This window comes from Mastigoproctus giganteus, chromosome 8 (genome assembly GCF_048544385.1).
Source record: "Mastigoproctus giganteus isolate SK-2022 chromosome 8, ASM4854438v1, whole genome shotgun sequence".
Lineage (NCBI taxonomy): Eukaryota > Metazoa > Arthropoda > Arachnida > Uropygi > Thelyphonidae > Mastigoproctus > Mastigoproctus giganteus.
In genome coordinates, this window is record NC_143582.1 from 324,294 (window position 1) to 468,472 (window position 144,179).

General features: G+C 38.8%; 1 long non-coding RNA gene and 1 pseudogene across 1 annotated transcript; both read right to left on the reverse strand.

Moving 5' to 3' along the window:
• Positions 1-22,398: 22,398 nt before the first annotated feature.
• LOC150081183 (uncharacterized) lies at positions 22,399-82,827 on the reverse strand. Its single transcript, XR_016547262.1, has 3 exons — positions 82,661-82,827; positions 41,086-41,356; positions 22,399-22,531 (listed from the first exon to the last, which is right to left on the reverse strand). It is a non-coding gene; the product is annotated as an uncharacterized LOC150081183 (long non-coding RNA).
• Positions 82,828-114,828: 32,001 nt separating this feature from the next.
• LOC150081184 (thymidylate synthase pseudogene) lies at positions 114,829-136,203 on the reverse strand (annotated as a pseudogene).
• Positions 136,204-144,179: the final 7,976 nt, after the last annotated feature.

Here is a 144,179-nt window from a genome sequence, read left to right on the forward strand (position 1 = left end):
AAAGTGGACTGCAACAGTTTTCTGCTGAGACAGACGATAGCCATTGAGTCCTGCCCACCTTTGCACCTTATTCAAGGATAACTGCAGTTGCCGTTCAATGGATCTCATATTCTGAGAATGGCAAGAAATGCTGAGATCATCCGCATAAAGATAGGTCTCAACTGTATTTGGAAGTTCTTTTGTTATAGAATCAATTTTAAGGGCGAAGAGGGTTGCACTCAATACAGAACCTTGTGGCACTCCTTCTTCCTGTAAAAATGTCATAGAAAGCGAGTTGTGGTATCGAACTTGGAACGAACGATTCTGAAGAAAGTTTCTGATGAATATAGGAAGGTTGCCTAGTAGACCAAGGGCAAGGAGGTCGCTGAGAATGCCATGACGCCAGGTAGTGTCAAATGCCTTCTCTATGTCTATGGAAACCAAAACGAGATGTTCGTTTTTTACGAAGGCATTGCGAATTGCAGACTCTGCCTTAATCATGAGATCTAAGGAGGGCCTGTTCTTACGAAAGCCATGCTGATTATTACTCATTAGGTGTTGTGTTTCGATGGTCCAAACAAGTCGATTATGAATAATTTTTTCCAGTAATTTACCGAGCCAACTGGAGAGAGAAATTGGTCGGTAATTGTATGGCCTTGTAGGGTCTTTTCCAGGTTTCAAAAAGGCAAGAACTGTGGCATGATGCCAAGAGCTGGGATAAATGTTTTCCATAAATATTCTCTTATAGTAGACTAGTAGTATTTGTAAATTTTTGTCACCAAGGTTTCGTAACATGATATAAGATATTCCATCTGGCCCAGCGGCACCGTTGTGTGTAGTTTTCATGGCATGTAGAAGTTCGTGATATTGAAGAGGTTGGTTATACGGCAGGAAAACTGAGGTTCGAAAGTTTATGGCTCGTTCTTCGCTCTTCGTCTTTATTTTCTGAAAATCAGCAGAATAAATTGAGGCCGCTGAAACTTTAGCAAACGTTTTGCCCAAAGCATTTGCTGTGTCCTCAGGAGCAGAGTTCCTGCCCATTCCATGAAAGAATTGGTGAAGGGGTTGTAGGGAATTTTCCAGAAATCTGTCTGATTTTCTTCCATATTAACCTGGAGTTAGTGTGTCTGTTTATGGTAGATGCAAAACTAATCCAAGAATTCTTCTTGGCTTGCCTTTGAATGAGACGTGCTTTCGCCCTTAGCTTCTTGTAATTGATAAGATTAGCCGTGGTTGGTGATCTTCGAAATAAATTCCATGCTTTATTTTTTAACTTCTTTGCTTTTGTGCAGTCTTCATTCCACCAATAGTTAAGGTGCCGTCGGGAATGAGGATCCGACAATGGAATTGAACACTTAGCTGCCGATAGTAGGTGTGAAGTAATATAATCTGTGGCTTCATCTATCGACTGTGAACGTATATATTGCTCATCCAGGGTGACAAAGGTTTGAAATTTGATCCAGTTGGCTTGAGAGAACTTCCATTTCCTGCAGGGTTTGACCAATGGTGGTTGTGCAGTGAGCAGATCACAAATAATAGGGAAATGATCACTGCCCAAGGGGGTCATCTAAAACAGACCATTCTATGATTGGAAACAGAATCGGGGAACATACTGATAGATCAATTGCAGAAGTTTGTCTAGTTGGTAATTGTATGTGAGTGGGTGCACCAGTATTAAGAACAGTAAGGTTTTGCTTGTCTAGAAAAGTTTCAATTAGGCGGCCATGTTTATCTACTTTTGTTGATCCCCATAAGGGATGGTGACTATTGAAATCACCCAACAGACAGACAGGGGGTGGTAATTGCATTAGCAGGTTTTCAAGATCTTCGTAAGAGAAGGTATGATTTGGTGGGAGAGAGACTGATGCTAGTGTTAACGCAATCTGGGTTATCAAACGTACGGCAACAACTTCAATATCAGTTTGCAAAACAATTTGTTTGGTCGGGATCTTTGAGCTGATGACGATGGCCACACTTCCACGGGCAGCATTTGAAGTATTACGATCTTGTCGATATATGGCATAGTTCTTTATGTTGGTGGAAATTTGTGGAGTTAGATAGGTTTCCTGTAGACAGAAACCAACTGGAGAATAGCGGTGAATTAAAACTTGAATATCATTAAAGTTGCTATGAAGTCCTTTACAATTCCATTGTAGAATATAAGGCATTACTGGTGTTTAGTAGATGAAGCTGTATCTGACTGTTTTTTTAATGTGGCTGGCTTGTGACATTCAGGCTTTGGTTTGTCTTTTTTGGAGAAGAATGGTCGACCGGTGTCCATTTCTTCTTCCGCATGAATTTCTAAGATAGGTTCTTCTTGTCTAGATGAGTCAAGTGTATCCATAGATGTTTCTTGGATATTCTTTTTTAAATGTGAGCTCCGATTATACGATGTAGAAGCAATCACTGGGGGAGGAGAAGGAGATGTTGCTGGTACTGTAATTGCAGTATTATTTGCCTGGTTCAACTGTTTGGGGGTATTGGACTGTTGCTGGGAGAGAACAGCCCGAGCCCAGTCAGAGATTGAAGTGTTTGAAGGTACTGTAACATCGGTTTGGGTGCCCACTGATTGATACTTTTGCCCAATACTGGCGTATGTACGCTTAGTCATACTGGGAGCAATTACTTTCCTTGCTTCTTGAAAACTTACTTTATTTTCAATCTTGTATGTCACAATTTTCTTTTCAGTTTTCCATTTTTCGCATGACCTGGAATAAGCAGGATGGTTGCCTTTACAGTTGGGGCAGGCCATTTCTTTTGCTGAGCAATCACTTTGAGTGTGTTCAGAGGACCCACAATTTGGGCAGACTTGATTTCCTCTGCATGTCGTTTGAGAGTGGCCATACTTTTGGCACTTAAAACATCTCAATGTATTAGGAATGTAGGGCCTAATGCGACAAAGTAGATAGCCTGCTTTTATCGATGTTGGTAGATTTGGCGTATTGAATGTGAGAATAATGTTCCTTGTAGGTGTAAGTGTATTGTCTTTTTTTAGTCACAATCCTTTTGACTGCAATGACATTTTGATCTTGAAGTTCTTGCATTACCTCTTCCTCCGTGACATTCAAAAGATCCCAGCTGGATATAACCCCTTTGGATGTATTTAGGGTTGAATGGGGAGAAACCTTTACTGGAATTCCAGCAAAGATGGCAAGGTTTAATAGTTTCTGCGAATGTCCATGGTTTATTGTCTCCACTAGTAGGTCGCCTGATTGCAGTCACTTGACTGTCTTAGGCGATCCTGCCAGACTTTCCAGGTGTTTTTGGATAACAAATAGAGAGAGCTTACTGAGAGGCTGATCTCCAAAAGAGTGCATTATTAGAAATGCAGGACAATTTGTCGCTGAGGAAGTGGTTTTCAACCTTTTGGGTTGCGACATATTATGGTGAATGTCTATCTCTGGCCGAGCGCTTGTCAGCTCTAGAGGTGGAAACGTATTTTGGTCCATGCTTGCTCCTTTTGGCCCTTGGCAGATTAGCTTTCTGCCAAGATTTCCGGCCCCGCCACGGGGAGGCAGGAGCAGTGCCCGGTGTGACCAAGCGTAGAATAGTAAGGGTTAGTAAAGGAAATATGAAAAATAAAGAAAGGTAGCTTTTCTTTCTTGCTCTGTACAAGTACTTTTTTGTGATAGTAGCTGGTATTAAAAAATAAATTTCTTAAGGAGAAGAACTTAATATAACTTTAAATCACTTTTATATAATCACTTTTTAAGCACAGAGAAAACGCTCGATCACATTCGCTTGGCACCTGGGGCCCCAACAGTTGAATGAGTTTTGTAACCATCAGTATATATGTTTAAGAATTCAAAATAGTTTTGAATATGGCTAGCATGGAGTTGCTGCACATTCAAAGTCGGTAAACAATTCTTTCCCCATTAGAGAAAATAATTATCGCAGGCTGGTTGAGGAAATGGGATCCATGGTGGATAAGAATAATTCTTGCTGTGCTGCCTACTCTGGAGAGGAACATTCCAATTTTGTGCTATTTCAAGGAGCCGTAGGCCTGCTGGGCGTATTTTATTTGGTTTATTTCTATAGAGATTGTAAAATGGTGGATTAAAGAGATATGGTTGGATTGGGTGCGGAGAACTTGTTCGTATTCTGACTGCATATTTAAGTAGTAACATTTTTCTGCGGAGGTAGAGAGGGGGCTCATGGGCTTCAATATATAGACTATAGGTTGGTTTTTGATTTGATTTTTTATGGCACATTGGGAGCTAAGGCCATAATGCGCCAAGTCAAATTTTAAAACATTACTAAACATTTTGGTAGCCAAAGCTACCATGTCAAGCAATTAATTATTGTCAAAAGATACAAAGTAAAAGTATAAAAAGTATAAACCTTAGATTCTTGTATAAAAATTAATAGATTGTAAAAAGTTAAAAACATCAGCCATATTGTCTCTGTCACTTATTATTATTATTATTATTATTATTATTATTATTATTAGCCATATGATGCAAGGAAGCCTGAGGCTTTAGCTACACCAGCCAAAAAAAATTTCTGAGTTACCCTGTGTGTGTGTGTGTGTGTGTGTGTGTGTGTGTGTGTGAGAGAGAGAGAGAGAGAGAGAGAGAGAGAGAGAGAGAGAGAGAGAGAGAGAGAAAAGTAGAAGGAAATCACCAAGAAAGAGAAGAATGATGATATCCAGCTGAGGTTTTCTGTGGTCGGACATATTGTCTCTGTCACCTATTATCTGACTGAGTGTAAATGGCTCAGTCAGATTATTAAAAGCATTAAAACACAAGCGACGTGCTTCTATAAAAACAGGACATTTTATAAAAAGATGGCTAACGGTTAAAATAACATTACACATCTCGCACATAGGTGGGTCATCCGCCCTCAGCAAATAGGAATGTGTTAGATGACTATGACCTATGCGGAGCCGAGCAAGAACAACTTCCTCTCTTCGGACCCTGCGTAGACTGGACTGCCATTGCGAAATTACAGGCTTTATGTGATGTAGTTTATTTGTGGCCTGTCCGTGCCAAGAATCTTGCCATTGGGAATATAATTTAGAGCGTATTATTTGCCTGTAGTCTGTATAGGGGACTGGCAGGCAATGATTATCCAGGGAAAGGGCTGATCTGGCAGCGGTATCAGCTAATTCATTTTCCTGGATCTCAATGTGGCTTGGGATCCAGCAAAAGCGAATATTAAATTCTAATTCTATGAGAGAAAAAAGAATCTGCCGGATCCTGGACAGGATCGGATGAGGGTTACACCTCACCGATACTAGAGCCTTTAACACGCTTAATGAATCGCAATAAATCATATACTTCTGGTAGTCGGAAATTTTAATGTGATCTAGGGCATTGTATTGCATTGCATGTATTGTTTGTATTGCATGCAACTCTGCAGTATAAATGCTAGTTTCTTGGGGGATCTTATAGGATAATGTTTTGTGAGGGAACACAACAGCAGATCCCACATAGCATTCTAACTTTGAGCCATCTGTATAGACTGGCAGAAAGTAAGAATACTGCTGTCTATGTGATGCAAAGAGTTGCTGGTAGACAGATGGCAGTGTAGTAGCCTTCTCCCAGATCTTAAGGGAGAAGTCACAAGTTGGAAAATAAGCATGCCAGGGTGGAAAGAACTGCCTTGGTGACAGGGCAACGTTGTCTACCGTCAAGTTTAGCTCTTTCAGCAGCCCTTGAATCCGAATACCAAAAGGTTTGTTGGCAGTCCGACGGGTGTTGTAGAGGTTTTCCCAACGCGGCTCAAAAACGGATGGCCACGTGGGATGATCGGGCAGGTATTTTAATTTGAAGGCGTACTGTAAGGACAACTGCTTACGTCGAAGAGACATAGATGGTTCATTTGCTTCAACGTAAAGGCTTTGGACAGGAGATGTGCGAAATGCTCCAGTGGCTGTCCGAATGGCTTGATGGTGGATTGGATCTAACCACCGAAGTGCACTATCTCTAGCAGAACCATAAACCTGAGACACATAGTCGAGTTTGGAACGAACAAGTGCTCGGTAAAGACGAAGAAGGGTATAACGATCTGCGCCCCATGAAGTTGATGAAAGGGCACGAAGGATGTTAAACCCTTTGACACATCTTGTTCTCAGCTGACGAATATGTTGTAAAAATGTCAGCTTCTTGTCGAAAATAAGTCCAAGGAATTTGAATTCTGCTACAACTGGGATGTTATTTTGCCCAAGCCTTAATTCTGGGTCAGGATGAAGATTACGTTTGCGACAGAAATGTACACAAACAGTCTTCTGTGATGAAAATCTGAACCCAGTAGCCAAAGACCGAGCTGTAAGATGGTCAATGGTTTATTGCAGTTGCCTTTCAATGACCCTCATATTGCATGAATTACAAAATATGGCAAAGTCGTCTACATAGAGGGCATTGTTCACGGTTGGTGGAAGTTGTTCTGTGATAGTGTATATTTTGATTGCGAAAAGCGTGACACAGAACGGATCCTTCTGCGACTCCCTCTTCCTGGGAGAAAACTCGAGAGAGGGTGGACCCTAAACGTACTTGGAATTGGCGATTCGGAAGAAAGTTTTTAATAAAAACAGGAAGGTTACCTCTAAGACCAAAGTTATAGAGGTCTTTTAAAATTCCAAACCGCCAGGCTGTGTCGTACGCTTTTTCAATATCAAAGAAAACTGCTACCAAATGCTCGGATTTAATAAAAGCATCACGAATGGACGTTTCCAATCGGATTAAATGATCCAGAGTGGATCTATTTCTTCGGAAGCCGCACTGAGTCCTGGAAAGCAGACCATTTGTTTCTAAATACCATACAAGGCGTGCATTAACCATTCTTTCCAGAACTTTGCACAAACAGCTTGTCCGAGCAATAGGACGATAGTTACTTGGATTGCTAGGATCTTTTCCTGGTTTTGGGAAAGCTAGGACGATAGCCCTTCGCCAGGAATCCGGAAAAAGTTTGTGAATAAAAATTCTGTTAAACAGAATTAAAAGGTGATCCTTAGATTGTGGTTAGAGGTGTTTCAACATTTCGTAGTGGATGTTATCGGGCCCCACAGCACTTGCATGTGTGAGAAAGAGTGCTGCATTTAATTGAGTGCTTGTTATACGATTCAAGCCCTTTTGAGTAGAAGTTCGGTGGGTTTTTCTCACTTTTCTTTTTCAGGGCCAAAAACTTTGCGGGAAAAGATGTTATTGCCGAGATTTTTGCAAATGTTTCCCCTAAAGTATTTGCAACTGCAGTTCGATCTGCAATTGGACATCCGTTGTGCTTGAGGATCACTGAAGGGAATGGTGGATATTTTCCCTTCATTTTCCGAATCTTATCCCAGACTACTTTTGAGCTAGCAGTCTGAGTTATAGAAGATGTAAAACGAATCCAAGATTTCCTTTGGCTCTGACGTCGTACATAACGCGCTTTCGCACGTGCACGTTTGAATGATATTAAATTTTCGGTCGTGGGATATCGGCGGAATATCCCCCAAGCTTTGTTTTGTGCTTTTTTTGCTGCCGTGCACTCTGAATTCCACCGAGGTTTGGGAAATAGTGGGAACCGGCTGGATGATTTTGGGACTGCAAATGCAGCTGCTTGCACAATCGTTTGTGATATATATGACTGCTTCATTGATTGGTTCCTGACTGACTGTAGCGACGTCAAGGTTTGCCAGATGTTGGTAGGCATTCCAGTCAGCCTGATCAACCTTCCACCGCGGTACACTAAATGGCAAACATGGTCTACCACTAGTTAGGGTGGTTATCACGGGGAAGTTATTGCTTCCATATGGATTTTCTTCTACCTCCCAAGGAAGCGAAGGAAGGAGAGAAGGGGAGCAGATAGAAAGATCAATGGCAGAGAATGTACAGGTAGGCATGTGGAAGAAGGTGTTTGTTCCAATATTTAAGATGGAGAGGTCATTGTCAGGGAGCATATGCTCTATGACTCGTCCCCTTCCATTGATGTTAGCACTACCCCACAGAGTGTTATGTCCATTGAAATCCTCAAGAATTAAACATGGGGAAGGCAATTGCTTGATAACATCATCAAGGTCTTTCTGGGGGATGTCTATCCCAGGTGGCAAATGAACCGAGCAGACAGTTAATAAGAACCCCACTGTAAGGCGAATTGCTACAGCCTCAATGCTAGATGTAAGCTGTAAAGGCTGAAATGGGATCTGGTTGCCGATGAGGATTGCGACTCCTCCGTGAGCAGGACCATCCACAATTCTATCCTTACGAATGATGGTAATGTTTTGCATGGTGGGGTCATCATTTGCCTTTAAATAAGTCTCCTGTATGCAAAAACAAGCTGGTTTGTGCTTTTGCAGGAGTGCCTTGATGTCATCAATATTTTGCCGGAATCCACGACAGTTCCACTTTAGGAATTTAGCCATTATTTTAGCTTGGTGGGTCCATCAGGCGGCTTCCGAGGTGCTGAGGGCTTACCTTTTTCAGTCTTGGCTTTATCCTTCCTGGGGAAGTATGGACGATGTCCAGTGTCCATTTCCGCCTCAGCAAAGAGCTCCAAAACTGAGTCTTCTTGTACCTCCTTCTGCTCGACATCCATGTTTTCTTGGGTACTAGGTGGTATTTCACCTTGCTTATTGTTTTCTTTTGCAATTGCTTTTGTTACTTGTGGAGCATTAGGCGGTACCGATATAGGAGTGGCAGCTGATTGGTCCTTCTGGGCAGGTTTTTGGGAGCTTAAAAGATAACGTGCGATGGGAGTAAATGATTCCTTTGGAGGGACGGACATGTCCGTCTGAGTTCCAATGGAACACTTCCCTGCTACCTTCTGGGCGTAGGTAGGTTTTTTGATGTTGAGAGGTTTCACTGCATTCCTTGCCTCCTGGTACGATATGTTTAGCTCTGCCTTCAGCCGCTGAATTTCTTTTTCTTCTTTCCACCTCTGACATGCTCTTTAATAGGCTGGATGTTCTCCCTCACAGTTAATGCAGGTGGGTTTCGTGGCTGAACATGCTGTTGTTTCGTGGTCCTTTGCACCACTTCGAGCCCATGCAAGGACTCCCCGGCAGGCCATTTGAGAATGTCCATATTTCTGGCATTTAAAGGCCGCTAGGGGGACGATTGTGTCCGGCTGTCTGTATGATGTGCTCCGTAAACTTTTCTTGTTTTGTGTGTTTTTTAATTAAATTATTAAGTTCCTATTAGTGCCACCACATAAGGATAGGCCCTTGGATTGCCAGGTGTAAGTACTTTAATATTTCAACGGACAACAGATAAGTATTAAATGAATTTCTGCATGTTCATTCTGCTACTCCATACAAGCGCTTTCAGCCATTATCTTGTAGTTCAACTTATACAAGTGTCCAACAGACACTTGACCTTGACCAGGCATTAGACTCTTGCCTAGCCTCTCTGTTCTTCCCTCCCTACTTAAACCCCTGCTACCTGTGGAGTTCACTGCGGGACAACTAAGGCGACCTGCTGGTCACAGTGCCAATTGCTTGCTATACCACAACTGTGGTGATATTAAATTATCTAGTAACACTACAGTAACTGAATTCAATATGACAAATACTACCTTCTGTCAAAATACTAGCGTCTGCACCATCTGTGGGACCAGCTCTGACCCCATTGTCCAATGTATTGAATGCAAACAATTAATATGCAATGACTGTACCCATTCTGACCTGAAAAAATTAAATAAAAGTCGGCGGAAATCATTCTGTTGTGATAGATGTCGACTCAGAAATTCTCAGAAAAGCCCTATAACTGTTGCAACGCCCAACAGCACGGAACCTGAGTCACTTTCCTCCTCTTCCGCTAACAAAGTTGAAATGCTGTACTCAAGTACAAATGAAATGTACTCTAGTACATTTGAGACAAATATCATGCCAATAATTAGAAATACCGAATCTGAATCGTACGTGGATGAAGCCTCTAATCCTTCTTTGTTGTCTTTGGGGTCGCATCAACTCTCAGATGCATCTACTCAAACACATACATCTGTGCTGTCAGAAGATCTCAGCGCCAATTCCTTCCCTACGGTAACTCTGAATCCAACCTTTTGTATTCTGCAATCAACTGAATTCCAGGAACTACTCTTTAACACTATTCAGAAAATCCTCATTCAAACTCAGCTAATCAGCGTACCTCATACTGCAAAATCGGATATTCTCCTGGATTTTAATACACGCAATGAAGGAAACTGCGAGCTATCCACGGAGATTAGTGGTATAAAATCAATATTAACTAATCAACAGGCTGAAATTTCTGACATTAACGCCCAAATTAAAAATCTCACATCAGTTATGTCTTGCCACTTAAGGGAAGCTAGGAAGAATTCGGAACCTACTCTTGAAACTAATGGGCTTAAAGAGAATAGGAATTCTTCATTACGTGACGATGCCCTCAGTATTGAGACCGGATCTTCACCTTCCACTGGCCTCAACACTTCTACTGCTGCAAATATTAATTTACCCAAGCCTGCTAACATTCATGATTCAAGTCATTCAACAGAGCAATTTATGGCTAAACAGACTCTGTTGGATGATTGTTCGGATATAAATAGAACCACTCCTTCCACCTGCTCTCCTCTGCTGAACAGTTCTGTCTGTTCCTCTTCTTTACAAGCTCAGAGTCACCAAGCGGAATCCTCATCAACATCAGTTAAGGCAACATATGCAAAAATAACTGCTGCCACATCTAATGAGGTATGCAAACCTGTCTGTAGATCTGAAGCCACAGTGAGTAAACCTTTTCTGATCGCCAGTCTCAAATATCACACCAAAGATCTAAACAGAACAAACCGTCAGTAAATGTTTTGTTGTTGTTTTTTGGTTTTTAGGAGCATTAGCAACTAAGGCCATATTGCTCCGGGAAATGCGGTGGTCATTCCCTGACCTTTCCACATCATCCATATTTGGTGGTGACGGGTTCGAACCCCGGTCTAATCAAGAAGCGTGTGCTACGCACTGCTGCTCCTTCCCACCTGGCTACAGAGGCGGCACATCCGTAAATGTTATAGCCTCTATATCTCAAGATACTTCCTCCAAGCTTCCAGCCAAAACTCATCAAACACAGAATGTAACTACCGCAGAAAAATCTCAGTTACTCAAACATAAGTATAATATCATAATTATTCCCACAAAAGACCGAATCTTTCTCTCTAGACTTGGACCCTCCACTAAATCTGAAGATATTATCAACTTAATTAAAGAAGAATATGGTTTCGGAGTAGATGTCCGTTCTCTGAAGACACGGTGTCCTGCCTACTCATCTTTTATAATAACATGCCTTCCATCACAAACAGATAAAGTGCTGAATCTAAGATCCCTTTTATCAGGGGCTCTAGTAAAACGCTTCACGGACAGACCATCAAGGGAGTACAAAATCTCTTCTCCACAGGCATAGCAATCAGATACCCTGCTATCTACACATACTACGTTCTTCTCTCGTCATAGAATCCCCAGATCCCAACTGTTCAGTGCTTACCTTCAGAATTGCAGAAGTATAATTAGCAGCCTAAACAACTTCAGAGCAATCCAAGGTTCACATATTTACGACATTTACCTGCTCACTGAAACCTGGCTCTCCATTGATATTGATGATCAGCAGATTATAGATGGACAATATACAATCCATAGAAAGGACAGAGAATCTCGTGGAGGCGGAGTAGCTATTATACATTCTAACCATATACTATGTGAAATTGCATCGAATTTCACAAATATTGAATCAGTATACTGCCTTCTTCATCTTGGCAAGCTAAAAGTTTTAATCGTATTGATTTATTTCCCACCTCCCTTAACAAATATCGACCTCCAGTACCTAGAAAGCTCGCTGGAATCTATCTTCCCACTAATTCAATCTGCCGACATAGCTATGGTTTTGGGTGACTTTAACTGTCAACTGGCCAATTTAGGATCTTCTTCTCCATCACTGCAGACTAGGGCTCTCTTTAATATGCTTTACAGCTATGGCCTTGAACAAATTTGCAACTTTCCAACCAGAGAAAATGCCTACCTCGACCTAATATTTTCCTCTACTCATATAGATGTTCACACTGACAACCCTATATTTCACTCGGATCATTCGCCAATTACTTTTGACATCACAGTGACTTCTCATAACTTCAAATGCAGCTCCCGTTCTCCACGTTTCAATTTCAGAATGGCTGATTGGCCTCTGCTTAACCTAGCTCTCAGAAACGTAGACAAGCAGCTCGCTGACGCTACGGATGACATCGATGTGCTCACCAGCAACCTGATTAACTGTGTCCATTCAGTTATTTCTGACATTGTTCCTCAATCCCATCTTACCGCACGCTCTACCTACCCACACTGGTATAATAGCGAACTAATACATAAAATTAAATCCAAAGAATTCTACAGAAACAAGTACAAGCAATCAGGTGACAGTCAATACTACGAAATATTCAGCCAACTCCGCAAAGAAGCGAAAACGCTCATATTAAAATCCTACAACATGTATACAGAGTCAGTTCAGGATAGTCTGCTTACTCACAGAGATATCAAACCATTCTGGAATTTCATGAAGCATAAGAATATAACCAGCAGAAAGTTACAACTCGCAGATGGAATTCTCTTATCTGACGAATTCAGTATTGCTCAAGAGTTTGCCAAACACTTTTCTGGTATTCAAACAAATGATACATTGAGACCTCCCTCATCTCCTGACTTCACACCTGTTAAAGATGATATCCTCATTAACCTCATTATCAGTGATGAAGATTTAAATTCGGCATTAAAAAGCATGAGAAATGACTATACTAGAGGCCCAGATGACATTCCAGGCTTATTTTGGAAAATGACTGTCGCTACATTAAAACCCCTCATACTGCGGATCTTCAACTTGTCTCTCAGGCTGGGGAAGTATCCTAAGCACTTTAAGCAGGTCAATATAGTTCCTATTTTCAAAAAAGGTGATAAAAATGACGTATCTGATTACAGACCCATAACCTTGCAAAACAGCCTGGCTAAACTCTTCGACACGGCAATACACAAACATCTCTTCGAATTCTTCAGGCCTTTCATCGATCAGAATCAACATGGTTTCTGCAGTGGCAAGTCAGTAGTCACAAATTTACTTCCTTTCTGGCAATACACCTCTGAAGCTCTTGATAACCACCTACAAGTTGATACAGTCTACACAGACATCTCTAAGGCATTTGATAAAGTCCCCCACGAACAACTTCTGGAAAAACTCAAGCTATATGGTATCCGTGACCCTTTGCTCTCATGGCTACGCAGCTATATTACGCATCGTTCCTTGAGCGTTATCATAGATCAAGTGAACTCAGACTGTTTTATACCACTAAGCGGAGTACCGCAAGGCTCTCCCTTAGGTCCTCTTCTCTTCATTGTTTTCATAAATGATCTTCCTTCTTTCATCTACACCTCCAATGTTCAAGTTGCTCTCTATGCAGATGATCTTAAGATCTACTCAGCAGTGAAGGAGACTAGCGACTCTCAACAGCTACAATGTGCTCTCAATAAATTCTCTCTGTGGCTATCTCTGAATGGCTTGTCTGCTAACCCCTCGAAGTGTAAATTAATATCTTTCTCATCTTGCAGATCTCCACAACTAATAAATACGGAGTACACTGTTAACTCTGAGATCATCGAAAGGTGTGACCAAGTTAACAACTTGGGGATTCTCTTTTCCAGCAGTGCTAAATTCGATGTCCATGTCCTTAAAATGACCAGCAAAGCATTCAAAACACTGGGATTCATCAAACGGAACACATACAAGTTCAAAAACTACAGATATGCGGTTATACTCTATAAAACTATTGTTCTGCCAATCCTTGAATTCAGTTCACCCATCTGGAATCCTCACACAAAGACATTAACTAACAAAATTGAAGCAGTCCAAAAAAATTTTGTCCGTTACCTCACGTACCGCAATCCTCTATTCTATCACTTTCTATCACTCAGTGTACTTTCTATCACTCAGTGTATTATGAATCGCTGTGTGATTACTTTCATCTGAGGCCTCTGTGCACTAGAAGAGTTACTGCTGACATCACCCTACTAACCAAAGTATTCACTGGAATTTATGAAGCATCTGATATCCTGAATAAAATAAACTTCAATGCTCCTTGTAGACAAGTCAGGAACCTTACACCGTTCCGCCTTGACTCTGCCAACACGGACTTTATGAAGTTCAGTCCACTGAACAGAATCATCAGCAAATGACTCTCTCATTGACTTCTTTGACAACTCCCAATCACTGATGAACTCCATTCACAAGTTTGCCTCTTCTCTCAAACTGCAAAGTGACTAGCTCACATCTAATTATTGTAGCTTATTATTTGTTATATTATTTTTCTATTCTCTAACGGATTAATTATTACTTGTTTTACCGGTAACTCAACTTAATACAATCCTCTTTTGTACATATGCTTTTATTGTTTGAATCTATATCAATGTTATCTTCCTGTTGGATATCATATTATTGTTATTATGTTTGTTGATCTGATCTCAGATACACTGTTAATGGTCACCTGTTGTGTATCTTGTTATTAATAAAATAAAATAAAAATAAAAAAAAATAATAAAACACCGTAAAGGGTTTGGAACATATGGACGCACTGGACAGTTGATGTAGCCAGCTTTAATCTCATCAGGAGGTTTGGGAGAGTTAAAACTCAGGATAACACTCCTGGTTTTAACAAGTTTCCCATCCCTACGCGCACTACTTCTCTTGACGGCAGTAACTCCTTGTGACTTCAATTCCGAGCAGATTTCCTCCTCGGTAACGTCGAGAATTTCCCACTCTGAAATGACACCTCTCGATGAATTTAGTGTTCTGTGTGGTGACACTGTTATGGGTATTCCTCCGATTGATGTTACTCGAAGTAGATGTTCAGACTGCCTGTCGTTTTTTGTTTCAATCAAGAGGTCCCCAGAACGGAGCCTCTTAACTGACTTGGGTGTACCTGCTAACCCATCCAACCCTTTTTGTATAAAAAAGGGTGACATTTTACCAATCGGTGTTTCCTTGGTGGAATGCATAATTAAGAACCTTGGGACAGGCCCTGATGGTAGTTCGGTTCACTGCCTCTTTGTAGCAATAATGCTATCTGCCTCTCCGTCTGTATTTTCAGATAGGGACCGGGTTGGGGCCTCTGAAGAAATATGTTTATCACGATTCATGAAGTTTTGAAGTGGTTCAGTGCCCGGGCTGCCCACCCACCACGGAGCCCAAAGGGACGCCCACTACCCGACAGCAATAAATGAGCTCGGGAGTGGGACGCCAGGGCTACCCTCACCGCCGCCAGCCTTAATCCTGTCCCTCGGACCGTGAGGATAGGGGCATGGCATTGACACGGTCGACCCTCGCAGGCGAGCCTACTAGCCGATTGAGCCTAGCCGGGCGTTCAAGGACCTCACGTCTTGTCGAAGCAGGGGCCAAAGTGGTGTATTGAAGCTGGGCACCTCAGCCACCAGGATCCCCCTTTCCGAATTTCCACGGGTCGCAGCGCACGGCAAACACGCGGGATTCCATTGATGTAAGCCTCGAACCAGGGCTGTGGGCGTTGGATCCCAGTGATGCTAGTCTGGAAGTTCAGCAGCGTCACTGGGAGATTCCCTCACCACGTAGAGGTGCCCACGTCGAGGGGCCGTTGCTAGTTTGGGAAAGGCTAGAATAACGGAGTGATACCAATTAGGGGGATATGTACCTTCAAGAAAGATCCGATTAAAGAATGTTATTAGCAAATTCAAAGCTATATTGTTTAGATGTTTCAGCATTACATAATAGATTCCATCAGCGCAATTTGGTGATCTATTTAATGCTGTTTGGAGTTCAAAAAGACGAAAAGGTTGATTGTAGGCTAGAAACTGGGTAGTTTTGAAATGTATCATATTTTTCTGCTATGGCTTTAATTTGTAGAAAGGAAGTATCATAAGCTGTAGTGGCGGAAGTTTCATAGAAAGTCTCTGCAAGCGCGTTAGCTATTTCTTGTGGTGAAGACATTTCTTGTCCGTTTTTGGTTAAAATTGCAGCAAAAACTGCTAAAAATTTGCCATTTAGTTGTCGAATTTTTTTCCAAATAATTTTACTGCTAGTGTCTTTTGTGATGGAAGAGGCAAACTGTATCCATGGATCTTTTTTTGGCTTGTCTTCTAATTTGTCGAGATTTTGCCTTAAGTCTTTTAAACAGAATTAGGTTTTCGGTAGTTGGAAACTTACAGAACAGATTCCGGGCTATATTTTTTTTTTTTTTCGCAATGGCACAAGCGTCATTCCAACAGTGTTTAAGGTTTCTGTGTTTGAAAGCAGAAGATATTGCATTAGCATTAGCATTTGCATTAGTAGAGGCATATGATGCAAGAAAGGAAGCTTATTTAGCATCAGCCAAAAAAAAAAAAAAAAAAAAAAACAACCACTACTCCCATTTCACCCCTCCGTTCGTTCGAAATACCTGTCCAGTTGAGCTTTAAATTTGTTTAGGCTATCAACTTCAACAACAAGCGATGGAAGTCTATTCCACAAACCAACTGCCCACTGGCTAAAGGCAAATTTCCGCACATCTATCCCACATCTGTCCTTCCTCAATTTGAATTTATGCCCTCTCAGGTGATTATTCTGAGCAAGAGGAAGAATCCCATCGGCATTGAGCATGCTCAAGCCATTCAAAGCGTTATACACTTCTATCAGATCACCTCGCCGATGCCTAGTCTCCAGGCTCTGTAATTTGCAAAACGTAAGCCTTTCTTCGTAAGAGCAACCCTTTGTTCCATTCACTAATCTTGTTGCCCTTCTCTGTACTCGTTCCAGCATCTCTACATCCTTCTTGAAATGAGGCCTCCAGACCTGTATACAGTACTCAAGGTGTGGCCTGACCAATGCCTTATACAAGGGAATAATCACATCCCTGTCCCTGCTAGAAAAATTCCTGTATATCATTGACAAGACACCACGACCTACTCTTGCAGCTCGTCCGCAATGCTCAGAGAACTTCATATCTGCCTGCACAATTACCCCCAGGTCCTTTTCATTCTCTACCACTGTCAGCGTAGTACCACTGAGTTGATACGTTGATCTGGGGTTACTGTTTCCCATATCTAGTACTTTACATTTGTCAATGTTAAACTTCATTTGCCACCTCTCACCTCATCTGCTCAACCTTTCCAGAACCTGTTGCAGAAGCATAGCATCAGTAGTGTCCTTATCAACCCTGCCAACCTATGTATCGTCTGCAAACTTGGACATTAAGCCCAATACACCATCATCAATATCATTTATAAATACAGAAAACAACAATAGACCCAACACTGAACCCTGAGGAACTCCACTAATAACATTAGTCCACATTGAACAGTGACCATTGATTACCACTCTGTCTTCTGCCACTCAACCATCCCTTTATCCATAGCAGCAATTTGCCTCCAATGCCACACTTCTCCAATTTTTGCAGCAGTCTTCCATGCGCAACAGTATCAAAAGCCTTTCTAAGATCCAAATAATATCAAAGTTATTCCCTGCATCCAGGTCTTTTGTGACTACATCATAGTATCCAATCAAATTGGTCAGACAAGACCTGCCCTTAACAAAACCATGCTGTGTCCGAGCTATAACTGAATTCTTGTCCAGATGATCCTGCAGTGCTTCTTTAACCAGTGCCTCCATTAATTTTCCTGGAACCGAAGTTAAACTAACAGGTGTATAATTACTTGTGTCAGCCTTTGATCGTCCTTTGTGAATTGGGGTTACATTTGCACATCTCCAGTCTATGGGTAACTCCCCTGAGTCCAAAGAAACTCACATAATTATGGCTAGGGGTTTCCTTACTTCCTTTGCTGCCTCCTTTAATATAACTGGATAGATCCCATCCACCCCGGGTGCCTTTTTTATGTTTATCCTCAACAATTTCTCCTCCACTTTCCTCTCAGTTATTAGAAAATCATCCAGCTCACTGCCAATTTTTACTTCACCTACGACATTCCTCTTCCTGAATAACTCCTCATGTGTGAATGTAGATGCAAAATACTGTTTAGATTGTTAACCATCTGAGCAGGATCCTCAACTGTTGAACCATCAACATCCAGTGGACAAATCTGATTCATCCCTTTCCTGCTTGAGTTTAAATAGGTAAAGAACTCTTTTCTGTTTTTCTTTGCATTCTTTGCCAAGGATTTCTCATAATCTGTCTTTGCCTGCCTAATCTCCTTTGTGACTTGGTTACAGACCGACTTATATCTATCATAAGCTTCCATGTCACCCATTAATTTGTATGTATCCCATGCATTTTTCTTCTCTGCCATATGTCTCATTAATTCATCTGACACCCATTTAGGCCTGAACCTTGAACAATATTTCTTGGTTGGTATGTAAAGCCTGGTAGCTTCCAAGATTAGTTCCTTGAATGCTTCCCATTTTGAATTTGCTGTTGGTAACATCATCAGTTGGTCCCACTGTATAGAATTTAAATACTGTCTCAGACTATCATAGTCGCCTTTACAAAAGCAAAAACCCTTCCCTTTACCTCTGATGGTAGTTACCTCCTTGAGTAAATCCCACTTCCGCACACTGTGATCACTGCCACCCAGTGGTTCCTTTATCTGCAGATTCCTAATGCATGAAGAATCACTACTGATAATCAGATCAAGGGTATTACTCCCTCTAGTTGCTTCCCGAACATGTTGGTGTAGAAAACAATCATCCAATAAATCCACAAAAGCCTTGCCAGTGTGTGAGTGACCAACCCACAAATTCCAGTCAATATCTGGGAAATTAAAATCCCCCATTATAAGACTCTCTGATTTACTGGCCCATTCTATTTCCCTGTATATTATCTTATTATACTCATCAGAGTCATTAGGCCTATAGCACACACCTACTCTCAATTTTGATTTACCTATGCCTATGTCACACCAAACTGACTCGACACTGCCCTGTCCATCGATGTCGACTGGCTTCACTTCTTGGATTTTATGTGTTTTTTTAACTAATAGCATAACCCTCCTCCCTTCCTATCCTGTCTATCCTTTCTGTAGACGTTGTACTCCCCAAATTCCAGTTCTGCATTCCTTATATCTGTGTGACACCACGTCTCTGATATCCCAACAATATCTGCCTTTGATGTTTTGAGCGATACCTCAAATTCATGAAATTTATTTACTAAACTCCTAGCATTGGTGTACACGCAAGTATACATGCACCTGTTTCTATTCTTAGCTACCCTAACACAACCCATGTGTTTACTTGTACTGCAATGACTTCCAGCAGTCTCTGAAATATCCTGCATCTTGTTTTTCAGGCTTCCGCTCATTCCAATAGAAGCAGTGCAAGAATCTCATTCACCTCTGCCAGTGGCTACTGTTAAGCTATTAGTCTTTGTCTCCCCCCAAGCTAGCAGTTTTCCGACCCACCTAACACTGCCTCGATAGCATCAGCAAACATTCTTGCACCCTTTCTATTTAAGTGTATCCCATCCCTGTAGAAGCAATCTCTCCTGTTAACAAGTACATTCCAGGCTGAAAAAAATTCTACCCTAATTATGTCCATTAAAATCCCCTAGAAGAAAGAAAGGGGGAGGGAACTGCATTACAAGATCATCAAGGTCTTCCTGGGAGATGTCAGTCACAGGTGGCAAATAAATTGAACAGACCGTTAATAGAAATTCCACTGTAAGACGAATTGCAACAGCCTCTATGCTGGTTGTAAGTAGCAAGGCCTGAACTGGGGTCTGGTTGCCTGCAAGGTTAGCCACTCCTCCATGAACACAACAATCCTAAATTCAGTCCTTGCGAAAAATTGTGATGTTATGCATGGTGGGGTCATCATTTGCCTTTAGATAAGTCTCCTGCACGCAAAAGCAAACTGGCTCGTGCTTTTCGAGGAGGGCCTTGATGTCAACAGTATTTTGCCGGTATCCACGACAATTCCATTGTAGGAATTTAGCCATTATTTTGGCTTGGTGAGTCCATCAGGCGATTTCCGAGGTGCTGAGGGTTTAATTTTGTCAGTCTTGGATTTAACTTTTTTGGGGAAGTGTGGATGCTGTCCCGTGTCCATTTCTTCCTCCGCAAAGAGTTCCAAGACTGATTCGTCCGGTACTTCATTCTCTACATCCATTGTTTCTAGTATTACGGGTGGCTCTGCCAAACTTTTTAGTTTTTCTTTACCACTTGGTTTTGGTAGTGGTGGTGGAGCATTAGGAGGAACGGACATAGAAGTGGCAGCTGATTGTGTTTTTTTTTGGTGGGCTTTTGTTAACTCAATAAATAGCGTGCAATCAGATTGAATGACTCTCTTGGTGGTATAGTCCTTTCAGTTTGTGTACCGATAGTGCACTTCGCACACGTTCTAAGCATATGAAGGTTTCCCACTATTTATTGGTTGGATACATTTTCTGGCCTCTGGGTAGGGGATATTCAGCTCTGTTTTCAGTTTTTGGATTTCTTTTTCATCCTTCCACAGTTCGCATGCTCTAGAGTAGGCGGGGTGCTCTCCTTGGCTATTGACACAGATTGGTTTTGAAGCTGAACATTCCTTGATCACATATTTTGGAGAAAGCCAGGTGATTACCCTTACAATTTCGGCAGTAAGAAGTGGCAGCAGTGCATTCAGATTTATTGTGTCCTTTGAGCCATAATTAGGACATATTGCCTCACCTCGACATGCAGTTTGGGAGTGTCCGTATTTTTTGGCACTTATAGCACCTCATGGGATGTGGGTTATAAGGGCGGACATGGCAATGGAGATATTCTGCTTTGACAGATGTTGGTAGGATGGGTAAGGTAAATGTGAAGATTATGCTCCTAGTTGGAACTAAAATACCATATTTCTTAGTCATGATCCTCCTTGCTTGGATGACTCTTTGTTCACATAGCTCTTTCACAATTTCCTTCTCTGATACTGTTAATAAATCCCATTCGGAATTTACTTCCTTTGAGGAGTTTAGGGTGGCATAGGGAGTAACTTTTATTGGTTGTCCGCCAAAAGTGGTCAGCTTTAATAACTTTGCAGAATGCTGGAATCTCATGGTCTCTACCAGAAGATCCCCAGATTGGAGTCGCCTTACTACTTTCGGTGAACCTGCAGCAGACTCAATGCATTTATGCACAAGAAATGTGGATAGTTGACTCAGAGGCTTGTGTGAGAGAGAGTGAAGTATGAGGAATGTTGCTATCTCCTCAATCTCGGTGGTTGAGAGAAGTCATTTTCAGTGTCTTTGTTAGATAGTATTGAGCTCGATGGTTCTAAAGTTGGAAATGTACTGTTTTCCATCTTTGCTCCTTTCAGCCCTCGGAGAGTGGATTTCTTCTGCCAGTTTAGCGGCCCCGTCACAGGGAGGCAGGAGCAGTGCCGCTAGAGTTACCAAGCGGTATGAAAGTTAGTTTAAAGAAAAAAAAGAAAGGTTGTTTTCTCTTTCTGAAACTTACAATTTGTAAGACTAAGTTTATTATTACGTAATGATAACGAAAAAAAACTCTAACAAATGAACAAAACCGTAGCCTTGAGAAAACGCTTCAGAAATAACTCAGGGAATCGCTTGATCACATCACTATAATGCTTGGCACTCGGGACCGTTGGAGTTGGCGTTCAATGGTATTGATACTTTTGACTCTGACAGGAAATGGTAAGATCGTCTGCATACATATAAGTTTCGACAGATTTTTGGGATATCATGTGTCATGGTGCTGACTCTAACTGCAAAAAGTGTTGAATTAAGTATTGATCCCTGCGGAACTCCTTCTTGAATGTGAGAATCAGAGAGTATGCTCTCATACCGGACCTGAAAAGTGCGCAATTGCAGGAAATTATTTCCGGCAAATGGTCCCTCAATCCCAGATGGTAAAGATCCATAAGAATACCATGATGCCAGGTAGTGTCAAATGTCTTTTCAAGATCTAAGTTGATCATAATAGATGTTTCCTAACAAAGGCATTGCGGATATTAGATTGCTTTGATCTAGGGTTGATCTATTTTTTCGAAAGCGATTTTGATGATCTGGGAGAAGATTCTGTGACTCCAAATGTAGGTGAGCCTACTATGAACCATCCTTTCGAAAAATTTTACCCAAGCAGCTCGAGAGATATATGGGCCTATAATTTTGAACCTGGGTAGGATCTTTTCCTGGTTTTGGTATGGCAATAATAAAAGAATGGCGTCAGGAAGAAGGATAAGCATTTTCATAGAAAATTCAATAGTAGAAGATCAACAAAGTTAGCAATTCCTTTTCAGGTAAATGCTTTAGCATTTACCTGAAACTTCTGGGACGCACCCCTCATATTGTTTATTTATGATAAATGTAATATTTATAAATATGTATTTTATCAACTACAATTTTTTATTTATAACATGTATTATTTGTTTATAATATAAGGAATGAATATTAATAATAAAAAGGGGGAATTAACTACAATCTTTATTTATAATAGAATTTTCACTCATATACAGTACTGTAATATTTTCTTTATTCACAATATACAATTATGTTCCTAACAAAAATTATTACAATATTATTGCCACTTAGTTTAGTAAGGTCCTTGCAGATTTCACTAATTTCTTTTTTATATTAGTCATTATTTTATTTTAGAAGTGAACTTTTTTTCCCACTTAACAGTTTCGATGGCCCTAATTGAGAACCACTGAACTAGAACATCCTAGATTTAAGCAAAAAAACGTATTATACAATAGCATCGTACTATACACTACCAAATTAAAATAATACTTAACAGTAACATATCATCTACATGCATGCCAAAATCAATTAATTACATGTTATGTTCAGAACCTAATTGAAAGAAACCAATAAATAGGGAGAGGCAGGAACAAGTACTATGCAACACAAATTAATACATATTACATGCATTGTCATATGATCTCGTAATTCTAATAACAGCAAGATCCAAACCCATCAGCTCAAAATACAGCAGCAAATACGAGTGACTATTGAGAGGCCAAAGTAACATTTCAACTTGCTTCTGAGAGACTGCCCAGGAGCAGCCACCTGAAGTTGGCCTTTCCTGCTCAGATTCGCAAGTTGGGGAGGAGAGAAAGAGCAGACCATCGCTAAACTGGAAGAAACGTCTAGAAATTTGGAAACTTGGAGAAATGGTTTATAAGGTATGTTCGTGTCAGGCGCTACCTGGGATAACGGTTTGTGAGAGAGTAAACACCGCTGTACTCAGAAGTCAGTGGAAATGAGTAAGTTACTCAAAAATAGTGTGTCCCACTTAACAGTTTCTAAGGCTCCCATTGAGAACCACTGAACTAGATCATCCTACATTTAAGCAAAAAAAGTATTATACAATAGCATCGTACTATACAATACCAAACTAAAATAATACTTAACAGTAACATATCATAGGTATACATGCCAAAATCAATTCATTACATGTAAAGTTCAGAACATAACTGAAGGAAATTAATACATATTACACGCATTTTCATATGATCGCGTAATTCTAATAACACCAAGATCCAAACCCATCAGCTCAAAATACCACAGCGAAGACGAGTGACTATCAAAAGACCAAAGTAACATTTCAACTTGCTTCTGAGAGACTGCCCAGGGGCAGCCACCTGAAGTTGGCCTTTCCTGCTCAGATTCGCAAGTTGGGGAGGAGAGAAAGAGCAGACCATCGCTAAACTGGAAGAAACGTCTAGAAATTTGGAAACTTGGAGAAATGGTTTATAAAGTATGTTCGTGTCAGATGGCACCTGGGATAACGGTTTGTGAGAGAGTGAGCACCGCTGAAACATTTAGAACAAATGTACTGAGAAGTCAGTGGAAATCAATAAAAACAGTTACTTAAAGTAAGCTGAGGCTAAGAAGAGCAATGATGTCTGCTCTGCTTATTCCACTATCCACATCAGCTTGGATTGAGCCATGATTGCCAGTTGGCCACATGCTTCCATATCTTCAGACCTGTTAATATTAAGAAACAGAGATTGATGTGCATAGGGAACCCATGTGGAAATGCACAGCTTGCAAACATGGGTCGATATTGTGGAGTGAACTTGAAGAATACGTCACACCCTTTGCCTGAATGCAGATCCAAATTCATTTTGCTCTTTTTGTGTGTGAGAGAAAGACCTTGCAGAGATAACAGCATTGCTATCCACACTTCGAGCCCAATTAATGAGATTGCAAACAGAATAAGACATCTTACATAACACAATTTGTTAAGAAACCTTGTTACGTAATAAGTGTATTTCGATAATATCAGTGTAAATACGCCATAATAACTCTTAAAGAAAACTACGATAGCAGTGGGAAAAGCATCATTTTGTCTGTATCTCATATTGTGCTCATCCTTCACGAGTTTTCAGGCATTGTGTTAACTCGAAGAAGCAATGCTTCACTTATAGGGAGGACTTTTGCTACTTATTCTCAGAAAGTACCGCCACAAAGACGGCACCATTTGAAAAATGTTATGGAATAAGATATTCTGTTATCCACATACTGTCCCTATTAGACTTTAGCATTAGCATTAGTAGAGGCATATGATGCAAGAAAGCAAGCTTATTCAGCATCAGCAAACGAAAAAAAAAAAAAAAAAAACATGCCACCACCATTTCACAACTCCGTTTGTTCGAAATACCTGTCCAGCTGAGCCTTAAATTTGTTTAGGCTATCAACTTCAACAACAAGTGATGGAAGTCTGTTCAACCAACTACCCGCTGGCTAAAGGCAAATTTCCGCACATCTATCCGACATCTGTCTTTCCTCAATTTGAATTTATGCCCTCTCAGGTGATTATTCCGAGCAAGAGGAAGAATCCCATCAGCATTGAGCATGCTCAAACCATTCAAGGCTTTATACACCTCTATCAGATCACCTTGCCGGTGCCTAGTCTCCAGAATCTGTAATTTGCAAAATTTAAGCCTTTCTTCTTAAGAGCAACCCTTTGTTCCATTCACTAATCTTGTTGCCCTTCTCTGTACTCATTCCAGCAGCTCTACATCCTTCTTGAAATGAGGCCTCCAGACCTGTATACAGACAGTACTCAAGGTGTGGCGATCATTGCCTTATACAAGGGAATAATCACCTCCTTATCCCTGCTAGAAAAATTCCTGTATATCATTGACAAGGCACCATGAGCTACTCTTGCAGCTCATCTGCACTGCTCAGAGAACTTCATATCTGCCTGCACAAATACCCCAGGTCCTTTTCATTCTCTACCACTGTCAGTGTAGTACCGCAGATTTGATACTTTGCTCTGGGGTTATTGTTTCCCATATGTAGTACTTTACATTTGTCAATGTTAAACTTCATTTGCCACCTCTCAGCCCATCTGCTCAACCTTTCCAGATCCTTTCGCAGCAGCATAGCATCAGTAGTGTCCTTAACTACCCTGCCAACCTTTGTATCGTCTGCAAACTTGGACATTGAGCTTGATATACCATCATCAATATCATTTATAAATAGAGAAAACAACAACGGACCCAACACTGAACCCTGAGGAACTCCACTAATAACATTAGTTCACGTTGAGCAGTGTCCATTGATTACCACTCTCTCTCTCCTGCCACTCAACCATCCCTTTATCCATAGCAACAATTTGCCTCCAATGCCACACGGCTCCAATTTGTGCAGCAGTCTTTCATGTGCAACAGTTTCAAAAAACTTTCTAAGATCAAAATATATAATATCAAAGTTATTCCCTGCATCCAGTTCTTTTGTGACTACATCATAGTATCAAATCAAATTGGTCAGGCAAGACCTGCCCTTAACAAAACCATGCTGTGTCTGAGCTATAACTGAATTCTTGTCTAGATGATCGTGGAGTGCTCCTTTAACAAGGCCTCCATTAATTTTCCTGGAACAGAAGTAAAACTAACAGGTCTATAATTACTTGTGTCAGCCTTTGATCCTCATCGTGAATTGGGGTTTCATTTGCACATCTCCAGTCTATGGGTATTAGCATTAGCATTAGCATTAGTAGAGGCATTTGATGCAAGTAAGCAAGCTTATGGAGCATCAGCCAAAAAAAAAAAAAAACAAAAACCCACTACCACTTCACCCCTCTGTTCGTTCAAAATACCTGTCCAGCTGAGCCTTAAACTTATTTAGGCTATCAACCTCCACCACAAGGGATGGCAGTCTGTTCCACCAACCAACAACCCTCTGGCTAAAGGCAAATTTCCGCACGTCTATCCGACATCTGTCTTTCCTCAATTTGAATTTATGCCCTCTCAGGTGATTTTTCTGAGCTAGAGGAAGAATCCCATCAGCATTGAGCATGCTTAAACCATTCAAGGCTTTATACACCTCTATCAGATCACCTCGCTGGTGCCTAGTCTCCAGACACTGTAATTTGCAAAACTTAAGCCTTTCTTCGTAAGAGCACCCCTTTGTTCCATTCACTAATCTTGTTGCCCTTCTCTGTACTCGTTCCAGCAGCTCTACATCCTTCTTGAAATGAGGCCTCCAGACCTGTATACAGTACTCTAGGTGTGGCCTGACCATTGCCTTATACAATGGAATAATCACCTCCTTATCCCTGCTGGAAAAATTCCTGTATATCATTGACAATACTCCATGAGCTACTCTTGCAGCCCGTCTGCACTGCTCAGAGAACTTCATATCTGCCTGCACAATAACCCCCAAGTCCCTTTCATTCTCTACCACTGTCAGTGTAGTACCACAGAGTTGATACGTTGCTCTGGGGTTGCTGTTTCCCATGTGTAGTACTTTACATTTGTCAATGTTAAACTTCATTTGCCACCTCTCAGCCCATCTGCTCAACCTTTCCAGATCCTGTTGCAGCAGCATAGTGTCAGTAGTGTCCTTGACAACCCTGCCAACCTTTGTATCATCTGCAAACGTGGACATTAAGCTTGATATACCATCATCAATATCATTTATAAATACAGAAAACAATAATGGACCCAACACTGAGCCCTGAGGGACTCCACTAATAACATTAGTCCACGATGAGCAGTGTCCATTGATTACCACTCTCTGTCTTCTCCCCCTCAACCACCCCTTTATCCATAGCAGCAATTTGCCTCCAATGTCACACTGCTCCAATTTGTGTAGCAGTCTTCCATGTGCAACAGTATCAAAAGCCTTTCTAAGATCCAAGTATATAATATCAAAGTTATTCCCTGCATCCAGTTCTTTTGTGACTGCATCATAGTATCCAATCAAGTTGGTCAGGCAAGACTTCCCCTTAACAAAACCATGCTGTGTCTGAGCTATAACTGAAGTCTTGTCTAAATGATCCTGCAGTGCTTCTTTAACCAGTGCCTCCATTAATTTTCCTGGAACAGAAGTTAAGCTCACAGGTCTATAATTACTTGTGTCAGCCTTTGATCCTCCTTTGTGAATTGGGGTCACATTTGCACATTTCCAGTGTATGGGTACCTCCCCTGAGTCCAAGGAAGCTCTCATAATTATGGCTAAGGGTTTGCTTACTTCCTTTGCTGCCTCCTTCAATATAACTGGATAGATCCCATCCACCCCGGGTGCCTTTCTTGTGTTTATCTTCAACAGTTTCTCCTCCACTTTACTCCCAGTTATTTCAAGATTCTGTAGCTTACTGCTAGAGTTGAATACACCTCTCGCATTCCCCTTGCTGTATAACTCCTCATGTGTGAATGTCGATGCAAAATATTCATTTAGTTTGTGAGCTACCTGAGCAGGATCATCAACAGTTGACCCATCAATATCAAGTGGACCAATCTGATTCATGCCCTTCCTTCTAGAGTTTACATAAGTAAAGAACTCTTTGCTGTTTTTCTTTGCATCCCTTGCCAAGGATTTCTCGTAATCTGCCTTCGCCTGCCTAACCTCCTTTGTAACTTGGTTGCATATCAACTTGTATCTATCATAGGCTTCTGTGTCATGTGTTAATTTGTAAGTATCCCATGCATTTTTCTTCTCTGCCAGGGTACCTCCCCTGAGTCCAAAGAAGCTCTCATAATTATGGCAAGGGGTTTGCTTACTTCATTTGCTGCCTCCTTTAATATAACTGGATAGATCCCATCCACCCCGGGTGCCCTTTTTATGTTTATCCTCAACAATTTCTCCTCCACTTTCCTCTCAGTTATTACAAAATCATCTAGCTCACTACCAATGTTTACTTCACCTACGACATTCCCCTTCCTGAATAACTCCTCGTGTGAATGTAGATGCAAAATATTCATTTAGATTGTTAGCCATCTGAGCAGGATCCTCAATTGTTGAACCATCAATATCCAGTGGACCAATCTGATTCATCCATTTCCTTCTTGAGTTTAAATAGGTACAGAACTCTTTTCTGTTTTTCTTTGCATCCTTTGCCAGGATTTCTCATAATCTGCCTTTGCCTGCCTAATCTCGTTTTTGTGACTTGATTACAGACCAACTTATATCTATCATAGGCTTCCATGTCACCCATTAATTTGTATGTATCCCATGCATTTTTCTTCTCTGCCATATGTCTTATTAGTTCATCTGACAACCATTTATGCCTGAACCTTGAACAATATTTCTTGGTTGGTATGTAAAGCCTGGTAGCTTCCAAGATAAGTTCCTTGAATGCTTCCCATTTTGAATTTGCTGTTGGTAACATCATCAGTTGGTCCCACTGTACAGAATTTAAGTACTGTCTCAGACCACCATAGTTGCCTTTACGAAAGCAAAATCCCTTCCCTTTACCTCTGATGGCAGTTACCTCCTTGAGTAAATCCCACTTCAGCACACTGTGATCACTGCCACCTAGTGGTTCCTTTATCTGCAGATTCTTAATGCATGAAGAATCACTACTGATAATCAGATCAAGAGTATTGTTCCCTCTAGTTGCCTCCCGAACATGCTGGTGTAGAAAACAATCATCCAATAAATCCACAAAAGCCTTGCTAGTGTACGAGTGACCAACCCACAAATTGCAGTCAATATCTGGGAAATTAAAATCCCCCATTATAAGACACTCTGATTTACTGGCCCACTCTATTTCCCTGTACTGTTTCTTATTATACTCATCAGAGTCATTAGGCCTATAGCACACTCCTACTCTCAATTTTGATTTCCCTATGCATATGTCACACCAAACTGACTGGACACTGCCCTGTCCATCGATGTCGACTGGCTTCATTTCCTTGGATTTTATGTGTTTCTTAACTAATAGCATAACCCCTCCTCCCCTCCTGTCCTGTCTATCCTTTCTATACACATTGTATTCCCCAAATTCCAGTTCTGCATTCCTTATATCTGTGTGACACCACATCTCTGATATCCCAACAATATCTGCCTTTGATGTTTTGAGCAATACTTAAAATTCATCAAATTTATTTACCAAACTCCTAGCATTGGTGTACATGCAAGTATACATGCACCTGTTCTTATTCTTAGTTGCCCTAACACAACCCATGTGTTTACTTGTTCCGCGATGACTCCCAGCAGTCTCTGAAATATCCCGCATCTTGTTTTTCAGGCTGCTGCTCATTTCAATAGAAGCAGTGCAAGAATCACTTCCACCTCTGCCAGTGGCTACTGTTAATCTATTAGTCCTTGGATCCCCCCCAACTAGCAGTTTTCCGACACACCTAACATTGACTCGACAGCATCAGCAAATATTCTTGCACCCTTTCTTTTTAAGTATCCCATCCCTGTAGAAGCAGTCTCTCCTGTTAACAAGTACAGACCAGGCTGAAAACAATTCTACCCCTTGAGCCTTGCACAATCTTTCCAGGGCCGAATTGATCGACAAGGCTCTCATCATATACTCCCTCCTATCGTGTCTGGGCAGAATAGCAGACACAATTGCAGACTTAGGAAGCAAAAAAAAAAGGTTTAGGAAAGTGACAGTAGGAGAGAAAGAATAAATGCCGTCGAAAGATTCAGATGCACTTTAGACTCAATCACTGAACTAACTAACCATTCCTAAATCTCCCAAATAAGCAATACTTTCCCATCAGAGACGACTGTTTTTACCCTTTCGTGGTAACGAGGACCCCATAAGGACCCAAGATGGCACTTCAGGACTATTTGGCCCTTCTTCAATAGATATTCTGGTGCAGCAAACATGTCAACCCACTTGTGAAGTTAATCACATGATACGAGAGATGCCAAAAGGTACGTGATAATATTTAACTAAAGAGTTTAAGATTCTATATCTATATAACATCAGTGTACAAACACCACAGATAACTCTTAAACAAAACTACAATACAATAGTAGTGTGAAAGGCTTCATTTTTTCCTTATCTCATATTGTGCTCAACCTTTACGAGTTTTCAGGTATTGCACTATCTCGAATAAACTGGGTCCTTATGTGTGATTAACTTCACAACCGGGTTGTCATGTTTGCAATACCAGGGTACCTGCCCAACCTCCACTGAAAAGTCAACTAGTTTTGAAACGGTGCCACCTGGGTGGTGGAACTCCCAGAGAATAAGTAGCAGTAGTGTTGTATTAGTGAATACCACGTGCTTAATCAATGTAGTGCAATACCTGAAAATTCATTGAGAACAATAAGCACAATATCAGATACAGACAAAATGATGCCTTTCGCACTAATATCATAGTTTATCGCACTACTATCATCCTCAACTGACTCTAAGGACGCTCTCATAATTATGGCTAAGGGTTTCCTTACTTCCCTTGCTTCATTATAATTGGATAGATTCCATTTGCCCCAGGTCCTTTTTTTATGTTTAATTTCAACAATTTCCCCTCCACTTTGTTCTCTATTATTACAAAATCCCTTAGCTCCAGAAATTTCATAAATTTCTGGCATCGCCTCCTTGAATAAATCCTCATGTGTGAATGAAGAGGCAAAATACCCATTCAGTTTATCAGCTACTTGAGCAGGATCATCAATAATCGAGCCATCTATATTAATTGGACCAATCTGATTTATCCTTGTCCTTCTAGAGTTTACATAAATAAAGAACTCTTTGGTGTTTTTCTTTGCATCCTTTGTCAAAGATTCCTTGTGAACTGCATTCACCTGCCTTACCTCCTTTGTTGCGGTTATTTGGTTTTTAGGAGCATTGGCAACTAATGCCATATTGCTCCGGGAATATGCGGCAATTATTCCCTGACCTTTCCGCATCCTCCTTATTTGGTAACCTCTTTGTGACTTGATTACAGAATTCGTCCTTGAAGTTGTCACAGACATTCTCTCAGATGTGCCAGACAAGCTGTACTTGCTACCTAGGAGCCTAAAACCCTGATGGAACTGATATCTGTGTGACCCTCAAGTCAAGTGGACACAATTTCGGTGCAGTCCGGATGGTCTGTGCCAGCCAAATCCTCTGCTTGCACCTTAGCGACAGTGGGACTGTAGTAATCTTCGGTATAACCTCTATGCACAAATACACAGTGGGTGACCACCCAGGTGTGAACCAACATAAGCAGAGGTCAAGGTGTGGCACCCACACCACATAGATATATGCCGCCACTATGTGTTACCAGGCAGTACTATGTGGTAGATGACTCTCGTCGACCGGTGCAATACCACCACTTTCCTTATTGGAGGCTTGAAGTGGTGGAACCCATGTTTAGTCTCCAAAGCTAAGTTCCAGTCAACACTTCCCCATCTCTTCCATCATGCAGTATGACTGATGACTTTTCAGGTTTTGATGGACATCATGGTGAGATCCAATCTTCCTTACAATTCGATGGTACAGCTCTAAAACGGTGTTTGCAGACCAGCCACTACTTAATACACTGGACCGAACCTAATGGTAACTCTTAGGAGGCTTCTGGATCAGCTAGCGTTGCAGTGTATAATCTTGCTATTCTACTATGCCAAATAGTGATTGGAGGGAGTCCGAGTAGTGTGTATGTGAGGGGGCATTGTCAAGGATCTGGGCATATTCTTACCATGTGTACGTCATATCCAAAAATTTCATTACTTCAAACAACATGTCCCATCCACTTTTTCTTACCATTGAATTCACCACAAATTGTCCAACTAATAGTGTAAGCTTATCTGTGAAAAGATCTAAACCTCCCAAACACTTCCAAGTTAATTTCACAAATATACGTGGTCAAAATTCTAACCTCAACGATGTTTGTTTCCATTTGCAGTCTGCCAAACCCCACGTACGTTTTCTGACAGAAGCTTAGTTATCAGCTGATTCAACTACTGCTCATTTCAGTTGCCCAAATTATATGCTGTATGACTACTTTCACCTCAAAGGTGATGCTTATGCATATGACCATTCTAATATTCCCTGTCAGAGATTTGGTAATTTGGAATCTCCTCTTTTCGATCTTCTCTGGCTTAAAATCTCTCTACCTCGTGTCAAATTCATCTGGAGTTCTTTGACTTCCTCTCTTTGCAACTTGACTTTCTCCAGTCCAACTTTCCTAACAGTGAGGTAATTTTCCTTGGTGATTTTAGTGTTCACAACTCCAGCTGGCTTCCGTTTTCTAATCACACTGACCCAGCTGGTCGAGATGCTGACAGTTTTGCAATTACCAATGACCTTGCACAGATGGTTCATTTACGTACAAGAATAACGGACAATCCTAATCATACAGCCAACATGCTTTATCTTTTTCTCACAAACAACCCTTCTAAGTACACAGCCAAAGTGAGAGGTCCTTTAGGCATTTCAGATCACAACTTGGTGACTGTCATCTCCAATGCAGCCTTTATCTCATGGCTATTCCCACCCTCGTGTTGTTTGGCATTACAAGAATGCAAAATGGGATTACTTGCAAGACTTCTTTTCATTGGTCGGATTACTGTTTCAAAACTTCTGATATCGACGTTCGCTCAGATCGTGTCAGTGAAATTATTCTTTCAGGAATGGAATCCTTTATCCCACACTCCACATTAAAATCTCTTCCTCTATCTAAACCTTGGTTTTCCAATAAATGTGCTAAGGCTATTCAAGAGAAAAACACTGCATATTGTAATTGGCTAGTTTCTAATTCTTCAGTATCATTTTCTGCCTACACCAAAGCTCGCAACGATTGTAAAGCAGTTTTTAATTGGTCCAAACTAGAGTTTGAACAGGCTAAGAGTAGAAAATTTGCTTCTTGCCCTAATGGTAGCTGAGCTATTTTGGTTTTTTTTTTTTAGGAGCATAAGCAACTAAGGCCATATTGCTACTGGATATGCGGTGGTCATTCCCTGACCTTTCCGCATCATCCGTATCTGGTGGTAGCTGAGCATTCTGGTCTCTTGCCAAAGCTATTGGCTGCAACTTTTGCCCATCCCTGCTCCCACCTCTGTCCAAACCACGTGGTTCTGTTGTCGCTCCAGCCAAGGATACAGCTGACCTGCCAGCATCCCATTTTTCTACCAACTCACATATTAATGATCTTTGTAAAACACCTCCCTCCATTGCCAACACACTCCATTCAATGCTTCCTGTGATCTTCCATCAAAGGGATGTCAAAAGGATTTTGAAGAATCTTGATGCTCCAGGTCCCGATGGTATTTCTCCACTTGTTCTCAAAAGCCGTGCTCCTGAACTTACTCCTGTTCTTTGCCACCTTTTTTTTTCACTTTCTTATTCCAAAGGTGTTTTTCCTTCACCTTGGAAATTTGCTCATATCCAGCCAGTTCCTAAAAAGAGTGACAAATCCTTCCCATCCAATTATTGTCCCATTGGGATTACTTCTACTCTTTCTAAAGTAATGGAGAAATCAATCAAATGCTAACTCTTAAACTACATGGAAACCTTCCGTCTGATCAACAATCGCCAGTATGGATTCTGTCAGTATCGATCCACTGGTGATATTCTGGCTTATGTTACCCATTTATGGACTAACTCAACAGAAAGGTTCGGTGAAACCCAAGTAGTTGCGCTTGACATCTCAAAGGCTTTCGATCGTATTTGGCATAAAGGTCTTTTAACAAGCATCCATCTTATGGTTTGCCAACTGTTTTTTTGAACTTGGTTATCCAGTTTTATCTCTGACCGCTCACTGAGGGTGATGGTAGATGGCTCTCTGTCTTCTAACTTCTCCACTAATGCCAGTAACCCAAAGTTTCAGTTCTTTCCCCCACTCTCTTCCTCTTGTATATTAATGACCTTCTTCAATAGACTGGAAATCCTATCCAGTTTTGGAGATGATAGCACATTGCATTCCACTTTCCATTTTGAGAAACCTTGTCCTGCTCAATCAGCTTCAACTTCTCGAAAATCTGCTAACAATTCCTTAATTGCGGATCTCCAGGTAAATCTCCAGTGGGGCATAGACAACTTAACTGATTTCAATCCTTCTAAAACTCTGTATTATATCTCGCAAAAAAGGATTCTTCTGCTCCTATGCTTATCTTTGTTGACACTCCGATTTTTAGGCAAAATGATATATCTCTTTTGATATATTACCCTGACTGCTAATCTCTCTTGGCACAAGCACATTACAAATATTGCTTCCTTTGCATCTAAAAACTTTGTTTTCTCTTTCGCTCTCTGCATTACTTTTCTTCCAATCAGCTGTTCACTCTGTATAAATCGCAATTCTACCCTGCCATGAAATATTGTTCCCACAACTGGGGTGGTGCCCCCAAAACCTCTCTCAGGCTTCTTGATTCCATTCAGAAGAGGGCAGTTAGGTTAATTAATGATTCACCTCTAAGAGAGTCTCTCCACTCTCTGTCTCATAGACATTGTTTCTGCTGCACGCGTTTTCTACAGATACTTCCATGGGCACTGTTCTTCTGAATTGGCTTCTATAATTCCCACTCTCTCTTTCAAAACAGTCCGAACACGTGCCGCCACCAGCCAACGTCCATTTACTGTCCAACTTGCAGAACCGATTTTTCATCTTCCTCATTTATTCATTCACCTGCCGTTTTCTGGAACAACCTTCCTCCATACGTATTTCCTGAAAATTAGTCTACAGAAGTTCATGTCTAATGTCAACAAATATCTTCCTTCGTCTTCTCAACCTCCAACCAAAGCACGGTACTGAGTACTATGTGTTGTAATACCTCTCGTGTTTGTGGTTTACGTTAAAAAAAAAAAAAAAAACCTCCTTTGTGACTTGATTACAGACTAGCTATTAGAAGTTAGGAATTAAACTAACTTCTAATCTCTCTTAGCATTAGCACGCCGCAAATATTGGTTTCTCTGTATCCAAAAAAACTTTCTTTTTGCCCTCAGCAGTAATTTTCTTCAGAAATAACTGCTCACTTGCTACAAATCCATCACACAAAGGAATATTATTATCCCCACATCTGGAGTTCTGGACTCCGTTAAAAAGGGTGTCACATTAATTAATGAACCTAACAGTGTCCTGAATTTGCATCTGTAATTTCCTCACTCTCTTTAAAAGCAGTCCAAATGCATGCCTCAACTATTCAGCATCCATTCACAGTCCAAGTGCAAACTCATAGAACCAACTTTTCCTCGCTTATCCCTTCTACTTCTGTCTTTTGGAGCAACCTTCCACCACATGTATTTCCTGAAAATTACAACCTACAGAAATTGAAGTGTAATGGTGATAAATATCTTACCTGCTCAACCTACAACCCATCCATGTTATTAAGTGGTAGATGTTATTATACCTTTTGTGTTTGGGGTTTTCTTTAAAAAAAAACATTCAAACATCTCTCCTCATCCACCCTTCTCAAAACTTCCTATTTCTTACTTTATTACCCCATGTTATCTGTTCTGCCATTATCTATCTCCATATCTCAAAAGCTACTATCTTCCATCCTCAGTGCTCATGTCTTCTCTATAAAGTATCACATTCCATACCATAGTACTAATTTTTTGCTCAAACCAATTCCTAAACAATGAGATAAAATGCTTCTCAAGAGTTTTTTTCCCATTAATATTCTTATATTTGCTGCTCTTTGCTTTTTCTCTTTTCCCCCTGGTTTTTCAGTATTTCACTTGCACTTCTCTTTTTCCATGTCATTTTTCCTCGTCTTCTTAGTGTGCATTTTCACCACAAACTTATCAAGTAACTAATTTCTTAAATTCTTCCTCAGAATCCACCAATGGGTGTTTGATGGCAAAGGCTATTGAGTGTGAAGATGAAGGTAAAGGCTATTGAGTGTTTGATCTGCAGATCAAACACTCAATAGCCTTTGCCTTCATCTTCATCCCATACAAGTCTCCTTCATCAGGATTTCATTTATCAAATGCCTCAACCATTTTTTCTACATATATATAAAATTAATATAAAGCAACACCACCCTCTCACACTTTTCCTTTGTCTCTTTCAGTATTGCTTCATCCTACCTTAAATATTACTCCCCCCTCCAGTGTAATCTATTAATCATTCATCTGGCCTTCCAATCAACTGCTGTCCTTTCTAGTACAGGCACTCCCATATAATACAGGACTTCTACAACACGGTGTCGCTCTAACACAATTGATAAATTGCGGCAATCCTCACACAACACGGTACTTTTACAACAAGGTTTCACTCTAACACAGTTTGAGAATTGCTGGAAATCTCACATAACCCGATATTTTTGAGCTTTTGTGCTGGGAAACCTTGCTATTATGTTAGATGTAATTTTCAACATTTCACTAGTCGTTATCACCTTCATATTTTTCTAAAGCACATTTCTGGCGATCATTACCATAAAACAATAAAAACAACAATTTGCAGTTTCCAATTTATTAGTCTTTTCTGTTACTGTAATCAGTTATAAACGAGTAGTAAACTATCTTCTTGCATTTGCTATCATACCGATAGCTGGAATTCTGTGGTTTTCACGTTATTATGGCAAAATGTTTTTCCCCTTCCGTGAAATATTCAATCAAAAAATAAATATATTTTCAGAAACTTATTACTCTATATCTCACTTGTGCATCATGTTCATTGTTATTAATTGCTTATCATTTTTACTGTTTTAAATTTTACAACAACAAAAAAAAGTCAGTGAATAGAAATATCAATTAGTATGTACATATTATAGACGTATTAATTAAGCTATGTATGTAAGCGTAAATTTATTTTTATTTTGCTAACTGGAAAATATTCTTCCGATTTTCACATATCATTTAAAGCGGGAGGTCCACTGTATTTTGTTGGGTGATCCCTGGGTTAGGTTCTGCCCTATTGAATTTGTGCTTGTTTGAGACCATAAAAAATAATTGTGACTGCAAAGAGTGCAGTTCATGACTTTTAAAGAGAACAGAAGGTACCCAAAATCTAAAATCTACAGATGCTGCAGAAGAGATTGTTCTTAGCAGCGATAAAGAGGACGAAAATTAAATGAACGTACATTATCTCACTTATCTCACATATAAGTATCACAGTTTGTTCAGTTATTATAATGGGGGATTTTAATTTCCCAGATATTGACTGGAATTTGTGGGTTGGTCACTCGCACACTAGCAAGGCTTTTGTGGATTTATTGGATGATTGTTTTCTACATCAGCATGTTCGTGAGGCAACAAGAGGGAGCAATACTCTTGATCTGATTATCAGTAGTGATTCTTCATGCATTAAGAATCTGCAGATAAATGAACCACTAGGTGGCAGTGATCACAGTGTGTTGAAGTGGGATTTACTCAAGGAGGTAACTACCATCAGAGGTAAAGGGAAGGGTTTTTGTTTTCGTAAAGGCGATTATGATGGTCTGAGACAGTATTTAAATTCTATACAGTGGGACCAACTGATGATGTTACCAACAGCAAACTCAAAATGGGAAGCATTCAAGGAACTAATCTTGGAGGCTACCAGGCTTTACATACCAACTAAGAAATATTGTTCAAGGTTTAGGCCTAAATGGTTGTCAGATGAACTAATGAGACATGTGGCAGAGAAGAAAAATGCATGGGATACATACAAATTAATGGGTGACATGGAAGCCTATGATAGATATAAGTTGGTCTGTAACCAAGTCACAAAGGAGATTAGGCAGGCAAAGGCAGACTACGAAAAATCCTTGGCAAAAGATGCAAAGAAAAACAGAAAAGAGTTCTTTACATATTTGAACTCGAGAAGGAAAGGAATGAATCAGATTGGTCCACTGGATATTGATGGTTCAACAGTTGAGGATCCTGCCCAGATGGCTAACAATCTAAACGAGTATTTTGCATCTACATTCACGCATGAGGAGTTATTCAGGAAGGAGAATGATGTAGGTAAAGTAAACATGGGCAGTGAGCTGGATGATTTTGTAATAACTGAGAGGAAAGTGGAGGAGAGATTGTTGAGGATAAACATAAAAAAGGCACCTGGGGTGGATGGGATCTATCCAGTTATATTAAAGGAGGCAGCAAAGGAAGTATGCAAACCCCTAGCCATAATTATGAGAGCTTCTTTGGACTCAGGGGAGGTACCCATAGACTGGAGATGTGCAAATGTAACCCCAATTCACAAAGGAGGATCAAAGGCTGACACAAGTAATTATAGACCTGTTAGTTTAACTTCTGTTCCAGGTAAATTAATGGAGGCAATGGTTAAAGAAGCACTGCAGGATCATCTAGACAAGAATTCAGTTATAGCTCAGACGCAGCATGGTTTTGTTAAGGGCAGGTCTTGCCTGACCAATTTGATTGGATACTATGATGTAGTCACAAAAGAACTGGATGCAAGGAATAACTTTGATATTATATATTTGGATCTTAGAAAGGCTTTTGATACTGTTGCACATGGAAGACTGCTGCACAAATTGGAGCAGAGTGGTATTGGAGGCAAATTGCTGCTATGGATAAGGGGATGGTTGAGTGGCAGAAGACAGAGAGTGGTAATCAATGGACACTGCTCAACGTGGACTAATGTTATTAGTGGAGTTCCTCAAGGTTCAGTGTTGGGTCCGTTGTTGTTTTCGGTGTTTATGAATGATATTGATGATGGTATATCAAGTTTAATGTCCAAGTTTGCAGATGATACAAAGGTTGGCAGGGTCGTTAAGGACACTACTGATGCTATGCTGCTGCAACAGGATCTGGAAAGGTTGAACAGATGGGCTGAGAGGTGGCAAATGAAGTTTAACATTGACAAATGTAAAGTACTACATATGGGAAACAGTAACCCCCGAGCAACGTATCAACTCTGTGGTACTACACTGACAGTGGTGGAGAATGAAAAGGACCTGGGGGTAATTGTGCAGGCAGATATGAAGTTCTCTGAGCAGTGCAGACGGGCTGCAAGAGTAGCTCATGGTGTCTTGTCAATGATATACAGGAATTTTTCTAGCAGGGATAAGGATGTGATTATTCCCTTGTATAAGGCAATGGTCAGGCCACACCTTGAGTACTGTATACAGGTCTGGAGGCCTCATTTCAGGAAGGATGTAGAGCTGCTGGAACGGGTACAGAGAAGGGCAACAAGATTAGTGAATGGAACAAAGGGTTGCTCTTACGAAGAAAGGCTTAAGTTTTGCAAATTACAGAGTCTGGAGACTAGGCACCGGCGAGGTGATCTGATAGAGGTGTATAAGGCTTTGAATGGTTTGAGCATGCTCAATGCCAATGGGATTCTTCATCTTGCTCAGAATAATCACCTCAGAGGGCATAAATTCAAATTGCGGAAGGACGGATGTCGGATAGATGTGCGGAAATTTGCCTTTGGCCAGCGGGTGGTTGGTTGGTGGAACCGACTTCCATCACTTGTTGTTGAAGTTGATAGCCTAAACAAATTTAAAGCTCAACTGGACAGGTATTTCGAACGAACGGAGGGGTGAAATGGGAGTGGGTTTTTTTTTTTTTTTTTTTTTTTTTTGGCTGATGCTGAATAAGCTTGCTTTCTTGCATCATATGCCTCTACTAATGCTAATGCTAATGCTATTAGTTATTACTATTTAAGTTATTACTACTATAAAAATTAAGTTTCCGATAGTTATAAAAAAATGGAATATTTTTGTTAGCTTTTGGAACGTAGCCTACCTTTTTGTACTGGTTCTTATTCCTGTATAACATGGTTTCGCATTACACAAGATTTTGTAGTAACACAACTACCATGTTATACTAGGGTTACCTGTATATTCAATAATTTACTCTCATCTACCCAATCAAAAGCCATCTCCATATCTAAAAAACACATACATACATCTCTGTGTACATACATCACTTCCAGACATCTTGTTCTCCTCCCAAAACCAAACTGACCTCACATGTTTTCCTTCACCCTTCCATTTAATACTCTTAGCATGATCTTGACCACATGTGGAAGCAAACTAATAGTTCTGAAATATTTGCATTTCACTGCATAGCTTTTCTTTTCTATTAACCTTGTGTTAGTCACACGGGGTCAATTTGACCCCAGACATTTCTTTGGATCATTGGGTACGTGCACATGGAGATCGCCCAAAAAAACAAGGCCAAACTGGTGGCTACGTTAAAGTTCAAATGGAGGAACATATCACCTGACATTTATGAAAAACTGGTTGAGAGTGTGCTGGTTGAAGGCTATTGATTTAATATGCTATTAAATCAATGCATGCTTCAATTAGAAGATTTTTGGTGTTAGAGCTACTACAACTGCGGGAACATGGATTTTTACAACAGTGGTTTTATCCCACACCACTGTGTCAGTTATTAGATAAGATATATATGCAGCTTAGATTTTAAAATGCAGTGTAAGTTAGGGATAGAGGCAATGATCTAACTAGCTTAGCCTAAAAGAGATAGGGACCAAGCCGGCTGCAGGCAAATGATCTCTCCTAAAAATGTGGCAGATTGCTTTTAAATAAAGCCCTGTGTAAAGATGGAAGAGTGAAAGAGGTGGAGGATCTGAGAACTCTTGTAGAGCAAGCCAACTTCAGGGGGCTGCTGAGCAAGCAGTCACATGAACTGGACCCTCCATGGAGTGTTTCTGAGTGAGATTGTAAGATTATCGCAATAAGTACAAGTGTGACTAGCTGGTGAAAACCAGCCCCTTTCTCTTTATGATAGCAGGTTTTCTTTCTTCCCTCTGCTATCTCCTTTTTTCTTGTCTTTCTCGTTTCTTAAATCTATTAGGGGGAATAAGTATGAAAGAGGATTGTTTATCCCTTATCCATATACAAACGGTGCCGTCTGGGTGGTGGTACTCACCAAGAATAAGTAGCAATAGTCTTCTCTATTAGTGAAGCATTGTTTATTCAAGGTAGTGCAATACCTGAAACCTCATTATGAAGGATGAGCACAATATGAGATACAGACAAAATGATACCTTTCACTCTACTACCATAGTTTTCTTGAAGAGTTATCTACAGTGTATTTACACTGATATCATATAGATATAGAATCTTAAACTCTTAAAGTATTATGCCATGTTGCATTTAGTTTAAGTAATAAGTGTATTAGAAACATAATTAAAAATAAATATCTATTATTCCAAAATTACCCAAAATATGCATACTTACTTGGACAGATATCACAACAGAGCAGCATCTTCGTCAAAGCGTATATATATTTGTACAAGTCTGTTTTCATTCTTGACAGATCTGCATGCTCTTTGGATTAAAAACTTGGAACAGCTCGCTGAGGATAAAAGGCCTCCCATTTCGTGTATGATTGGCTAAGTTCGTCAAAGAAACCAATAAGAATTATGATGGTATTCAAACTGGAACTAGCACAATCAGCGGTGATTCAATGCAGTACTTCCCAAAGTTTTTCCATGGCCAAGTGCCATTGCTGAAAAGACAAAAAAGGGGAATACTTAGGAAATATACACATAATTTCAATACTCTATTCTTATTTTGAGAAAACCAGGTTCTCACCCCAGCCATATCAAGTTTGAGAACCCTGGGTTTAGTAAAAAATAATCATATCTATTACATAATTCTACCATATGATCCCTTGTTTATTCCATTGTCCTAATCCCCATCGGACTACTATAGTTCCATTTCTATCCTGTCCTACTATTCCTTTCCATCTGCCCATGATCTCTTTTTCTTTTTCGGAAATTTTTGAGAGAAAAATTTCTTTTTCCCTCATGACTCCTCTAATTGATCTGTTGAATTCATTCGTTTCTTCTTTTATTCAGTGCTGTCCAAAGTTTGTTCATATTATTATTATCTGTTTCTTTCACAAAAGGAAATGACCCCAGGATTGCAAAGTGCCAGGAGGATGCTAATTACACAGCAGGTACCCATTGCCGGTACCCTGCTATGTATATAGCAGGGCATGGGCAATGGGTTACATATACTGAACACCAAGTCTCGTCCCTAAATATTCTATATACATTTTATATTTAATATACACTATATTTAAACATAAATAATTCAGCATATACATTACGCAATTTATATTTACAAGTCTGTAATTCCATATATAAATTATATATTTCCACAATTGCTAAAGAGGGCATGTTTCCAGCATGTTTCCAATAGCTTACCATTATCATTTTTCTTAAAGAATAAAGTTTCACTTATGATGCATGAAACAATTTATTTTACTCACAACTCTTTGGTACATTTTCACATTTCAGCTCATTTATATTTTGAAGTCTAAAAGAAATCTGGAAAATCTCTTTCCGGTACGTTGCATCCCACAGTTTTTCTGCATCTATCTGCACACAGTTAAATATTTTACTGTATTTCATGGGAAGAATCTCCGTAGGCTACTAAGATTGTTGATGATTGGATGAAGTGGTAATTTACCCTTCCACAATGTCTAGCTGTGGCATGTTGTTTAGTTAGAACAGTAGTTCCAAACTTTATGTTACTATGCCCCCTTTTAAAAAAAATCTAATCTTGGCGCCCCCCCCTTTTATTTCATAAAAAATACACACATTTTTAAATGGTAAAAAATGTATTAACACAAAAAATGAAAAAAGCGTAATGGACAGAATAATAACAAGGTTTTACTATATATATATACATTTTTAAATTAATTTGTTTTTAGTGCGATGGATGTGCTTGTTTATTAGCACAAAATTTATCAAATCTAGGTGTCATTGAGGAGAGTGCTACTCGTAGCTCTTTTTCTACTATTAAACGGGCTCGATATTTGGATTTCATTGCAGCTAATGCAGAAAATCCCGTTTCGCATAAATATGTTACGAATGGCAGCAGTACTTGCATAGCTTTGCTTGACAAAGTATTATATTCTTCACTTCGATTCAACCAAAATTGAACTAGGGTTTCACTCCGAAATTTTTGTTTCAATGAAGGATCGCTTGTATGTATGTATGTATGTGTCTTGGGCAGCACCTGGAACGTTAGTTCATCTCCGCCTCGTTTCACTTTTAAATTAGAGGATTCTGCAGAAATGGCCAGAAGTGAACTGGCTGTTTGGCTACCCGGAGTCAGAAGGTCGGAAACGCACCACCACCACAAGAAGGTAGACCAGGAGTAACCAACCGCGGGCAGCAGAAGAGAGAGACGCCAAGAGCCCAACAAAGTACAAGCCAAAAATAGTAGGAAAAAAAAAAAAGGAACTTATACAACTATACAAAAATTAAATACTGTACACAAGATAACCTCAACAGATTGAGGTGAACACAGATGATAGTTGGAGATTTCAAAGTAAACAATGAAAGTAATCTTTTGCATATTAACATAAAAAGATAAATAAATTAAAAAAAAAAAAAAAAAACAAGTTCAAAGAAAATAATTAAAGATAACAGTACCATTCAACCGATAAAACTTTACACAAGCCCAGAAGCAGGCGCAAACCTTATAAACAGTTGAGGTTAAATCCAGTAAGTCCTGCAGTCATTAGTAGCAAAGTCAGTCAATCACCAATAACAAAATTCACAGTCAGTTAACAGCCATCCGAGCAAAGAAGCACAGGAATTTTCAACGCCTAATGGAGTTGTAGCGTTTCAAAAAAAAAAAAAAAAAAAAAAAACACAACACAGAGCACAAGTCCAGAATTGTAGATCTTGTAGAGAAAATGGACGTCATTGCAGTGAAGGCGAAGAGTCTTGAGCTGAATTTGAAACATTTGCATGTGTAGTCATTGCAGAAAGGATTGCAAGCCTTTTATTGAAGGTTGCCTTAGCAAAATCCTGAAGGGCGCGGTAATGAATGGCATTTGATACAAAATTAGGTTCCAATCCTGATGTAAAGTGTGTTTGGTGTCAAGCGGCACCAGGGGTTTCCCCCATCTCCGCATTGCTTGCATTGTGATGGGTGTGCCAGTTTACTGGAAATGCCAGAGATTCAAAAGTGTATGGATATTGTACATGTGTAGTGTCGTGTACCGTTGTTCATCTGGTCATTTAGCCGCTGGACCTCTACTGAGGTCCAACGTTGCCCCACTTTAGCCCCGTGGAGGCAGACCAGGAAACACCAGTCGACTAAGATTTACTCTGGCAGGTCCTGCCACCTAATTTTCTGAGATTTCAGTGGCTAGGACCTTAAAAAAAAAAAAAAAAAATATATATATATATATATATATATATATATATATATATAGTAGGTATAGCAAATGGTTAACTGTTATAGTAGTAAGATGGTCAATAGTAAAGGTGATGCAAACGATGAAAACCTAAACAAGAACCCAAAGGCAAAAAACCATATCTGACATGGGAGGGAAGAACTGATTAATGCCATCAATGTCTAGATAATACATTACATCAGTCTTAATATATAAGAATAAAGTATGAAGGAAAGGTGGTAACTAAGGGCTATAAGAGCCGTTCTAGTAATCAAAGCTGACTCTGGTCCAAGGTAAAATCTGGTAGGGAAAACATAATTATTATAAGCACAATGAAACATATATATAAGAATAAATACTAAATTATCATGTCAAGCCAATTGTAGTATAAATAGGTACATTACAGAGGACTTTATCGAGGGCTAACCCCTGTAATGTGACCAACTACGATTAGCAGGCTATCAGTTTCTGTTATCATCTGCCTGTTATACCTGCAAAGAATATCATATGGATATCTGTAAGGGTGACAACGAGGTTAAATTATGAGAGTCGAATACATAGATTAAAGAATATATTGGAATGATTAAATAATGTATTAGAATAATTAATTAGAATAATTAAATAATTGGGGGGGGGGGGGGGTTGACGAATTAAGGTGGTTAACAGGCTGGATGACTTTAGCCCGACCGATAGCCCAGACAACAAAAAACAATTACGAAGCAAATAATGGTGATAGTAGAGAACCAATAGTACTTTATATAAAGAGTTATAGGATGTCAAGAGAACAGGCTGAGCTAAGCTAAAAAAGGAGAACGGAAATAAGGTAATAGAACAGTAATAGTACCTCAATCCCCCTCGAATACTCTAATAGTTCTTGAGGTATGAAACGTAGAAACAGATAGCAAATAGTTAAAGTGAAGGAAGAGTGTTAAGGCCAAATTACGTCGGAAAATACCGGGAGCGTAACTTCCCGTCCCTTGTAGTAAGAGAACCTGGTATTGTTTTAGAGTAGTACAACCAGTTTTTGGAAGGTATAAAATAAGATGAGTAAAGTAAACTTACCACTATGAAGCGCGCGGGAAAAAACCACGATGTGGCGTACGAGTTAAAATATATATGTGTGTGTAGTATGCGTGGCCAGCGCCCTCATGCTGGCGTGTGATTGGAAGTGAAAAAAATAATTAAAATGGCCCTAGAGCAAACGGTCAGTAGTAAAGGTTCTCCTGAAAAGACGAAAGAAGAGTAAGGCATGAAAGAAACCAAGAATTGATTACTGCCTTAGTAGCAAATACAGGTACAACTTTTTCAATGAGCGTAAGCTGTATTAAACATGCTACTAAGGCAGTGCCTAGTTATATACATATATACAGGCTCTGTAAGATACCGTCAAAACAATATAATCCGGTGGGGGACGAGTTAATTCCTCAAAACAGTAGTTATGATATGATGGTGGTCAAGGTTATTGTGATATTTTATTAAGGCTATTAACATAGCCGTATGTAGGTTTATATTTATAAAGCGGTTGGGGAATCCATTCCCGTGTAACTTATGTTTAAAATCTGTTAGGGAGCTGATTATATAGTCAGCGTTATTGCAAATCTTAATTAACCTGATACTTTGGGACAATATTAAATTTTTATGAATACTTATAGAGATGTTTGAATGCCAGTTAGTGAGGCTTATGGTGTTAAAACCAAACGTATTTCGTTTGTCGTAGACAAAGGTGTTTAACTTATTATTGTGCAGCTGTATGTTGATATCCAGGTAATTGGCTGTTTTAGTGTTATCTTTGTTGGTAGCAACAATTTCTAATTCCGAAGGGTAAGCTAGGCCGGAATCAGTAAGAAAGTTGGGACGATTAAAAACGATTAAATCGTCAATATATCTGTAAAAGGGTATATCTTTATTAATATTGACTTCGAAGTGATGGAGGTACAGATTAGCCACCAGGCTAGAACTACAAGCCCCCATGGCAATCCCAGTTTTTTGTTTATATATATTGGTGCCGTTATAGATGTAACTTTTGAAGATGCAAATATTTATCAGGTCATTCCAATATAGAAGCTTGCATGGTAAAATGTTATTATATTCTTTGTAATAATGGTCGAGTACATGTTTTAAACTATCATGCGGAATGCTAGTAAAGAGATTTTTAAAGTCATATGTGCTGATATGCTCAATATTGTGATTATTGTGTTTTAGAAATTCCAATATAGGGTTATTATTGCGGATAATTCTAGAGTTATCAATGCTGTTGAATATGATACTTAGTAGATATGCCAGTTGTTTATGTGGAGTTTTTGCATAACTGTTCCTGCAAGAAGTAATAAATCTGAAGCTGACTGGTGTTTTATGGAATTTTGGTATACAGTAGACAAAAGGGAAGTTGGTGTTAGGGTTATTAAATTTTAATTTTTTATGTATTGCTAATAGTTTTTTCCTGATGGTGTTGCTATTTGTGGTCTCAAGTATGTAAGTAGAACTGTGGTTCAATTCGTTTAGCACTGTGGTGGTATAGAATTTTTTGCATATAAAACTGTAATTGTTGGCAGCTTTGTCTATGGTGGTGATGATAAATGAGGCCTGCAACTTTTTTAATTGTTGCTTAGCTATGCCGAGATCAAAGGACTTGGTAGGCATTGAGTTTCTATGCAGGGCTGCAAGCTGTTTATGAACCTCTTGATAAGGTAATATAATGGTTTATTATAATGTTTATTATAATGTTTATTATAATGGTTTAATATAATGGTCTCGATAATGGTTTTTTCCCGCGCGCTTCATAGTGGTAAGTTTACTTTACTCATCTTATTTTATACCTTCCAAAAACTGGTTGTACTACTCTAAAACAATACCAGGTTCTCTTACTACAAGGGACGGGAAGTTACGCTCCCGGTATTTTCCGACGTAATTTGGCCTTAACACTCTTCCTTCACTTTAACTATTTGCTATCTGTTTCTACGTTTCATACCTCAAGAACTATTAGAGTATTCGAGGGGGATTGAGGTACTATTACTGTTCTATTACCTTATTTCCGTTCTCCTTTTTTAGCTTAGCTCAGCCTGTTCTCTTGACATCCTATAACTCTTTATATAAAGTACTATTGGTTCTCTACTATCACCATTATTTGCTTCGTAATTGTTTTTTGTTGTCTGGGCTATCGGTCGGGCTAAAGTCATCCAGCCTGTTAACCACCTTAATTCGTCAACCCCCCCCCCCCAATTATTTAATTATTCTAATTAATTATTCTAATACATTATTTAATCATTCCAATATATTCTTTAATCTATGTATTCGACTCTCATAATTTAACCTCGTTGTCACCCTTACAGATATCCATATGATATTCTTTGCAGGTATAACAGGCAGATGATAACAGAAACTGATAGCCTGCTAATCGTAGTTGGTCACATTACAGGGGTTAGCCCTCGATAAAGTCCTCTGTAATGTACCTATTTATACTACAATTGGCTTGACATGATAATTTAGTATTTATTCTTATATATATGTTTCATTGTGCTTATAATAATTATGTTTTCCCTACCAGATTTTACCTTGGACCAGAGTCAGCTTTGATTACTAGAACGGCTCTTATAGCCCTTAGTTACCACCTTTCCTTCATACTTTATTCTTATATATATATATATACATACACACATATACATATACATACATACATACACAAACATATATACATACATAATACACACACACACATATATATATATATATATATATATATATATATACATGCCACACACAAATATATATACATATATACACACCCTCTATGCACTTGCATGGCAGGGAGGCGCTAGGAATGAGAGGCCGAAAGTAGTAGGCGAAGGTGATTTTAGATTGTGTGGGGCATTGCGTGCAGGTAGAGTGGGGGAGTAGATTGAAGACTGGGGGGGGGGGGGAGGAAAGGCAGAGACATGGAGCCGATAGAGAAGACAGCTCCAGTTTACAGTGGGGCAAGCCCATGTCCCACCAGAGAGTAAGAATGGGGGTGGCACGTAGGGGATACGGTGGAACCGTCACCTCCCCCACCCGCCGGGGAGGGGTGGAATAGTTGAGCCTGGCAAGGGAGCTGGCTCAGGTCGCCAATACGGCGTGCATGCAGAGACGGCGATTTGTTCATGTGGCATTTGGTGTAGACTAGTAGGATTGAGCCGCTTGTAGGATTTAACTCCTCTTCTCTGATGTCCGTGTGAGCCAAGTTTGGCCGCCTATTTGGAGGTCGCTCATTGGATATGGGACCCGTCCAGTTAAATCAGATTTTAGCATCCATAGGATAATGCGTAGAGGGCTGCTCGCCGCTTTTGGTGTATACTCCATCTGTAGGTCAAGATTGAGTATTCAAGAAGCAAATCCTGGTCCATTTGATGCTGGAGATGTAGGATCAATAAGTCTAAGTCAATTCAGTGAAGTTAATGCAGCATTTGTTGCGTAGTCGCTCGTGGGACACATGTCCCATCCATGGATATTTGCAAGAGTAGGATTTATTGTCCATTAGGGCTGATTCCGTTGTGTTTGGGAGAATGGAGATGTCAACCAGAATGCAAGTCCGGGTCGTATATTGTGCACGGAGGCTGTGCTTGCTCTTTTGTTTGGAGGTTGCCCTTGGGAGCCATGTCCCGTCGGTGAGTCAATTTGCAGAGAAAACAAAGTGAGTATGGTTGAGGTGAGTTTCAGTTCTGCCATGATGTCCAGCGTTATCCACTGGGGTAGAATTGGGAGGTTCTCCTCCTGTGACACGTGTTCCGTTTGGTTATAGTTGGTGATGAGTTGGGATATTTAATGGTCCTACCCCAGTAATCTGGTATGGATGGAATTATAAAAGTTTCCACTTGATCATGGAGCTTTCAGATTTGGGGTGCGTGGAGTACTACATTTGTCCTTGTTGTTCGTGATTTGGAGGCAGTGGAAGGGTTAGTCGTCTAGTGTATAGGCTCTGAGCAAATTCAGTTAAGGCTTTGTAGGTTGTCCCATCCTCCAGCAGGTGGTGCTCCTGGTCTTTAGGGTTGCAGCGCACTTGTGTGATCAGCTGGGCACGTAGATCATCATACAGTTCACACTCATGCATCTGGTGATCCCAGGTCTCGGGGGAGCCACAGGCACATGCAGGATTGTTTGCGATTCCAAGGAGATGAAGCTTGTGACGGATTGCTCCGTGTCCTGTAAGGAGGTAGGTGACATGCAGTCCGGGGCAAAACCATGTCGGAAATATAGGGTACACTTGCTTCAGATTTGGAAGGAACTTTCGCGTGACTTCTCCCTTATCAGAGTCTGTCCAGCGCTGTCGCCAGATTGATCGGAGGTAGATTTGAAGCTTGTTCTTCTCGGCTTTCCAATTGCTTGTCGGATCTGTTGTATGGTCCAGATATGTTGTAACCTTTCCCCGTCCAAGCTGCTGCAGCATGCCTGTTCGGGTAGCCTCGAGGTCGAGGGGCAGAGCCCCTGTAATCACTTGCATTGCGTGGGTGGACACTGTTTTGCATGCACGGGTGAGGGTCAGTAAGATCGGTCTATGTATAATTTCAAGCCGTCGGCGATTTACCACGGTTGAGGCCTTGTGGTACCATGTGCCAGAGGCATATGTGATTGCCGAGATGATTGCTGCTTTATAGAGGGTCGCCAGAGTACGCCTTTTCAGCCCCCAGTCTCGGCGTGTAACTCTGGCGAGCATGGTGCATATTTTTTTATCTTATTCTGCACATACTTTAGGTGTGAAATAAACGACCGGTTCCTATCCAGGATAACTCCCAAGTATTTCAGTTCAGTAACTAATTTGAAAGAGGATTAGAACCTGACCCCTACTGTTCGTGCGGTGAGGTTGAATCTTGGAGACATGTCATCCTTGAATGCGGACTGTATACTTCAGACAGGCAGGAATTACTAAATAAGTTACCAAACCTCACGGAGAATAATTTACCTCTCTTGGTTCAGAGGTGGGACATCTTTGCTTTGCTTCAGGAATTCTCGGCCAAAGTTTTTAAAAGAAGACAAGAGTTAAGAAATCTTTTGCAGGATACCAATTAAGGAAAGTGCTGCACATTTGACGACAGAACAGTTCGTGTAATGTCATCTTTATAGGATGTTTCTTGTTTACAGTGCGAGATGATCTTCTGCTCCTGGATACCCAAATGCAGGCTTGCATTTGTGGATAGACTCTAAGTGGAGATAATGTTAATCTAAGTGTTAATGTTAATGTTTCTAAGTGTTATTGTTAAGTTAATGTCATTCTAAGTGTATGTATTTGCTATTTACATGTAAATAATTGTATAATGTTGCTTTTGCTTCAACAAGTATACATTGTTCTTAGTTGGAATTTTTTTTTTTTTTCCGCTGGCCTCCAAGTTTGGGCAGCCTTGGGGGCGAGATTGCTGGCACCTACCAGTATGGCACTACTTCCGGTAGGTGCGGGATTTGTGCATTACAGCACGCAAAGAGAATGGTTGATCCAGGTGTTGGTTAATCCCTGGTGGCGAAATGGCCTGACATAATGCTCTTTTTTCAGGCCTGTTTTGCAGACGTTCTGAGCTTTCAGAGGAGTAAAAGGTGGAGATGGGCTTATGTCTAGGAGCCACCCTTCATATCAGGACACACACAATCAAAAAAAAAAGTTCAGTAACTAGCTTGATAGTTCTGCCTTGTATTCTAATCTGTGGTGGTCTCGTTGGGGTTAGTTAACCCTTCAGTAGGATGGATTGAGTTTTGGTGGGGGAAATTGTGAGACGGTGCCTTTCCGTCCATTCTCGGAGTTTGGTTAGCGCTGTGTTTGCAAGAATTTCCATTTGGGCTCTTGAGTCTGCGGCTAGCACCAGGGAAAGGTCATCGGCATATGCCAGTGCTTGTACGTCCCCTAGGTCGAGGTGGAGAAACTCGTCCAAGACAAAGTTCCACAGGAGGGGACCCAATACAGAGCCCTGCGGGCATCCCCGGTGTACTTGGCGCTCGACCCTGCAGTATGGGTCCTGAAGCAAGACCCTTCTTCCGCTCAGGTAGCTTTTTATGCAGCTGTACAGATTTATCGGCAGATGAGCTGCCCTGTGTCTTGCGAGGACGCTCAGCCACCAAAGGGCATCGAACGCCCCCGCAAAGTCGATAGAGATGAGAAGTAGATATTTCTGTGAACAGTTTTCTGCCATGTTCAGGATGCGCTCCAGTGGGTCCAGGGTGGATTTTCCTGACTTGAAGCCATATTGCCCGTTTGCAGGAAGATTTGCTGTAGAGTAGTGTATTTCAATTCTCTGTTTGAGCAGTTGTTCTAGCACTTTACTGAGCACAGAGAGGAGTGCAATTGGTCGGTAGGATTCTCGTAAATGTGGCTGTTTAGTTGGATTTTTGAGAATTAGTTTCATGCTACCAACTTTCCAATCTGAGGGGAATGCGCCAGAGTGAAGACAGTGGTTGTACAGTTCCAAGAGCAGGTCCGGGGTAAATTCGGCCACCTTCATGACCAGTTCTGGCTCAAGCATGTCGAGTCCAGGGGTTCTTTTGTTTCTAATTTTGTTTATGGCAATTTGGAGTTCTAGGTGAGTAAAGGGATCCTCTACCTGGGGCGACTGGTAGGCCTCATTGGCCTGGCATATCTGTTGTTGTTCATGGGTGTTGTCTCCTTCCACAGGTTTGAAATTGGCATTTAATATATTATTGATGGTGTCCTGCCAGTTGTTGGTCATGGTGCCTTGGGGGGTGATGGTGGAGGGTATTACCTCTCCCCTGGGCAGCTTATTTGTAGTTATTCGGTAAATGATGCTCAATGACCTCGAGTTGCCCACCGTGGAGACTAGATGCTCCCAGGATAGCTTTTTCCGTTGCCTGATCATTGCAGTGTATGTGTTTCTGGCCTCCCTGTACTGTTGCCTGAGGAACTCCACCTCATGGGGGGACCAAGTTCGTCTGGCTCTTTGGAAGGCGCGCCTTTTCTGATTCGTGGTTCTCCTGAGCAGGTCGAGTTCCCGCAACCACCATGGGACAGCGCCAGGCATCGGGATCCTCTTCTTGTTTGATTAGCTGCACTCACAATGGCATTGGTGACCGCACGTTGGTGTTTATCCAGGGTTTGGTTCTGTAGTTGGCCGGTTGTCAGATTGTATACATTGTTGATGATAGGCGACTTTGAATGCATCCTAGTTGGCTTTGTTAACTGCGTACCTGTTCTGTTTGAAGCTGTTTATTGGAGCTCGGTAGAGTGATCTTTGCATGGTGAAGGTGATGGCCCTGTGGTCAGAGCTGGTCCAGTCATCCTGCACCGTCCAGTCTGTCAAGTGGCCGGCAAGGGTTCTGGTAGTCATGGTGGCATCGATAGTGGCCTCCCATAGGGTTGAGCTGAATGTGGGAAGGTTGTTTAGGACGATTGATAACAACAAAGCTGCTGTTTGCCAGGAACTCCTCCATATGCTGGCCATTTCTAGAGCCTCTGCGCTCCGGAGTCTCGCTATGCCACAGGGGCGAGCGGCAGTTGAGGTCAGCAGAGACAAGAATTTTTGCTCCTGAGAGTTCAGTTTGGACTTGTTGTAAGTACTGAATTGCTGGAGGGATATCCTCCCCTGGATGGCAGTATAGTGAGATCGCATAGAGTTCCCCAAGGGAGGAGACGATGTGTGCACAGGAGGCCCACACAGAGCAGAGGTGCGAGATCTTAGTGACCGTTATATCCGGATTCCTGACCACCACTGCAGCCCAGGGGGGGTTGCACCATCCACCTGGACGATCTTGTAGTTAGGTGGATATCCCCGGACAGCGCCCGCACAGGTGTAGGGTTCCTGTAGCAAGAGGATGTCAAGGTTTTCCTCCTCAGCCTTCTGTCTGATCTGTCCAGCTACAGCAATTGCTCGCTGTGCGTTAAGTTGGAGGAATTTCATGCAACTGGTGTTATGTCTTTTAGGCAGAGTCCCCATAATGGATTCTTAGTTGTTGGGCACTTGCTTTAATATAGACAGGGCATTTGTTATCTCTGGTTGAATGTGCGTGGGGAAGCTTTTGCCACTTGCAATTTGCACAGACTGGATCATTTTCTCTGTTGGGGCAATTTCCAAAGTTATGCCCTTTCTCAGCACAGTGTCCACAGGTTGCCTCCCGTTGAGCACATGTGTGAGTGGTGTGGCCGAATCGGCAACACCGGAAGCACTTTGGCATGGCAATGTGCTCCCTGAAGCGATGTGAGCTCCATTTGATGTATAGTCTCTCTTGTTTTGTTATGAGTTTCCATGCATCAGGGGCCAGCCCGACCACCCAGTTTGTCCGGTTGTCATTCCTACTCTTGGTTTGGTGTTTGGGCATTAGTAGGGTATTATGGTCTCTATTGGGTAAGTCTTGCTGGAGGTTACGTATATATATCTCCTCACATATGGCAGTAGGAGTCAGGTCTTTGTCGATATCAAATATGACAATGGAGGGGCCTTTTTCTCTGGGCAGCTCAGCAGAGAGTCCAAGCGTCGGAATCTTGGAGTTATTGATAATGAGATCTGCATCACTTTTGGTTTCAGTCTCAATTATCACCCCTGTGTTTTGGGTCTTCCTAATGGCTCTGATTTTAGCCGTTCTAAACTCTTGAGTTAGGGAGTCAATGACCTTTTTCTTGACTTCTTCGCTAGTTTTAAGAGTGTCGGTGGTTGTAGGAAACGCCGGATATAGAAGTGCTCCTAAAAGGACGGGGCTACTTTCCCAGCGGTATATCTAGTAGTGGCGAAGACGTTCATGGCATTCAGATTTCTGGTAGAAGCACAGGTGCAAAGATAGCCTCTCCCTCTCTCTCTATATGGAGAGTTTATGGTGGGGGGGCACATTAAAGTCATATTTCTTTGGTGATATTATTCCGTAAAGGCACAGGTTGATAGAGCACAACAACTGCTCAGTTTGCACTAGTTGGGGCACCTCCCCAGTCAAGGTGTCAGGTGGAAACGCGGCCGCCGTGTTATATCGGCAGCCTCTCTATAGCCCTGTTGTCAGCGACATGGTGACCATGCGGTCTGGCAACAAAGGATACAGATAAATAACGCTTCAACCTGACCAAATTCCCAATATATAGGCAAAAGTTTCTCACCAGTGGAATCTAGTCCAGTTTGTCTTCAAGTGAGGATACATTTCATGGCACTGACGGAAGTAAAACACATTTTTTAAACTGAAATTTCGCGGAGCAATGAAACACACGTCTGTTCACAACGGCAGCCATATTGGCGATCCTATCCTGATGAAAAGTTGGGAATTGCATTTTGCAGAATTACTCGAAATTCATTGTATGAGGGATAAGAGTACAACACGTGCTGCCAATCTTCCACACCGCCACAATGACAGAGTTCCGTAGGAGACAAGCAAAATTTAAACAGTTTCTTATTTAATGATCCATGTCCTGATATCAAATAGGAGGTAAACAAGTCAAGGCTAAACCAGACTGTAGATATTTTATCCGTAAGAGAGCCAACTTCAGGAAAAAACTTACGCGTTACACTGCCCAGTGTTGTGCCTTCCCATCTATTCTGCCACAAATTGATCAGCTCTTGCCAAATTCTTTGTCGTTCAACTTTAACATCGACACTTGAGTGTTAATAGAAATACCAAGGATCTGAGTGGGAATCTGACGTTTTAAGCGATAACATAAGCCTCTGAAAATTACGTAGAGATCGAGTGGTAATGTCCCAGCTAAAACCTGCAAAGCAGGTGTTGAAACTGTTCTACAAATCTTCAAAATACAAAGTAACATTGTACGCTGGATTGACATCAATTTTGATTGAAATTGTATAGTCTGCACCCTATGGAACCAAGTGCCAGCAGCATAGGCAACCGTAGGGAGAAACACAGAGTTATAGTAAATTCTTAAACATCTTCTAGAAAGACCCCACTCAGTTCTAGAAACTCTGACAAGAGCGCCGGTGAAATTTCTGATCTTAATTCGCAGATTGGATAAATGAGGGAGAAAGTTTAACTTGCTCTCAATAGTTATTCCCAAAAGTTTTATTTCCGTTATTAGAGGTATTTGTCTATTGTTTATTTTAACTCTTGGTGGTCGACGAACGTCCAATTTAGAGCCAAGGATCATAATTTTTGTCTTGGTAGAACTGATTTATAAATTATTTTCAACTGTCCATTGTTGAAGATCAGGTAGAACAGTTTCAACACCTGCTTTGCAGGTGTTGAAACTTCGAGGAAGCTTTTGATTCCCTTTGCTGGGAACATTCGGCATGACGTAAACGTTCGAGGGCACTTTCCCACCAAAGGGAATCAAAAGCTTCCTCGAAGTCAATAAAGATAGCAAGAGTATACTTGAAACTGGAGTTTTCAACAGAAGAAATGAAGTCTACAAGAGCATCCTCGCAGGACCTTCCAGGAGTGAATCCGTGTTGATTAGGCGCAATTAGTCCCCGTTCCAATAATAAGTTGTTTTATCGCAGGGCAATTAAACATTCTAACAGCTTACCAAGGTTGGCCAATAAGGCTATAGGCTGATAAAACCTCGGTTCCTGAGGGGGGGCTTGTCTGGTTTCCTAATCAGCTTGATAAGGGCAGTCTTCCACAGATCCGGGAAAGTAGTAGTAGTAGTAGTAGTAGTGGCACTTGATGCAAGAAAGCAAGTGTAGGAGCTTATGCAGCATCAGCCAAAAAAAAAAAAAAAAATCACACCATACCCTCCAAATGCCTGTCCAGTTCCTCCTTAAATTTATTTAACCTATCAACTTCCACAACGACAGATGGAAGTTTGTTCCAGCAATTAACCACCCGCTGGCTAAAGGCAAATTTCCGCACATCTATTCTACATCTATCCTTTCTTAATTTGAACTTATGTCCCCGTAGGTTCGTATTCTGAACAAGTGGGAGGATCCCATCAGAATTCAGCGTGCTCAACCCATTCAAGGCCTTATAGACCTCAATCACATCACCGCGCAGGTGCCTAGTCTCCAGCCACTGCAATTTGCAGAACTTAAGCCTCTCTTGGTAAGAGGATCCCTTCATTCCCCTCACCAATCGTGTTGCTCTTCTCTGTACACGCTCAAGCAAATCTACATCCTTCCTAAAATGAGGCCTCCAGACCTGTACGCAGTACTCAAGGCGTGGCCTGACCATTGCCTTATACAGAGGGACAATCACCTCCTTTTCCCTGCTAGCAAAATTCCTATATATCATTGACAAAACCCCATGACCTGCCCTAGCAGCCTGTCTACATTGCTCAGAAAACTTCATATCTGACTGCACAATTACTCCCAGGTCTTTTTCATTTTCTACCACCTTAAGTGTAGTACCACACAGTTGGTACGTTTCTCTGGGGTTACTTCTACCCATATGCAGTACTTTGCATTTGTCAAGGTTAAACTTCAGTTGCCACTTCTTAGCCCATCTGCCCAAATTATCTAGATCCTGTTGCAGTAGCACACTGCCATTACTGTCATTAACAACCCTGCCAACCTTCGTGTCATCTGCAAACTTCGACATTAAGCCTGATATACCTTCATCAATATCATTGATAAATATACAAAACAACAGTGGACCCAACACCGAACCCTGTGGGACTCCACTAATAACATTAGTCCACGAAGAGCAGCGCCCATTGATTACCACCCTCTGTCTTCTCCCACTTAACCATCCTTTTATCCATTGTAGCAACTTACCCTTAATACCATTCTGCTCCAATTTGTACAGTAGTCTTCCATGCGCAACAGTGTCAAAAGCTTTCCTGAAATCCAAGTATATGATATCAAAATTATTTTTTGCATCCAGTTCCTTTGTGACCACATCATAATAACCAATCAAATTTGTCAGACAAGACTTTCCCTTAACAAACCCATGCTGTGTCTGAATTATTGCTGCAGTCTTGTCTAGATGATCCTGCAATGCATCTTTAACCAGTGACTCCATTATTTTACCCGGAACAGAAGTTAAACTAACTGGTCTGTAATTACTCCTGTCACCCTTCGAACCTCCTTTGTGAATTGGGGATACATTTGCACATCTCCAGTCAGTGGGAACCTCCCCTGAATCCAAGGATGCTCTCATAATTATGGCTAAGGGTTTGCTTAGTTGCTTTGCCGCCTCCTTTAATATAACTGGATAGATCCCATCCACCCCAGGTGCCTTTCTTATGTTTAACTTCAACAATTTCTCCTCCACTTTGCTCTCAGTTATTACAAAATCATTAAGCACACTGCTACAATTTGATAACCTTCTTCCATTTTCAAACTGTAATAATTCCTCACGTGTGAATGTAGATGCAAAATACTCATTCAGTTTGTTTGCTATCTGAGCAGGATCATCAACAGTCGAACCATCGATGTCAAGTGGACCAATCATATTCATCCCCTTCCTTTTAGAGTTTATATAAGTAAAGAAATCCTTGCTGTTTTTCTTAGCATCTTTTGCCAAAGATTTCTCGTAATCCGCCTTTGCCTGCCGAACCTCCTTTGTGACTTGATTACAGACTAGCTTATATCTGCTACAGGCTTCTGCGTCGCCTGATAATTTATATGCATTCCATGCATTTTTCTTCTCTGTCACGAGTCTCATTAGTTCATTTGATAACCATTTAGGCCTAAACCTTGAACAATATTTCTTCATCGGTATTGAAAGTCTAGTAGCTTCCATGATTAATTCCTTGAATGCTTCCCACTTAGAATTTACTGTTTGTAACATCGTCAGTTGATCCCACTGTACAGAATTTAAAAACTGTCTGAGACCACTGTACTCCCCTTTACGGAAGCAAAAACCCTTTCCTTTACCCCTGACGGTAGTTACCTCTTTGAGTAAATCCCACTTCAGCACACTGTGATCACTGCCACCTAGTGGTTCCTTTATCTGCAAATTCTTAATACACGAATGATCACTGCTGATAACCAGATCAAGAGTATTACTTTCTCTGGTTGCCTCTCGAACATGCTGCTGCAGAAAACAATCATCCAATAAATCCACAAAAGTCTGACTAGTATGTGAGTGACCAACCCACAAGTTCCAGTCAATATCTGGGAAGTTAAAATCCCCCATTATAAGACATTCCGATTTACTAGCCCACTCTATTTCTCTGTACAATTGTTCATTGTACTCATTCGAGTCATTAGGCCTATAACACACTCCTACTCTTATTTTTGCTTTCGCAGTGCTTATGTCACACCAAACTGACTCAACAGTGCACTGTCCATCTATATCAACTGGATGCACGTCTTTTGATTTTATGTTTTTCTTAATTAACAGCATAACACCTCCTCCCTTTCTGTCCTGTCTATCCTTTCTAGTCCCAGCATCTAAACATTTATTGAAAAGTTGTAGAAGTATACTGGGCTTAATCTTGGCGAGCCGTACAATAAAGGTACTCTCCAGCATGTCCATCCCTGGGCATTTCTTAAATTTCACTTGTTTGACCGCTGTGTCCAACTCGATAGCACTAAAAGGCTCAGTCTTAATTGAAGAAACGTACAGAGAATTGGCAGAACGAATATTAGTGTGAAAATCAGAGTCGGAGCTTACATTGTCCTGTAGAAAAAGATTATCTAGAATAATGTTTACAGAATCCGTCCAGTTAGTGGTCTCCAGACCATTGTATATGATCGATCCATACACTTCTTGTGTAAATAATTTATTTCTTATAATTTTATAAAGTAGCCCCCACGGGTCTGCATTACCAGAGTTGTACACAAATTCTGTCCAAGTTTCCTTCTTCCTGGTAGCAATTACCTTTACATAACGTTTCTTGAGATCAATGTAATAATTATAAAAGATGCGAACATCAGTCTGAGACAAATGACGATTTCGCTGATACGTGCGTCGAGCGTGGTGGGCCTGTTTCCGAAGCGAAGATAATTCTGACGACCACCAGGAACAGGTTCTGGAATCGACACGTTTTTTCTTTGATGATTTATATGATGCATTAATCAAAATTTTTTGGATCTGTGTCGCAGCTTCAGACACAGACATGGCGTCAAAATGAGAGTTAGTCAGTTTGGAGAAATCAGCATTTACAGAATATTCAAATATGTCCCAATTAATATTATTAATTGAGAAGCGAACGTACTCAGGCACACAGATACTCGAATCTGAGGGACGAGAAGGTATGGAGACCGAGAAAGAAATTGCCCGATGGTCACTAGTTGTCCAGTTAGGCTGTACAGTCCAATCGTTGATAGCTAGATTACAGAAGGAATTTGAGAAAGTGATATCAATGTTTGATTCTCCGGAGAAGTGGGAGAACGTGGTGAACTGTTGAGGTCTGTTAAAAATCTTCATATTATTATTAATAATAAATTCTTACAGTAATTGTCCTCGAGCATCAGAGCGTGCACTAATCCAAAACTTAGACTTGGCGTTTACATCCGCTGAAATAAGGACGTTATGAGAACCCAGAAAATCCAATGTGGATTCTAAATAATTTAATGAATTATTTATTAAATTATTGAAGTATCGAATAATTATCGAAAATATTGAATAATGAAGTATCGCTTGATAATTCTATCAATTTTTCCTTTTCAATAGTTGTCAATCCAAATTCATCATCTTGTTCATGGACAAATGGATTCTGTATCCACGCAAACTTTGTAAAATCAAGATCTTCGAAATAATGTGAAAAGTGCATTAGCAAATCATCCAAGTGTTCAGTAAATTTATTTTTGTTTGCTTCAATATTAGCTCTGGCGCAGAAATCATTTAAAAGTGGAAACATGTCGAACTTATTTTTTTATAAATTTGATTTCCACAGCTCCAATTTTTTTATGAATGCTTTCACTTTGTCTTTTTGAATCTGTGAATGCACATGTGGTCCTTGCATTGATTTATTCAAAACACTCAATTTTCCAAAAATTTCAACCAAATAGGCAAGTTTAACAATAAATTTGTCTCTTCATTATGATTTTCATCAAGAAAAATTGCAATCTCTTCTTTGAATCACTTTTGCACGAAATAGCCAGCGCACATCACAATAGTATAGAAGTGAGGTATAATTAGCTTACATATCTTCACACAGCTTTGCAAACAACCTAACTTTTAGAGGGTTGTTTTTTATATAGTTTATAACTTTCGTAACTTTTGTAAAAATGTTGTTGAGTTCCTCGCTCATATTTTTTGACACAGGAGCTTCTCTGTGAAGCATGCAGTGCGTCCAGATAACTTCGGGCGCTTTCTTTTTAACCGTACTAATGTTCGAAGACCTGCCTCGTGTCCTGATATTGCGCCCCGTCAGTACAGAGTCCAATGCAGTTATTCAACTTTATGTCGTTCTCATCGAAAAAAAGTGTCAATTATATTAAAAATTTCATTGGATGTGGCCTTTCCAGGAATGGGGTTGCAAAATAATATATCTTCCATTATATTAGTTTCTGCAACATATTGAACATACTCAATTAAATGAGCATCTTTAGCTACATCAGTTGCCTCATCTACTTGTATGGCGAATTTCGAAGTACGCGGTCGGGAAACTAACTGATCGCAAAGATCTTCAGATACATGTATATCATCGATTCTTCTGCCAACTGTATTATCAGCGAGCGGTATTTGTCGCAACTGTTTCGATTATGATTCGCCGAACATTATTTTAACCATATCAATAGCTGCTGGCAAAACTAGAATTTCTCCTATTGTGCGTGGTGTTTTTACATTTCGCGATTCTGTAAGAAACTTGGTACGACGCTAGCAATGCATTTGATGGAACAGAAACTATTTTTTTGAACGTTTGCTTTTGTTTATTAAACTCGTCTAATTTTCTTTAAAAAAATTCTACGGGCTTACCAACGTATACAGAATGCATAGTTTTAATGCATCCTAAATAGTTACGAAAAATGTGCGTCATACATCAGGATCCCAGGGAATAAAAAGACCACTAGGCCAAGATGGAAATTATGCCCATTTATGTCAAACAAAATTTGTGACATGCTAAAGAAAAGGGACAAACTTGCAAGAATTGCTAGAGAAACAGGAAAGGAGGCGGATAAAAACAAATACACAACGTACAGAAACAAAGTCACCGACAGTATTAGGTCGGAGAAAAGGAAATATTATAGTTCCCAACTTAAAGGCGTCATTACAAGCAAGGAAAAGTGGACAGTCTTGGACAAGCTACTACCTGGAAGAAAAACGAAATCACAGAGCTACGTTGGAGATGTAGTTGAGAACGGGGTATCATTTCGGATGACCAGGAAAAAGCCACAGCCTACCGTAATCACTTTATCTCAAGTGTGAATAAGCTTTTTAAAGACGAAGTTGACTCTAGAGATAATGCAACGAGAGAATCTGTCAAGCACTCAATGAGGAGCTCTTGTTTCCTCGCTCCACTCTCAGATCAAGAGATTTTAGAAGCAGGACATCAATTAAAAGAAACGGGAGCCCCTGGCTTTGATGAAATATCTCCTGCTCTGCTGAAGAAGGTCCTTAACGCAATTCTAACACCACTGAAGTATATTTACAATCTTTCCCTTCAATCTGGTAAATTCCCATCTCAATTCAAAAAAGCAGTCATTGTTCCTGTTCCTAAGGGGAAAAATTGTAACTCTAACAACAATTTTCCTCCAATAGCTCTACTCTCAGTTTTTGCAAACTTATTCGAAAAATTTCTTCACCGCAGACTCGTGGGCTTCCTGGAAGTCAATCAGCTTATCCATCAACAACAGTACGCTTATCGTTCAAAAAGATCCACTGACCTGGCAATTGTTGACTACTGCTCTAGGATCACGGACTGTCTCGAAAAGGGTCACTATGCAATAGCACTGTTTCTAGACCTATCAAAAGCCTTTGACTGCATAAATCATAATATCCTACTCAACAATCTTCGCTTGAGAGGAAAAATTAACCTTCTCCTTGAAGACTACTTTACTGATAGGCCATTTGTTGTTAAAACTAACCAGTCTTTTTCAGCCATTTCTTATTTCTCCAGGGGAGTACCTCAAGGCTCACTTCTCGGACCTATCCTATTTGTTCTTTACATTAATGAATTTCTCTCTCATCTTCCATCTTCCCACCTAGTAGCGTATGCCGATGACATTTCCATTCTAATCACTGATAAAGACCCTAACCAACTTCAATGCAAGATCTCTGCCTTGCTCTCTGAAATGCATAGTTGACTTCAAAAGAATCAGCTAATAATAAACCCAGAAAAATCCAAATAAATGGTGTTTAGGACGAAAAATAAACCATTAAATATTGATTTCGAAATATTAATGAATTTCTCTCTCATCTTCCATCTTCCCACCTAGTAACGTATGCCCGTGACATTTCCATTCTAAATTCTAATCACTGACAAAGACCCTAACCAACTTCAATGCAAGATCTCTGCCTTGCTCTCTGAAATGCATAGTTGGCTTCAAAAGAATCACCTAATACTAAACCCAGAAAAATCCAAATATATAGTGTTTAGGACGAAAAATAAACCATTAAATATTGATTTCGAAATAACATACAAAGGAAAACAACTGGAAAGGGTGAATGATACCAAGTTTCTAGGAATCTGGCTAGATGACAAGCTGAGTTGGGATAAACAAATGATCACCTTACGAAAGAAAACTTCGTCACTAGCAGGAATACTCGCCCGAGCCTCTGCCTGGGTACCTCCTTCCCTTCTCAGACTAGTATTCCTTTCCTTAATTCAGCCTCACCTCACATATGGAATTATCTCATGGGGTACGACCAGTCAAGATAACCTTGCGAGAATCAATTCAATTGTCAATCGATGTGTTCGTTCAATTTTGGGCCTTCCCTGGAATGCATCGGTGACTTCGAGATATAAGGAAGCGAGACTCTTAAGCATCTACCAACTGATACAAAAAGCTGAAGCGGTCTTTGTCTACAATGCTTTGAAAACACCGAACTTTCCTCCTCTCTTCAGATCCTTTTTTATAACAATAGAAGAAGAAGGAATAAGATATAATTTAAGAAATGAAGCGAACCTGAAGGTTCCGCTTTTTAGAAAAGCCATAGGTCAGAAAAATATAAAATACAGAGGCGCAAAAACCTGGAATACTCTTCCTGAAAATATCAAAAATGCCATTTCACTAAACAGGTTCAAGAAGCTGCTGACTGAACACATCACCAGGGATGTCTGATCTAAATCACCTTCCATTGAACACCTGAACTTTCCACAATGCATACCAGTTTGGAAATTATGTAAACAAGTTGAAGGAATAGTTGTCAAAAAGCTTGTAACACTAGAGTGTTACAAACAATTATTTCATATTTTTTTCTTTCATACTTGTTATTGTAAAAGTACTCACAATGTAATTATAAGTACTGTTGTTAACCACGCGACATGTGTGGTTGGTGTACGAAGTCTCTGTAATGGAATGTAGAAACATGTCCGATTCATGGTGTATCTGGTTTTATTGTTATCTTTTTCAAAGGGAACACCCCCTAAAAAGCCTCTGGCTTATGTGTTCTCCCTCCCTCCCTTTTTGCTGTTATCTCCCAACAATTGTAACACAAAATAGGGATAAATAATCAATTATCAATCAAATTATCAATTAAGGTGCCGTTTTATTTTTCCCGGTCTCATACTATCTGCAGCCAAAACTTTCGTACAAAACAAACACATTGGTTTTTCCAAGCCATCTGAATCCTAATGATAAATAGGATGAATCGTATTTTCTTGTCTTGGGAGTTCTACCTCCTTGTTCCCCGTTGCTTGTATTCCCACTACCTTTACTTGTATCAGCGTCAGTATCTTCATTATTAGTGGATTTTCTCTCGCAACCAGTCAAAAATTTATCCATTCGTCTAAAAATATTACGATTAAATTTATATTCTTAAAAAACACAACTTCTAAATTACTAACGATTATTATCAGTAAGTAATCACGCCAAAAACAATAAAAAACACGATCGCACACCGCTGAAACCATATTTTCAACCATGCAGCTAATGCTATACTATGCAATCTACCTATATATCTCATACATAGTACGCACTAAATTATATTTACATTACATCATATCAATCATAATTCATCGATCCATTTCAGCAAAATATAATATTTTTTTTTTCCAAATAAATGTTTATCTCATATTTATATCGAAGTTAGAGCGAGATAGGTGGCGGTAAATGCTTTAAAAATCGGTTACAAAATTTAATGTTATGTTATGAAAGTTTATTTATATGTATATATTTTTTTATTTATATATGTTATGTTATGAAAATTACATTTTTGTTAAACTTTTCGCGCCTCCTTTTGCATTCGTCCGCGCCTCCCCAGTTTGGAAATCGCTGAGCTACTATATTATCAAGGGCTGGTACGTCCAATCTGCCTATGAGCATTTATGGGGGAAAATGAATAATATGAATAAAGAAAAATCGAATAGAAAGAACGTTTGCAGCTCATTAACTACAAATTCTGGAAAGTAAAAAGTATGTAAGAGGATTGAGTAAAAAATGAATGACTAGACAAATGTACGTAAAAGACAAGACAAAGTGATGGGCAAACGAATGAAAGAAAAAAAAAAAAGACCATTGCATCAACCTCCAACCTGGGTATCTCTCTTAGTATGTGTATATGCCTGTTTATTGTCTGTTGCATCCAGGGTGTAACGCTGAGGTTTCAGTGGAGGTTGGACCTAGAGATAGTAAAAGGGGGTCCAGCAACTCTGTTAAGTCAGAACTCTATTCCTACGACAGACTTATAATGTGAGTCAGAAGCTGAGGACCAAATATGAGAAGCATACATAGGAATCGGAAGGATACACTTTATATGCTGTGTTGTGTACTATTAGACAGGAACTTTCCTACAAGTTCCTGTCTAATAGTACACAACACAGCATATAAAGAGCTACTACAATAACTCGACCAGTTGGTAAACTATGCTATGAGGAATCTGTAGTGAAAATCCCTTCATAACGGACTGTCATAACAGACCTTTAAACAACATGGACATAACCGTTGAACGAGGCAAAGTATTCAAAATATTTTATTATTTTATGTGGGCGCCAGGATTCCCCTGTCCGCCTCTGAAGAGTAACTGTACATTATTTATAATTTATAGTCTTTGCAAAACATCTTGATCCACTAACTTAACAGCAAAAATAGTGTTATATACTGTATTGCATATCAGTCGTCCATAATACTTGGAACTCAATAATTAAAATATACTGAAGGCACCAATTTCTATTTTAACCTTCACATTCACAACTTATACACCTACCAGTTTGGTTACAATTATAGATATATCTTACAATTTATAGAATTTAAGATTTACAATTTAAGCTCCTTATTAGAGGCCCAAGTCCCAGGACACTGCCCACCCAACAGTGAACCTGGCACCTCAACATATATGCAAAACGCTTTTTGGACGAACTGCATCAATCGTTGCATTTCCATTTGATCAGAGGTCCAATAACAATACGATCAATACAAAGGCAACTATATACAGTGATAGTACACTAATATACACCTTATTTATATCAGTAATTCATTTATACACCATAATTATACTCAATCGTCAAGTCCTTTCCTTCTGCGGAAAGCCTTGTCTGCAAAGATAGCCAGTGCCTGATAATTTTCCTTACATCCTAAAAACTTGGTGAAGTTATTTACACCATGAACCTCCATCAATGTCTGAAGTTCAAAATGAATATCTACATAATATCGACATTCTAAGATTACATTAGTCCATTCGTTTTGGCACTCCTGGTGGACCTGGTTTCTTAAACTAGCGTTGTCTTCTTTCACTGGCATGTTAAGGTTAAGAGAAAACTGATTGAAATGTGATGCAATACCGTTCCTTCAACAATACTCAAAATAATTGTTGAATAAATAAATAATTAATGGTTTTTAGGAGCATTAGCAACTAAGGCCATATTGCTCTGGGGGTATGCGGTGGTCATTCCCTGACCTTTCCGCATCCTCCGTATTCGGTGGTCACGGGTTTGAACCCCGGTCTAATCAAGAAGCGTGTGCTACGTACTGCTGCTTCTGCCCACCTGCCTCTGTAGCCAGGTGTGCTGCTTCTGCCCACCTGGCTACAGAGGCGCCTGAAAATAATTGTACAGTACTTCGTATTTAATTGGATTGGGACAAGCTCTTTAAGTTGCAATCAGGAATAAGCGCTGGGCTTGAGTAAAGATTTTTTCCACCATGAGTCTGTGTATACTGGGGCCCCAAGCGCCTGCAGCATAGCAGACAATAGGAATAAATATGCATTAGTAGTACAGCTTTAAAGTGGAGGGTTTCCCACCCCAAGAACTTTCAGTAATTCTAATTATATATTGTCTGTCAAAGTCTTCATTTCGCTTAGTACATATTTAGCATGGGTTGCATCTCAACGTTTCACGTTATCTCAAGGTTAAACGAAGCATTTTTTATTTATTTATTGGTGGACCCCAGGGTTTCCCCCATTAGCCGTTGTTTAATATCATGTGGAGAGAGAAGAGTAACTATGTGACTATACAAAATTATCTACAGAAAGTAGAGAAAAATCACAGATGGAGTTTTCAGAAGACAATAGAAAAAAAGCAAGAAAAAAGGTAGTGGAGAGTGGAAAATGGTGTTGCCTGCCCACCCAACAAGTTTATCATTATGCATCTAAATTACAAGGGGAAGTCTTAACTAATAATATCTCTTAATTATTACACCACAAAGTTTAACAGCAATATATATATCGGACCAGAGGTTACTATTATGCATCTTAATTATAAGGGGAAGTCTAACTAATAAAAAAAAATCTTAATTATTAAACCACAAGGTTCAAATAGCAATACAGTAATACCCCGAAGTTACGCGATAGGTGGGTCCGACGAAAATCGCGTAAGTCGAATTCGCGTAAGTCGGGGTACAACTTTGCATATAAATACATATAAATTTTGCTTAATTGGGACCAAGGACTAACAAAAACACCTAGTTTAGAAGAAAAATATTAATGAAATTGCAGTTTTTTATACATATTAATACAAAATATTAATACAAAATATGTATTAAAAAAACAAATGACTTACGTTAAAAAGTTATTTCGATGTCGATGGCTTCATAAAATCTAACAAATTCGTCTGACGACACAGCGCGTTCTTTTTTTCACGCAGAATTTCTTCGTAGCAAGCTAATAATTTTTTTATTCCTTGCTTTGTAGCTATAACGCGTTCTTCGTTGGAGTCTTCGTTGGAGAAAAATGTTTTCTAAAATTTTTAAGCCCTTTACAATTGAGCCCTTTTCAATTTTCAACCTGTCAAGTTTGCAATTGTCATGTGCTTTTCGCCGTTGCTTCATTTAGGCCTGTAGCACGTGCAATATCACATGGTCTTTCATTTCGCTCAAAGCGTTTCACAATTTCATAATTTTTCTCTATCGACAGAGGCGGACTGGCCATAAGCCTTACCGGGGAAACCCCGGTGGGCCGGTGTGATTTTGGCCATAAACCATAGTATGAGGCCACTATAAATTTTCCCGGGTAAGAATTTTTGACCCAGTCCGCCTCTGTTTATCGATAATTGCTTTTCTTTTTCTCTCTGAATCTGCAGTGTCTTCACCAGTACGCTTCCTTTTCACACCTTTTAAGTATTTTACTCATTTTTAGGGAATAAAGCACAATTACAAAACGAGGAGGCACGCTTGATACGCATAAACAAAGCTGCGCGCATGTAGCAACTGAATAAACAACACCATAAAGGCAGAGATACACTATTAACACCTCACATTTCTAGGGGTTACTACCATAAAACAATAAAAAATCCAGTTGCGTTTCTGCTAGTGGAATCTGTTATAAACTGGTAGTAAACTCCATCTAATTGCATTTGCGATTATATCGATAGCTGGAATTGTGTTGGTTTTTACGTTATTATGGTGAAATGTGTTTCCCCTTCACTGATATAAAAAACATAAAAGCAGCAAAGTTGAATTTTGTTCATCTTTCGCTCTCATTCTCCGCCGTCGCACCGTATATCGATAACATATGAAAAACGACCTTGAAGATAGTGGGCGGCAGCGTTGCCAAACGAAAAAAATCAAGAACCGCGTAACTCCGAGTTCGCGTAAGTCGGGGTAGCGTAAGTCGGGGTATTACTGTATATACAAAATAAATCAGTTATATATACAGAATACTTAAAAATGTGGTCATGACATGAAGAACAGTACAAATTATATGGGTTATAGTATTAATACACATATGTAATAAAAATTCAAATTAAAAAGTATATACTGAGATATAATAAAAGAAGAGACACAACAGCTGGGAAAATTAAAACGTAAAACAGCAGCTCAAAGTAGCAAAGTAGCTCTGATTACACAAGGGGGTTAAAAAGAAGATTTAAAAAGGGTGAGGAACAAGCGGAAATAAAGCAAAACAAAACAATAAATGCTAATATACACAACAATAAATGCTAATATACACAACAATAAATAAAAACAACAACAATCAATTCTATCATACTGGAACCATTGCCATTGAGAAGGATGCATATTTTACATTTTTACAATTTATATATTACATTTCTTAGATTCAACATCAACACAAGAACTACCACTCATTTAAATATCTGTGCAACTAACATATGAACATATAAACTATTAACATATCAACATGTGATCTGTCAGCATACAAAGACAGAAAATGAAACGGAGGCTTCCAAAAGATGAAAGTTCTCAGTTCACATAAAAACTATTAACATATTAACAAGAAAACTGTTAGCAAGCAAAAACAGTATGTGAAAACAAAGGCTTTCAAGAGATGAAAGTTCTCAGTTCTCAACGTAGTAAGAGGCTTCCAACAGTGACAGTTCTCAAATTTTAAAAGGTGATAGGATCTCACGGAAGAAACTTCACTATTAGTGAGGCAGTACTGAGGCACGAATAACATTTCTTCTTTTGAAGGCCCTATTGGCATAAGAATTAAACAGAACAAAAAACTCCTTGGTTTATCAGTCCCGTGTGTTCAATAGTGAGGTTTGGAATGGCACAGTGTAAATCAAGTCTCAGGTCACAATAGGAAGGGCAGTGAAAAAGGACATGATCTACAGTTTCAGTAACACCACAAGGGCAAAGCGGTGTGTCCAAAAGACCAAACGAGAAGAGTTTAAAGTTTAAGCTCCCATGTTCAGTAAGGAGAAAAGTGGCAGAAAGGCTAGGAGATAACCAAAGCAATTCTTTCTTCTGAAATTCCTTGCCAATGGGGAAGTAACCTCTAGTAGCAGCACCAACAGAAGAATTAGACCAATCCTGTTGCCACATATTATTAAAATGCACTCTGATCCTATTCTTTTCAGGAGAAAAATCTTCATCAAGATTCAAAGTAGAACCACTAATGGTAGCAGGGTAACGTCTTTTTAGATTATATAGAAAGTATCGATATTGCACTTCAAAATGTATTAGAAGTCGACCTAGCATTACCTGAAGAGCAGATGTAGAAGTAGTTTTGCATAATCAAGATAGGAGCAGCTCTTTGAGCCTGCAAAAGTTGTTTGATAATAGCAACCTTATTTGCACGGTAGCACCAGCACCCTACAAAATGCTCGCTAAAAAGAAGCAATTATAATATAGTCGTATCAGAGTATCAGACTAAACAAGACTAGGGTATCAGAGCACACTCTGATATCCTAGTTTTGTTTAGCAATTTGTTTTAATCTAACCATTAAGATTTTACACCTACAGTAGAGTTGAAGCGAATGGGGATACCATTGTATTTTATAGTTGGCGACCGATCCGGATCCAATTTACACTAAGTAGCATCTGACAAGTCTTGGCAGTTGACACTTGTAATTTGTAGATCGATGTCTAATTAAAAAGATCTTTCATTATAAAGTTAGCTGTATCTTCCAGGCATTGTCTAGATTTTCCATTAATGATGATAGTCAACTCGTCTGCCTAAGCAACCGTGTTAACATTATCAAAGGATTTTGAAAGCCAACTGTCAAAACCAATATTCCAACACAGGGGCCCAAGAATAGACCCTTGTGGGCAGCCCCTAGTAACAAAGCGAGTAATCTCTTCGAAGTCAGAAGTGACTTTAATATGATGGTCTGTAAAATAATTCTTTATGACATTATAGATAGGCATGGAAACCTGGGCCGCCCGGGACTTCGATACACTATGCCACCAAAGTGTATCAAAGGCCCCCCCCCCCCTTAAAGTTCACAAAGAGACCCAGGACATATTAAGAGGGGGGAAAGATCACGATAATCCAACAACTTATGAATAGCGTCTTCAGTGCCACGACCTTTGACAAAGCCAAATTGAGAATTGGAGATAAGTCCTCTAGAAGTGCAGTATAAGCAGACATAAGACGTTTAGCAATAAGTTTTTCAAAAGCCTTGCCAAGAACGGACAGTAATGCAATAGGCCTATAGGAAGATGGAGAATCAGGCGATTTATCAGGTCCCTTAATTAGTATTTTAAGTATGTGCAGCAATTTTCCCAGCAGAAGGGAAGATTCCATCACGAAGACAGGTGTTAAAGAGATAAATAAAGACATCAGGAAGTATTTTCTAGGAACGCTTAATAATCTCAACTTCCAATCCATCAAGACAAGGACATTTGTCCGATTTCAAAGACATGATGCCAATGTTAACTTCATCTTTGGTAAAACCTGGTTCATCAGGAGAACCAGAATATCTAAAATTTTCTTCTATAATACTGGATTGATCATAGGATAATTCAGCATCAGCATCTTGATGAATGACGACATCGAGAATCTTACTGACCAAGTCAGCCCAAGATAAGGTATCAGTACCATCTTCAAGTTTTGTAGAGGTGAAAACTTCATTAAGGGAAAGTTTGCGATTGATTAATTTATAAACTAGCCCCCAGGGTTCATTATTTCCCTGAGAGGTAACAAGGGACTCCTAAGTTGCTCTTTTGGATTTATAAATCTCTTTGTGATAGCGTCGTCTGGCATTCTTATATCTGGATAACAAAACAGCAATCTCCAAGTTGGAATGAGAAGAGGACCGTCTAGCCCTCTGATAATCTTATTTATTTTTTTTTATTATTTTTTTTTTTTTGGCTGGTGCAGCATAAGCCATAGGCTTTCTTGCACCATGCGGCCGTTACTAATACTAATACTAATCTCTTCTGCAGGACTTGGTGTTCTTCTTAAGATCCGTGAGAGCAGGAGACCGCCACAGCACGTGATACGTTTTCCTTTTCCGCAGCGGGATACTTTCATCACAGGCCTGTAAGATGAGACCTTGCACTAGGTTAGTTAAGGCATTAGCATCCAGAGTTTCAATGTCCATGAAGGAAAATTCAGAGAAGGAATTCTTTAGCAGTGATTCAAAAAAAGGCCAATTAGCGGATTTAGTGTGAAACCTAGCAACATACCTGTTTTCACATCTGGATTGTGTGAAATTAGCAAATACAGAAAAGGTAATTTCATCGTGGTCTCTTGTAGACCAAGAGGTATGAACCTTCCATTCAAGACAGGATGCAGCAATTGCCGAAGAGGCAAGAGACACATCAATAAGGGAGGATCCTCTACAATTTACAAACGTTAGAGGTCGATCAGGACAATTTAGGACTTTAAGCCTATGAGAAAAGACAAATCTTCGAAAAGTTCTCCATTATCATCAGTGGGGACTGTTCCAAAGAACAGAGTTAGCGTTAGAATCCATAAGAATGATAACTTTTTTTGTTGTAGTGTACCAAAAACCAGTTCAGGATAATCCATAAAGGTCTGTGTGGCTTCAGAAAATTGGCAGTACAAGGAAATAAAAATAAGCTGACCAAAGGGGACTTCAATAGAGGCACAGGCTGCAAAAGCAGAGCATAGGCGAAATACGGGTAACAATAAATGACAGGTCAGAAATAACTGCCGCCCAAACATAGCATTCTGCATTTCCACCAGTACCAACAGGGGCAAAGGCAGCTTAGTTGATTTCAATCCTTGTAGAACTTATTAGTCTTGTCTTATATCTCGCAAAAAGGATTCTTCTTCTCTCATGCTTATCTTTGGTGACACTCCTATTTATCTGATATATCTGTTTTGGGGATTACCCTGACTTCTAATCTCTCTTGGCACAAGCACATTATATATATATATATATATATATATATATATATATATATATATATATATATATATATATATATATTTTTTTTTTTTTTTTTTTTTTTATGTGAACCCCAAACACGAGAGGTATTAGAACCTATAGTACTTAGTATCGTGCTTGGGTTGGAGGTTGAAAAGACGAAAGAAGATATTTGTTGACATTGGACTTGAACTTCTGTAGATTGTAATTTTCAGGAAATACGTAGGAAGGAAGGTTGTTCCAGAAAACGGCAGTTGAATGAATAAATGAGGAAGATGAAAAGTTGGTTCTGTGGGTTTGAAGTTGGACAGTAAATGGATGTTGGCTTAACGTGTTCGGACTGTATTGAAAGAGATAGCAGGAATTATAGAAGCCAATTCAGAAGAACAGTGCCCATGGAAGTATCTGTAGAAGAGGCATGCAGCAGAAACAGTACGTCTATGAGAAATAATGCTTCCTCTGCATGTAAAAAACTTGGTTTTCGCTTTCTTCCAAAAAGCTGTTCACTGTACAAATCAAAAATCCGCCCTGCCATGGAATATTGTTCCCACATTTGGGGCAGTGCCCCGAAAACCTCTCTCAGGTTTCTAGATTCCGTTCAGAAGAGGGCAGTTAGGTTAATTAATGACTCATCTTTAACAGTTTCTCTCCACTTGCTGTCTCATAGACGTACTGTTTCTGCTGCATGCCTCTTCTACAGGTACTTCCATGGGCACTGTTCTTCTGAATTGGCTTCTGTAAACCTCGCGCTCTCTCTCTCTCTCTCTCTCTCTCTCTCTCTCTCTCTCTTTCAAAACAGTCCAAAAATAAGCCAACATCCATTTACTGTCCAACTTCAAACTCACAGAACCAACTTTTCATCTTCCTCGTTTATTCATTCAACTGCCGTTTTGTGGAACAACCTTCCTTCGTACGTATTTTCTGAGAATTATAGTCTACAGAAGTTCAAGTCCAATATCAACAAATATCTTTTTTCATCTTCTCAACCTCCAACCCAAGCACGGTACTAAGTACTAAACTATAGGTTCTAATACCTCTCGTGTTTGGGGTTTTCATAAAAAAAAAACACAACTTGAAGGTGCTGAACTTCTTCATATAGCTTCACTATCTTGCCTTAAAGCATTGCATTCCATTGAAATTGAAAAATCTGTGAAATATGGTTACAACATTGAAGGCTTTGAATCCCTCAAGTTTGGAGAGAGAGTGTAAAACTTGTATTGCAGATTTTCAATGAACATGTCATTAATAGCCTTATTCTTTTAGGCCCAAAACGAGAATTGCCGTTTCATAAAGATACCACCGATTTCGTTAGAACTGTTTTAACATGGTGGTATACAGTGAATGTGAAAATGCCCCTAAAGGGACAAAGATTAAAAAAGCATCCGTAAAAACCCTTAATTAAAAATCATGAAAATGTTATTTTTTCTAAATAAATTTATTGATTGGTTAGATAGGTGGGAACTGCTACAATCTAATATCAGTACAGGTTTTTTAACAAGAGAGACACTGCTTTGAAGCATACAACTTACACATTACTTGAAATTGCAAATCACTGTTTTTTCAGAATTACACTCAAGTGTTATTACAGGAAATTTTCAAACAGACGCCTCAGAGCAGCGATTCCCAAACTGGGAGGCGCGGACTAGTGCAAAAGGAGGCGCGAGAAGTTTAACAGAAATATAATTTTCATAACATAACAAATATAAATAAAAAATATATATACATACAAATAAACTTTCATAACATAACATTAAATTTTATAACCTATTTTTAATTGTATCTCGTATTGTGGCTGCCGTCACAACGAGATAGCTGGCATTGCACTACTTCAAATATATAACACTTCTCTAGTAGAGAAGACTACTGTTATTTATTTTCAGAGATATACAATAATTTCAGAGAGAGATACAATTAAAACGATGCCCTTTACACTACATTCGTAGTTCAAATAAATGGGTTAACTATTCTGTATCTCCACACAAAGATATTATGTAGTTAATTACATAATATCGAAAAGAGGGAAGATTTTCTGAAGACCGTAAGTTTTGACATTAAGTTTATTTCTTTGCTGACCCTGGTAAAGCTAACAGGGTGGGATTAAGTGCCTGCGGGCACTTGTGTGGTAGTTTTTTTTTTTTTTTCTTCTCTCTCTCCAAGATGAATTTTTACATACGTGAAAGAACTCTGGAGTTTACTCTGGACACAGAATATGAACCGAGGCAGGTAATAAAGGTATTATCAAAATGCGTGACCCTGTCGAGACTACAGGGGTTCACTTTGTTGCCTCTGAGGAAGTATCAAGTAGTATGTAAGGACTATGTGACCAGGGACACACTGGTCAGAGGGTTTCCTTTCGAGAACCAAATGATACACCCCATTTGGTGGGCAGTATCAGGAAGTATATAACCATAGAACGGTATCCGATTGAGATACCAAACACATATTTAAAAAGTGCATTAGACGCATACGGGAATGTTACACGAATAGAAATGCACGCGTGGGAGGGTTTCCCAGATCTATACACAGGCAAAGTGACGATACAAATGGAAATGTGGAAGCCAGTCCCCAATATCATATATGTTATGGGGAACCGACTAGTTTTAAACTACAGAGGGGTGGAGAAAAAATGTTTGAAGTGCGGCAGTCGGACCATCTAGGGGCGAATTGCACAAATGGGCGGTGTTTTAACTGTAGAGAAGTTGGGCATATTAGTAGCGACTGCCCAAAACCATGCAACAAATGTGGTGATACAAACCACAAAGCAGGCAGCTGCTCAGTGAGATCATACGCAGATGCCACTAGAGGGGGGGGGGGAGGAAAAAGAAAAGATCTCGAGAGAGGATAACATGATTATTCTAAAGCCACAGGGAGGGAAAAAAAATTCCATTGACAGAATCAGCGAATTTAATAACAGAAAAAGAGGAGGGGGCCACAGACATAAAACAAGTTACTCCCACCTCAATGGAAACAGAAGAAACAGCAAGAGGGCAGAAGAGGGGAGAAAACGGAGAGCTAGAACAGGTAGGAGGAGGGGAAAAGAGGAAGAAGCAAACCACAGAGGAAGACAACACCGTTGCAGAAGATCTGGGCGAGTCGAGTTCAGAAGACTCCGGAGGGGAAGGGCCGTTAGGGGAAGGCAGGGTAAAGCTAATCGGGATACAGCATTTAACGAAATATGTACCACCAGGTCAGGAAAAGCTGGGGGAAAAGTTAGCAGAATGGGAGCAAAGTCTGGGGAAATCCAGAATAATACTAGAGCAAACCGAAGAGGGAACGATAGAGAGAATACAATTTATGTGGAGGGATATTTTCTTCGGCAATTCGGTAGGACAGACCCACTTAGGAATCACACAGCAATTAAGTAACTCCCTAATCAAATGGATCGCGGGGCAAGAACAAGAGCTGAGTAAAACCCTATACGGCCTTAGCATATCCCAAACAAAATAGGTGAAATCCCTTGGCGGATCCATTATCAATACACATGGTAATTATCGGAACCCGGGTTCTGATAATTGTCCGGGGCTTTTCCCAGGGGCACACACAACATCACATCTGGAGAATGACATGGACCAAGCTGGCTGCAAGCAAATGGTCCCTCTCCCGACAATGCGGCGGCTTACGTTTAGAATAAAGCCGCGTAAAGATGGAAGAATGAAAGAGGTGGAGGGCTTGAGAATTCGTGTAGAGCAAACCAACTCCAGGCAGCTGCTTGCGAAGCAGGTAGTCACATGGACGGGGCCCTCCACGGAATGTTTCTGAGTGAGTTTAACTCAATTGAGATATAAGATCATTTTAATAAGTGCAAATGAGACCAGATTTTTTTTTTTTTAAGAAGCAATGGATACCTACCCACCCACTGAGGAGGGGCCAAATAGCCCTGAAACGACGTCGCCTGAGGGGCCTTATTGGGAAGTGCTGCCCATCCGAGGTACATGAAATCACATGAATGAGTTGAAGAAATAACTGCCCCTTTCCTTCTTCATCGGCGATCTTCTTCCTCTACCTCTCCTACTATCACTTTCCTACCTCTTTATTGCTCTCTTAGTCTAATAGGGGCAGTGTGTGGATAACTGAGAATCATTATCCCTTACCTTTTTTCAAACGATCGTCTGGGTGGTGGTATTCTCTGAAAATAAATAACAGTAGTCTTCTCTACTAGAGAAGCGTTATTTATTTGAAGTGCAATACCAGCTATCTCGTGGTGTAGGCAGCCACAATATGAGATACAATTAAAACGATGCCCTTTACACTACATTCGTAGTTCAAACTTATGGGTTAACTATGCTGTATTTACACCGATATTATATAATTGATTTTAATGATCTTTAATTCTTAGGAAAAAGTAATAGGAATTAATAGAGTTTTTAGCACAATTTCATATTTTAAAAAATTGACCGGCATATTTTATTAAAAATCAACTAATTAATTAATCCCAAAATACTAAATTAAATTATTTCAGTTTAAAAGCAAAAAAAAAAAAAAATCATTAAAACTAACAAGTAAAATAATATTAAATTATATACACTTACCTTTTAAAAATGTATTTTTCTTTTTAAATTTCTTTCACTATAAATTTACAATTCGCACTTCACTCAGTGCCTCACTAGACACAGAGGGCAAAGGAATTGGTCCCTGTTCACAACAGTAATATCCTGAAAGAGGCCTCTGAGGTCGGGAAAACTCATGTCCAAAAATATATAAATTCATACACCGACCATTGAATAAAATTTAATATGACTACAATATTTACACAAATATTTACAATAAACTATTGCGGAATTTACAATAAAATTTACGCAAAAATATTTACAATAAACTATTGCGGAATACTAAAAGACTGTAATAAAAGATCATTTACAATAAAATTTGCTAAAATATAAAACATTAAAAGCGCTAAAAACCTGGAGCTTCCGGGAGCGCCAGCTCCCTTCTTCAACAGTTGAAGTCTGTTGAAGAAGGGACAGACTTCAACAGACTTCAACAGTTGACGTCTGTTGAAGAAGGGAGCTGGCGCTCCCGAAAGCTCCAGGTTTTTAGCGCTTTTAATGTTTTATATTTTAGCAAATTTTATTGTAAATGATCTTTTATTACAGTCTTTTAGTATTCCGCAGTAGTTTATTGTAAATATTTTTGTGTAAATTTTATTGTAAATTCCGCAATAGTTTATTGTAAATATTTGTGTAAATATTGTAGTCATATTAAATTTTATTCAATGGTCGGTGTACGAATTTATATATTTTTGGACACAACAGTAATGAACATTTTTTTTCACAAATCAGAAAATGATGAACCAAAAACAGGAATGTGTTTTATTGCTGCAATAGATGGAACACATGTTCTATGGTTACCCCGCGAGGGGCAAAACCGGCCGACCCCGTAATAAAATTTTAAGGCAGACAAAGCGCTCCATGGTCGAGGGTGTAAGGTTACATATCTCAATCACTTTTACAATTCTAATTTGTGGAATTTTTTACTCGATCCCAGGGGTGTAAATGCGGACGCCCATGCCCACGTCCATTACATAAGGGTCCAATCTGATTTGTCCTGTTTTTTTGCATTTTTATATGCGAAAAATTCTTTAACTGCACTCTTTGCTCTCTTCTTTATTCTTTATTCCCACACTTTGCTCTCTCCCAGACTCAGTAAAGATAGTATAGTGAAAATTATACTTCGCTGAATAAAACGTCTTTCTCCTTCAGAAAAGGATGAACATAATTCAACCAGGGAAGACCAACATGAAACAGAACATCAGTGTTTCCGAAATTCTTTCCAAAATAAGAAATGGCCTGACTCCAATGAGATTTTAAAAGATGAACTTGAGTTGGAAATTAACGAAATACTTTTAACCATTTTTGCTAAAAAAGTTCAAAGCCTACAAAATAAGGACTGGGATCGTCTACGATTATCTCAGTATCAGAATAGAATCCGAAAGGGCGTTTTCTAATTAAATATGTACCAAAATTAGATCCATTTTAAACGCTCATACTATTGATTGCTTATGTTTCTTAAGAGCTCACTTTATTCGGACAGGTAGTGGGGATGCTTAAACAAACATAACTAAACTTTGCAGTAAGAATATGTATTTCTTTCTTTTTAGAATAACTGTATTTTAATGATTTTTTTCAGAATATTTATTATTACAATAAAAATTTATTTAAACCAAGAATTTAAGAATTTCAGTACTTGTTTTATCCTTATTTTATTGCACCTAATTGTCATCGAAATTTATTGAGAAAAACGTTTGTTTTTGGAATACCGGTATTAATTCTGGTATCCTGGTTTCATAAATTAAAAATACCGAAATATCGGTATTAAGATTTTGAGGGGTATTGTACACCCTACCCTACAGTTGAATGCCTTCTTTACCCTGACTACCAGCCTACATGGCAGGCATTCGGTGGCAATAAAAGGAAAACACATCAAAGAGAATACTTATGATGAAAACGCAACAAAAATCCACGGAACCGTTACTCTCTTGTAAAAATTAATATTCTTAAGATAAAAGCAAAAAATCTTAAGATAAAATCCCACTACGCATCGGACGGATGAGATAACATATTACCAAGGTTTAAAAAAAACACACCAATATGAAGGGGTTACAGTATTCAAAGTAGAAGGAATGCCGAAGATTAAAAGGATTTGTACTCCTTCCTTGGATATTTGCTTTATTTTGCTCTTTGTATCATTAAATGTGTTTTTACATTTAATTTTGCCTCATTTTAGCTGTCTATTCTTCGATTCAATTTGAATTATATTTACGTGGTAGTAGCGGATGTTTTGCTAACGCTGCGTCTGTGCTGCCCTCTATAGTCCATTTTATTTCCAGATATATAAGTTTGGCCGATGCTTTTTTAGTTCAGTAGTTTGGTTTTCTCTACGTGAGTATCTTTTCTTTCTGCCCCATTATTTCTACTCTGCATAAGGCCCACCGCTATGCAAATCTATCGCTTCAGCAGCTTGAAGCTGTGGGGAGCGGGTATGTGGTTTTCCTTTCTACCTTATATTCTCATTAATTTTTATTTATTATAATTTATCCCCTTGTTATATGTATATCCCCGCAGTCCAATCCTCCCACTTTAGCACCTGACTTGTTTGTTTTCAGAAGATTCCCAGATTCAAAGAGGACCCCAATTATATTAGGTATTCCTCCACTGGATTGGCTGAGTTTCGGAATGACAGACACAAACACATGAATGTAAAATAAAACAATGTTTATTATCATATCATACAGAAACTAGCAATAGCACCTAGTCAAACTATATTTGGTTGGTGACTTGTTATTTCATTAACCTTTACATGTGTAAATATCTTGTTCAAACTCAATTGTTTCATCATCAGATATCCTATTCTAATACACATTATTATTCATTAAGCCAAGGTGTCTCTTCATGTTCTTTACAGGGACTTCGATAGGTCGAGGCATTCACTTTACATAAATTCTTCCCACTCTTCTTCTGAACTGTCTGTATAATAAACCAACAACTACCAGCCACTGAACTGGCTCACAAAACCTTTCAGAGTTCGTATCTCAATTTGTAAGAAAATGCGTTCATTCAATCAGACACCTTTCATGCAATCAGGTTAACAGGAAACATTAATCCATTCAATTTAACACTACCCTTCAGAACCGTTAATCCACCATTCCTTTATATATCGTTTATTAATCAGCCCCTACTCAAATTAGATATACTCTCCACAAATCAACTCATAATAAATCAAAATTACAACCTTTAATTTCATACTTATTAGTAAAACCTTTCCCAATCTTAAACAATTCTCAGTTATCTATTACACCCTCTCCTTCCAGCAAGCATATATATGTGGGGCTTCACTTCAAATTATAGGCTACGTCCGTCTTAAATACATTACTTTTTAATACATATATTCATCACTTAAATCTCCCTCTTTAACTATATATATATCATTTCTCCTAAAGTCCTTCCCTTTTTTATTATTAGGTACACCTATTTCGGTAAACTCTCTAGCACTTACGTGGTTTGCCTGGAACTTTCCTCCCTGCTCTGCTTCCTTTCATATCGGGCATTCAGGTACTGGAATGCGTGGGCGCTCATTGAGGATCTCGGTGATTTTATGGTGTTTCCCTACCGGGTACTGCACGGCTGGAATCAATCAGGGTCGTATATTCTTTACCGGTGGCATTTCTTCTTCCGTGGACAGAGGGATTTTCGAGTAGGTCAATGGTTCGACCACTCATTCGATTGGCTTTGCCTATATAATTCTTAGGATGTGATTCTTCCTTCTTCTTCCCTACGGCTTCCATGTCTACAGGTGAACATTCCTACGTGCTGTTGGGGTACGCAGAATTTCTATCTCTGCTTCCATCTACCTCAGGGCTGCAGCTATCCCCCAAACTAGACTACTGCTCTGCTTTGTATCGTTCTCCAACTCATTCAAATCATTCTCCAGACTCCTCCGAAAACTTCTTCCGACTCCTCCAAAAACTTCTTCCGAATCCTCCGAAAACTTCTCTCGAAAGCCTCGAAAACTTTCCTCGAATGCCTCGAAAACTTTCTCCGAACCTCTCTCTCAAAATTCCCTCCATTTTCTTCCTGGCCAATAGGAGATCTGCACATCCTTTTCCCTGTGTTCTCATTTGTCTCCTCTCCTCTTCCGTGGGCGGGTCTTCCATACTCTTTGTGTCCCAACTTCCGTAGGCCTCGAACATACGAGAACAATCCAGAAAGAGAAGCGGAAGTTCCGGTCAACCGAGAAGCGTCACAGCTCTTCCCGTGACCTCACGCGCGTACACCTTGCGGCGGCGCCCACATCTGCTAGCGTTTCACCGTGAAATTTTTAAGAGGGCCAACTTAAGCACTCTTGGCCCTTACTATGGTGCATCTGCCTCTGTCTTAATGGGGATTTGTCACGGTTATTTACTTTTACTGACTCGTCAAAGAATTCCATACAAACAAGCTACAACTAAACAGGGAGTGACTGGAAGGTATTTTTGAATTCCAGTGCTTCTTAACCCATGTTGTTTCGACCAGAAAACCACTATTTACATTACAATTAAATTCTCATAATATTTAGCAAAATTTTATTAATTAATGTAAGGACGGGTCCTTACAAAGCGATTCTGTTGTGGCATTTATTTGTTTAGCGTTCAAAATGCAGTTTCCCTGACTGATGGCCTCGGAGTTCTCCTACGAGATGAGGCATAATTGTCTGTCTTTTCTATCCAACTCGATATTACTTTCAGTATTGTCTACTTGTTTCTAATATTGGCAGATTACGATTGCATATTTCACATATTTCGGTGCTTTGCCGATGGGCGCCATTAAATTTCTTTTATTTTGGACCTTTTTTGCTAAATTAATTAGCATTGTTTCTCCAACCGTACTCTATTCTTCATTATTTTTTGTGTTTATTGCTGTTCTATTAGTTAAAGTTTCATTCTCCTGGTTGGCCACACTACTGGCATACATGTCATTATATCTTTACCTCGCATTTTATACTTAAATGCACACAATATGTTGTTTTTGCATATTTTTTGCTACTGATATTTGCTCTACTATTTTTCTTTTTATTTTTACATTTAATTTTGTACTCATTTTTGCTGTCTATTCTTCAAGTTTAATTGGATTTAATTTTTATTATATATATTACCGAAATTACGTATGAATTTTAATATAAAATGAAAATCAGAATTAAAACATATGCCAGTTAATACGGCAAAACTGTAGAGCGAAATTTTAACCTAAAAATTAAACATTAATAGAAAGGGAAAAGTAACAAGACGGAAACTGTAGCCGCAGGCCTCCAAGTAATTTATAAATTCAATTTAAATCCAATTCAGAGTAAATCCATATTAAAATACGAAGCCAATTATATAGTAAACCCGCTATACGGCACCCACCAAGTAAGGTACTTGGTGGGTGCCGTTCTGACAAACGTGAAATATCACCAAGAGAGACGATTAAACAAACTACTAAAATAAAACAATGTAATAATAGATTGACCATTGTGCCCCATATCGACAGAGGACCACGAGGCCAATAATGGTCATAGAATCGTTGCATTTCAATCGCTAAACATATTGTCGCAAAAGCAAACCGATCGAAGGACCAAACCACCCCTCCATCCTTCTATCGGTTCCCCTTTGCGACGATTAGTTTAGCGATTGAAATACAGCCATTACAGGAATACGGATAAAACAAAAGTATCTTAGAGGGAATGATGAATGGGGAAAGAAGAAGAGGAACACCAAGGAAAAGGTATGTAACACAATTTAAGGAAAATAGAAGAATAAATTCTTAAGAGGAACAAAATCTTAACAGAAATAACGACGAAGGCTCAACAGAGTACAATCCAAGCAATAGCTGCTGCTGAGCTTCGAATCACGAGACTGAGGCAACTTAAGAAATACCTCAACAACGCTTAGAGAGCACTAACACGAATTAAAGCAGAAAATGTATTGTGTTAACGAACATAACTAGAATAAAGAATTTTATCAAAGTGCGAGATAGTGAAAGAAAGAAGGCACAAAGTGGAGAAAAAAATGTCCGACGTCTGGGTCGACAGCTCTGCCACGTCACCAGCAGGACGCAAAGATGGCTGCCACATCCTCAGTAAGTTCTATGAGGAATTCAGCGACGAAAACCAGATATCACGCGATCATAGCAATGGTATGTTACGAACTATGCGCACTTCATATTTTCGTGTATTTATAAACTAAAAGAAAGAGAAATTCATACCTGGCCGCCTCTCAGAAAGATTTCCTTTCTCCGCGACTTGCATTCCAGTGACCACTGCTAGTACGAGCGAACCGCGCTGCAGCCTCATCTACTGCGCAGTTACAGAGTTCTTCCCCAGGTCGTTGTTTTCCATCCAATCACACGGCGAGAAGCTGCTGTGACGTGGCGTCGTTTGGAGGCAGAGCAACAACTGTTTTGTGAACTGTCCTTGCTGCAAAATTAAGCACATTAGTCTATTGAAGAAAGTATACGTCCGCAAATAATATAGTTCCGTTAAAAGTGCGTAACATTCAGATTTAAAATTCTGTTTTAATCGCAAATTAATTATTTCGTATAACTAGATCGTAGATAGCAAAAGATACACTAGGACAATTCGGGAAAAACTGTAAGAAGAGGAGGGTAAAGATATGGAATGAAGAAATAGCTAAAGCAGTAAAAGATAAATACAGGAAGTTCTCGCTTTACGAGTTTCCGGCTTAACGATTTTTTTTTTTTCTAAAGTATCAACAAAATCGAAAATATTAATTGCAAAAAATGAATAATGTTAAACATTCATAAATACTGCATCGTATCGCGTAAATATCGTAATGTGAACCCAATAACGCGTTGTTTTTTGATAATTCATTCCACGACCGCGGAAGATCAAATTTTCGCTACATGCACGCTATGGAAATTTATAAAGAAAAGAAAAGAGAAGATTAGCTTGGAAATAAACGCCTCTTGAAGCATTTCTGAAGAAGACGATTCCTTGTGCAACAAACCGAGTGCCAAGCCAATAATGAGTGATCAACGAGTGTGCATTTAGTCGATGATGAAGAATAAACATTCTTCAAAAGTTGTAAGTCATAAATAATTTCTCTATTATAATTTACTTGATTTTACAGGCTACGCTTTCATTTCTTTGGATAAATCAGTCATCAGGAGCGAGGGTGCATAGCACGCGTTCCTTGAGTGGACCGGGGTTCAAGCCCGTGACTACTAAATACGATAAATATTTGTATTGACGATTTATTGTAAACTCTACCGACTTGGTTGTCGTGCCGGAGTATAAACAGAAAAATTTGTTTATTTCAAACTAATTAGCTAACTAATTTCATTGTTGATAACGTAACCCCTATTTTCAACATAATGTCTATGGGAAATAAATTCCCGTTTTACGAGCGCCCGCTAGGAACGAATAACTCGTAAAGTCGAGAATTACCTGTATCTTAAATATATATAAAACACAGGACAAGTGAGAATAAAGAAATATATAAACAAAAACGCAATGAAACTAAGGATATAATAAGGAAGGCTAAAGCAGAGTCATGGGGTAGATTTATAAGCCCAATAGAACGTAATGTTCAGGTAAGACAAAATTTGGCATACAAACTGATAAGACACTGAATGAACTATAAATATAAAGGAAGAACAATGGAAAACACATTATGAGGAATTATGGAAAGACCCAACATATCAAACAGAAGAGATCTCTCAAACAGTTCGACCCAGTTAGTGACATAGATCGGATAACGAAGGAAGAATTGGAAAAGACATTGAAAGCTACAAAAAATAGGAAAGCAGTAGGAATGGATGGTATAAATGCAGAACTGATCAAGTATGGGGAAGTTTTTAAGAGACAGGATTCTAAATTTATTTAATAAATGTTGGGAACAATATCAAATACCACAAGAATGGAAGATAGCAAAAATTAATTCAGTATTTAAAAAAGGAAACAAAAATGATTGAAAGAACATTAGAGGGATTAGCGTACTAAATACAGTGTATAGCTGAATAATAGAATTAAAATTAGCTCTGATGAAATATTAATTGAATAACAGGCAGGATTAAAAAAAGGAAGATCATGTACAGATAATCTTTTTGTATTAAAACAAATAATAGAAAAACGCAACGAGTTAGAAACGCATTTATCAACCCACTGCAGGATGGAAGCCTCCTCAACAATTCATGCTGAGGGAAATGGACCATAATCTGCCACGCTGGTCCAGTGCGGGTTAGAGAAGGTCTCCGTAGGAGTGGTCAGGAGCGGCAGTGCAGTAGCGCACGCTCTTTGAGTAGACTGGGGTTCAAGCCCCTGACTGCTAAATACTGTCGATCTGCCAACCCGCACTGGACCAGCGTGGCAAATTATGGTCCATTTCCCTCAGCATGAATTGTTGAGGAGGCTTCCATCCTACAGTGGGTTGATAATGGCTGCAATTTACTTTCCTTTTTAGCATTTATAGATATGAAAAAGCATTTGATCGAGTAAACAGACGAAAACTATGGGACATATTGAGCAATAAAGAATACCCAAAGCATCTTTCAAAAATAGAGTTTATATCAAGAAACAAAAATAGTAATTAACAGAAGAAAGTATAATAAATGAAGGAGTTAAGATGGGGATGTAGCTTGTCACCAACGCTGTTTAACAAAAAATAAAAATAAATTTTTTGTTTATACTCCGGGACGACCAAACGGTCAGAGGAGTTTACAAGAAACAGCACCGCAGTCACGGGCTTGAACCCCGGTCACTCAAGGCACGTGTACTTATGCACTCGCGCGCCTGACTAGTAGGCTACGGCGGCCTTATATATATCGAGGATACGATATGTAAATGGAGAGGAAATTAATACAGGGATATATTTAAATACAAAGTATAGGATTAATACGCTGTTATTTGCAGATGATCAAGTAATTATTTAAGATAGTTTACAAAGAGCAGTATTTAAATTAAACCAAGTAACAGAAGAGTATAAAGTTAAAATATCAACGATGAAAACTAGAACAGTGGCTTTTAAGGGGAAAAATACGGTGAGACCAAAAATAGTTTTATAGACAATAAAATATAACAAGTAAAACATTTTAAATATCTAGGATGTGTTATAACATATGATGTCGAAGAAGATATGAACCAGAAATTGGCTAAATTTCAAAATATATGTGGAACAATAAAAAGAACTCTGGCTAAGAAAACAAGGAAAGAAACAATTGACATTTTACAAAGTAATGGCAATACCAACACTTCTTTATGGTTCTGAAACATGGATACCGAAACAAAGAGACATTAATAGAATACAAGCTGCAGAAATGAAATTAAAAATTTAATTTCTGCAGCTTGTAAATATGATAATGTTAAAGGATGTCCAAAATTAGATAAAATACCAAACGGAAATATTAGAAAGGAATTAAAGATTTACTCAGTTAATGAAAACATAATATAGACCATGACTGAAAGATAATAGATTACCTAAACTGCACTACATTGCCCTGAAACTTAATTAAAACTGCCCAAATAACCTTCAAAACAAAAAGAAGAAAAATGAAATTACGATTTTTGTGAACAATGCCAGAGTCCAAAAATCCTAATATCAGTGTGACACGACGTCTCTGATATCCCAACAACATCCACCTTTGGTCAAGACAGCAAAGGCGGATATTGTTGGGATATCAGGGACGTGGTGTCACACTGATATTAGGAATGCAGAATTGGAATTTGTGGAGTACAATGTGCACATGGAGGACAGACAGGATAGGAAGGGAGGAGGGGTTATGCTGTTAATTAAGAAAAACATAAAATCAAAAGAAGTGCATCCAGTAGATATAGATGAAAAGTGCACTGTTGAGTCAGTTTGGTGTGACATAAGCACTGCGAAAGCAAAAATAAGAGTAGGAGTGTGTTATTGGCCTACTAATGACTTGAATGAGTACAATGAACAATTGTACAGAGAAATAGAGTGGGCTAGTAAATCGAAATGTCTTATAATGGGGGATTTTAACTTTCCAGATATTGACTGGAACTTGTGGGTTGGGCACTCACACACTACTCAGACTTTTGTGGATTTATTCGAGAGGCAACCAAAGAGTAATACTCTTGATCTGGTTATCAGCAGTGATCATTCGTGTATTAAGAATTTGCAGATAAAGGAACCACTAGGTGGCAGTAATCACAGTGTACTGATGTGGGATTTACTTAAAGATATAATTACCATGAGGGGTAAAGAAAAGCATTCGTAAAGGTGAGTGCAGTGGTCTCGGACAGTTTTTAAATTCTGTACAGTGGGATCAACTGACGATGTTACCAACAGTAAATTCTAAGTGGGAAGCATTCAAGGAATTAATCGTGGATGCTACTAAAAGTTTCATACCTATTAAGAAATATTGTTCAAGGTTTAGGTCTAAATAGTTGTCAAATGAACTAATGAGACCCTTGACAGAGAAGAACAATGCATGGGATGCATATAAATTAACACGTGACACAGAAACCTATGATAGATATAAACAAAGGAGGTTAGGCAGGCGAAGGCAGATTACGAGAAATCTTTGGCAAAGGATGCTAACAAAAACAGCAAGGATTTCTTTACTTATATAAACTCTAAAAGGAAGGAGATGAATCTGATTGGTCCACTTGACATCGATGGTTCGACTGTTGATGATCCTGCTCAGATAGCAAACCAACTGAATGAGTATTTTGCATCTACATTCACACGTGAGGAATTATTACAGTTTGAAAATGGAAGAAGGTTATCAAATTGTAGCAGGGAGCTTAATGATTTTGTAATAACTGAGAGCAAAGTGGAAGAGAAATTGTTGAAGATAAAATAAGAAAAGCACCTGGGGTGCATGGGGTCTATCCAGTTATATTAAAGGAGGCGGCAAAGCAACTAAGCAAACCCTTAGCCATAATTATGAGAGCATCCTTGGATTCAGGGGAGGTTCCCACGGACTGGAGATGTGCAAATGTATCCCCAATTCACAAAGGAGGTTCGAAGGGTGACACGAGTAATTACAGACCAGTTAGTTTAACTTCTGTTCCGGGTAAAATAATGGAGTCACTGGTTAAAGATGCATTGCAGGATCATCTAGACAAGACTGCAGCAATAATTCAGACACAGCATGGGTTTGTTAAGGGAAAGTCTTGTCTGCAAATTTGATAGGATATTATGATGTGGTTACAAAGGAACTGGATGCAAAAAATAATTTTGATATCATATATTTGGATTTCAGGAAAGCTTTTGACACTGTTGCTCATGGAAGACAATTGTACAAATTGAAGCAGAATGGGATTAAGGGTAAGTTGCTACAATGGATAAAAGGATGGTTAAGTGGGAGAAGACAGAGGATTGTAATCAATGGGTGCTGCTCTTCGTGGACTAATGTTATTAGTGGAGTCCCACAGGGTTCGGTATTGGGTCCTCTGTTGTTTTGTATATTTATCAATGATTGATGAAGTTATATCAGGCTTAATGTCGAAGTTTGCAGATGATACAAAGTTGGCAGGGTTGTTAATGACAGTAATGGCAGTGTGCTACTGCAACAGGATCTAGATAATTTGGGCAGATGGGCTAAGAAGTGGCAACTGAAGTTTAACATTGACAAATGCAAAATACTGCATATGGGTAGAAGTAACCCCAGAGAAACGTACCGACTGTGTGGTACTACACTTAAGGTGGTAGAAAATGAAAAAGACCTGGGAGTAATTATGCAGTCAGATATGAAGCTTTCTGAGCAATGCAGACTGGCTGCCGGGCAGGTCATGGGGTTTTGTCAATGATATATAGGAATTTTTCTAGCAGCGAGAAGGAGGTGATTGTCCCTCTGTATAAGGCAATGGTTAGGCCACACCTTGAGTACTGCGTACAGGTCAGGAGGCATCAATTTAGGAAGGATGTAGATTTGCTTGAGCGTGTACAGAGGAGGGGAATAAAGGAATTTTCTTGTTTGTTATTTAGTTTTTAGGAGCATTAGCAACTAAGGCCAAATTGCTCCGGGATATGCGGTGATCATTCCCTGACCTTTCCGCATCCTCTGTATTTGGTGATGACGGGCTCGAACCTCGGTCTAATCAAGAAGCGTGTGCTACGCAATGCTGCTCCTTCCCACCTGGCTACGGAGGCGCCGGGATTCTCTTACGAAGAGAGGCTTAAATTGTGCAAATTGCAGTGGCTGGAGACTAGGCACCTGCACGGTGATCTGATTGAGGTGTATAAGGCCTTGAATGGGTTGAGCACGCTGAATTCTAATGGGATCCTTCCACTTGTTCAGATTACGAACCTAAGGGGGCATAAATTCAAATTAAGAAAAGACAGTTGTCGGATAGATGTGCGTGAATTTGCCTTTAGCCAGCGGGTGGTTAATTGCTGGAACAAACTTCCATCTGTCGTTGTGGAAATTTGATAACTTAAATAAATTTAAGGAGGAACTGGACAGGCATTTGGAGGGAATGGTGTGATTTTTTTTTTTTTTTTTTTTTTTGGCTGATGCTGCATAAGCTCATACACTTGCTTTCTTGTATCACATGCCCCTACTACTACTAATCCCCTGCAAATGTCGACCTTGGCCTTAAGTGGGATGAAGGATTAAACTTCATACCTGACTTCGAACACATTAGGAAAAAGACATACGCAGCACTCTGGAGCACTAGTCAAGAACTCACAGGTCTCTTAAGCCCTCATCTTATGATTCAATACGTGGGAGGGGGTTTATTTCTTTTTTTCTTTTTACTAAAGATAATAATTCTATACCTTTATAAAATTCTTAATATCCATTTATACCACCAGATTTTGTCTTTTTATACCTCCAGTTTTTACCCCCCCCCCCCTACATTAACACCTGACTCGTTTAATTTTTCAGAAAATTTCAGATTCAAAGGGGTCTAGTACTTCATGTAGGCCTCCCTTGGTTTGGCTGGGTATTCAGAAAGACGGACACAACTCAGGTGTATCATATATAATATTGTTTATTCACACTATTTTATAAGACAAATTAACTGTGTACATCATTCAAATGTAAAATTGTTAAATTTCTGGCATTCAACGTGTGCAGTGGTGTAAAGACAATATAATAATATCAACACATCACTATGTTTCTTCATGTCTCTTGACAATAGCTCCATCAGATCCAAGTTAACATCTCACAAAACACTATTCATTATCCTTACAGTAGAAATTTACGGTACTGGACACGGCATACACCTCTGAATATATATACATTTAACTATATGTTCTTTTCAAAGTTTCCCTTAATTACCCCTTCCAAAATAAGGTGTTTGACATTCTTACTTCTCAAGATAACACATTATCTCTTACGTGTACAAAGAACTAAGCTTACAATTCTTACTTATCTATATAATGAGTCCGATTTGCCTATCACACTCCCTTACTTCCCTCCATTACTCTCTATTAATTTAAGAGTACTTCTTCTAAAGTCCTTTCCTTTCTTAACCTAATACTGTGTACTTATCTAGTACTTATATATGCTGCGGAGTGGATCTCTTTGCAGGCTTTTTCTTTGTTTCTGCTCAGGGCGGCCATCATCTTCTATATCGGGCATTGTCAGGATCCTCCTGGAAATCGTCGTCTGGCTAGTGGGCGGCTATTTTTCTATTGGAATCTGCTTTCCGTCCGAACTCACCTCTCTCTGTTCTGTAACTATTATATCTCGTCAGGGTACTCATTTGCTTTCCCCTTTCCAGTCTGCTCTGGGTAATCGAATCTAGGATGCTTGACAGAATCGTCAGGTTTCGCTTCTCTGCTCTATCGGGAAACAGGACATTTCGAAGTTCCCTTTCTCTTTCTTTCTTTCTCCACTCCTTTTCTTGTTTTTTTACTCTCACTTATCTTTCAATACAGAGACATTCGGTTTCCGCCATACTGCTCAGATCGGTTCGCTTTTTCATCCTTCCCCTGATTGGGTTATCCTTTTTCTGCAGCGACTATTCTCTTTCAGGACTCGCCTTTCGAACTGTCCCTAAAACAGCGGCCCCAACTCCCACTAACTTACAAACAAAGCACGACTCTTATACATACATCACACAGATGAACATCAGACATTTTCCTCCTTAATTTTTCGACTCCAAAACCACAATCCTCTCTTCTCTTCCCCGCATCGCCTTTTTGTTCCTTCCTACCCCCCTAATTTTTAGCCAATCATAGCCCGATCTCTACTACCTCTTCATCCTCATTCGCTCGCCCTTACTACTTCCGTGTCGAAGCCCTTATCCTTCCAAAGGGGACTTCTGACCTCGAATTTTCCAGAAGCTTCGCCGGAACTTCCGGGAGCTTAGAAGTTTCTAGATTCTTCCCTATGTCCATCTCGGTCCACTTACTCCTTTAGTCATGCTTTGTTTCAAGCTACCGCTCCTTGAAATTATTAAAGTGCTCCCAGAGTGGGCCTGTTGCATCTAGTGGCAAGCTAACCCATCTCGGTGTATTTTAAATCGCGGGTCACCCCTTCCCTCTTAGTCTTAAAAGTCCGAACCTTCTTGGGTTAAAAGCGGTCCCTTTATTCCTTTCTATCAGAGAACTGCCCTCGTTTTGTGTATCGTAAACAAGGACTGCCCTTTACCGGTGCTCCCATTGTACTGTTGTGCTCTGAATGGCTTCCCCCCCCCCCCCGTTGGTACGTTAATCCTTCCTCTACCTAACCTTACTGGAGATAGCGAGCGCATGCAAATCTGGAAACCGTCAGATTTACTTTACTAAACTATCATTTATTTTATTTTTTTCTACTCTATATTTTCTTTTCTCCTGGATATTTCAATTATCATGGATACTTGTAAGAATAGGGTTCTTACAAATACATCCTTAAATGTGTTACACTGATTCCGTTGTACGCATCGACTATCTGGTCATCGACCCCTGAGAGCAACATCAAGGCCATCTTAGGAGTAGAATACTGGCTCCTGAGATGGCTAAACAAGATCGCCGGGAAACCGTTTACCATCTCAAGAGCGGTCTTGTCTGCCAGTCTGGACATCACACCCTGGAAGTATATCATCGCAACCAGAAACATCTTAACTCTGGCAAAGCTACTAACGGAAGGAGAGAACAGATGTGCCGAAAGTGGGAAACGTGATCACTCGCCCTCGGATGATACTACCGAGAATAAAGAGGGAAGAACCAAGTCTCAAGTGCCAACTGACTCAATTGGACTCTCTGAGGAGATTTTTCCTTCCCAGCAAATACTGTTAATTTATTTAATAATTTAAGTATAGATGCAGAGAAACTATGTACAGACAAAATGTATAGGGCAGAAATATTTGGTAATGTGTACCGGCAGATATAGAAATATAATAAGAAGACTAATTTAATAATTTATATGATAATATTTAGCATTTAACAACCATTCGCAATTAATTAAACCAACTTAACAATTAATTCATTAACCACATACTCTGAGTTTTTTCATCTCCAAATATTGTAAATAAGTTCGTGTAAATATGCTTGTAAATACTGATATAATGTAACCACACCCTCCAGCCACGCGCTGTTTATGGGTGTCGCGAAATAAAAATAAACAGATAATAAAATAATAAAAATTAGCTTACACAGAGAGCAAAAGGGAAAAAAAGACAGAAGAAGACGAAAGAAAAGATGGGCAGACCCAGTGGCGTAACTACCCTTTTTCGGGCCAGGAGGCAAAGAACGCATTCGGAGGCCCTTACTTAATTAATGAAAATTGCAAAAACAGGAGTAAAAAATATAAACACGAGAAGGTTACAAAAAAATTGACACCATCATAATTCCTCCTCTGCCTCTGTCAACGCTAATAAATACAGGGTGTCTCAAAAATATTGGTACAAACGTTTAGGGGAGGTAGGTAACATCTAAAGGAATGTGAATCGCATAGGAACCCATAACCGGAAACGTCACCGTAAGTCGGTACACGGCGCTATTCATCAGTTCGCGAGAGGGAAAATTTCTGGTTTACTCATTCAAGCAGTGGTCGCCGCACGAAGAGCATGCATCGATATACGAACTTTGAACTGGCAGACATGCACCTAGTGTATGGATTAGCAGAGGGCCCACACGGTGTGCACCCCCATGCGGCACAACATCGCTTCGCAATAAATGTGTGGGCAGGTATAGTCGGTGACTGCTTAGTTGGCCCATACCTGTTACCATCCCGCATGAACTCCGCTAAATATCGATCTTTCTTGAACAAGTTCTACCACGGTTACTTGACGATGTTCCAGCAAATGTGAGACGCAACATTTGGTTTCAACATGACGGGGCGCCTGCCCATTATGGAAGGTGTGTTCGTGACCATTTGAATAGGCGTTTTGGGCGTCGATGGATTGGCCGTGGTGGACCCGTTGCCTGGCCCCCACGCTCACCTGACTTATTGAGCCTTGATTTCTTTCTGTGGGGGGCCCTCAAATCTATCGTGTATGAATCGCCTGTGGAGACGGAAATGGATCTCGTGGCGAGACTCGTCTGCACTGCTGCTACTGTCAAAGAAACTCCAGGTGTGTTCGACCGTGTCCGCCAATCCTTGCTGCGTCGGTGTGACTCATGCATCGCGTCTCATGGTGGAACCTTCGAGCATCTGTTGTAACTCATGAAATGCATCCATCTCGTACTCCATTGTTAATATTATGTCAAATAAATGTTTTCCACTAATTACTGTCATTTCTGCTTCTTGTGCCTCTGCTACTGCTTTCCCGTGACGTTTCCGGTTATGGGTTCCTATGCGATTCACATTCCTTTAGATGTTACCTACATCCCCTATACGTTTGTACCAATATTTTTGAGACACTTTGTATAATGCATACATTTTTGAAGGTACTGTATAAATGATGTATTAAAAAATAAATCTCGAATTTATATCAAATCCTATTTTTTATTATTGTAAAACAAAACCCAATACCTTTAATTACAGATTAAGATCAACAGAAACACACAAAATGATCGGTGAAAAAAATTTACTGAATATCAACGAAGTAAATAAAGCTAACTGGCTAGTAAGCAATGTTTATTCACATTACCAAAAATTCAAGCCTTAAGCAAAAACCTCAGTAGCAATAATAAATATATACATGACATGTATTACATGCAGATATAAATGACAAAAAAAAAAAATATATATATATATATCTGTTATATATACATAATAAAATATACAGAAACGTTAATAAACAACGCAGGAAAAAAATACACATACACACATATAATAGTTTTAGATTAATTTTAAAAGAAATCATTGTAATAAGTAACCAACTGTATATGTTAAATCTAGTCAATATACACAAAAAAGTTTTATAACAAATATTTTAAACTTTAATGAAAGTTTTGTCTCGTAGCCTTTTTAGTCGAAAAAATAAGATAATTTCGTTGGAATCGACAGAATTCGCTACACCGTTTTGAATTAATTTTTGAAATTTCTTGTCCTAAAGATGACCTTAAATTTAATAGCTGCTGTGGAAAGTCATCAGAAATATCTTTATTGTATCGGTTTTGAAATTCTACAGCCGCTTGTTGCAGCGCTTCTTCGCTAAAAGATAAGTGTTTCTGGTTGCAAAATTTTAAAACTATCTAACATTTTTTGTATTAAGAAATCTAGATTTTAATTGATGTATCGCAATGTTGCATAGTATATATCAACTTTAAACTGTCTTTCAGAATCTTGAAGTCGTTCGTCTTCAGCTAAATCTTCAAACATTTTTTTAACTTTCCTATTGCGTTTGTTACTAAAATTTAAATTTATTCCCCAAGATCTTGTTAAAGAAAACGCAAAACTTTTACTTTCTTCATAATTATCTCTTAGCAAAGCCATAGAATTTAAAGACGCCTCTAAATGACACATTACCTGACCGAGAACTAGATTTTTTTGTTGCTCTAACTTTGAAGTTAAATTAATTGATTCCAATATTTTGTAATTTAATACCAAAAGGAAAACAAATTCTAACGTTTCAATTTTTTTTTTTTGCAAACCAATTGCTTGACATATTTCATCTCTTTTTTAATATTATATTTATTGGTGTCTAAATTTTTTATAGTTTTTTTATATTTTTATATTTCAGATTTTCTCGGTGACTTCTGAATGCGATGCTCCAACTGCTTAATACTAACGTAACACAAATAATGCTGTTGTTGTTGTTTCCCATCTTTTTTACTTATGATTCTTTTTACACTTACCTTTTGACTACTAAGTTCTTGGAGTAGTTCTTCTTCGGAGACTGTAATTAGGTCCCACTCACTGATCACACCTCTTGATGAATTTAAGGTTCTGTGGGGACATTTAAGGTTCCTATAATTATACCGGTTCTGTGGGGAGTAACTGATACTGTCAGCCCCCCCCCCCCCAAATGATGTATTTAACAGCCGCTCAGAATGTTTTGAGATGGCTGTTTCGATCAGGAGGTCTCCGGATTGTAGTCGCTTCACCATTTTTGGTGACCCTGAAATAGACTAAACACTTTTGTATCTAGAATGGTGATAACTTGCCTACAGGTTGGGCAGATAACGAATGTACCACCAAGAAATTCGGTATCTCATTTGGACATTTTGCTTCCCTTCGAAGCCTTTTTGGGTGAACCCAGTCATGGTCAATGTCGGAAGTCTCTTGTCTTGAGCTCAATGGCTCTAAAGGTGGATAACTATTTGTATCCATGTTAGCTCGTTTTGGCCCTGGGGGTTTACCTTTACCACCCAGGTTACCGGCCCCGCCACGGGGAGGCAGCAGCAGTGCCGCTTGTGGCCAAGCGTAGAGGTTAGTATAGTTAGTAGGAGAACTGAATTAAAGAAAAAGGTTCTTTCCTTCTTCTGGGCTCACTTCTTATTGTTTTTAACGAAAAGGTTTAATAAGTAAGGGAGAAAGCAAAAGTGAACCTAGTCGCTTACCAAAAAACGCTCTTTAATCGCAAGAGAATCGCTTGGCCACGGAAACTATTGGCACCCGGGGCCCCGAATAATGCGTTTCAAAACTTGTCTCCAGAATTTTTTTTTTTTTTTTCTTTAGTTATACCGGTTACTAAATCAGCATCATTTGTTTTATTCGTGCGCTAAAGATTTCTGTTTGCGTGTTATACAAGCAGAAATGTGAACAGAGAAAACTTCTTGTCTTTTAATTTTATTAGATAAATTTTTCCAGTCAGATTTGCCGTTTATCCAAGATTTTTTTTAAATCTCCATTAGAGCGAACTCCAAATACCCAACATGGTTCACAATACACAAAATCGGATTTTTGAGAATAACATTTCTATGTAACTTGTACTTTAAGACCAATTTTTGTTGTTTTACTGTAATGAAATTCAAAAAATGTAATCGGAAAGGGACCTTTAGGTTAGCATGGACCTGAAGCTATTATCATACGTTTGTCTGCATCAGAAGTATTTCTGAAAAATTTTCACGGTCTGTCAGATACTGTTGCGAAATAACTGAGGGATCTAATCTTGAACCTTCGTAAACAAATGGTTTGTTTCTGGACTTACTGCTTCATCTTCCATAACTTGACGGTCTTGATCGTCATTTGTTCTTGCCAGATCCAATGAATCTGGGCGATCTTCACTCATTTCGGCTGGTACATTTCGTGGATTGGCTTGCGGTTGTCGTAATCATCAATCTTCCGCATTTTGTTTAATTTTTCGGTGGTTCCCTTACTTTTTTTCCTTTTTCTGCACCGCTAAGCTATTTGTACATGGCCAGACATCTGCAATTTATGGAGTAAAGTAAAGAAAGAACGATAACTGCAAAAATATGCATGTTTTATCATAAAAGTTTCAGCCGTATTATTTTATTTTTTAAAACACTTTATTGAAAATTCGGTACCCTCCCCCCAGAACGAAACCACTATAAAAAATTATTTAACACCCCTTCAATAAAAAAATAATTATTTTTTTTTAAATTATTTCTTTTAAATGGGGGTCGTTAAAATGATTTAACGGCCCCACCATTTAAAAAAAAAAAACGACTAAAATTTTTACGATTTCATCCGGTATCTCCCGGGGATACACATACAGTGTTATATTTTTGATACACATACAGTGTTATAGTGAAACTAGGGTAAATAATTACTATTTCAATAATTATATTAATAATTATTGAAACAGTGTATCAAATTACATTGACCAAGTGATCTTTAAATATTTAAATTATAGGAGAAAAAATGAACATTACATTTTTTTAAGTAGGTATGTGAAACTTCACGCGTAAATTGATTAAACTGGCCGGTTGCACCAATGTAACTTAAATTTTAATGTTCCTTAAATTGACAATATCGTATCGAAACGAAATGGCAAATGAGTTATTGAGTGTCGAGTCAAAATTTTGATGCGCAGTTTTTTGTTTAAGTCTAGCTTAAAATTTAAGTCTCATTGGTGCAAATGAACATAAAAATAATAACTTACCCTGTTAAGCGTGAGGTGTTCCGAAAACAGCTTCAAAAGGGCGAATAATAATAATTGAAATCATATAAGTTTCAATAGCGTCACTAAAGCCTATTTGGTTTAAAGTGCAGCGTAGCTTGGTATAGGGTGCAAATTTGACGGCTTGTGATTGGTGCAGACTGTCCTAATGTTTATTCTTCTTATTATTATTATAATTAATATTATTATTAACACCCCTGTACAGAAATTATCTAGGAGGGTGGCTCATACATACATCCAACTAAACTTATTAGAGTGTAACATAGGATAAAATATCAGCAAATACATAAGATATATAAACATAGAGGAAGAATTACTTACATACAGAAATCATGCATTCATAGAACAATATATGTACATAGAAAAATTTACAAAATTACTAAAGAATATACACACATAGAAAAATGGCATCATCATTTACACTATGAATTGGTCCTCATTGTCATTCTTAAGGAATACCTTCAGTCCTATAAGTCTTTTGGAAACACAATATATAGTTCATTTAAGATTTTTATGAGTTTTTTTTTTTTATGAGTTCGAGGGCACTTGAAGTCTTTCTTGAATTACGTTCTTCATCATATCTGTAGTTTCGTATACAGATCCGCTGCAATGAGCTTCCTGTAAGTTTTCTCGTGGCCGTACCTGTCCGGGTCTATTTTGAGGTCTCCAAACAGCTCCAGAGTATTGGCAGGAAACATCCGCTTTAATCCGTCCGTGTGGTGGAGAGCGCTTCGGAGACTATGAGGGTTGTAGAGGCGGGCTCCAGGGCGGGGCCTTACTACAAGATTTTCAATTTGAGGGGCATCTAAACTCCCAGTGAGAAGTTGTGCTAGAGTGCAGATGTTACGTATTGTGATCATCTGAATCCACGGAGCTGTGTTCAAGTTTGCGTACAGTATGGATTTTGAAATTGTGAAGGGCTTCCCGGCGATCCTATTTAACCACCGGAGCAACTAGTATTCCAGGCTGAGAAATTTCCTGATATAAGTATTTGGAGCAGAGGACCAAATTGTCGAAGCATATGAGGATACAGGAACGATACATCTTTGGATATATTGGGTCAGTAGCTGCTGGTTTCGAATCCCAGTTATTTCCTGTCTTACGGCCCATATGGCAGCGAGAGTTTTTGTTCTCGTGTTCTGAAAGTGCCTTTGGAAGGTAAGGCCCTCGTCCCACGTCACTCCTAGGTCGGTGTATGAGTTGACTTTCTTAATCTGTGCTCCATTAAGAGATAATTTGATTTCATTTTTTATCTTCTTATTAGTTATTGTCAGTTGTGCTGACTTGTCTGAGTTTAGCCACAAACCGATTTTGCGTAGGTATGTCTCCAGTTCATACAGCTTAGCGTTGACATGGAAATTGACTTCGGACACCTGAGATCCTTCGTCAGAGACAACAAAATACTTAATATCATCGGCGTAGGAAATAAAATTGTGATTCCGCTCCAGAAAAGGCTCCAGGGCGGCAGCAAACAGCAAAGCTGATAAAACTCCTCCCTGAGGGATGCCCCAAGTGAGGGTGTATTCTGCACGGAATTCTTGGTGTTGTACAATGAGGTGCCTTGGCTTCAAAATGGTCTTGATGATCTGCAATAGTTTGCCCTCAATGCGGAAATAAACTTTCAATATGTTTTCAAGTGCAGGTAGCGACACATTATCGAAAGCTGCCTTTATGTCAAGGAATATGATGTCAATTTGGGCTTTTTCATTTAATGCGTGCTGCATTCTGAAGAGAGTCTCCAACGGATTAGTTGTAGTGGATCTTCTCGGTACTACGGCATGGAGGTGGGGGTGGCCTGTGCGCAAAACTCTGTTGGGTTAAAGCAGAAAGGATGGCTTTTTCAAAAAGCTTTAAAAGAGAACAACTGATGGATATAGGTCGAAAGTCTGAAGAGGCCTTAGGGTTCTTCTTTTTTGGGACCGGTCGCACAAAGTAGTGATTCCATTTCTGGGGGAGGACTCCATCTCTCAGGATGTTTTGGAAAATGTGCAACACCACATCAACAATATAGGCACTGCATATTTTAAAAATAAAGATGGGAAACCCATCGGGGCCGATCGTAGATTTGGTAGGCAAGGAATTAATGGCGTTGATGAGATCTTCTCTAGAAATAGTGACTGTGGATAAAGCATTCTCGCAAACTCCTCCTCTTGCTAAAATATGTTATGTTAACCATATTTATGTTCACCATCGTTGACACTGATCAATCCGACTGGATTGATCTTTTATGGTTATAACTTATTGATCTTCTTTCCTGAATACGAGTATCTGTTTACGTCCGCTCCCTAAGCTCTAATTTTTAACCCTAACTTGAAATTTGTGTCCCCACCCTGAAAAATAATTTCCATAATTTCTACTCAATTTACAAAATTCGAACTTTCAATAAACATAAACAGAAGTATATTCTTTGATTTCCTACTTTTAAATTGCGGCAAAACTATTAATTCACTCGAGCTTACGTCATTAGCGTTACCAAGGTGATCCAAGGAGAAAATAAAAATGTAAGCAACTGTCTTGGAAAACTTTCTTCTCAAAGAAGAGCATCATTATTTGCAAACAATATTTTGCATCGTCGCTCTGTCGCAACAGTTTGCTTTTCGTAATTGTACGAAAGAATTGCAACGAATTCTTTTTGAAAAACTAAAATATGGCATTTCCTTTCTTCAGTATGTATTGTATCTACTAACAAAAAGTCGAGGAAATTCATCTGTTCGAAACCACAGTGGAAACGGAAGGGAAAAAAAAAACTGTCGTAAAACTGATCACCGCAATGCGCATTTCATAAAAGAAAAGTTCGCTATTACCGTAATTGTTTTTAGAGGGCTAAATCGGAACAGCAGTTTCACGGATGTATATTTGATCTTCTTACGAACTTTCAAGAAAACATTTCTATTGATCGCTGCGTTACAAACTTCGAAAACTGATGTCGAATGAACTTCGCCTTCATCTCACCTGATGTGCAAACAAACAAAAAAATATGCTACGAGTAAGGGATTGTTTTCACAATCGGTTACTCGTAGTGACGGATCGGAAAATTGTAATTGTTACTGAATACTTCGATATTTCCTTGATATGCATTTGATACGATCAAAAAATTTCGAGAGAAAAACTGAATTTTCATTATGACACACACGCCGGAAAAATTCACTTTACATTGTCACGTTTGGATGCCTGAATTTCAGTCGGAGCTGCAACTGTAATAAAGTCACCTCTCTTGCGCTGACAGAGTAGCTGTTTGCCGAATGAAGGAAAACAGGGTTCGTTTCCCTGAAATTTCCAGTTCCTTTCATTCACTTGGGGGGGAAAAACTCCTTAGTGGAGGGAGTTCGCCCTTTCTAGTCCGACCTTAGGGGAAAGAGAGAGAGAGAGAGAAATAAAAATACCCTTTTGGTGGGGAGACGGTCAGGAGGTTGTCAAAGCTTCAAACTTTCATCAGAGATGCTGAAGTTTTAATAATTCGGTTTCTTCGCGGATGCAGAAGTTCTGTCTATTTATTTATTGCATTCAGTTTCACAACAGATGCTAAAAGTTCTAATAAGTCAGCTTCATCCTAGCATTAGGCTGCGGCTCCCTAGACCACGCCAGCTCCTCTCTCACCCTATATGTTTTATTTATTTATTTTATTTATTATTATTTTATTATTATTATTTTTATTTATTTATTTTTATTTTTTGCTTGTGTTGTTGTTCTAGCAATCCATCCTGGATTGGGACTTCTCTGGGCCGGGATAGTCCTTCTCCTCTTTTCTCCTTCCTTCTCTTCATCTTATACAAGTGTTTCTTTCCTCCCTGGGAAACTGGTTCCCCAGGGAGGAGGGCATTGATCACTGCTTCCAGGTAGCCAAAAGGCCGAAACACAGCATCAAACTACAGAACACAGAAGCTCCTCACAAACACAGTTTTTCTTTCCCGTCACTTTCTCCCGTGCGGGACGAAATTTTTTCTTTTCTCTCACACTCTCTCTCTCTCTCTCTCTCTCTCTCTCTCTCTCTCTCTCTCTCTCTCTCTCTCTCTTGCCTTCCTTTTCGTCTGTCTTCATCCAGCATGGGATATTCCTATGTGGAATGAATTTTGTTTTTTTTATTTTATACGATACACACTGGCCTTACCTTGACAGTCTGTAAAGGTAAGGAACAGAGCAACGAGGTGGAGATGAACTTCTGTTCTAGGAGCCACCCATACAAAAACACAAAATAGCATTACAGCTCTAAGTCAGCTTCATCCTAGGATGCCGAAGTTCTAATAAGGCCGATTTTGGTCCGGTGCGAGTTTGAGAAAAAAATCCACTTTGCTTTACTGTAATTGTTTCAGGGAACAATATTTAGCATTTTTACTTTACTTTCTAACAATATTTTACATTATTGCTCTGTTCCAAGGTTTTGCTTTCTTGCTTTACTTAATTGCTGTAGCCAACAAAATCGGTGTGCGGGACGTTTCATCTCAGATGCTGAAGTTCTAATTAATTAGTTCATCCTAGGATGCAGAAGTACTAATATGTCCGATTTTGGTCTGGTGCGAATTTGAATGCAAATGACTAGGGTTACTTTCTTTCGAGTGGCCCCATGTTTTCGTCTAGCACAGATGTTTTATTGTAGATACTTCCTTCCAGTAAAATCATTAGTAGTAGCGCTTTATTTGTACTGAAGTAATTCTTTGTTGGTTGGGGGTAACGGTTTTTGCTCCTAATCGATGTAACACTTTTGAATTCTCACAAAGTGGGCCATCTGAACACAATATAAATTAGAAGGACAGTAAAAGAGTTGACAATTGGTGCCATTGGTGGGCAGCATTCCGACAAACAAATTTTCTGTTTATACTCCGGGACGACCCCGGTCAGAGAAGATCCCAAAATAGATAGAGAATACAAGAAACTGCACCGTGTTTAGCAGTCACGGATTGAATGTGTGAAATTACACAATCTACCAAAAGCCAGGAGAAGTGATGGGGAGAAAATCTATTTTTCAGCTGGGTTTTTCTTTTTATTGCAGCTCAGAACAGCATATGGCCATGGTTTTATGCGGCTTCTGTACTGAAACTGAATTTCTCAATTGGCGATGACATCAAAGCGTAACAAGCAAATACCTTCTAAGAATACTTTTTGAGCAGCCCGTGATTCGTAATCTGTTAGCTTTGTGTTGTTAGAAAATATTGCAGTTTTGTGAAGAATACACATTTCAAGAAACAACCCGTTATTCATAGCGGATGATTTTTTTTCCTTTTGTGCACCAGTTTTCGAAGGTTATAACGCAGCTATAAATATAAAACTTTTCTTGAAATTTCGTTAGATCAAATATACATCCAAGGAAACTGCTGTTCCGATATTGTTCCCTAAAAACAATTGCAATAAAGCAAACTTTTTTTTGATCAAATGCGCATTGCACGGTTACCAGATATTTATATGAAATTTACCTTCAAGGACCCTATATGGATCCTGCCTTTGGACTACCTAGCGGCCTGTATGGCTGAAAAAAAATAATAAAAAAACTCCCTGTAATGGGCAGACACGGACAGACACCCTTATCCGCTCATATCTTTACACCTCAACCCGATTGGGCTGCTCATTCTCCCACTGACACACTCTGAGGAAGGCCCGTCCATGTGACCACCTGGTTGGCGGCCGCCTGGAGTTGGCTTGCCCTACATGGGTTCTAGGGTCATCCCCCTCTTCCACACTCCTGTTACTTCATGCAGTCTTCAAAGCTCAGCTGCCGTTCATCTGGCAGAGAGACCAAATGCCTGCAGCTGGCTTGGTCCCTTTCCTCTAGTAACTAGACTAATCTGTTTGGTACATATGCTTCCCTAGCCTAGACTGATCATTACCATCTAAGCTGCACATATATGTTGTCATCTATTAGCCAACATAAAGGTGTGGGGAAACACCATAATTGTAAGGATCTTTGCTTACCAAGTTGTAGTAATTCTAGTAGCAAAAACTTCTTATTGCAGCATGCATCATTCGAAGGGTGCATTTTGACACCTCCTCTGCAGAGCCTTCTTTTCTTTTCCCGATTTTCCAAGCCTGATATTTACCTTCATTTAAGAGGTATATCAGGATGCGCGTCGCTCTGGAAATCGGGGCCGGTAACTGTAAGAATAGTACTTGGTCAAGCGTGGTATTCCCACTGTTTTGTGTACACTAAGCCAGATGCGCTGAATAACCGGACAAGAGAAGACTGCATGTTCCACTGTTTGACACGCCTTACAGTAAAAACACTCAGCATTCGTGTACTCTCGAAATTTGGCTTTGTTCTTCTCCATTGGCAGGTGTCCGTGTATTATTCTCCATGCCAGGTCTTTCCGCTCTTAACCTATATGATGGTGTAGGTTGCCCAACATCTGAGTCACGTCCAGTCTCAGCCAACTGCGTGGTACCGGTAGTGGCGGTGTATTCATGTCGGACAACTTCCAGTATATTTCCGAAACCTTTAGCTTGTTTCCCATGTGCAAACCCCTGCAGATAACTCTTGTAAGTGCTTGATTACCAATTTGTAAAAGGGTGTTATTATTTCCTCTGTTGGACCAGTGTGCTCCTCTCCTAGTAGTTCAGTAAACCTTCCCATATTGTACTTTACTAAGACAACCGCTGCATGGGCTCCCCGTAACGCAGTCCAAATGTGCTTTAACACATATGCCCACCTTAACCACTTTAACCGTGGTACTGCATAACTCCCCCACACACACACTTCCTGCAGTAGCTTCTGCTGAGTCACTTCTTGCTGTCTGCTGTTCCTGAACAACTTAAAGTCTTCGAGTTAGCTTTTTCTGCACGCAGTAATTAAATGATGCAATTGACACAGTATTCATTAGCATCGGTATCAGAATCGTCCACATAATACACACCCTTCCGGAGAAAGATAGCATCCCCAGATTCCACTCTGACAGAGCGTCCTCCCAAGAGTCTACTAATTGTCCGGACGATACTACCGGATATTTCACAAAAGGAACCCCTAGGATGCACTAGGGGTTCCTTTTGTATTATTAGTATTATTCTGATTGGGCATAGACACTTTCTTGGTTATAATGTTCACACAACAAAAAGGTTTATCTGTTCGATGTCAAAGGTGAAAATGTTCATAGTATGTATTGGTTTTATATGGTCGTCACCACAAATCTCTGCTCCGATATGAATGAACGATACTGCTTGTAATATATTGCCGACAGCTATTCTTAGGGCATAAGACCTCCTTTGTATTGCACTGGAGAGATGGATAGACTCCCATTGAAGTAGAATGGTGTATCGAGATCATCTTCACCAATTCTGGCTTCCCCTCCTCTGGGTTTTACGACATTAACGAAAGCATAAACACTGGGTTAATATCTGCTCTTATTGGAATATTTATACACATTATATCAGCTACGCTAGTAACAAGATGACATGGAATACATATATGTAATCTGATATAATAATAACATATGCATATAAGACAGTATATCACTAACCTGTCTATATTACATAAATTAGTGACACATTATATATTGGTTACATAAGGGCTAGTAATAATTATACATTGTGAACAATCTATCATATAAGGATATAACAACAGTGGTTGACATTTCTGTCTGCTTCATATATAATTGGTATTATTACTAATAGCGATTAAATACACTGCATTTACTTAATATTCATTGGTTACACATGCCTAAAATAAAGAAAATAATATTGCATATATATATATATATATATATAATTTGATACAATAATAATAATTAGTGCATGGACTGCTTATACATCATGAATATTATACATTAACATATATATGTATAATATATCAGTTTAGTATGGACATTTGCCAGTTATATTTAAGTGCCAATCTGGTATGGATAGTCATCTCTCTTCCTCTTTTTTTGTTTATTTCTACTGGTCTGTCCAATTCTTACTCATCCCACCATTCTGATTGGGCAGGACTGTACCTTCTTGTTGCAAGGCCCTCGCGCTCAAGCCATTAGGCGTAGAGATTTGCAGCCCTCACTGCACAATGAGTTCAGGGGTGATCCCAATAGCATTTGAACCGGTGGGCTAGTTCGGGTTTCAATGCATTCTTCTCGGGGCAGGTGAAATCCTGGATGTTGACAATGACTTTGAGTGGGAGGATTTCCTGAAGGAATTTCGTACTTTCCATCCCTTCGGAGATCACCCGATAGGGTTTGGTGATGGGCTTGATCCGTGACCCAAAGTGTGTGGGGGGGGTGAAAGTTCCAAATTCCAAAGAGAGTCCTAGGCGCTGATCACAGAGCCAGAGGTCTTCCTCCTGCACTTCCTCCCACTCATCTTCCTTCCACACATTTTCCTCCCACGCTTCATCATCATCTTCCTGCATGTGCACTTCTTCTTCCCAAGGATATATTCTTAGCCTTAGGTCTTCTCTAAATCTCTGTACTCTTATTAACTGTTGATCTTCTAAGTCTCTTTCTGCTACTTGTCCTAATTCTTCTAACTTCCAGGTTGAAAAGGGAGAAACACAAGAAGATACAATGTTTACTTGTTCTTCTTCATGAATTTCCTCATTAAAACTAATAATCAAAGAAAAAATTATATTAATATTCTTACAGCTTAAAAGTACATTAATTCTAATCAAACAAGAAAGATTTTATTAGTGGTTAGTAAATATTTTTCTATGTCTTCTCAATGCATTAATCACAGATTATAGGTCTTTATCTGTATCCTCTTTATCTGTAAGGGGAGAAGACATGAGGAACAGTCTTCTTGTTCTCTAAATCTCTTATTAACCGTCGATCTTCTAGGTTCCACTTGTCCTAATTTCCATGTTGAAAAGTGAAAAAAACACAAGAATCGGAAAGGGGAGACGACATGAGGAACAGTTCTCTAAGCCTCTGTACTCTTATTAACCGTCGATTTTCTAGGTTCCACTTGTCCTAATTAACATGTTGAAAAGGGAGATGAAAAGGGAGAAACACAAGAAGATTCTTCTTCCTGAATTTCTTCATTTACAGTTTAAAAGTGGTTAGTAAATATTTTTCTATGTCTTCTCAATGCATGCATTAATCACGGATTATAGGTACATCCTGTTTATCTGTATCCACTTTATCTGTAAGGGAATTATCAACATGGGAGATAAAGATCTTTTAAATAAAGTACAGTCAAAAAAATACAGCCATAATGTTTAATATTATGAGATATATTTTTGCAAAAATGAATACTGAAAATGAAGATGATTTTTGCAACTTTCAAGTTCGGTTAAAATCATTTCCTTCGTGCCCTTTAACTTTTATAAATCCTGAAGATCTTGCTGGAAATGGATTTTTTTATTTAAACAAAAATGATATGGTTAAGTGCGCTTATTGTAATTGTGTGTTGTCCAAATCATTCAAAGGAGACAAACCTAAAACAGAACACCTACGATTTTACCCAGGGTGTCCTTTTTATAAAAATATTTTAGGTTACGATACTCGTTGAAATTATGACAGAAATGTCCTTATCAAAGTTTTGAAAAAGATTAGCCACTTTCTAAACGTGGCCTGCATCTTCCGTGTCTCCTCAAGAATTAGCTAAAGTTGTTTTTTTTTTGTATACTGGAAAAGACGATATGGCACAATGTGCATTTTGTCACTTATTATTTTGTAATTGGAAAGAAAATGATAATCCCGTTGTAAGACACGTAAGGAACTCTCCCGATTGTAACCAAAATTAAAGAAAAATATTTCGGAAGATACCACCAGATATCATGTGTAAATCTAACGATGCTAATGTTATTATTGGATATTGGACCCAGTGGACATTTGATTTCTTGTTCTGTTTGTGTATTATCATTGAAAATTTTCCCAATTTGTCGATGTAATATTAAAAATAAAAATATAATAATTCGCTAGAAAGATGAATAGAAATAAAAAGTTTCATCATTATTATACTACAACAATACATTTTACACAACACTCTGATAATCAATATTTAAAACTTACAACGCTGATCCAAATCTTGGACATATATTACACTTTTGCAAGCGATGAATATTTTACGTGTCGAAAATATTTACTAAATTTGGTAAAGCAACGATTACATTCATTACAGTTGAATTGGGAGAGCCTTTGCATAATTCCTCATACGAATATAAATTTTCTTTACGTGCAAAACGACGGAAACACAAATAGCAATGAAAAATAGTTGTGTTTATGAACCATTACTGTATGACATTTTAAATCAAGCACAGAATCGAAACATTGGAGACACTCGTTGCAAAAGAACTTTACCTCGATGCGATTATGAAAATGATATGAGGCTTGCCTTGGTAGAACACCGACGATTACATTTTGGACAGTATAGCTCCTCCCTCTCTCCGACAGTAGCGTGTTGAATAATGTGCGCCATATTTGTCATTATTAATACTGGTTCCACATACACAACATCATGTAGATGTGTGAGGAGGATCTTTTTGTCGTTGTATCTGTTCTGTGCTAGATACTCGATTTCTTTCAGTTCCAGATATATCATTTTTTGCCATTTCATTGGATACAAGATTGAAATTTGTCTCCAATTTTCTTTCTCTTCCCAGTCTCGATACAGAAGTGACTCACTTTTTCAAGTTCTTCGTCCTAAACTAAAGTAAAATAAGGGGAGAGCGCTGCTTTAAATGCTTCATTTCTTGTACTTTGAAAAGAAAAAAATATAAATAGCATTAGAAAAATCCATTAAATATAAATACTAAAAATAAAAAACTTAATAAACAACAATTGTATACTTACTAGCAAAAATTGTTTTCGAAGTTCAGAATAAGTGCTTAAGTCGTAAAATCACCACCGCACTGCATTGGCAATGTCCATCTTTCATTCTACATCATCCGAAATTCCACCCTTTCAAATGACCAATGACGAGGACAGTTGATTTTCTTTTTATTTTATTAGATTTAGAATAAAAATAAAATTGAACAATATAAATACCGACCAGAGAACTGAAGTGCAGTAGAAGCAAAGGAAACAAAAATATTTTAACACGAGTTTACTGAATGTTAAGTCCACCAACCGAAAGATGAAAAAAGCAAGTTCGATAGTTGAAAGTTTAATAAATGAATATGAAACAATAAAGAAAGATCTAAACGAAACAACATCTGAAAAATCAATCAAGAAATTGTCATATTCAGACGCCAATGTTAAATTTAATTAGGAAACGAAAGATTTTGATATAAAAATAAGATATTATTACTGGTACTGAAAAATATTTTTATATAAGTTCACCAAATATTAAGTTCGTCTGTGAAATAAAACATTTGAAAAATCAAGAGAATTCCCCAAATAAAGATGAAGATGAACCCGATGAAACCCATGCCAAACGAAGATGTTTAAGTAGTATTTTTGACGGATGAATCTGAAAGATTCTACAATTTTTAACTATGAATTTTCATATAAGTGATTGTAAATAAATTAAAAATATTCTAAATCAGTTCACGAATGGTGAACTGATTTAGAATATTTTAATTTCAATATTTCAATTAACACATCGTACAATCTAAAACACTATTTAATTTTTTTGTAAATTTTAATACATAGAGCTTGAATACAATGAGTACTAGCGATCTATACGTGCAATTTCATCAATAAATTTTTTTATCTTTAAAACGGATTGCCAGTTCACTTACGAAAATAAGAAAAAACCCAATATTCTTTCCCATTTAATATTTTATTTAAAAAGACCATTGGCAACACCTACAATGGTTGTGTCAAGGGAAGTAAAAGAAAGGGAAACGTCTAGTGAGTCAAAATAATTGTTCAAATGTTCTCTGTAAACTTCCCTAAAATCAACTTCCAAAGGTTTCAAAAGAGTCATAACTACATTGCTGATGGGTTTCAATGGCTGTGGATACTACCATTCATAACCATTCTTGCACAGTTCATAGGAAATGAAGTCATTCACAACAGATACAACTTCAGGCTCTTCATAGGTAACCATTACAACTGTTGTTTCCTAGTGAAAAGGTAGAGTTTTTAATGGTCCCCTCAGCTACAAAGGCTCCACCTACTTCCTGCTCTTGGCTCCATCTTCTTCCTTCCTTCCTGCCTTTATACCAGGATATTATAAAAGACCTGCTCCTTTCTCTAAGAGACAAAAAAAAAAAAAGCTGTGCGTTAAAAGTTATGTATTGGCATAAGAAAAGTATTATGGAAAAGAACAACACGACTCAAAGATTTAGTAAGATAGGGAATATTTATTAATATATTAGATAGTATGAATCAGAGCTGTAATACTCAATAAGTTCTACGTTGAAAATAATATTAGTAAAATAATAAGAGGAGTTTACCTCAATATAGTACGTAGAACCCTTCCGTATGATACCCTCCAGAAATTAAAACGGAAAAAACGAAAAAATCGGCAACTTACCGGTACATTAGAGTAAAATATAAATAATTAAATAATCAATTTAACACAACTCAAATCAATTTAAAACAATTAAAAATCATATTAACGTAATTAAAAGAATCTAACGAAAATATATAACACGATTTTCCTTCCTGAAGCTGCCAACGCTTTTCGACCGTATGTCGTGATCACAGGAATGAAAATTACCGAATCGGGTTAAACCTGAAACTTTAATAGTGATTATTTCTATTCGCGCATGCGCGTAAAGGTCCACGCATCGGAGATCAAATATGGCCGGCGAACATTAACAGAATTCTCGCGTAATTTAATTTCAACGGTTTCTGCAAGTAATAGTCGCGTATAATTATGTTGAACGTTAAGTATTTTGGCCCCTTTAAATAAAAAAGTGTTTTTCGTTAATGGCATGAAAGGCTGATTCTGACGCTGCTGAACGAGAAGCATGAACAGAGGCTTCGTGTTGATTTTCACGAATATTAAGAGAAAATCGGGTCGAACCTTGATAAGACAAGTCGCAATCACCGCAAGAAATGTTGTATACCAGATCATTAATTTGTGTTGCGACCGCTGTTTGTGCCACTGTTCAACATATGGGACAGAAATAAAGTATTTTTTGATATTACTATTGTTGATTGGTGTAGTATTTTGTATCCTATCCTTAGCTTGTACCCTAATTCGGTTTATTGTGGTAATGGAATAACCCCTGTTTAAGAATCTGCTAGTTAATACTGTATTTGTATTTCTGAGTCCAAAGCAGAATCCGTCGTTGAATATTTATAGGCATTAAGAAATTGATTAAAGATAATCGATCTTTTCTAGGTGAACGGGTGAGAGCTTTTATAATGTAGAAGCATACCGGTGTTTGTAGGTTTTCGATAGATGCTAAATTGTATTCTATTCGAGTCCCGGGTAAGCGTGAAATTTAGAAATTTTAGTGACTTTGTATCCGTATCCTCCCTTTCCAATGTAAATTTGAGTCTAGAATGAATATTATTAAACGAATGTAAAATGTCTTGGCTGGTATTACTATCGGTAATAACTAGAACATCGTCTAAATACCTCCCATAGTATGTGATACGGGTTCGAAAAGGTGTCAAATGTATCTGCTCAATCGTTGAGAGATAGATCTCTGACATTAAGCCACTCAGGCTCAAACCCATTGGTAATCCAAAAATTTGTTTGTACACCTTGTCTCAAAAGGTGATGTAGTTAGCCTCAACTAACAGTTTAATTAAGTGAAAAATTTCCTTAATAGGTAGCTTCGTATAATTAATCGGTGTCGAGTTTTCATTTAACATATCCCAAATAATATCTAATGTGTATTCGACGTTTACATTCGTATATAATGAGGTAACATCTAGTGAGAATAAATTGTCATTGTCGCCTGCGGGGGGTGGAATTAGAAGAAGATGATACTTTATTTTTATATTTTATGTTTATTTTATTTATTATTATTTTGTTTTTATTTTTTTTTATTGTTCCCTTATATGAGTTGTTGTCCACCTTATTTTAATTTCCCCACTTACACATCTGACTTTACTTCACAGGAGAATTCCAGATTCAAGGGAACTTCTCAATTATTTATAACTTCCTTCGTCAGGCTGAGTGTTCAAGAATGATAAACAACACACACATTAATATATAATATAACATTTTATTTACACTTATATACACAATATAAAAATTAACAACTCTCAAGCACATATTATTATTAAAATCTGCCTATGTATTATCAGTTATATATGGCAATTAAATACAGTGGTTTTTCACTAGAAATGTTATTTCTTTATACTCAACAAACTTAATATCTTTACAAAACTGCTATAGCTTCTTCTTAACACATGAACAATAATTACTTAAGAGGATTAGGTACACCCTTTCTCCACTTTAAATCAAATTCTTACCTTATAAATTGATTTAGGAATTTCACTCTTAACTTCCGTTTTAATTATTGCCCCATTTTGTCTTGGGGAAAATAATTTCACAACTTTCTCTAATCAAGACAGATAGTACATTTGACACCAATTTCTGGACTAATGCTGGTCCCAAGTGTTAGCTACATTCATAAGACTAATTCTTTCTCTGTATTTCTCTACCCTTGCCTTCCAAAATATATCATACCTATATGTTAAACAATGACTAATAACAAATATCAAATTTCTCTCCCTTGCCTTTCTACATATGTCTAATTATACATTAATCAAAACCCCTATCTGATTTATCTCTATATTTATGCCTATACAGTATTTATATCTTTGTATATCCTTCCCTTAACATCTTTCTAAACATTATACTAATCTGATATTAGAGTTCCATCAGTCCTTTATTTGTGAGGAAGAATACTATATAACTAGTCACTTACTTAATTTCTTCTTAGCCAGGCTTCACTGTTTTGGATTCTCCCACTCTTAGTTGGAAATGTCATCATCGTATATCAGGGCATTCATTCTAGAACTTCTAGAGGATTTTCTTGTAAGGATCATAGTTCTGGTATTTAGCTGTACTCACTGTTCCACTTGAACTGGGCTCGCACGTTGCATACAATCATACTCCGTCGATATGGGGACTGCTATCTTCATCCTGAGGCCTTTTACCACCTTATCCGGCTGTCTTTTCCACAAGGAGAAAGCTCATAGGGTGCTACCCTCGCTTTTTCCGCTCCACCTAATAAAAACTCTTTCAAGAAGAAAACTTCACAGGGCGCTACCCTTCTTTACTCCACCTATCACAAACTTCTTATTAAAATAAGAATTATTTGACAGCGCTCGTTAGCATACGGTCACTACCCATGACGGTTAGACTCGTAAAACCAGCTACTGCTCTTGCCTCCCAATGACGGACAGACATAATCTTCTTACTCTTTATAACACTCCAAAAACTCAACTGTTGCTAACACATATTTTCTACAACGTCGAAACCCTCAACTATTAACTGTTACTAACTTACTTTTACTTACGCCGACGAAAATCTTAAATGCTGTGTCCACTGACTATTTCAATTTACTTAAAAACGCCACAAAACTCAGCTCAGTGTGTTGTGTCCAAACTATCTCACCAGACTATCAAACACGGACAAGAATCTCGACTTAGCTCTCCCCGACTCATTTCCATAACACCCACATAACTCAACTGTGTCCTGGCTTTAACTCACATTTTCTCCAACACTAACTAAAAAACTTAACTTAGTATACCGCTAACCCATCTTCATAACCACCCACATAACTCAACTCAGGGATCTGTGTGTGTCTTTTCCCCCCTGTTCACTCCTTTTTGTCATCTCAATCACGTACCGCCCTAGTATGTCAGGTCTGCTCCCTTTTTTTTCCTATAACCAATCTTCTCCTTTTCTACGACTTTCTTTATCTCCTATTCGTGCATTAAAATTTCTCAAGCTGTATATTCAGAGTTCATTTTAATAAATTTCCAAATTTTTCCCAGGCAATCCGTTGCTTTGAAGTTCGCCGTCACCTTCGCCACCCCTCGTTAAACCTTAGCAGATTTATTTTACACGATCTAATAACCTTGCCATCGCCGACAGTCAGACGCCAATGTGATTGCTAACCGGAGCAATTTGATCCGTATTTACTACCTGGCTGGCATCTAGGTGTCTTCGATCAAAAGGAATGTCCGACCGATTGTGTCCTTCACGTATCGTTCAGTCCTACCCTAAATTGTTCGCACCTTCTCGCAGTAGCCGCTGTCACCATTCCCGTTGTTATTGTTTGTTCTTTGCCATGGTGGGAACTGAAATGTACCCCTAATTGCTAATAGCTTACCGCTCCCTTCTCTAATTCAACCTTGTCTAATTTTAATTCCTTGTGAGTGACCTAGAATAATATTAGTGACTGGTGATGTTTACTGTCCTATTTTGCTATTTCCTGGTCTTTATTTTACATTAATCTCACTTTTTTTTTAAAATATTAAACATGTAAGATTTTACATCTTACACGCCTAGTCTACAGTCTTTAAGCTTATTAAATAATGTATCGTAGTTCTTAATCCCAAATTGTATTACCTGTCTAAAGGGTTTTATAATGTTACATACATGTGTGGCTAAGGATGAAAATGCCGAGTTCCTGTAGGAAACAATAGGTCGAATAGGAAACCCAGTCTTGTGTAATTTTACCTGACCGAAAAGTGCAGGAATATTGTATGTTCTGGACTTCAGTTCCTTTAACTGAACCATAGTAATGTAGTCGTTTTTTCCATACGTGTTGAGGCCAACTACATCACCTTTCGAGACAAGGTGTACAAACAAATTTTTGGATTACCAATGGGTTTGAGCCTGAGTGGCAGAGATCTATTGTTGATTGGTGTAGTATTGTTGATTGTATTAGTGTAGTATTTGATTGTTGATTGTATTAGTGTAGTATTTGATTGTTGATTGGTGTAGTATTGTTGATTGTATTAGTGTAGTATTTGATTGTTGATTGTATTAGTGTAGTATTTGATTGTTGATTGGTGTAGTATTGTTGATCTCTCAACGATTGAACAGATACATTTGAGACCTTTTCGACCCCGTATCACATACTATGGGAGGTATTTAGACGATGTTCTAGTTATTACCGATAGTAATACCATCCAAGACATTTTACATTCGTTTAATAATATTCATTCTAGACTCAAATTTACATTGGAAAGGGAGAATACGGATACAAAGTCATTAAACTTTCTAAATTTCACGCTTACCCGGGACTCGAATAGAATACAATTTAGCATCTATCGAAAACCTACAAACACCGGTATGCTTCTACATTATAAAAGCTCTCACCCGTTCACCTAGAAAAGATCGATTATCTTTAATCAATTTCTTAATGCCTATAAATATTCAACGACGGATTCTGCTTTGGACTCAGAAATACAAATACAGTATTAACTAGCAGATTCTTAAACAGGGGTTATTCCATTACCACAATAAACCGAATTAGGGTACAAGCTAAGGATAGGATACAAAATACTACACCAATCAACAATAGTAATATCAAAAAATACTTTATTTCTGTCCCATATGTTGAACAGTGGCACAAACAGCGGTCGCAACACAAATTAATGATCTAGTATACAACATTTCTTGCGGTGATTGCGACTCGTCTTATGAAGGTTCGACCCGATTTTCTCTTAATATTCGTGTAAATCAACACGAAGCCTCAGTTCGTGCTTCTCGTTCAGCAGCGTCAGAATCAGCCTTTCATGCCATTAACGAAAAACACTTTTTTATTTAAAGGGGCCAAAATACTTAACGTTCAACATAATTATACGCGACTATTACTTGCAGAAACCGTTGAAATTAAATTACGCGAGAATTCTGTTAATGTTCGGCGGCCATATTTGATCTCCGATGCGTGGACCTTTTCGCGCATGCGCGAATAGAAATAATCACTATTAAAGTTTCAGGTTTAACCCGATTCGGTAATTTTCATTCCTGTGATCACGACATACGGTCGAAAAGCGTTGGCAGCTTCAGGAAGGAAAATCGTGTTATATATTTTCGTTAGATTCTTTTAATTACGTTAATTTGATTTTTAATTGTTTTAAATTGATTTGAGTTGTGTTAAATTGATTATTTAATTATTTATATTTTACTCTAATGTACCAGTAAGTTGTCGATTTTTTAGGTTTTTCCGTTTTAATTTCTGGAGGGGTATCATACGGAAGTGTTCTACGTACTATATTGAGGTAAACTCCTCTTATTATTTTACAAGTATTATTGATATATTATATTAAAAATAATTTATTAAATTATATATTATTAAAAATAAATTATTAAAAATATATAAAGAATAACTTGAAACATTAAATGGTACTCCTAAACCCATGTCAGCCAACCATTGATATTACTGACAAGAAAGTTCTTTTTTATCATTTACATAGAATTGAGCCAAACAATGACGGGGAGGTAATACTACATTTTGCAAATCACAGGGATTCCAAGAGCAAAGAATCATACGTCGATCGGTTGGATTTGTTTTCGATGTATCAATCAATTTTTGAAGCTGAGCTATGCCTTCATTTTTGTAAGATGCCTGCATGTTTATATATAATCAGCTCCATAATGTCTCCACTGAAATCCATAAATGGGTCCTGTATCTCTTTTTCTTTTTGTTAGTACAGCCCAATTCAGTCCAAATATTCCCTCGTACCGTGTTTATCCCATAAGTGAACATTCTTTTTGTTTTAGTTCGTTAATATCTGTACTACCTTTAATAAACCATAATAATTCTTCCACTACTGCCGGCCAATATACTGCTTTAGTTATAAATAAAGGGAAGTTTCCATTGCGAAGATTGTAAACTGATTTTAAACCAAAAACTGACAAAGACTTGATAGTATGGTTTTCATGCGAATGTCCATTTTTAAAATAAATTTATGTACTGCAACTCATCGTATTTCTTCATCTTAATTTAATAGAGACAAAATTATTTACTTATATACCCTTAGGAATATAATTTTTATTTTTCTGAAAAGATCTTTCTATAATAATCCAAGCACAGTAAATCGCAAAGCAAAAAAATCTGTGTGGAACTTTCCAAACAGTTTCACCCTATTTATCCAAATAGTGACCTTTTATTAAATTACAAAAATATAAAATTAATTTATCTTATTGTTCTTTTGGTCCGGTTTATAAAGGCCCAATTAACAAAGAGAAGGAATTTAGTCTTGTTGGCTAAGCAAGCTTCCGGGATGCACCTGGTGATTCGTAATAATGCGGCCAAAAAGAGTACAATTATCACAAAATCACTGGGAGGTGTCCTTCCCAAACAAAGCATTCCACGGTAGGAATTTTGTAGCATAGATAATGCAAGAACAAAAAGGCGTGTAAAAACGAATATAAACAATAAGCCCAAAGTTACAGAAAAAGGGACAATGCGATAGAAATTTTGTACAACGAGTTATAGTGTAGAACAGAAAGTGGGGTCTGTAAAACTGACAATCCCCAAGTTAAAGAAAATATTATGGAAGGCAGATGCGTTAGTATCTCTTCCTAAAATCACAGAAATAAACGTTTATACCATTTATTGCTGGTGAAGGGGTTAAAAAACAGGGAATATCTGAAATTTAATTTAGAAAATTAATTTTATAAAATGTTTTTTACTAATTCTTTGAGTTTCCATAAAATTTCTCTTAAACTAAAGTTGCATAATGGATCTACATTTTTTGTCCTTTAGTTAAGGACAAAAAGAGGACCTCACGGATCAAATACAATCGCTTTGCTCGGTAAAATGCGTTAGGATGCTGCCAGGAATTAAAGAAATATTTATCTGAAGATTCAGTGGTGGAGATAAAGAAATAATCGGACAATACTGGAAATATTTACGATTATTTTAGCCGGAAACAAACACTCGATAGAAAAAAAAATAATTTTTTTAGGAAACCCTTACGGATCATATCAAAGAGGATTTTTTGAGAATATTTTAGTTTTTGCGGTCGTTTGGACGTAACAGATCACGACGAATTACATTCAATGGCAACTCAAAAAATAATGCGCAAACTCGACGACAAAGTTTCCAGTGAAAGAACATGGAATGAGTTGAAAATGATATTTAGTTATAAAAATGCTACGATCAAAATAATCGAATAATCGAATTTAGGATTTCCAAAATGTGTAAATAATTCTAAGTTTATAAGATTGCACGACAATATTCACTATAATTTTCGACCCACGACCTTGATCGTGTCTTTATTATCTAATGAATGCGATGTGAATAATATACAGCTACGATGCAAAATTTCAAATTGCGAATACAATTTAATGTTATTTATTTTAAAATAAAATGGTGCTATTGGTGAAAACGCTATCGAATTGTTTTATTCTGGGTATAAGGAAGATCATATTTACGAATTATTATCTTACACGGAAAATAAATTAGAATTAGAAAAGCTTAAAAATTTAAATTTTCCAGAATTTCCCGTGAATGGAAATATGTAATTTTGTATAAAAGGTATAAAAGAAGGCCCTCTGATCAAATAAATACTGTATAATATCAAAACTATCAACAGTAGTTTTACGTTATCTGCACAAGTTTTACTCTTAGACACATCAGTGACATTGGCTGAAGTGAAATCAGTTTAAGTGTGTGAGAAAAAAAATGCAGAAAATAGAATGTTTATTCCACAGAATCGTTTCTAGTCCTAAAGCAAAAATTATTCCATATTCTTTGAATAATTATGCAATTAATTATTTTCATTCTGTGAGAAAAGTGGATTCTTTATTTCTACGACCCACGGTGCATAATTCCATATCAACTTCATATGGATTTAATCATAACTATCGTCGAAGAACATTACTGTCGATAACAAATTGAACATTATAATCATCCATGAACCAAACTTCCAAATTTCATCGATTACTGGTACTGATCTTTATGCATGCCCTAATCCCAGACTACGCTAATATATTTGCAGCTTGTCACTATGTTAGAAGAATTTGCAGCTTGTCACTATGTTAGAAGAGTGAAGAGCATCTCAGAAGCGTACAGCTTACTTCAACTATAATCTTGACAATAAAGTGAATTTGTAAACAATAAAATAAATATACGCACTTGTGTAAATATTGTAAATAGTTGTATTCGTGCATTTTAGTACACTCTTCTTGTATTGTAAATACTGTAAATAATTGTAATTTTTGCTTTTTGTACACCCTTCTCATATTGTATATAATTGCAATTCTTGCATTTTGTACACCCTCCTAGCCGGTAGGCTGTGTATAAGGGGTGAAAGCAAACACTCGCTATTTTTAATAAACGGACTAATAATATATTCTTTTTGAGAGAATGACCGAAGACCATTCGCGTGCATTTCCCGGTTAGGCAGGACTTCCGATAATAAACTGCAGCACTAGTAGAATGATAGGATTGTACACGGAAACAGGTGAAATTAATAACAAAATATACGTCAAGATGTATCGACTTCCTGCGTTTCTCTTCGCTGATAGAAGTGCTGATTTATCTTTAAAACAGTTTGAGGAACTTCGGTTCGAAGACATCAAGAAAGATTTATTAGATTTGAAGTTTTCTAGAAGAAGTGTGCAGGGCAACTTTAAATTAGCTGATTATTACCTTCATTACTTTAACACAAAACAAGGTAGCTCATTTTATTATGTGAGGGACCACTACGGTTATCATTTTAATAGAAATATTTGGGAAAGGTTTTGTAGGAAAAGTGTTTAAGAATAATTCAACCAATATAGTGTTCGATGGGGAATTATAAATTATAAGCACCACCTGATATCTGATGCCCAATATGTTTGTGTCAATCCATTTGTGAATAGAAAATTATATTTATGGGGATTACGTTATAATTTAGCTATGGTATGCAACCCCAGTTGCGATAGTGTCTGCGAGGCAGAAGAATTGAATACTTATTTAAAACAGTGGTGCGGTTTACTTATTTTCTGTTGATTCCATTTCAAAGCAACTGAAACTTATTTTTGTGGACTTTTAAATGAAGAAATGTAATAGAAGAAAGGGTATTCATAAAAATCATAAAAGATAATTATCCTTATGTAAGTAACATAGCAGAAGCAAATAATTATAAGACTTTTCAGTCAGAAAATGTATTTGGTGGTTTAAATTGTTGGTGATGAAAACAGAACAGATTGATTGTACAGTAGCAAATATTTCATTGCTTATTCTCCTTTTTTGTACTAATTCATTGGAAATTCTCTTAGTTTGATTAAAATTTTAAAAAAATTAAATTTATAAAAATGGATTAAAAAAATTCATTGACCATTCCTATATTCCTAAATCGAATATTAACTGAAAAATGGAAATGTGTGAATGGTAATTATGTTCAGATGGATCATGGAAACACTGGTACGACGAAGAATATTATTAAGCATCATATAATGGGGATAGTTTATTTATAAAACCAGTTACAACATATTTATTTATAAATAAATACTACATATTTATTTATAAATATGTAGTATTATAGCATCATTGGTGATGGAATTTATAAAACCATATGTCATATTACAGCATCACTGTTGATGGAAATTCGTTTTCAGTCAACCACTTGGAGTGCTGAAAAGAACTGTTAATCGAGGTAATAAAATAAAATTTTAAAAATTTATTCATTGGAAATTGTCTTAGTTTGATTAAAATTTTAAAAAAAATTAAATTAAAAAAAAAGAATGTTGTTATTTGGAGCATTAGCAACTAATGCCATATTGCGCAGGGATATGCGGTGGTCATTCCCTGACCTTTCCGCATCCTCCGTATTTGGTGGTGACGGGCTCGAATCCCGGTCTAATCAAGCAGCGTGTGCTACGCGCTGCTGCTCCTGCCCACCTGGCTATGGAGGTGCCTAAAAAAAAAAAAAAAAAAAAACCTCATTCTTATAGTCTCAGCATAGCTCAGCACAAACCAACAGTCACAGTGTGGAGACACCAGCAGTCGGACGGTGAATATACACCAGATGTATTTGGTTATTCTTTTGTAAATCGTTAGTGATCATGGCAGAAGTAAATAATTATAAGACTTTTCAGTCATAAAATGTATTTGGTGATGAAAACATTGATTATTCTCCTTTTTTGAACTATTAAAATAAACTTATTCATTGGAAATTGTCTTAGTTTTATTGAAATTTTTAAAAAATGAAATTAAAATTTTTTTTTTAAAAAAATTAATTAAATAAAAAAATAAAAAAGAATTTTTAAAAAATTGATAATTTTTATAGTCTCAACATAGTCAGAAAATGTTTTTGGTGATGAAAACAGAACAGATTGATTGTACTGTAATATATTTTTCATTGATTATTCTCCTTTTCTGTACTATTAAAATAAACTTATTCTGGAAAATGGAATTAGTAATTATTGTTTAGATGGATCATAAAAACACTGGTATGAAGAATATTATGTGGAACTATATAATCGTGATAGATTAGAACCACTGGTGGGAGTGCAGACGAAAAGTTCTGTTAATCCTTCTGTTAATCTTTTGGTCCTTGAGGTTGGCACAGACATTCTCTCAGATATGCCAGACTAGCTGTACTTGCTACCTGGGAGTCTAAAACGCTGATGGAACTGATATTCGGGTGACACTCAAGTCAAGTAGACCAAATTTCGGCGAAGTCCGAACGGTCTGTAACAGCCAAATCCTCTGCTTGCACCTTCACGATGGTGAGAATGTTAATAATCCAGGGTATAACCTCCATGCACAAGTACATGGTGGGTGACCACCCAGGTGTGAACCAACGTAAGCAGGGGTCGAGGTGTGGCGCCCATACCACATGGAGGAATGCCGCCCCTCTATGTTACCAGGCAGTACTAGGTGGTAGATGACTCTCATCAACCGGTGAAATACCACCACTTTGCTTATTGGAGGCTTGAAGTGGTGGAACCTATGTTTAGTCTCTATAGCTAAGTTCCGGTCAACCCTTCCCTATCTCTTCCATCATGCAGTATGATTGATGACGTTTGAGGTTATGATGAACGTCGTGGCGAGATCCAATATTCCTTACATTTCGAGGGTACAGCTCTAAAACGGTGTTCGCAGGCCGACCGCTAGATAGTACACCGGACCAAACCTATTGGTAACTCTCTAGGAGGCTTCTGGATCAGCTAGTGTATAATCTTGCTACCTCTACTCTGCCAGATACTGACTGGAGGGAGTCCGAGTAGTGTGTATGCGGGGAGCATTGTCGAGGTCACGTTATGTCAAAGATCTGGGTATATTCTTACTACGTGTACGCCATATCCAAAAATTTCATTACTTCATACAGCATGTCCCACCCACTTTTTCTTACTATTGAATACACCATGAATTGTCAAACTAATAGAGGAAGCTTATCTGCGAAAAGATCTAAACCTCCCAAGGACTTCCTAATTCATTTCACAAATATACGTGGTCTCAGTTATAATCTCAACGATGTCCATTTCCACTTGCAGTCTGCCAAACCCCATTTACTTTTTCTGACAGAATCTCAGTTATCGGTTGATTCACCTACTGCTCATCTCAGATGCCCAAATTATTCGCTGTATGATTCCTTTCGCCTCAAAGGTGGTACTTGTGCATATGTCCGTTCTGATATTCCCTGTCAGAGACTTGGCAATTCGGAATCTCCTCTCTTTGATCTTCTCTGGCTTAAAATCTCTCTACCTCATTGTGTCAAATTCATCTGTTGTCTCTACCGTTCTCCCAACTCCACTAATCACTTGGAGCTCTTTGACTTCCTCTCGTTGCAACTTGACTTTCTCCAGTCCAACTTTCATAACAGTGAGGTAATTTTCCTTGGTGATTTTAATGTTCACAACTCCAGCTGGCTTCCATTTTCTAGTCACACCGACCCAGCAGGTCGAGATGCTGAGGCTTTTGCAATTACTAATGACCTACCACAGACTGTTCATTTACCTACAAGAATACCGAACAATCCTAATCATACAGCCAATACGCTTGATCTTTTTCTCACAAACAACCCTTCTAAGTACACGGTCGAAGTGAGAGGTCCTTTAGGCACTTCAGATCACAACTTGGTGATTTGTCTCTTCTCCAATGGAACCTTTATCTCATGGCTATTCCCAACCTCGTGTTGTTTGTCATTACAAGAATGCAAAATGGGATGACCTGAGAGACTTCTTTTCTTCTTTTCCTTGGTCGGATTACTGTTTCAAAACTTTTGAAGTCAACGTTTGCTCAGATCGTGTCAGTGAAATTATTCTTGCAGGAATGAAATCCTTTATCCCACATTCCACTTCAAAATCTCGTCCTTTATCTAAACCTTGGTTTTCCAATAAATGTGCTAAGGCTGTTCAAGAGAAGAATGTTGCATATCGTGATTGGCTTGTTTCTAATTCTTCAGTTTCATTTTCTGCCTACACCAAAGCTCGGAACAATTGTAAGGCAGTTATTAATCAGTCCAAACTAGAGTTTGAACAGGCTAAGAGTACAAAACTTGCTTCTTGCCCTAATGGTAGCCGAGCATTCTGGTCTCTTGCCAAAGCTATTGGCCGCCACTTTTGCCCATCTCTGCTCCCACCTCTGTCCAAACCAGATGGTTCTGTTGTCACTTCAGCCAAGGATAAAGCTGACTTGCTAGCATTCCATTTTTCTTCCAACTCGTGTATTAATGATCTTGGTAAAACACCTCCCACCATTCCCAACACGCTCCATTCAATGCCTCCTGTGGTCTTCAGTCAAAAGGATGTCAGAAGGATTTTGACAAAACTTGATGCTAAGAAAGCTCCAGGACCCGATGGTATTTCTCCACTTGTTCTCAAAACCTGTGCTCCTGAACTTACTCCTATTCTTTGCCGCCTTTTTTCACTTTCTTATTCCAAATTTGTTTTTCCTTCTGCTTGCAAATTTGCTCATATCCAGCCAATTCCTAAAAAGGGTAACAAATCCCTCCCATCCAATTATCGTCCCATTGCAATTACTTCCACTCTTTCTAAAGTAATGGAGAAATCAATTAACCGCCAACTCTTAAACTACCTCGAAACCTTCCGTCTGGTCAACGATCGCCAGCATGGATTCCATCAGTGTCGATCCACTGGTGATCTTCTGGTTTATGTTACCCATTTATGGACTAATTCAATGGAAAGTTTCGGTGAAACACAAGTAGTTGCTCTTGACATCTCAAAGGCTTTCGATCATGTTTGGCCTAAAGGCTTCTAAACAAGCTTCCATCTTATGATTTGCCAACTGTTTTTAGTAATTGGTTATCCAGTTTTCTCTCTGATCGCTCACAGAGGGTGATGGTAGATGGCTCTCTGTCTTCTAACTTCTCCACTAATGCCGGTGTTCCCCAAGGTTCAGTTCTTTCCCCCACTCTTTTCCTCTTCTATATTAATGACCTTCTTCCATTGACTGGAAATCCTATCCATAGTTTTGCCGATGATAGCACATTGCATTCAACTTTCCATTTTGAGAAACCTTGTCCTGCTCAATCAGCTTCAACTTCTCAAAATCTGCTACCAATTCCTTAAATGCCGATCTTCAGATAATTCTCCAGAGGGGCAAAGACAACTTAGTTGATTTCAACCCTTCTAAAACTCAGTCTTGTCTTATATCTCGCAAAATGGATTCTTCTACTCCTATGCTTATCTTTAGTGACACTCCAATTTCTAGGCAAAAGGATATATCTCTTTTGGGGATTACCCTGCCTTCTAATCTCTCTTGGCACAAGCACATTACAAATATTGCTTCCTCTGCATCTAAAAAATTTGGTTTTCTCTTTCGTTACTTTTCTTCCAAACAGCTGCTCACTCTGTATAAATCGCAAATCCGCCCTGCCATGGAATATTGTTCCCACATCTGGGGTGGTGCCCCCAAAACCTCTCTCAGGCTTCTTGATTCCATTCAGAAGAGGGAAGTTAGGTTAATTAATGATTCATCTCTAACAGAGTCTCTCCACTCGCTTTCTCATAGACGTACTGTTTCTGCTGCATGCCTCTTCTACAGATACTTCCATGGGCACTGTTCTTCTGAATTCGTTTCTATAATTCCCGCTCTCTCTTTTAAAACAGTCCGAACACGTGCTGCCACCAGCCAACATCCATTTACTGTCCAACTTCAAACTCACAGAACCAACTTTTCATCTTCCTCATTTATTCATTCAACTGCGGTTTTCTGGAACAACCTTCCTTCATTCGTATTTCCTGAAAATTACAGTCTACAGAAGTTCAAGTCCAATGTCAACAAATATCTTCTTTCATCTTGTCAACCTGCAACCCAAGCACGGTACTAAGTACTCTAGGTTCTAATACCTCTCGTGCTTGGGGTTCACATAAAAAAAAAAAAAAAATCGAGGTGATCATCAGACTGATACAAAGAATATTAATGGAGGATATTTTACTATTAAAACTATAAAATAAAATAAATAAAATTGTGATTATTGGTAGGTTGATTGAGCCGTCCCTATCCGTCATTAGTTGAGATAGTGGAGAGCAACAAGTCAGCAGTCGGACTGTTAAAAACTTATTTATTGAGAGAAAAAGTGACACACCACCAGTTGAAGAGTCACTAGTCAGCAGTAAAGAAACACTGGTCCAGCAGTGAGGAGCGGAAAGCACTACCATAAGCAGTCAGGAGTAGGAAGCACGAAACGAAGCAGTCGGAGTGTAAACGAAGAGCGAAAAGCACCCCCACCAGCAGAGAGAGTCATCAAAGTGCAGTTAGCAGTAGGGTTGCTAGCAATGAACAGTCGATCGGCGAGCCAGAAGCACAGAGAGTCGCTTACCTTCGAGCAAGTTATCAGTATCGGTTACATTTGGAAAGCAGTCGTCAGCTCTTAATTCTGGTGAGTTTCTTTCTGTTGGTGGTGAATGACAAGGCTTCCTTACTAATGATGGTCCTTGAGAACAACACGGTGAATTTCGATTTCGCGTGGAGTTTGGTGATACTGCGGGAGAATAATACGGCGAATTTGGCTCAGAATCTTGCTCATGAATTTCTATTACTGTGTTTCCGTTGCCAATGATTTCTAGATGTAACTTTTTAGATAATATGAAGATATCGTTGTTATCTCCGTAATTTTTATATAATTGTCATCTCCATTGATCACAATTTTGTTATTTTTTGGCCCTTCTCTTTCCACGTGGTTTAGTTTCCCTATGACTCTTGTGTAATTAGACATTACTGAAAGAAAAAAAACATGTAACTCTAAAAAAATGCAGAACGTTTAAAAAGACTTTGGTGCTAATTAAAACTAAAACAATACAAGAAAAAAAATAGAGAAGAAATTTTGGAAAAAGCAGACAGAGTAAAATGCAAAACTCATCAACAGATAGAGCAGTTGGAATGCACAACAAGAATCAAACAAGCTAGAAATTAGGAAAATATATGTATATAAAATATAAATATAAAAAATAACTTACTCCCTTTTATAATTTTTTTGTTTTGACGAAATTTCTTAATTTTAATATAAGAAATTCCAACCACAAAAATATTATTTTTTAATAGTTCTTACTGTATTTCGGAATCTTGATTTGAAATCAAGAAGTTCCATCCATTCTTTATACAGCTTCTAATTTATAGAGTTATTGATTAATTTATACAGTTCTTGATTTTAAATCAACCTGAAATATATTCTTTATAGAGCTTTTACTACTTACTGATCTTACTTTATATATACAGCTTGATCTTCTGAGTGTAACGGTTTATGGTTTCTGTTGGAATATTCGTTTTTTCCGGTATTCTGAATTTACAGAATACCGGATCTTACACTTATCAGTTTGGCTACAGGTATCACTTCTGCAATAGACTGGAACTTGTGGGTTGGCCACTCACACACTAGTCAGACTTTTGTGGATTTATTGGATGATTGTTTTTTGCAGCAGCATGTTCGAGAGGCAACCAGAGAAAGTAATACTCTTGATCTGGTTATCAGCAGTGATCATTCGTGTATTAGGAATTTGCAGATAAAAGAAGCACTGGGTGGCAGTGATCACAGTGTACTGACGTGGGATTTACTTACAGATTTAATTACCATCAGGGGTAAAGGAAAGGGTTTTTGCTTCCGTAAAGGCGAGTACAGTGGTCTCCGACAGTTTTTAAATTCTGTACAGTGGGATCAACTGACGATGTTACCAACAGTAAATTCTAAGTGGGAAGCATTCAAGGAATTAATCGTGGAAGCTACTAATAGTTTCATACCTATTAAGAAATATTGTTCAAAGTTTAGGCCAAAATGGTTATCTAATGAGACTCGTAACAGAGAAGAAAAATGCATGGGATGCATATAAATTATCAAGCGACTCAGGAGCCTATGGCAGATATAAGCTAGTCTGTAATCAAGTCACAAAGGAGGTTAGGCAAACGAAGGCAGATTACGAGAAATCCTTGGCTAAAGATGCTAAGAAAAACAGCAAGGATTTCTTTACTTATATAAACTCTAAAAGGAAGGGGTTGAATCTGATTGGTCCACTTGACATCGATGGTTCGACTGTTGATGATCCTGCTCAGATAGCAAACAAACTGAATGAGTATTTTGCATCTACATTCACACATGAAGAGTTATTAAGGTTTGAGAATGGCAGAAGGATATCAAATTGTAGCAGGATACTTAATGATTTTGTAATAGCTGAAAGCAAAGTGGAGGAGAAATTGTTGAAGTTAAACATAAGAAAAGCACCTGGGGTGGATGGGATCTATCCAGTTATATTAAAGGAGGCGGCAAAGCAACTAAGCAAACCCTTAGCCATAATTATGAGAGCATCCTTGGATTCAGGGGAGGTTCCCACGGACTGGAGATGTGCAAATGTATCCCCAATTCATAAAGGGGAATCCAAGGGTGACACGAGTAATTACAGACCAGTTAGTTTAACTTCTGTTCCAGGGAAAATAATGGAGTCATTGGTTAAAGATGCATTGCAGGATCATCTAGACAAGACTGCAGCAATAATTCAGACACAGCATGGGAAAGTCCTCTCTGACAAATTGTTAAGTCTGACAAATTTCATAGGATATTATGATGTGATTACAAAGGAACTGGATGCAAAAAATAATTTTGATATCATATATTTGGATTTCAGTAAAGCTTTTGACACTGTTGCGCATGGAAGACTATTGTACAAATTGGAGCAGAATGGTATTAAGGGTAAATTGCTACAATTGATAAAACGATGGTTAAGTGGGAGAAGACAGAGGGCGGTAATCAATGGGTGCTGCACTTCGTGGATTAATGTTATTAGTGGAGTCCCACAGGGTTACGTGTTAGGTCCACTGTTGTTTTGTATATTTATCAATGATATTGATGAAGGTATGTCAGGCTTAATGTCGAAGTTTGCAGATGATACACAGTTGGCAGGGTTGTTAATGACAGTAATGGCAGTGTGCTACTGCAACAGGATCTGATAATTTGGGCAGATGGGCTAAGAAGTGGCAACTGAAGTTTAACCTTGACAAATGCAAGGTACTGCATATGGGTAGAAGTAACCCCAGAGGAACGTACCAACTGTGTGGTACTACACTTAAGGTGGTAGAAAATGAAAAAGACCTGGGAGTAATTGTGCAGTCAGATATGAAGTTTTCTGCGCAATGCAGACAGGCTGCCAGGGCAGGTCATAGTGTTTTGTCAATGATATATAGGAATTATGGTCAGGCTACGCCTTGAGTAGTGTGTACAGGTCTGGAGGCCTCATTTTAGGAAGGATGTAGATTTACTTGAGCGTTTACAGAGAAGGGCAACAAGATTGGTGAGGGGAATGAAGGTATCCTCTTATCAAGAGAGGCTTCAGTGCTCCAAATTGCAGTGGCTGGAGACTAGGCACCTGCACGGTGATCTGATTGAGGTGTATAAGGCCTTGAATGGGTTGAGCACGCTGAATTCTGATGGGATCCTTCCACTTGTTCAGATTACGAACCTAAGGGGGCATAAATTCAAATTAAGAAAAGACAGATGTAGATTAGATGTGCGGAAATTTGCCTTTAGCCAGCGGGTGGTTAATTGCTGGAACAAACTTCCATCTGTCGTTGTGGAAGTTGATAGGTTGAATAAATTTAAGGAGGAACCGGACAGGCATTTGGAGGGAATGGTGTGATTTTTTTTTTTTTTTTTGGCTGATGCTGCATAAGCTCATACACTTGCTTTCTTGCATCACATGCCACTACTACTACTACTACTACGATGTGTACTCCCCCAATTTATCCCAGTATAGAATAGAGCAATTTCAGAAGCAAACGAAAAGAGATAATTTTAATGACTAGAACTCATAGTCAGAATTATTTGAAAAAATTTTTTTAGTAATCTAAGAATAATCTGTATATATATTTAATACTTCTGAAAATCGGGCAACCTTCCAAAAAAAAAAAAAAATAAATTACTATATACAATATCTACCAAGAATACATATCAAAATAAGCTCAGAACAAGCATCAAAAGGAAATAACAAATATTAGTTATTTCAAAACATAAGTCATCAATTATCATCAAGTTAAAATTCTTAAAACTTACTGTATAAACAATAAAATTAATTTACCCAGTAATAAATTCCAAAAACTACACGTGACAAAAATAGGAAGCCTTAGCCCAGGACTCAAAACTGACAACGAGAAAGTGATGTATTCTATTAGTAAAACTAAGGTACACTAACACATCAACTCTAAGGAATAATTACATATTTATAAATACATCAATTAATGGCATAAATACAAAACATCCTAACAAAAAGAAGGTATTAGAAACATTAATAATACCAAGGAAAGGCCAGTAAGCAGCAGAAAATCTAAGGCAAAAGAAACTGCGAGACAAGAAAAACTATTTCCAACCTCAAAGCGCAACAGCCATCACATGACATAAAATTAAAATTGAGATTATTGAAATTATTTATCACTCACACTTTGAATGAACAGTTAAAGAGGATAAGAAACAAAAAACTTTACCCCCGACACACCCAGGTCAATCCTAAGAACACATGAAGTGATTCCACAACAACCAGAACAGCTACAACAAAGGTATAGTCCGCCAGTTGAAGTAAAAAAACACGAATTATCAAAGTTATAATCCGATAGAAAATATAATACATGGCTTATCAAACAAAGCATAGTGTCCTCAACAACCAAGTCATACACATACAACTAACACAGCTACAACCAAGGTATAGTCCAATAGCTGAAGTACGCCACCTGGAGAAACTCAGCTTTAGTACTAGCATATCTAAAACTAAGGAATAGTCCGCTAGTAAATGCCACATAAGAGATCCCAATGTATCATACACTGAGGGCAAAAACAAGAACAAAATCAATAATATACATATATGCAAGTTAAGCTATATGGTCCCGGGTTCCAAGCGATTTCTCTGTACTTCCAGTGCGATTTCCAAAAAGCTATTTACAGTTCTTTTTCGTCCCTATCGTTAAAAAATCTATTTATTTTATAAACAGCTCTCGTAACAAAAGTCTCTGTAGAAGATCCCATTTTTCCAAAAAGATCCCATCTTTCCAAAGGAAGGAAAGCCACCTTTCTTCTTTTTCATAGTATATTACTAACCGCTACTACTCTTCACTTGGTCACATTAGGCACTGCTCCTGCCTCCCCGTGGCGGGGCCGGAAATCTTGGCAGAAAAATCAATCTGCCAAGGGCCAGAAGGAGCAAAGATGGACTACTGTATACCAATACTGACTCTTGCGGAAAAAATGTCCCATCACATTCTAGAGAGCAGGAAGATTACAACCCTTCCTATGCTAAGAGACAAAAGAAGGATATAGACCAGAATATATCTGGCCTCACTTCCTCATAATACATTCCTTTGCTGACCAGCTAGTCAGAAAGCTTTCTCCTTTTCTGATCCAGAAAAGTTTAGAGAATGTTGCTGGCTCACCAAAAATGGTTCGCAGACTAAAATCAGGCGACCTGCTTGTTGAAACAACACAATCCAAGCATTCAGACAAGTTACTTAAATTGAAAACACTTGGAGGAACTCCCATAGATGTGTCACCTCATGCCACCTTAAACTACTCAAAAGGAGTTAAAACAGAATGGGATCTTCTACACGTATCCGAGGAAGAAATTAAACAAGAGCTCTCAGACCAAAATGTAATTCAGGTTAAAAGAATCCTAATTAAAAAGGATGGCTCATTACTTCCAACCAGAAACATCATACTAACTTTCAACTTGCCAAATCCACCAACATCTGTAAAGGCGGATATTTGAACTGTCATGTCCGACCGTATAAACCGAACCCTATCAGATGTTATAAATATCAAAAATTTGGGCATTCACAAGCAGTATGTCGAGGGTCTGCTGTATGTGCTTCATGTGGATCCAAAGATCATACCCATACTGAATGTTCTGCACAAACCTTAGTGTCCAAACTGTAGAGGCAACCATTCCGCTTACTCCAAAGACTGTGAAACATAGAAAAAAGAAAAAATGATTCAGAAGTACAAAACCGAGCACAAAGTCTCCTACCCTGAAGCAAAGAAACAAATATCACCAATTACAGTAACACGCGCATATGCAGCAACTGTCCAACAGCAATGTTACAGTTCCACCCAACATCTCTATTTCTGATTGGGCTCGCTCAATCCTAGCTCCGTCAGCAAAATCACTCTCAACACCAACTTCCAATCAAGCCATAAATACACCTGTTACAATTCCGCCAAACATGCCTTCCATATCGCAGTCAACTACAAATACTAAAAACATAGATACAGATGACAAACTCTCTGCCCATGATCATATGAATACATGCGAAAAAGAAATCTCATAAGAACCAATCTTAGATATAGATGCTGAGGAAGAGATGGAAGTTCGTCCATTTTTCCCCAGAAAAGAGAAAAAGCCTGAGCGATCTAAGCAGACCCCCATTCGTAAAATGACAGATACAAATACAAAGCCAATATAATGCGCACAATAATACAGTGGAATTGTCGAGGTTTCCACAGTAACATTGATGACATTCGCAACCTAATCGACAAATATAACCCGGTAGGTATATGTCTTCAAGAAACTAACCTAACTCCACAAGTAAACACAGTGGTGAACCCTTACGGTACCTATAGACAAGACCGATGCCTTTCCGGTGGAGCTCATGGTGGAGTGGCAATTCTAATTGACTCCAAAATTCCATGTAAACGCCTCCAGCTACAAACATCTTTGGAAGCAGTTGCAGTACGAGTCTCAATCCAGTTTATTTTCTCACTGGTCTCACTCTACCTTCCCCCAAATCAAAAGTATGCATATTCAGACCTAGAAGCATTAGTAATCCAGCTACTACCCCCGGTCTGTATCATGGGAGATTTAAATGGACATCATCCCATGTGGGGATCCCGTCACCAAGACAAACGTGGTAAATTGATTGAGGAATTATTGGAAGAGCAAAATCTCTCTCTCTCTCTCTCTCTCTCTCTCTCTCTCTCTCTCTCTCTCTCTCTCTCTCTCTCTCTCCTTAATACTGGAATTGAGTCATACATTCATTTGTCCACTGCAAAGCCTCTGAAATTGACATTTCCATACGTTCACCTGTCTTTTATCCACTGATTGAATGGACAATCTTGAAAAATCCTCTTAATAGCGACCATTTTCCAGTGGTCTGCAAAATATTAACAAATGATGTTACACATCACGATGGTCAAAAAAAGATGGAGGTTTCATAAAGCTGACTGGACAAAATATAAAACAATTGCAGAAATAGACGAACAAATAATCACCACTCAGCCCATAGACATGTCACAAACATATCACAAACACTACAGCTCATGTCACAAACCAAATTTTAATAGCAGCTGTTAAAACAGTTCCTCAGTCATCTGGAAAATATCATAAACATGACACAGCGTGGTGGAATGAAGAATGCGGTACAGCCAAAAGAGAGAAGAATAAGGCCGAAAGTATCCCATTTCCATCAACCTCATAAATTTTAAAAAAGCCAGAGTTAGATATATCCAGCGTAAAAGTAAAAAGGATTCATGGATACGATTCGCTTCCACAATTAACAAAAATGCAGATACCCGTGTCATATGGAACAAAATCAGAAGACTTAATGGGAAATTTATTTCAGTTCCAACTCCACTAATAATCTGGAATGGACAGGAGATAACTAACACCAAGGAAATCGCAAACTTACTTGCAACTACTTTTGCAAATATATCAGCAGTATTCGGCATATACCCCATCCTTTCAGAAAACGAAAACTGTAGCTGAAAAATACAGACTAAACTTTAATACCAGCCAACTCCCATATAACCAACCTTTCAACACAGAATTGCAAAAAAGCTCTTGCTAAGCCTAGGAAGAGTGCAGCGGGACCTGATGGACTTCACTATGAAATGACCCAACGACTTAATCAAAAATCTCTAAAGGCATTACTTATGCTATACAATAGAATTTATATGGAAAACTACTATCCAAATTCCTGGCTTCACTCCCTTGTAATTGTCTTTCCTAAACCTGGCAAAGATCATATGATCCTCACAAATCATCGTCCAATAGCCCTAACAAGTTGCCTCGGGAAATTCCTCGAGAAAATGGTGAACAACAGATTAACCTGGTTTTTAGAAACATATAATGAGCTTAACATAAATCAATACGGCTTTCGTAAAAATAGATCATCTCTAGATCCCATGATAAAAGCAGAAGCAAATATCCGAAATGCTTTTCTAAGGAATGAGCATCTAATAATGATCAGTCTTGATATAGAAAAGGCCTTTGATACTACCTGGCGATATGGCATTCTTAATTATCTCCACAGCATTGGTTTGCGAAGCAACTTACCACTCTTGGGAAAAAATTTCCTGAAAGTTAGAACCTTCGAAGTAAAATATCAAAACAATCTGTCACAAATATATACTCAGGAAGAAGGAGTTCCTCAGGGCTCAGTACTGAGCGCAACCTTGTTTGCAATCAAAATAAATTCCATTACAAAAGACCTGCCGAAAACAGTGGAAACATTCCTTTATGCAGATGATGTTACTATTTCGTGCCATTCACAAAACATGAACATGATTGAAAGGCAGTTACAAAGCGCAGTGAAAAAAATAGAATTGTAGACTAAAAACAATGGCTAGAATATCACAACAAAAAACAATGGCCATACATTTCTGTAGAAAGCGAAAAATGCACCCAGATCCAAAAATAAGACTAGAAAACCAGCTGATACCTCTAGCAAATAGTATACGTTTCCTTGGCCTGATTCTCGATAAAATACTTAACTTTTAGGAACACATCAAATGCCTCCGAACAACCTGTCAAAAAAAAACCTAAATATTCTCAGAGTTCTTTCTGCAATGATGTGGGGAGCTGATCGGTTCACACTACTTTACCTATACCATGCTATATAATCAGATCAAGACTAGACTGTGGAGCCCCTGTGTATAGTTCGTGTAGACCAAGTGTCATCAAATGGCTTGATTCCATACATCATAGTGCCTTACGAATCTCCTTAGGGGTATACAGAACTTCACCAGTCCAAAGCTTATACGCAGAGACCCATGAGCCCTCACTATATCTCCGGAGGCAAATGCTGCTATTAAACTATGCAATTAAAATCCGAAGTCTTCCTCATTATCCTACTTGGCAATATCTTTTTAACCCACAGTGGGAAATTCTCTACAACAATAAACCCACAGTAAAGAAACCAGCTGGAATATGACTAAACAAAATAGTTTCAAAATGGGGCCTAAGCTTTGACAACATACATGAGGATAATAGCATAAGTATTCCACCATGGTACACTTTCACGCCTAACTGTGACACTTATTTTCAACTATGGGGAAAAAGCACTTTGGCAAATGTCAACATAAAACAGATGCATGCAGCCCACTCATCACAGTTCTCTGACTACCTTCATATATATACAGACGGCTCTAAAACAGATACCAAAGTTGGTGCTGCAGTGGTCTTTCCACACACTGTTATCTCACAGCAACTCCCAAACCAATGCAGCAGCTATTCTGCCGAGCTATTCGCCCTACTAATGGCCTTAAAATACATAGCATCTTCCCCGCATGTGAAACATCTCATATATATACACTGATTCATTGAATGCAATACATGCTCTGCTATAAAGGCAGACTCCATCGCATCCCATCCTTTATCTGATACAAGCTCACCTTTTGAGACTCAAAAGCGAAATGAGGCAAGTAAAATTCTGTTGGATCCTAGGACATACAGGCATTGAAGGTAATGAAAGAGCTGACAGAGCAGCAAAGAATCCTACAAATACAAACCTAAGGCTTTACAAAGTTCCACATTCCGATTACAGACCTATTATAAAACAAATTCTCCATACTCAGTGGTCACAAATGTGCCAAAATGAATCAAACATTAAACTGTTTCAAATAAAAAAAAATACTTCAGCCATGGAATTTGAGTCTTCGTAAAAATCGGCACGAAGAAGTCATTTTAACCAGACTGCGCATTGGACATACTCATCTCACGCACCTTTACTTACTCACCAAAGCAAACCCTCCAGAATGTTTTCACTGTTCTTGTCAACTCACTGTAAAACATCTCCTTACAGAATGTCCACAATACCACATGGCGCGACAATCAGCCTTCCATCTCCCTATGAATCTTCAAGATTCCCTGACTTTATTAAAATCCTAGGCGATAACTCCAACATTGAAAATATATTTACTTATTTAAAACTAATAGGATATTTTAGCCAGATATAAACCATAATTAAGAAACGCCAACGTCTTTGTCACGTAATACTAATAGATGGGCGCAATATGGCCAAAGTTGCTTTTGCGCCAAAAAAGAAAATCCAACAACAACAACAACATTAAGCTATATACAAGGCAACCATTAAGCAAGATTAGCAATACTTAAAATAGAATTTCTTCTTTTAAAAATGTTTCAGCGTAATCAGAAAAGTAGGCAAGTACTTCCCTAGAAGAGAAAGAAAATCTGCAGTTGTAATTACATTAGAATACATAAACAATTCATATCTAAGATCAACATAGTATACACAATGTAGGACCGAATGTTCAACCGTTTCCTCAGAACCACAAGGGCAAAGAGGGGAAGGGACAAGACCAAATTTAAATAGTCTGGAGTTGTTACTTCCATGTCCAGACAAAAGGTAACACACACAGTTCAAATTGAAGCCAATTCAGGGATTTGGTTTTAAGATAAACTTTTGGAAAGAAAAGATATGTGGTTCTACCCACAGAAGAGTTATCCCACGAACGCTGCCAACATTCCAAAAATAAATTTTGTAACCTTGCTGATCCTCCTTAACCGGAACAGTAAAATCCAAAGAAAAGTCTCCAACAGAAGCAGGAGCTAGTTTTTTCCTATGAAATGAAAGGTACTGAGAAATAATCTCAAAATGGACAGGAAGCCTACCATTAATAACCAGCAGGGCATCAGTAGAAATTGTTCTGCATGCCATGCAGGTAACCAAAAGAAAAATACGTTGAGCTTGTAATAAAAGTTTTGGAAAGTATAAATTTTGTAATCGGAACCCCCAAGCACCATCTCTATAACAAATGATAGGCAGGATAAAACTTTTGTAGTAGATACTAAGAGTAGAAGTTTTAACTCTCCAGAGTGACGGAAAGGTATGAATTAATCACTTAGAAATAGACCTGATTTTCTGTAATATAAATTTAGTATGAGAAACAAAAGTAAGACGAGTAAGAAAAGTAACATAATACCAAGGTATTTATATTGACGAACCATATTGATAGATTGATCATGAATTATGATAGTAGGGTGACGGTTGAAATTCAGGAAGCCCTTAAGGAGAACCTGTTTGGTTTTAGGCACAGAGATATGTGAGTTTGTGGACAGAACACCACTGAGACAGATCCTCCAAAATGGCATTAGCCTTGTTTTCTAGTTCTAATCTAGAGTCACCAGGGATCAGCAGGGCCACATCATCAGCGTAAGCTATATTTGTAATATCGCCATGAGTGGCTTAAGCCATCCATCAAGGACCACGTTCCAACACACAGGGCCAAGAACTTATCCTTGAGGACAGCCCCTAGAAATCGGCTTTATCACAGAGCAGTAGCCCGATGAGACCGCAAGATTTCTGCGATTGAAATAACTAGAAATGAGGGAATAGAGAGGAGAAGAAACCTCGGTCTCCTGGAACCTCGCAAGGCTACTGCCACCTTAAGGTGTCAAAGGCACCCCCCCCCTTGAAGTCCCCGAAGAGACAAAGAACGTATTTAGAAGTGGATTCACTAACTGTTCTAAGAAGGAGATTAATCGCATCAGTAGTAGACCTACCCTGCTCAAAGCCGAACTGGGATGGAGAAGTAAGATTTTTAGAAGTATAATAGCTTTTAAATCTATAAACCAAGAGTTTTTCCAATAATTTTCAAAGAAGAGGGAGAAGCGAAATGGGTCTTCAAGAAGTCGATGGGGAATCTACAGGTTTGTGTGGATTTTTGAGAATTTTCAGATTGGCATTTTTCCAAGAATCAGAAAAAATGCCATATTTAAGACAAGAATTCATCAATATAATAAAAAGAGCAGGTTTAATCCGCCAAATCCTCTTAATGATGGAAATCTCGATAAGGTCAAGTCCTGGAGCCTTACCATCAGTGAAAGATTTAATGGCAAGGTCCAGTTCATCAGATGTAAAAGGGTCCTCTTCAGGAGTGCCTTCATAAACCAAGTGTTGTAATCGGAGAAGCGTTTGCTCGTTTCCATCAGGGATTACAGTATCCTCATGAATAAGTTCATCCAACATAGAATTCATAGTAGCAGACCAAGAAAGAGTTTCTGAGGAATTAGGAAGGGTGGTGGAAGCATTAGGGCAAGAAGGGTGAAGCCACCCAGAGATGATTTGATAGGGAAGACCCCAAGTTTCATTTTTGATAGTTCGATCCACCAGGCGTTCCCACTCAAGTCTTTTTTTCCTTTGGAATACCACTTATATATCTATTCCGAGCCAATTTATAAATCTTTTAGCAATAGACTCGTACACCAACCATGAAAATATAAGTATTTTACTGTAACTAAAATATTTACAAATAAAATAAAATAAATATTTACAAAAACGGCTATTATATTAAATTAAATTATGAACGTTGTAAAAATCATTAAAACTATGATGAAATCCTTGCGATAAAATACACTAAAATAAATCGGATTGAAAGCGATAAAAACGATAAAAATCTGGAGCTTTCGGAAGCATCGGCTTCCTTCCTCAGCAGTAACAAAACTTCCTGCAGCACGTCCATATATAACAGGCTCACGGTACTTATACACGTGGTTCTATCGGCGCATGGTCTGAACTGGAAGCGGAAACAGCTCGGGAACGTGTCAAGCAAAACCGTTAATCCGTACTTAGGATGATAGTTTCAAACAGAGGATGCATACGCATACCTCTGTTCTTATTCATAATATTGTGGCCGGATGAACAGATTCGTAAGTTCTCGAGTCATTTACGGTTCCAGAACCCATGCGCTCGATCCACAATAACTGCGTTCTCAGGGGAGATTTGATGCTGCTTCTCCCAAAAATGTTCGGCCACAGCAGACTTATTGTAATCAGCGGTTTTTATAGCATTTGCATGTTCCCCCAGGCGATCTTAGAGCCGTCGTTTTGCCTCGCCCACATAACATTCCCCACAATCCGTGCATATTTTCCTGTATACTACTCCACTACTCAGGTCCTTTGCTATTGGGTCTTTTACCTGAGACGACACTGTGTGCAACCTCTGCCCCGGAAAACTGCACACAGCGTGTTTTATAACCCCGCAAAACTCTAGCAAGATGCTCAGTAAGGCCCAAATAGTAAGGAATGTATGAGGTAGCCACAGGAACAAACGGTTCCTGACGGTTGGACTCTATTCCTCTACTAAATCTGTCTATGATCCTCTGGGGGTATCCGCATTTTCTAAGGTCTGCTGTGACTCGTCTAATTTCACATTCTTTTTCCTCAGAGGTAGTGCAGTGTGACCCTGCTCTATCTAGTAGAGCTTTCACTACACTATTCTTATGCTGCCCAGTTTGTGCTGAACTATAATGGGTGTACTGGCCTCTGCACATGGGTTTTTAAACACAAGTTTTAAGCCCATGGCCTATCCTAGAGACCAGTACATCCAAGAATGGAAGGGTACCTCCTGTCTCCACCTTGTGAGACTGATAAATTCTCAGCTCACGACGATCAGATAAATCTAATTCTTTGTTCAATAAATAAAACCGATATTTAGGGTATTAGGGCGAAATTATCGAAAAACAGTTTTCAATTAGAATTCGTAATATTCAAGCTAGGGAAAGCCAAACCGAAAGTATTGAAGGGAAGATGTGAGCGAGCCTATGAGAAGGCAAGAGCCCATGACTAACACAAACTTACTTTCGCTCTGAACAGGGGATCGTAACGGGGGTAGAAAGAGTCAGCGAGAACTTCGGCCCCGCGCTAACGATAATAAACAAAAAGGAAGGTTTAGGTTGATAGCGAAACCAGGCTCACACCTGCCTGTGACGCAGACTTGGACAACTAAAAAGAACAGGACTCTGTCATATTTACGACTTTCCCCACTGTCATTGGGAGGGAGCGAAGAATTCCTCATTGTTGAGTAATCAACGAAGAAAAAGGTTAAAGAGGGAAAGTAGCGCCCAAGTCCGGGATATATTCAGGAGGACTGAGTCAGACAAAGGAGACGACGAGGGTTACGACAGAGAAGGAGACAGACTCGGACGGAAAGAGGACACAGAGGAGAGGGGAGTTGGCTCTTCGGAAGATCGCCAGAGCAGCGAGAGACAAAGGCTGAGGAGAAGCAGAGTGGCCACCAGAAAAGTCGCCCGAAAAACCAGTAGAGGACCCCGCCCAGATTTCGCTGGAGAGAAGGAGGCCGTATCACTGAATTCTAGGAGCGAGCAAATTAACTGGTAAGCAATTATATTATTCGTGTGAATGTAACAATCCGAAACCGAAACTAAAATGATAACATGTTCTATGCTTCTTTCCTAACCACAAATGAATTACATGTTAATACACTGTAGGTTAAACGACTAGAATGCTCCCATTGACACGAAAATCCCCATCCTGATGTCCATAAGAAAAGCGCAATATAATCGAGCGTGATCAAGCGCTGAGTTCCGAATGATGATGGAGGATGCACCAAAAGATAACTAGCAGCCAGGAGAATTAAACACACCCACTCGCGTTTAGCCTCCGAATATGAGGAGTACCAAAAAGGTCTATAAGCATTCTGGACGGTTAACCTAGAATAATCTAGTACACTACAAAAGGTAAGAATTGTGAAGAGTTAATGTTGCAAGATAAATTATAGGATTTCTATGAAGAGCAGAATGTACTAGCTTAATACCTGATTCACACATTGACATTATGAAATGTAACTAATGCCTGAATGCCACTATTTAAACTGATCATTTAGGTAGAGTGCAAGTGTTGTATATTTAGTTTGTTATGTGTTAATAAATATTGTTATGTGTTTCATTAAGTCTCATCCTCTCTGCCCATATCCAATCACACCAGCACAGGTAAGAACCAACTAAAATAAGTTATTGCGGGGAATCGAATCAACGCATTGTGATTGGTCGATTCTTTAACACAGCACTAATCCTTTGCTGCAGTCACAGGGGTTATATAATTTCTGGAGACCGAGGGCGGGGATTTTGTCCTAAAAGATAGTGAGTTGAGTGACTAGACAGAAAAAGGGCGTCGCCCCACAGAAACGAGAGGAAACAAGATGGCGTCTTGAATCGAGCAAGAGAACCAACCCAACCAAGACGTGCCACGTAACCAAAGAGGACAGGGCCATCCACAAGATGACGGCGACGCCTTACAAAATGGTGCCGTGACCGACACGCACTACAACCTCTGAGGTAAATTGTATAAATTGGGAGAAGCTATTAAGCCAATGGAGTGCATCATCCTCTGTCCCGTTTCTGGACCACGGTGAAGGTATCATCAACATACCTTTTCCATTTCTTTATGGGAAACTGACCCACTAAATTTTAGTGGGTCAGTTTCCCATAAAGAAATGGAAAATGGATGTTACAGAGGTATGCTTATTACAGAGGTATGCGTATAATCCTCTGTTTGAAACTATCATCCTAAGTACGGATTAACGGTTTTGCTTGACACGTTCCCGAGGTGTTTCCGCTTCCAGTTCAGACCATGCGCCGATAGAACCACGTGTATAAGTACCGTGAGCCTGTTATATAAGGACGTGCTGCAGGAAGTTTTGTTACTGCTGAGGAAGGAAGCCGATGCTTCCGAAAGCTCCAGATTTTTATCGTTTTTAATCCGGTTTATTTTAGTGTATTTTATCGCAAGGATTTCATTATAGTTTTAATGTTTTTTACAATGTACATAATTTAATTTAATATAATAGCAGTTTTCGTAAATATTTATTTTATTTTATTTGTAAATATTTTAGTTACAGTAAAATACTTATATTTTCATGGTTGGTGTATGAGTCTATTTATTGCTAAAATATGAATTTGCCCAACCTCAGAGGCCTTTTTCAAGATACAATTTATAAATGTCAAACAGTCTAGGGTCACGGTTATTTCTCTTTGCCCATTGAAAATCTTTTCTAGAAGTCCTAACCTCTCTTCTAAGAGTCGAAAGACAGTTAGACCACCAGGGAACTGCATTCAATTTATGTTTTTTCTGGAAGCTGGAATCAGAGGCATCAATAATAAGATTAGTTATTTTTTCAACCACAAGATTAGGATTGTCAATGGGCAGACCTGAAATAAAGTCAACAGTATCCAGATTAAGAAAAGTTTCATCGAACACCCGCCAATCAACGTTTTTGGTTCTGTATCTAGGAAAGTCAGAATTAAAACGCTGAGACTGAGAATTTTGAAGAGAAGATATATCAAAAGGAATGGGATTATGGTCCCTACAAGACCAAGTGTTATGTACTAACCAGTTAGAGATACCCAAATTAAACGAACGATTAGAAAAAGTTAGATCAATAAACGAAGATCCTTGAGAAGAGACAAAAGTAGATGGATGACCCCGAGTATTATGTATGATCAGATTTTTGGAAACAATGAAATCCTCCAAAAGTTCCCCTTTACGATCAAGAATTGGACTATTTCAACTAGGAAAGGAGGCGTTTGCATCAGCCATCATGATGACTGGTAGACGAGATAGTTTGAAGAAGAGGTGATCCAAGTAATTTAGATAGGGTTTAATTGGTGAGCGTCCTGGGAACAGCGCATGTCGATTGAAACTGCATAGAAGAGACCGAAATTTCCTTCCAGACAAGCACATATAGCGAAGTTTGTGCAACGACCATGGATCGTAGTTACTGTAATAGAGGGATCAACGATAACCAGAGCTGCCCATACCTTGACCACCGCGTTACCACCAACTCCAACAATATCATGGCAGGACTGTACCACCTTAACCTGGAAAGGAAGCCCTTTGACAACACCTTTGTATGAATAAGGCTCTTGTCGAGCCAAAACAGAGATTTTATGATCATGAATTATTCTATTTTCATCATTAATGACTGTAAGATCCCGTTGGCAATTTAATTGTAAAAATTTATATACATTATTTACAACACTCAAATCATTAGTACCATTGGGTGTACTAAGCATAATCAGTTCCTAGTTTGACTTGTTCAAGAGCCCTCAGGTATTCGGGACAAGCGAGATCTTTGAACGAGTGATCAAAAGCTTGAGAACGTGTTCCCCGCTCCATTTTTGTACCAGTCGACTTTTTATTTATTTTTTTCCCTCCATTCTCCTTTGATTCCGGATAAACGGCGTTTACGATTAATCGGGAGTGTGTTATTTTTGGTCAGCTTGTGGCTATTAAGAGCAGCAAAACGATACCAGCTAAAACTACAAATCTTTAGCCCTTTTGGTTCTCATGCAGTTCACTGTTTAGGTCACTGGGGGGAGGAAGGAACAGCCGGATGTGAAAATGCTCCTATAGAACCAGTACTGAAACGGTGCAGTACTGGGGTGACACCGATCACAGAAATTATAGTTATTTCGGTGCGGGAGCAACGGCAGAAAAGTTGCAGCTCGCCCATGTAATGACTATTGGTAGGAGGTAGGGGGAGAACTTGAAGACACATTTACTTCGCTATGTTGTTTACAAGGTCAGAGAGTTCAGGGAGCACAATTCTACAATATAGTAGCACACAGTAATCCCTAGTCTATAAATGTGGTTTAGGCGTGGTGACCGTATGTTGTCACGTGGTCACTCTCTCCAATTATAAGACAATGGTGCTTTTAATGGCAGACCCACTGTTGCTAGCGTTGGATAAATAACGCAAACAGAATCTCACTTCTACCCAAAGAAAGTTCAAACAAAATTCACCAACGTGTTCCAGTTCCTTAACGGCTTTCAACCAACACAAATCCAGAGTTCGGCGCTAACTTTAAACTAGTAAACCAGGTCACAATTTACGGACACACACATGCACGCTTGAAAGCGGCCATACCCATCCCCCACTTTAGGTATGGGCTAGGTGGGGTATACATGTATGAAAATTAATTACTTTTTTTTAATATTAATATCCATATGATGCAAGAAAGCCTGAGGCTTATGCTGCACCAGGAAAAAAAAAAGTTCCCGAGTAACCCTGAGAGAGAGAGAGAGAGAGAGAGAGAGAGAGAGAGAGAGAGAGAGAGAGAGTCAAAAGTAGAAGGGAATCACCAAGAAAGAGAAGAATGATGATATCCAGCTCAGGACCCTGGGTGTGCCAAGCCCTCTCGCCCCGCCAAACGCATCGCTATAAAGTTGTATTGTAATGTTGGTGTGTTTTTATTTGAATATTTGATTTGATTTGATTTGATTTGATTTGGGTTTTATTGGTGCATCAGCAACTAAGGCTATAATGCGCCAAATCCAGGTCTTATATAAAAAGTTAAAACATTCAGTGACCTAATTAGTTAGGCCACCATGTCGAGATATTGCATAGATATAAAAGGTATAAAAGTAAAAAAATTATCAACAAAGGAATGAAAATTGAATTTTAAATACGAGTAAAAAAGTTTACTGATTTTAAAAAGCTAAAAACAGCAGACACATTGTCATTGTCAGATAAAATCTGACTGAGTGTATACGGCTCAGCCAGATGACTAAAAGCGGTAAAATAAAAATCACGTTCGTGTCTAAAACGTGGACACTCGGTTAAAATGTGACCTATACTTAAATAGGTGTCACAGTTCTCACACATAGGACAGTCATCTGCCCTCAGCAGAAATGCATGTGTAAGATGACTGTGTCCTATGCGGCGGCGAGCTAAAACAACTTCCTCTCTGCGATTCCTGCGCAGACTAGACTGCCAATGTCGGATTACAGGTTTTATCTGATAGAGCTTGTTTGTGACTTGCTCATGCCAAGATTGTTGCCATTGGGACAGTAAATTAGTATGTATTAGCTGCCTGTAGTCTGTATAGGGGACTAACAGGCAATAGGTGTTGTGGGGTTCTGGTGACCTGGCCGCAGCATCTGCCAGTTCATTTCCCACGATCCCAATGTGGCTTGGAATCCAGCAGAAACGAATGTCGAATGAACACTCAAACAAGGAATGTAACGTCTGCTGAATCCGGGTCACAAATGGATGAGGATTATACCTCATACCCGATAAAGCCTGCAGTGTACTTAGAGAGTCAGTGTACACCATACACCTTGGATACCTATGGGTTTTAATATCGTCCAAGGCTAACTCTATAGCATACAACTTAGCTGTATATATGCTGCATTATTGGGGAATCTTTCCAGATATAGAACGACCTGGAAAGATAGCAGCAGATCCAACAGACAACTCCGACTTCGAGCCATCAGTGAAGACAGGCAAGAAGTCGGAATATTCGGCCCGGTGAACAGCATAGAGTTGGTGGTAGACAGAAGATGGAGTTATGGACTTACCCCAATTTTTAAGGGAGAAGAAGCGAGCATGCCAGGGTGGAAGCGGTTGCCTTGGTGACTGGGCAACATTGTCTACCATGATGTCGAGCTCTCTGAGCAGCTCTTGGACACGGATACCAAAAGGCCGATTGGCAGTCTGACGAGTGTTATATAGGTTTCCCATCGTGCCTTGAAAACGGATGTCCACGTAGGGTTGTCTGGCAGGGATTTTAATTTAAACGTATATTTTAAAGACAATTGCTTTCGTCGAAATGACAGTGGTGGTTCAGTTGCATCAACATATAAACTGTGGACAGGGGATGTTCTAAATGCTCCAGTAGCAATACGGATGGCTTGGTGGTGAACTTGGTCCAGCCATCTAAGTACGCTGTTTCTAGCCGAAGCGTACACTTGGGACCCATAGTCTAGTTTAGATCGGACAAGTGCACGATAGAGGCTGAGTAGAGTGGAGCGGTCTGCTCCTTTATTTGAATAATTGTGCTCCTTATTGTGTAAATAAAATTTATATTATTCTTCATTTTATTTATTGAGTTGGAACTGGAACGCGACACAAACGGAATGGCATAACTATGCCAATGCAGCTGCACTGGAGCCTAGCGTGAAAGGGGCCCAGCGAAATTTGGAAGTCAGATTCATTTCTCACGACAATTTTCGATTTTCATTCTTAAACGAGCAAGTTTTTTTTTTTAAATTAAAGGTAACACACTCTTATCGACCCAGCAACTGACCACCACCACCCAAGTATTGTTTAGACTGATTCAAAGCTTATAGAAATATTAGTAAATAAAAGATAGTCGTGAAATATTCAGCAGCGTCAGTGTCAAATATTAAATATACGCCCCAGTCGGATTTTAT